The sequence below is a fragment of the Bos mutus genome, chromosome 10 (genome assembly GCF_027580195.1).
Source record: "Bos mutus isolate GX-2022 chromosome 10, NWIPB_WYAK_1.1, whole genome shotgun sequence".
Classification (NCBI taxonomy): Eukaryota; Metazoa; Chordata; class Mammalia; order Artiodactyla; family Bovidae; genus Bos; species Bos mutus.
The window spans coordinates 3,918,341-4,062,519 of NC_091626.1; the positions used below are offsets into that span (position 1 = coordinate 3,918,341).

General features: G+C 40.9%; 2 protein-coding genes and 3 pseudogenes across 5 annotated transcripts; 3 read left to right on the forward strand and 2 right to left on the reverse strand.

The window, feature by feature from the left end:
* Nucleotides 1–20,172: 20,172 nt before the first annotated feature.
* FEM1C (fem-1 homolog C) lies at nt 20,173–49,812 on the reverse strand. 2 transcript variants are annotated; one of them, XM_070377199.1, is made up of 4 exons: nt 49,475–49,812; nt 48,808–49,052; nt 47,896–48,628; nt 20,173–23,182 (listed from the first exon to the last, which is right to left on the reverse strand). In XM_070377199.1, exons 3-4 carry the CDS (start codon nt 48,437–48,439, stop codon nt 21,873–21,875), a joined length of 1,854 nt encoding a protein of 617 aa, XP_070233300.1. In that variant the 5' UTR covers nt 48,440–48,628; nt 48,808–49,052; nt 49,475–49,812; the 3' UTR covers nt 20,173–21,872. The 2 variants fall into 2 exon arrangements, with proteins under 2 accessions (XP_070233300.1, XP_070233299.1); XM_070377198.1 differs by lacking the exon at nt 48,808–49,052.
* Nucleotides 49,813–71,570: 21,758 nt separating this feature from the next.
* LOC102269848 (sorting nexin-12-like) lies at nt 71,571–72,328 on the forward strand (annotated as a pseudogene).
* A 2,164-nt stretch (nt 72,329–74,492) lies between these two features.
* On the forward strand, nt 74,493–76,938 carry LOC102272676 (exocyst complex component 6B pseudogene; annotated as a pseudogene).
* Nucleotides 76,939–88,692: 11,754 nt separating this feature from the next.
* On the reverse strand, nt 88,693–132,984 carry TICAM2 (TIR domain containing adaptor molecule 2). 3 transcript variants are annotated; one of them, XM_014480188.2, is made up of 4 exons: nt 132,421–132,984; nt 127,356–127,601; nt 123,925–124,056; nt 88,693–91,225 (listed from the first exon to the last, which is right to left on the reverse strand). In XM_014480188.2, exons 1-4 carry the CDS (start codon nt 132,613–132,615, stop codon nt 90,590–90,592), a joined length of 1,209 nt encoding a protein of 402 aa, XP_014335674.2. In that variant the 5' UTR covers nt 132,616–132,984; the 3' UTR covers nt 88,693–90,589. The 3 variants fall into 3 exon arrangements, with proteins under 3 accessions (XP_014335674.2, XP_070233301.1, XP_070233302.1); XM_070377200.1 differs by lacking the exons at nt 123,925–124,056; nt 127,356–127,601; nt 132,421–132,984 and adding an exon at nt 106,036–106,193 and having other exon boundaries at nt 88,693–91,347; XM_070377201.1 differs by lacking the exons at nt 123,925–124,056; nt 127,356–127,601; nt 132,421–132,984 and adding an exon at nt 106,013–106,157 and having other exon boundaries at nt 88,693–91,347.
* On the forward strand, nt 110,280–111,309 carry LOC138989356 (large ribosomal subunit protein eL33 pseudogene; annotated as a pseudogene).
* Nucleotides 132,985–144,179: the final 11,195 nt, after the last annotated feature.

Sequence of the window (144,179 nt, forward strand, 5' to 3'; positions counted from 1 at the left end):
GCTGGGGTTGGGGAAGATTTGAAGGGTGAACACTGCCTTGTAGGGAAGAAAATAAAGACTCACACCCAGAGTGGTTCCTGCTTGCCAGACCTCAGTTCAGTAGTGTCCCCAGTTTCCTAATAGAACTCAATAATCAAACATATCATTGGTGATTATTTGTGTACCAAGCCCTCTTTTGATGTGTTGCCCTTTTTTGACAACATGTCGAAAAAGTTATGGCCACTGCATTTTCCAAAAAAACAAGAGACAAAAGATGTTATATGTATCGGTCTGTTTAGGTTGTTATAATAAAATACCAGAGACTGAGTACTTATCAACAACAGAAATTCTCTCTCACAGTTCTGGAGGCTGGACATCTGAGATCAAGGTTCTGGGAGACTCTGTTTAGTGAGGGCTTGCTTCCCGGTACAAAGACTGGAGGTGGTCTTCTCACTGTGTCCTCCCGGGGTGGAGGGGGTGGGGAGCTCTCTGAGGTCTCTTTTCTGGGGACACCAACCCCATTCATGAGGGCTCTGCCTTACCACCTAACTGCCTCCTAAAGGTCTCACCTCCTGATACCATCACACTGGGGATAAGGTTTCAACGGATGAATGTGGGAGTGGAGGACACGCACGTTCTGCCTGAGCATCACACCCAAGTGTTTGCAGACAGCAGGCTGAAGAGACTGCCCGGCAGGGTTCTGAACACCTGAGCCAGTCCCCTCCTCCACCAGCACTACTCTTTTCTAAGAGCTTTCATTTATTCGGGTAGAAGGCAAGACTTTAAAGCGGTTGGACCTAATCCTGTCCTATCCTCTTCCTTTGGCTTATATGACTTTTCTCTCCTAGGCCTGTGGTCAATTTTACAATCAACGATTCTTAGTAGAGTGGCATCTGCACAGTTCTGAGGCCTGTGTCTCCACCAGCACCGGAAATCTGGCAGCCTCTGGAATGTGTTTACAATCCAGGGCTTCGCTCCCAAAGAAACCATCTTGTTTCATCGATGTCTCTGTTGTAACTTGCACATGTTTTTATAAAAATGGTGCTGGTATTAGGGCAAAGCTGAGTCCACTGGCTATAAAAAGGGAATGTGTCACCAAGGAACAAAAGCAGAAGCAATGTGTGGTCCCCCCAACTACAGCATCTCCAGGGAGAGTGGAGCTAATGTTTGCACAGGGATTTGGAGCTAAACCACGTGTCTCCTTCTTCCAATCTATTCACTTCTACTGACCTAAACATAGGCTGAGAAATTAAAAAAAAAAAAAAAAAAGCAGCATGTCCATAGTTGGCTCAGATGTATGCTGTCAGGGTTGACAGCCTTCAGCTTTGACAGATGTCAGCTGGTGGGGCCAGAGAGGCATCTGGGAACATGCTCACCGTTTGAAGCAGCCGGCAGATTTAGCAGGAAGGCCTGAGTGTCTGGTAAGTGGTTTCAGATAAACAATACTTTCATCCATCCTGACCCAGCTACCTGGGTGGCATGTTGGTGTCCGGGGGAGAAAGAGCCTTGTGTTCCAGGACTGATAAAGCTCTCCAAACTCCACAAAGCTCCAGAACTGACGCAAGCCGTGGCAGGGGTGATCTGGCAGCTTCACGTCTGTACTACCTGCCTGGAAGCTGACAACTATGCAGGCTTCATAAGGAAGACTTGTGCTCAACATGAGGATAACTTTTTTTGTCTTAAGAAACAGAGAGTCAAATTAACAGAATCTTTTATCTTAGGAAGTAGTGAGCACCTTAGCACTGCAAATGTTTTAGCCGAGATCGAAAAATTGGATGGAAAGTTGGACTTTACAGTCTCTTTCAGGGTCTTATGCTTCTTGCTGAAAAGTAGACTCAAATATGCCATTTTTCTCTGCCACTTCTATTCAGCTCATATACATATGCATAAGAAAGTGTTAAGTATCAAGAGTCAAGAAACCCACTTTCTTACCTGACTGTACCACTGTGATGGTTAATTTCATGCATCAACTTGACTAGGCCACAGGATGCCTGGATATTTGGTCTGTGTCTTTCTATATGTTTTGGAGTGGAATTAACATTTATATCAATAGGTTTAACATTAGACTAGTTTAACATTTTAATCAGTAAAGCAAATTGCTCTCCCTAATATGGGTGGGCCTCATGACCCTCCCCCAAGTGAAAGAGAATTCTCCAGCAGACAGCCTTGGGACTTGATCTGCACCAATAGCTCACCCCAGTCTTGACCAGCTGGCCCCTCCTGCACACTTGGACTTGCCAACCTTTACAACTGTGTGAGCCAATTCCTTACAATAAATCTCTAGTCTCTAAAGACTCTCAGGCTTAGAAAATGAACTTATGGTTGCCGGCCAGGTGGTGGTGGGGGGTGGTGATGGGATACTTATGGAGTTTGGGAAGGCCATGTACACAGTTACACACTGTTATATTCAAAACGGATCACCAACAAGGACCTACTCATTGTTATGTGCCGGCCTGGATGGGAGGGGGTTGGGGAGAGAATGGATATAGGTATCTGTTTGGCGGAGTCCCTTCACTGTTCACCTGAAGACCACAACGTGATTAAGCAGCTATGAAAGAGTCGCTCAGTCCTGTCCAACTCTTTGCGATCACGTGGACTGCAGTCAACCAGTCTCCTCTGTCCATGGAATTTTCTAGGCAAGAATACTGGAGTGGGTAGCCATTCCCTTCTCCACGGATACTTCCCGATCCAGGAATCAAACCTGGGTCTCCTGCACTGCAGGCAGACTCTTTACTGTCTGAGCCAGCAAGAAAGCCTGGTGAATCAGCTATACCCCAATACGAGATAAAAAGTTTACATTTTGAAATAAACAAATAAAGCTCCTTCTCTATACATTCATATCCTATTGATTCTGTTTGTCTGGAGGATCCTAACAACTGTTTTCTCAGTCTCCTTTTCAGCCTCCATTTTCCATTCTAAAGTTGAGTTCTCAAGAATCTTGCCTGTGAGGCAAGACCATAGGTGAGATCTTCCCCATAGGTGAAATCAGCCAGACCCATGACTTGAAACATCATCATCTCGACACTGATGGCTATATTCCAGCCCCAGTCTCTCCCCAGAGTTACAGACTGGACTACACTTCACATTTCTTCTTGGATGTCCAATAAGATCCCAAGTGTAACATATCCCAGACAGAACTCTGCCCTCCACTCCCCCTCCATCTCCACTCACCCATCTTAATTAATGGTACCACCATACATATACCTGGTTGCTCAGGCTCAATACTTAGGAGGCATCCTTGATTCCCTCTTATTCCTTCATATCTAATATTCAAAACTTTAACAAGATGTATCAGTCATATCCAAAACATATTCCAAATCTGTCCACGTCCACCACCTTGCCTCCCTCCATCCTAGCTCCTCTCCATCTCTTCTCCCTAGAGCTGTCAGAGGCATTTTCAAACACGAATCTGACTGCATCACTTCTGTACTCGACACCCTCCTGTGGTTTTCATCATGCTCAGGATAAAATCCAAACTCCTAATCAGGGCCTAATTCATGGCAAATAGATGGGGAAACAATGGAAACAGTGACAGACTTTATTTTGGGGGGAGCTCCAAAATCACTGCAGATGGTGACTGCAGCCATGGAATTAAAAGACACTTGCTCCTTGGAAGGAAAGTTATGACCAAACCTAGATAGCATATTAAAAAGTAGAGACATTACTTTGCCAACAAAGGTCAGTCTAGTTAAAGCTATGGTTTTTCCAGTGGTCATGTATGGATGTGAGAGTTGGACTATAAAGGAAGCTAAGTGCTGAAGAATTGATGCTTTTGAACTGTGGTGTTGGAGAAGACTTTTGAGAGTCCCTTGGACTGCAACTCATCCATCCTAAAGGAGATCAGTCCTGAATATTCATTGGAAGGACTGATGCTGAAGCTGAAACTCTAATACTTTGGTCACCTGATGTGAAGAACCGACTTGTTGGAAAAGACCCTGATGCTGGGAAAGATTGAAGGTGGGAGGAGAAGGGGATGACAGAGGATGAGATGGTTGGATGGCATTACTGACGCAATGGACACTGAGTTTGAGTAGGCTCTGGGAGTTGGTGATAGACAGGGACGCCTGGTGTGCTGCAGTTCATGGGGTTACAAAGAGTCGGACACGACTGAGCAGCTGAACTGAACTGAATCAGGGCCTCAAAGGCACTACATGCTCCTTTGCTCCTCTTTCTGAACTTCTGTCCTACCACTCTCCCACCCTGGTCTTCCTGCTACTTCTGGAACATCTGAGCTGATTTCCCATCGAGGACTTTACTTTTGCTGTGTCCTCTGCCCCAAAACTTCTGTCCACAAATCTTCATGATAGCTTCCTCCTTTCCCATATTCATGCGTCAGCTTAAAGCTCACGTCCTAAGAGGGGTCTTCCTTAACTACCCTATCTCCTTTACTCCCTGCCCTTTCACCCCCTAGGACTGCTGTGATTTCTTCACAGCACGTGTGCTTGCCTTGAATCAGGGTGACCTCGAGACAGAATTTATACCACTTGCTTCCTGGGTCTGGATCTTAGGACCCACTTGCAGAAGAGACTAGGCTTCTAGACTACCCCAAACTTACCAGTCAGGACCATAGGAAATTCCCACCTTACAACCAGTTAAATCCCGACATTAAGGACAAAGGGACAAAGGTCTCCAGAAGTGCACATAGAAGGTACGTTCTGGGCCTGATCTGGGCGTACAGACTGCATGAGCGCAGGAATGAAAGGAGAAAGCACTTAAAGCTTCAGTTTAAAAAATCTCATCATCACTCACAAGTAGAGTGTACAGCCAGTCACTGCTGCTGGGTTTCAGAGAGTGGCAGAAAAGACTGGGTGTTCTGTTTTACAACTGTTAAGAAAGTTACAAGTTGCCAAGCATTTGTTTATAGAGTCCCTGACTCCTTGCCCTCATACTCATCACTCAGTCCATCAGCAGTCCTTTAAGAACTACCTCTAAGCGTTAGCCTGCATCCTTCCATTTCCTGGCCTGTTACCGGTGCCACCATCTTTCATCCAGACTATAGTAAGAGCCTTCCACAGGTTTCCCAGCTTCCACTCAAACAACTGATTCTCCCAACAGCGGCCAGACTCATCATTCAATAACAGGTCAGAACCCTGTAGTGACTTCCCATCCATCACACCCCAAAGAAGACCCAGATTCCTCCATGCAGCCATGCAGGCCGATACCACACACATGCCAGCCCCTCCCACCCGGGTCCTGTGTCCTTGCCACCCCTTAAATAACCAGGCTGGAGCACCCGTCTCAGGACCTTACCCTGCTATTATCTCTGTCTCAAACACTGTCCCCTGAGGGTGGTACGACTCCCTCCCTCCTACCCCTCAGGTCTCAGCACAAACAGCGGACCAAACTACAGACCAGTCTTCTAAACCCCTCCACATTCCCGTCCCTACTCAATCTCCATCCCTCCACATTGCCCTTGTTTCCTGAAGAGCACATAAGAATATCTGAAATCATATGTATGTCTCTCTTCAATTGGAAGATAAGCCCCCTGAGAACAGGAACTTTGTCTTTCCTGCTGATTCCCAGTTCCCATGACACTGCCTTTCACGTGGCATGCTCTCCATCAATACCTGCTGGATGAATGAATTCTCCTACTGTTTATTTCCATGAACTGTTTGTGACCCCAGTTACCGTAATAGAGAAAGCTTACCTGAGTGCCAAAAAGGCGAGAACAGGTGTCTGAAAACGTGGTGGTATGTGAGACACAGAACTGGGTGGGCCCTGAGAGGCCCGTCATTTCAGAGAGCCTCCTATGGCACCAGACCACACGGCCACTGGTAGGCTGTCAGTACCTCCCTGACTTCTGTACCTTAAAGATCTCTGCCAAAAATTCCTATTCACTTGAGGGTACAGTAATTCAGAGGATGAAATATGAGGAAGCAGCTGTTCTTTAGTGGCCAAGGGAACCAGAAATCGAGGCCTTCCAGAATATTTAGGCCTGTGTCCTGGCATCACAGACTCTGTCTGATCTCCCCTGCAGCTGCGGTCTTACTCTGACCCTACTTTAGTCTCTAAAAATGGAAGCCAGTAGATGGTAAGTGTAGTGGCAAGAACTCTGCACTTGGAGTGAGAAAACGTAAGTCGGAAGTTGCAAGTAATGACACTCAATGGCCTTGAGACTGGTCGTTTCAGATGAACTTATCCCCTTATATGTAAAGTGGAAATTATGGCCCCGACTTGGCAGGTTATCACGGAGCATCAGCAAGGTACGACTGTAACCGAGTCCAGCCCAGTGCTTGTCCGGAAGTCCTCGGTGCTTGTACGGAAGTCCTCGGTGCTTGCTTGCTTCCTTCAGCCTTCAAACTGTAGGTCATTTTCTTTCATCCTTCAAACACTCATAAAAGAATGATTTGGCAGGCCACACATGCTCTTAGTGTGTCAACATATAAGCTTTTAAGGTTTGTTTTCTAAGCCTTACCTAATCAGATGAGTTACAGCTAGCTGTCTAGAAAGAGAGTCTTCTTTGGATAGTAACAGCTCTAGAGTTTGAATTTACATTGTCTTCAGTGTGTTTTATTCTCAGTGCATCACTAAAAGGACAAACTGCCTTCCTCAGAATGTAGCAGGAATTCTGTTTCTTAGCAACACCCCTCCCACAGGCAATAAAAGACAGAACATAATTCCCTTTGGACATTAGGAATCTGCTCATAATTCTGAAAATATGGCCAATTTCCTCTTATATGCAGAATTAGAAATCAGGTCTCCCTGTCTGAAAGACAATACAATTGGGATCCTTCAAAGCAAAGCTTTGAAAAGTTAGGCACATTTCTCATTCCAGGACCAGCTACTGCAGGGCTTGATCTCACAGATATTACCGAATTTTGGTGTATTAGGTCTCACAGCCTGGCTCTTCATGATTCAAAATTAAGAATGAAGCTTCTCTAATTCTAAGCTCTCTCCTCCTACTATACCTTCCAAGTTCATCTCTCAAGAAAGCACAACTTACTAGACTCCAAAACCAGCTGCACGCTTCAGTTTTATGCTTTGGAGTTCATAAAATAAAAAATTCACATTTTTGGTCAAGTATAAAATAACCTCACTGTACCTATTAAGTTTGAGCATTAAAATACAAATAAACCCAGCATTTGTTATCTACTATTCCACCAAAAAATACTAACAGCTACTTGTATTTATTTAAAAAAAAAATTATTATGTGCCAGGTATTCTACTTAGCATTTGAAATTCTCTATTTACTCCTCAGAAAAATCTTGTGAGGCTGGCATTATTAACTCTCATGAAAACTATGGAACTGAAGCTCAAGGTCACAGGGCTAGTAACAGATACGCATGCATCAAGTATGTATTAATCTTTACGCTCCAATAAATTATTTGTTTTAAATTTTGTGTTCTGCTCATCACTGCCATTGACCTGACTTGTAGAATCTAACTGAATGAATAAATAAAATCACGTGAAATTTTACATTTCTTGAAAAGGCAGTATTCAGTAGCTACCTAAGAAAACTGAACATCCATAATTAACGCTTAATCTTTTAACACTATAATGTTATGTTACAAAGAAGGTATGTTGAATGAATTTACCGCAGTAAAAGATCTCCAATAAGCTTTATTTTCTAAACATAAGTTTCTCACTTACTACCAGAGCCAAACTATTTTCTCAGCTGTTTGATAACCAGGGTAATTTACCATCTCTTCCCTGTGGCTGCAGCGCTGTCCTGGGCTTCTGTGTAACCAGGAAACAAGCAAGCAAAACAAATGTGCTCACAATTATTTAAAGTATGTTCCCATCTGACGGACCCAACTTTAGACACCTGACCTTTGAATGCCTCTCATTTTCTAGGGCTAAAGACTGCTGCTGCTGCTAAGTCGCTTCAGTCGTGTCTGACTCTGTGCGACCCCATAGACGGCAGCCCACTAGGCTCCTCTGTCCCTGGGATTCTCCAGGCAAGAGTACTGGAGTGGGTTGCCATTGCCTTCTCCAATGCATGAAAGTGAAAAGTGAAAGTGAAGTCGCTCAGTCATGCCCGACTCTTAGCAACCCCATGGACTGCAGCCTACCAGGCTCCTCTCTCCATGGGATTTTCCAGGCAAGAGTACTGTAGTGGGTTGCATTATAACTAACTAAGTCACTCCTTGACTTGAACACAAGCAGTCTAACAAATATCCTATCTGTGATGCTGTTGGTACAGCCCAACAAAGTGCATTACTTCTTAGTCATATATTTAATCATGCTTTGGGAAGGATCTTTCTCTCTTCTCTCTCTCTATATATACATACACACACAAACACATATAGACATCTATGTATGTATGTGTATATATATATTTGTATTTTTATATGTGCATATTAAATGGAGTGTCTTATGGGTCAATATATAACACACATTTAATGGAATGTTTATGATGAAAGGATACATTAAATACACATTTCTTCTTTTAGGTATCTGGAGATACTAGTTCATTGCTAGAGGCATACAATCATGAAACACTACGTGCTTCAGATACATAAAAAGAAAAAGAAAAGATGTATTTTGTACCCTTAAATAACCCATGAGTGAATTTTTCCAGTAAATCAGAGAAAACACATTATACAAACTCTCATCTTCCTTTTTGCCCTGGAAATTGCAGCAGGGTTCACTTGAGCTAAGCCTACAGTCTGTGATTATGAAGTGAAGACTGCTCTGTGGCTCAAAGGTTTTCAGCCCCAAGTCTTGGCCTGAGCACAGGTTGCTCTAAGCAACTTCGGTTTCTATTGTGGAAGAGGAAAAACACCGCTCATATTCAGAACAGAACTCCGTGGGCATACCCAGGGTCGCAATTCTAATCCTATGCTTTCCTGGTCCATTAACAAAGTGCAACTGACTTCTAAGGAGAATGTCAACATAAAAATACCCTTGATTCAACTGTAATTTCTAAAACTGAAAACCCCTTAGTTGACTCTGATACTGGTGACCCAGCACAGGACTGGAGACCATGAGGCAGGACAGGCTGGTGCGCTCAGGGCAGGCCGCTCTCACTCCAAACACGTGGAAGCGGCCGGCAGATAAACCTCCCCCACCTCTCTAATAGAGAGGTGAGCTGCGAAGAAAGGAGAGCACTTCAATTTCAGAAGAGGGAAATTCACAGCCACAGCATAAGTGCGTGAGCTGCTGCGACACTGACGGGGGCAGGGATGTCTAACGACTAGGGGCTGAGGGCTTCGCACCCACAGAGGCATCTGCTTGAGTCCCAGTCAGACAGGAAGCTGGAACTGAGCTCCACACAGACTGTAAGGAACCCAGGAGACACTCCCCTTGAGTGAAGGGGCCCTTCCTATAGGGTGCCCAAGTCGAAGATTCAATATAAAAACTTGTTCTGGAGCCCTGTTTGCTCCGTGGGGCAACTCACAAAACCCCGGACACACAGGTCTTCCACCTGCAGAAACACTGCATGCTGAAGAAAGCCACAAAAGCCCCGTTACAGCCTCCAGGAGGAGGAGCCGCCCCGAAGAACGCAGCACTGGACACAGGGGAGCGGGCACGCCAGGAACTCGAGGCGGCATGGCTACAGGGGACGACAGAGCACAAGCGTGTAAAGCGATAAGTAGGTAGAAACTGAAAAAGGAATAGGAAATCATGAACGAAACAGAACTTCTAAAAATAAAAATACAGGCATTGAAACTTTACAACTTCACTGTTGTGTTAGCAGATTAGATAGAAATGACAGGATTAGTGACTGGAAGAAAGGTTTAAGAAAATCAGAGTCTGGTACAGAGAGACTGAAGATTTGAGAAAAAGTAAAAGACAGGCAATCAGATAAGTCTAAAAATATGTCTGATAGGAGATCCAGAAGGAAAGAAAAAACAGACTGAGGAAGAGTCAATACACACAGATACATGTGTGTGTTAGTCATTTGGTTGTGTCAGACCCTTTTCCACCCCATAGAGCCCACCAGGCTCCTCTGTCCACGGGATTCTCCAGGCAAGAACACTGGAGTGGGTTGTCTTTCCCTTCTCCAGGGGATCTTCCTGACCCAGGATTGAACCCAGGTCTCTGGCATTGCAAGTGGATTCTTCACCAGCTGAGCCACCAGGGAAGCCCACTCATGGATAATTTTCCATAACTGAAGTGAGATGCTAGCCCACAAACTGAAGACTCATGCTGAGTCACAAGCAAGCTAAGTAAATAAATCCCAACCTAGTCACTTAAGAAGGAAACAGCAAAATGCTGAAGACAGAGAAAAATCTCAATGCAAATGAGATTTTAAAAAATAATTACCACAATGGGACAGAGAATGACAGAACTTCACAGCAACATTAGAGGCCAAAAGATAATGTAATAGTATCTTCAAAATGCTGAGGGACAAGCTGTCAGAGTGAGACATAATACCCAACACCCACCCCTACTAACAACAGAAGAATATTAAAGGTATTTTAATATATGTTTTTTAAATATCTGAAGTGCTTTACAAAGAAGACAAATTTTCTCAAAAAGAAATGGGGCCCAAGTAATGAGTAGTACTATTAATAAGACTGGTAAATAAGTATATATGAGTACAAACTAAAACAACACAACGATTCATCTGGATGGGAGGGAGGTTAAACCAAGGTGGACAATTATCTCAGATTTGTAACAACCTAGAAAATATGAGATGGCTGGATGGCGTCACCAACTCAATGGACAGGAGTTTGAGCAAACTTGAGGAGATGGTGAAGAACACGACAGGCTGATGTGATGAAGTCCATGGGTTCACAAAGAGTCGGACACAACTTAGCAACTGAACAAACAAACAGAAGACAAGAGCTGCTTTTCAGGTGGTTCACACTGAAGAATCTGCCTGCCTATGCAGGAGGCGTGGGTTCAATCCCAGGTCAGTAAGATCTCCTGGAGAAGGCAACGGCAATCCACTCTAGTATTCTTGCCTGGAAAATCCCATGGACAGAGCAGCCGGGTGGGCTACAATCCATGGGGTCACAGAGAGTCGGACACGACTTAGAAACTAAACAACAAGATGAGAAAGGACGAGTTAAAACACCCCAAGGTCCTTACAGTATGCATAGCTCAGGACTCACGCTGGACTAGTTTTCTAGGACTGCCATAACAACTTACCACAAATGTAATGAAAACAACAGTAATACATTCTCTCACAGCTGTGGAAGCCAAAGTGCTAAATCAAAGTGTCGAGAGGGCTGGCTCCTTCTGGGGTCTCTGAGAACCTGGCCCCAGCCTGCGAGGGCTGCCAACAACCCTTTGCGTTCCTTAACCTGGCGTCACACCATGCCCTTCCCTGCCCCAGCCTCACACAGCCTTCTGTTCTGTGCCCCTCTGACACTGCCTTCTCCACTCTTCCCTGGATTTAGAGCCCAGTCTAATCCAGGATGATCTCATCTCAAGATCCTTAGTTGTATCTGCAAACCTTAAGCCAAATAAGGTCACATTCTCAGGTACTGGGCGGACGTATCTTTAGAGACCACAATTTAACCCAGTGCACATGTTAAAAACAAAAAGGTAGCCACTAAAAATCTGTTTTTTCTAATGGGATGCAAAACTTCCAAACAGATAGAGGGAAAAAGAAACATAGAAAACAATCGCCCTGAAGTAGGAAATGAGAAATAAAAGCTAAAAAAAAACCATGGTAAAATAAGATGCTAGAAATTAAGTCCAAAGGAATTAGAAAGTAAGTGTGAATAAGTTAAACTGCAATTGTTAAAAGACAACTTCAGATTAAATTAAAAATGAAATAAAACCCACATGTACTATTGTTGATCAGAATATTCACACTTGGGTCCCATCCTCTTTAATATCTTCCTCAGCAACTTAGTTTTCCGAGGCAGACATTCTCATTTGATTAATATCCTGAAATCATTTTCACCTGCGATAACACTAAGCCCAGACTATAAACAAAGGTTATGAAATAGAAAAAAGGAAAAAAATTGTTTTCAAACCAAATTTCCCCCATTCTAATGGTAGTTGAGGAGTTAAATTTTCTGGATCAGTTTTAAAATTAAAACACAGTTTTAGATGGCTTAAAAGATTAGCAAAAGGTTAAAACTGTGAGATTTATTTTTGACCCCTCACTCAACTTTTTTCTTCTGCCAATTCCTTGTCTTAATAAAATAAAATTTCTTTGAAATTCCAGACTTCAGAGAATAGATCTTGTTAATGAACCTGCTAGGCTCTGACTGATTTTCAATCCTGGTGAGCACAAATTCTGAATGCACAGCACGGGCCAGATTTAACAAGTTCAGAATACAAAAGACGTTGCTTGGAAACATACACACACACATTCTCTCACTTACTCAAAGGACAGCTCCTATAATGTTATGTAAGGAAAAGGACAAACTGCAAAATAAAATACAAAGTACAAATTTTAACACAACAGTGAGGTCAAAATGATGAGGAACAGTCAGTGGGCTATGTGCTTTTCCTCTAAACCTCATTTTGATAAAAAGATGAAATAGCCAGTCTTAAAAATATGAACATTTTTTTAAGTGTACAAGGTAACGTATAAGCAATTTTAATTCAAGATCTTTCTCTTTTCTTACCTAAAGTCAGAAAAACCCTCCGCCCTTCAGAATACAGCTGAAAGAGTTTCATTTGCTTCCTTAAAAATATTGCTCTTTTAAATGGCAGACTTGTATCATTTGTCTTTATACCCTCACTCACTGCATGGCCAACACATTTACTGAATGTGTGAATTTACACGATAAATTCCTCCCATATTTTTTTCCTTCGGTCATAAGGACTCTTTTCCCTAAACTTTCAGTACATTGGTAGGCTGCTGCTGCTGCTGGTAAGTCACTTCAGTCGTGTCCGACTTTGTGCGACCCCAGAGACGGCAGCCCACCAGGCTCCCCGTCCCTGGGATTCTCCAGGCAAGAACACTGGAGTGGGTTGCCATTTCCTTCTCCAATGCAGGAAAGTGAAAAGTGAAAGTGAAGTCGCTCAGTGGTGTCCAACTCTTAGCGACCCCATGGACTGTAGCCCACCAGGCTCCTCCGTCCGTTAGATTTTCCAGGCAAGAGTACTGGAGTGGAGTGCCATTGCCTTCTCCGACATTGGTAAGCTAGGGAAGTTTAAACTTGATGTCATGTTGCTGCATGCAGATGAGGTAGATGGGGTCTAAAGAAAAGCCAGTGCCTTCACCACAGATCTATAAACTGTTATGGTGGTTATCAGCAACTCCCTTATTTTGGCTTTTAGCACAAATAAAGTGTTTCGGTATTTAAACACGGAGAATAATTTCCTTTAATCTTTCTTAAAAAGATAAACGACTTTTCTCTAAACTTGCTCCCATCTACTTCTAACAATACTCAAACATCACCTCATTTTTTAAGGCCTACTCAAAATATCAGACAATGAATTTCACCAACTGACATTTTGATTCTATTTCAGTAATCACAATTTCTAAATTTAACATTAAAAAAAACTAGCGAAATCAGCAAAAGTAGTGAAAAGATACTGTAGTGAGCTTGGTTGAACAATCAGCTGAGACAGGAAAAAGGGGGCAATTTTAGTTAGAGGTTGAATGTATATATTTTTACTTTAACATTTTATACATTATGTCTTTTATACACTTCTTTGTTTTAGAGAGCTATAACTTCTAGTTAGAACATTAAAGTTACTCTCTTTGATGTCTGTTACTAAATAGGCATTAAAAAAGTTGTGGGGATAAAAGGTGCTACCTTGGGATACAGAATTTTGACTAAATACTATAAAGCTAACAACAAAAGTAGAAAACAAAATGTGAATGAGCACTGTACTCTAACAGGTAAATTTCTCACAAGGATACTGCGTTAGCCATTTTAAAAGTACTTCATGTGCGTACTGGAGCTGAAAAAATAAGTAAACAAACTGTAGATAATGAGACTTAGGTTTGTCATTGACAGAGAAAGAAGTTCAAAGAAGCAAAGGGAGGAAGCTGTAACAAATTCTGTGCTGTCACAGATGTACAGAACAGTCTTTTGGACTCTGTGGGAGAGGGAGAGGGTGGGATGATTTGGGAGAATGGCACTGAAACATGTATAACATCATATAAGAAACAAATTGCCAGTCCAGGTTTGATGCATGATATAGGATGCTTGGGGCTGGTGCACTGGGATGACCCGGAGGGATGGTACGGGGAGGGAGGTGGGAGGGGGGTTCAGGATGGGGAACATGTGTACACCCATGGCGGATTCATGTTGATGTATGGCAAAACCAATACAATATTGTAAAGTAATTAGCCTCCAATTAAAATAAATAAATTTAAATTTAAAAAAAATTCTGTGCTGTCAGACTGGGTGTAGGAGATGTCAGTCTGAACTCAGGTTTATTTTAAATACATACAGATACAGAAATAATTAAAGATATGTGTGTTTACATGTGTAAATATACATTCAAAAGGAGGGAGGTGGGAGGGGGGTTCAGGATGGGGAACACGTGTACACCCGTGGCAGATTCATGTTGATGTATGGCAAAACCAATACAATATTGTAAAGTAATTAGCCTCCAATTAAAATAAATAAATTTAAATTAAAAAAAAATTTTTGTGCTGTCAGACCGGGTGTAGGAGATGTCAGTCTGAACTCAGGTTTATTTTAAATACATACAGATACAGAAATAATTAAAGATATGTGTGTTTACATGTGTAAATATACATTCAACAAGTACACCCAACAATCAAATCTTGGATTGTAAATTCCATTCTCCAGTTAAGACAACAGGGCTCTAGAGAAATGGATTCTAGGGCTGGGGCAGAAAAAATACAACATGAGTCTGGGGCATGCTTACAGAAAGGAAGGCAGGCTAAGGAGGAAAAAGGGGGTCATGTCCAAACAGCATGGCTCCCAATGGCCAAAGCTGAAACAATCTGAGCAATAAAACAATCACAGCATTTAATTATACCACAAAAAAATAAAATATATACCCATGAGCCTATAACTGAAAAATGACTGAATGAGGGAAAAGAGACAAACTTCCTTTCCATTAGAAATAATATACATAGACACCTCTGTCAAGAAAGAGGAGCTTAATTCCTCTCCTCCTCAAACAAGGGATGGATTTAGCAACTCAGTTTTAAAGAACAGCCTATGGAATAGAAAAATATAACTCTCAAATAAAGGCACCCACCAGACACGATCTTAACCGAGTGATCAAGGTTAGTATCATCAGTGCTGTCCTGTTGGTGCCACGCACTCCTGGTGTGATACAAGGGTAAGGCACCTCGTCTCTGGTCGTATTCCTCCCCAGAAAATCACAATCCCACTAACATCATGAGAAAACATCAGACAGATCCAATTCAAGGGACATTCTACAACGTATCTGACCAGTAGTACTCAAAAACTTCAAGGTCTAAACTGTTAACAGGCTAAGGAAACACAAGGACTAAATCCAATTGTGGTGGCTTACATGTCATCCAGCAACAGAAAAAGGCCATTAGTTGAAAGCTGTGAATAGTTGGTATAACATTTAGTATACCACTATACCAATGTTAATTTCTTGGTTTTCACAAACAAAATCTTGACAAATAGGTACCATGTATGTAATGTGTGAACATTAGGCAAAGCTGCTGCTGCTGCTGCTAAGTCAAAAAGGGTATATAGGAACTCTGTACTATCTTTGCAACTTCTCTGTAAATCTAAAATTACTCCAAAACTTTTAAAAGTTTTGGTATATTCATAGAAATAAAAATATTCTACAACTCTTACTAATTTGTGTAATTCATCTGTTAAAAATCAGAAAGAATTAAATGTATTTTATAAGCTGTTTATGTAGCTAAAGTTTCCATATTTTCTTTAATAAGTTATATTTACGTGACTAGAAGCTGTCCTAACATCAGCTATTTCAGAGATAAACAGGAATGAATTGTTACCGACTGACAAAGAACGTGGACTCATTTTGCTAATTGATTTTTTTGTGAAGAATTAGCCTGAAAGGGCATGGAGAATATGCCTACTTTTGCCTTAACACTCCAGTATAAACAGGTCACAACTCATCTAAATTCATTGTGACCTAACTCTATTTTCAGAATTGTCCGAGTTTTAGCTACAATCTATTACTTAGAATTTGTCTTGAAAGAACTTAAGATTGAAAACAGAAAAATAAAAAATACTAAAGCATTAACTGTGTATAACTGGGAGGTATGGGATAATTAGTTTCTTTTTGATCATCTTTGAAAATCTTCCAGTGAGTAAAACAATCGTTTGACAATGTCTGTTACTGCAGGAACTCAATATTATTGACTGAATACTGAACTGGTATTACTTTTGCTATTAAAGAATCAAGGTGACCGATTGGATCCAAGACCCCACAGCCACTCCTTTAAAGGAATGGGACGTCCCCCAGCGGAGGGGCCGACAGCCCGTGGACCAAGACGCTCCAGTAGGAGCTGGTGACCCCGGGAAGTCTGGAGATAAGGAAATTCTTGCCTACCCTGCATCAGAGCTTTCCAAATGAGTGGGGTATCATCCATAGTGCAGCGGGAACGGTACGTGAAGACTCCAGGTCCGTCCCTGGGGTTCCCGGGCAGCTTCCATCGCAGCGCGTGCGCAGTGAAGCTCCTCAGGCCTTCACCAGCACCACGTGGACGCCAGGCTCACGTCGGGCTGGACTGCTTGGAGGGCAAGTGGGTCCACCTGCGTGACGTCAGGACCACCTGCTCTCCACGTAGAGCCTGGTAGAACCCAACATCGAACCCAACATCGACAGGCCTCAGAACACACACACTACTAAATTCTAGAAACACCCACAACCTTTAAGTGCCTGCCGAGAAACTGCGGTTAGAGCAGGTCTTCCTCCACCCAAGAACCCGGGTTCCAACTGTCAGCCTCTTTCACTGTGTTGCCTTGGTTATTCCTTAGATGTCTGTCCTTTCTTTGATTTCTGTTAAGCTGTGTGTCATTTTAGTTTTTTCAGTTGTCTTCAGCTGAATCCTTGTAATGAGCATGTTAAATATTTTGTTTTTTAAAAGACATATATAAAACAGAGGTACCTTCTAACTTTTAGAACCAAGTATTATCACAAGTATCCTTATAAAGCTTTATAATCTACAAACCCATTCATTTATATGGATAAAAGTATTTTAGAAGTATCAATCCTAGGATCAATTAATATGGCTATTATGTAAACAAAAAGGGAGACTGCTATTAACAAAATCTTCCTCTGGAAAAGGAAAAAAATAATAAGGCTCAAATGTCTAAAATAAATCAAGTAAACCTCACTTTAGAAAAGACATTACTGGGAAGTTTTGTTAAGTAATTTTTCAGTGATAGACCATAACACCTTTTATTCATATTTTTGGCAATTCAAATATCTCAAACCATTCTATTCCTTGACTTACAACAAAATATATTCTAATTGTTTTACTGGGGCTTTAAGTCCCTCAGTCATGTCTGACTCTTTGCAACCCTGTGGACTGTAGCCCACCAGGCTACTCTGTCCATAGGATTCTCCAGGCAAGAAGACTGGAGTGAGTAGTCATTCCATTCTCCAGGGGATCTTCCTGACCCAGGGATTGAACCCAGGTCTGCATTGCAGGCAGATTCTTCACCATCTGAGCCACCAAGAAAATTATCTTATTCATATTTTTGGCGATGTCAAGTACTTTATACCAAATATAATGATTGATAAGCACCCAAATTGTTTTAGTAGCACTAAATTAAATCCTTTAATGTGAACATATGTCTGAAGTGTATTTCTTTTTAAAGTTTAAATTTTCAATTTTTTAAAGGCATGGAACCGTATTTTTATTTTTTAAATCAGACATATTAAGAAACTAAATTGAGATAATTATTTAAAAACAATTAATTTTAGGAAAAAATATTAAGAGCCTTATAATAGAATGTAAGATAACACGGCACACAAAAACCAGCAACTTCACAGTTCTCCCACAATCCCAATATTACTCAACAAAGAATTTTCTGACAAAGTGCAGAGACGGAGGGAAAAAAGGATATAACAACTTTTTTGGTTCAAATCCTTAAAAATATGCTTATCCTTGTAAGTTTGGTAAGATTTCCTTTTAAGTATCTCTAGTTGTAGTTGAGAACGACCATAGGACCAAGGGTAAAGAATACTAACACTGAAGAGAGTCCTGTCAAAATGACGACAAAGACATATCCGTATCTGTTATGGATAATAAATTCAAATTTTCAATAATATATTCAAAATATAACAAATTCAAAATTTCAAAAGAGGAAAGCCCATGTAACTGAAGATTATAATTTATGCCTGGAGTTGAGAAAGTATGCATTTTCTGGATCTATGAAAACTTCTTATATGAGGGAACTTACACATATGGAAAAGATAATGACTACTTAAGATTTTTATAGAAGTGATGCAAGTAAGTTTATAAAACTTAACTTTATAGTAATATATTTATGACATACTTCTGATACTTAATCTTAAACTCAGTTAAAAAACTGAGTTTAGTTAAAAAAAGAAGAGGTAAAAGCAGTCCCTCTCCCATTCATCTCACAACAAAAATCTTACTGTATCTTTAGTTTCTGCGGTTACAACTTGAAAAAAAAAATTAGAATGAACTACATAAATCCTCCCTGCTTTTCACAAGAAGTATAATAATAAACGCTATCTCCTGAGTTCTAACTATACATTACCAGTGGGTGTTTTGAGACAAGAGTTCACTAAGATAATATCAATCAAGTATTGAGTTAATAATAATACACTAGTATTTGGTGCAAATTTAATTTTATTAAACCTTACAATGAATATCATTTTCCATTGTGTGACAATTTATTGGCTGGCACCAGAATACAGTACTTCTTGGAAAAACACACAATGGGCATTGACAAAAGGGCAAGGGAACTAGTTGTTTAGTGATATGGGGCGGGGGGGGGGCAGGGAACCGTGACAACCAATTAATTTTACTTCCCTTAGTAGCTAACTCAAATGGTTAAAGGTCCAAGCAGTAAAACTGCTGTTAAAATGCACAAGAATATGGTTATTATTTCATCCAGCCCCCACAATTCTGGGAAAATTACAAGGATTATTGTACCTGTAAAATTCAACCTAGGGTTTCTGCTGGGCTTATATGATTTTAAAAAGCTACTTTTTCAAATATAACCTAAACAGTTTTCCCAAGTCACAGTAGATAGGGGTCTTGAAAACTTAAGCTAGTCATTTTACAAATGAGCAATCACTTAACTGCAAAATCATCCTGGGCACCAAATTACCTTTTGCTGATGTAGGCTTATGTCCGTGTCCAATTAACAGGAAGAAAAGGACTATTTTTAAAATCTATAATCCATTTGTCTTTATAAACTAGACTGGTATTTAATCTGAGTAAAATTACCATTTCTTTTACAGAAACGATCAAGAGTGGAACATCTAAATTCATCAGGCCCTAACTGAGAACTTTAATGGAAATATAATCATATACATTAGCGCCAGTCAACATTACCATGCTACAGTGTACAGTAGAGTACAATTAGTCATTAAGTATTAAATTACTCATCTGTTGGTTTAAAAAACAACACAAATGTAAGTTTTTTAAAAATTCAGCCTCATAATTTTGAGAATACTTTCTGACAAAGGCCTTAAACAGTGCCTGAGGTCACATTTATGAAACAACTTCCTTTAAAATAAAATGGATAATTTTGAGCTTTTAAACTAACTGATTTTTCAAGAGCTCCTAACAGCATTTGGGGAGATGGCAAACAAAACTGTATCCTAATTGAAATAATGCATTTCAGTTATCAAGACTGAGGAATAGTTCTAAGTTACCTATAGTCAGAGGTGGGAAAATGCAATGTAAAGAAATCCTTGTTTTATACTCAAGTTGCACAATTCAAATTCACCTATAACGTAGTGTGAGATGTGCCTTACTATAAGAGCATGTAAAGTCCTTCTACCCCATCCCCAAAAAAGGACTAAGTCACTTAAAATCCAATTGCTCACCTTTCATCTGTAAATTATTGAGATTAACTAATGCAAATTTACTATACTTAAAAGTTTTCTTTTTTTTTTTTAAAAAGTAGTTTATGCATATATAATTCTTATACCACAGAGTTAGAGGCAAATGACTTCAAAAATTGATGTCTGATATTTCCAGAATATTTCTCTAAATCACAAATGGTGGCAGTTCAAATATTTCATCAAATTTGCCCACAGTAAACAAGATATGCAAATCTCTTCATCAAAAGTTTGGAGAGTAACCATTTATATCCAAACCACTTTTTTCAATGGTGAAATTAAATGTACAACCTAGTAAAATGAGTAAGGGTATCTTTTAAAAAATTAAACTTCAATTTTTTAACCAGAAAGTGAGTCTAAAGCTTTTTTATTTATTTACAATTCTTCATTACAAGTTTTTTACTGAGTAAAGATGAAATAAACCTAACATGACTGTTTGCAATGACAACTCTTAATACCACTACATCCACCCTCAGAATAAAATGCCAACACAAAAATCCAAGTGATCCAGCTCATTAAACTCACAGGTAAACTGAGTTTTTCTCAAACCAATAAGGAGCTTTTTATTCAGAACAACTTTATTAAGACACTGGCAAGGCAAATATGCCATCATAAATTTTATTCTGAGTAACAATAAAGTGCTGAATGATAATTACCTGAACTTTTTTTAGTACTTTTCACTTATTTTTTCTTAAAAGAGCCCTTTCTGTGGCATTAGCAAAGCTGTTAAAAAAAAAAAAAGAAAGAAGGGAGGAAGCAAGGGGAAGGAAGGAAGAAAAAAAAAAGAAAGAGAAAAAAGTTAATTTTCATTAAAGGAACAGGAAGCACTGCAACCTTTTGTGTTTAATTCTGGTGACAAATAATTGAGACCAAAGAAATCCATGCAAGTGATCTTCAAAGGTATACTTAAGCTTGAAGAAAGAAAGAATGCTGTTACTGACCTTTGATACTATGGCAGTAAATTGCAGACTAAAATACCTTAATTATCCTAGATGCCTAGGTCTGGCTTGGCAAGCATCATGCCACTGACATGCTTCAGCTCTTTTAGTAACTAAAAGTGATTTGCAGTTCAATTATTGAATATTTCAATGAGACCCATTAAGCTGTGTGATAAACTCTGAGGTTAAATTTAAGCAAATTCTCTACATTTAATCACATCATCGGCACAAGCAGGACAATGCTGGCATAGCATGAAAGGTGTGTTTCTTTGTGAAGAGTCTTCCTTTTACTGCATGATATATTAAGATGACAGACCTAAATCTCAACTGGGTTAATGAGTTAGAACAGATTTGCTTCCCAAATTTAGTACACAATAATTTCAGTGGATTAGAAAAAGAAATCTCAGATGTAAAGAAAAAAACAACAAAAAAGCTCAAGCTCTGGTAGCTAACCTGTAGCTCTACAAATTTTCATGCTACAAGAGTGCTTTCATAAAATGAACTTTGTAACGCACTTAACAGTGTTTCAGAGTTGAAGCTGACCAACTGCTGCATAGAAATATGCTCACATACAACAGTCAAGTTGAAGCCCGTGCATAGAGAAGATAAAGCACTTATGGTAAACTGCAAATGCTAACAAGTCCATAAAGTTGTACAACTTAACATGTGCCCTTGAGGGGAGAAAAACTGCTAAGGAGAAATGGTTAAGTTAAAAATAAAGTGGGAACAGGAGAGAAGTTTGGAGAAAAGAGGGAAGAAGCAGAAAAAAAGACCTTCAATTGTATAAAATTCACAAATCAAAAAAGTATAAAGACACCACTGAAAAATGGTTCTGTCCCAAACACCAAACACAAACAAAACCAGAATGGATAAGCCTTTGGCAGACAATTTTAGAAACTGAATATGACATTTCATTTCTCAGTAATTCACAAACAATATATTATATGGTATATTTATATTAAATACTGGGAAACCAATCCTGTAAATTTGATGCTTACAATGCTTTAGCCAATGAGAGCACGATGGAATCAAGCTAAATGAATGCTGGTGTTATCACAACAGTGCTCATTTATGAAACAACTGTTACCAATTCGTGCTTTAACAGTCAAAATATCATCTGTGAAGAGAAACAAAGGTCTCTAGCTTTTCTGGGATGTGCCCTTTATAGTATATTCTATGATTCACTATGACACGGGCAGCAAGACACTGCAACGTGGTATGGTTTATAGGCTGGATCAAATTCTTAGCTATTTCCTTCTCATCCAGCAAATCACTAGCAGTTTGTTTGTGCAAGTTTGTGGCATCAAAATGTGCACCTGATTTAATAAGGAGATTCATGATGTCTGGATGGTTGTTCAGAGCAGCGATATGGAGGGGACTGTTGTCATCGGAGTCTCTGACGTTCACATCAGCACCACATTCTATCAGTATTGCAGTAACTTGCAGAGATGGAAATTTACAAACAGGGTACCGCCCTACACAGGTAGTATTCTTGTCCACAGCCAGATGAAGAGGGCTGAAGTTATTCTTTCCCCTTGGATGCAGCTTAAGAAACCTGTATATAGTCTGCTTTTTGAAATGGTCCTGTTCTAGAGTACAAGGAACTTTTTCTAATAAGCAAATCAAGTGCAAAATGATGGAAAGAGCCTTATTTAACTGTAATGGGTCAGCTGGACACTGAGTTTGTTTGATAGCTCGCTCTATTTCAAGGACACTTTTGCACAGTATGCCCATAAGATCATCAAAGGTAACAGTGGTGCCCAGCAGGCCTTTAGCCCTATCCTGCAGCATGAAAGAGAACAGTTCTGCAAAAGATAACAGGCTGCTGGCGGTCATTGGGCTGAGAGGGTCCAAATTGTTCTGCTGCATATCCAAAGCATACTTCCATAGGTTGATGCATCGTTTGAAATTTCCAGAGTCTGCATAGACAGCACCTCTATATCTAATATAGTAAGAGGTGTCAGGATGAGAAGGACCGAGAATGCGTTCTCTAATTAACAGTGCCTGCATTCTCATCTCATCAGGATCAGCAATAAGACCTTCTAGCTCTTCTGCACTGTTCACCTCTTTGGCGTAATCATAAGCCATTATTAGTGTCTGCGGTACTGGTTTGCTAATGATATTAGTCCTATCACTGTACCTCATGTTCATTGCCTTTTTCCAGTATTTCAAAGCCCCAAGGAGGTCTCTTTTTTTGTCTACAAATGTAGCTCCCAGGAGCTCTAGTGCATTGATCCGTTCTGTCTTGCTGGTCTGTGCATGGTGAGTCAGAAAATCCACAATATTTGTGTGACCAGTCACACTTGCAGAGAGAAGGGGAGTCATTCCATAACCATCCTTTTCCATCTTGGCACAATACATAAGAAGCATCTTCATAATGTCCAAACTTCCAGACTCCGCACAATCATGCAATGCAGTATTACCTTAGAGAAGGAAAAAAGAAATAACATATTTTGAGGAACCAGGATACAATGTAATACATAAGTGTACTTTAAAATCTAAAGAAAAGTAGGCAGCTCCAAGCCACCCTCAATGAGACATTCTTTAATTTGATTCCAAATAAGAAAAAAAGATCCCCAGCACCTAAAATTAATGTCTGACACACAGCAAGGGAAAAACAATATTGGTTAAGTTCTCTGAATAAATGAAATGACCAAATTAGGCATGAAAAGATATTCAAAGTTACTAAATGAATTCAAAATTAGTCCATGGCCCTTTCGGTATTTTTTGATGTTTTCAAGTGTATATTCTACAACTAAAAACTGATGAAATTAACCAGCTGTGCAGTTTTGCTGACAGTCACGTAACTTTGAGTCAGATTCCCCATTTATAAACAAGAAATCTACTCTATAAGTATCTAAGATTCTTCAATTTGAGTCTAAGAGTGAGAAGTTATTTTTTCAGTATTTCCAGATTGCCAAGTGAACTTCAGCTTTAGTAAAAAATACTGGTAACAAAGAACTTTCTTCAAAAAACTCCCATAAGAAAAACAAATCCACTGAAATCTAAAAAACATATGGGTGGTTGAATATGAACTTTAAAAGGAGACATCTGAAGTATCCTTTCATAATGCATTACTTCCCACTGTAATTTAAGTTTCTTAAACATTCTTTTTAGATGTACGAAATGTTCTAATACTGTCCGCTTCTTCCCACACATGGATTAAAACTGACAACAGGCACTGGCACATTAATAAAAAGCCCTGTATGGATGGAACATACTAAGACATAATAACCACTGAAGTTACTTTAGCTACCTAAATTTAATGATAAACATTCTACTTATGATCAAAACAGAAATTATCATGGAGACCTTTGGTATTCACATAGTGTTTACAGAAAATTTCAATAGTGAGTCACTTTAGGCATTTGTGTGGAAAAGAGCTAACCTAGCTGGCTGAGACAGCTATTCTTAGAAAGACCTGCTTGCAAGGATGGTCCTTGGCTGGCATCTGGAATGCTGCTTGGTAAACAGTTCCAAGATCTAAGTTTCCCTAAATGATAAGGGTAAATTCATGAGGACTATCTGCTTTCCTTCCAGGAGGCTGGAATTCTGAATATGTGCTCAGCAGAGGATGCCTACGTAACCAGCACCCAATCAAAACTCAGGCATGGAGCTTCTAATCAACCCAATGGGATTCCCTGGGCAGGAACATCACACGCATACATTTACGTTGCTAGAAGACTGTGCTCTGAGTGACCTCTCACAAGAAGGACAGAGCATAAACAAGCCTGCCAAGAGTCCCCTGGACCCACCTGTACCTTTCCTCTCATGATCCAGATTTATGTCCTTACTACATCACTGGAAGAAATCTCAGCAATGAGTACGACTGTATGTTAACTCCAAACGTGGGGGTGGCCATGGGAACCCCAGGTGCAGGATGTGTTCTAGAAAGAGGTTTAAATCTGAATCCTTCACATTACAAATCTACAACTAAAATTCAAAAAAGCACAAGTTATAATAGAACTTTAATCTCTTCACAAATGCATCCTGCTTATTTGTCTTCTGTATCTACAGGGATTACATCGACAACATCTGTATATTTATTCTGACTCAGCATTTCACAGCGTCTGATAGAAGGTTTCAGCAATGTGTACAGTAACCAAGCACTCAAGAGCCCAGAACTTCTGACTACTGTTTATTTGCTCAAAATAGTTTCAATTAAACATGACTACTACTAAGTATATTTTTAAAACACTCTTGAATTAAGGATCCACAATACTTCCTTTTTCTCTAAGAAACAGTGTAATAAAGAGAAGGCTTAGATGGCATTCTTCTCCATTCATAGTAATAAAATCAAAAATAAAAATGCAGCAAAAGCTAGTCTTTTAATTAACTGAATTGCTGTTTTGGAAAAATGCAGAATATACATATATTTTGAATACACCATATGCTGAAAAAAATGGTTTTTGTTTTATTTTTTTAAAGGACTAAGAGACTCACATCTAGTAACGGCAGCGGTAATAGGATCCCCTCCTGCTAAGAACTAGAAAAGCTGAGAAGTGTGTTTTAAAAAATGACAGTATGACAGTAGGTATGAGCTCACATGGAGACAACATCCAGGAGAATAAAAAAAAATAGTTAAGTCCAAAATTTGGGGAAATTTCCCCCAATGACCTCTACTGATTGTGGAAGAGGCAGCTGAAAAACTGAGGAGAGCTTTTGATCTTGGAGGGTTAGAGGAGAATGCTAAAGTCCAGAGCCCATTAAGAAATCCCTCTACACTTCAGGGTACAGCTCTGTGGGGCTGCTCTCTAGGAGTTAAGATGAAGTGCAAAGAAACCCGTCATCACAGGAACTGAAATGGAAATTAAAATCATCTTGATATGGAATTAAAGTAATCCGGGACTGCTGGCATATGTAATCAAAAGCCAGAAGCAAATACAAATACTATTTAGATGAAGCAATTATCACACTAGGGTTCAACTTATTTATATACATATTCTTCATCTATAATGTTTGGTATCTAATCAAACATAATGGACAAAAGAGAAAATCAGGAGCCACAACACAAAAACCAAGAGAAATAAGAGCTAAGAGAAAAGCCTAACAGAGGACCTAGATAATACAGTTATCAAACACAAGACTTTGATGTAATAATTATGCTTAGAATATTCAGAAGGATTTAAAGTTTTCAGAATTAGAAAACTGGAAACTAAAAAAAAGAACCAAATGAACATTCTAAAACTGAAAAACTCAATGGGTGGCTTTAAAAGCAGACCACACACAGTTGAATAGAGAATCAGTGAACTAGAGAATAAGTCAGATGAAAATCCACAGAAAGATGCAAGAAAGTAAAAGGATGAGAAAGCAGGAGACTATAGCAGACAGAGGAAAGGATGTCAGAAGGATTAGTATACTTAAAACCAGAATTCCAGAGGGAGAAAACGGGCCCAAGGCAAGGCAAGATTTACAGAGATAAAGTCTGAGAATTTCCTGAAGCTGATCAACGATTAAGCCACAAATTTAAAAAGTTTTACAAACAAGAAGGCTAGATAAAAAAGAAACTTACACCGAGGCACACTACAGCAAAACTGAACACTAAAGTCAAAGAGAAAAATCTTAAAAGAATAGGTAGAAATGACCGGCAAAGATCTAATCAGAAACAAAAGAAGCCTTAAAGCAGTAAAGAAAATAAATGCCAACTTATTTGTGAGATATCTAAATAAATATTGACTTTAAACATTATAGCAGTTATTTATAACATTATAGAAGAAAAATGCTTGATAGTAATAGCATACAAGTAATAAAGGCAATGCCAAAGAATGCTCAAACCACCGCACAATTACACTCATCTCACACGCTAGTAAAGTAATGCTCAAAATTCTCCAAGCCAGGCTTCAGCAATACGTGAACCATGAACTTCCTGTTGTTCAAGCTGGTTTTAGAAAAGGCAGAGGAACCAGAGATCAAATTGCCAACATCCGCTGGATCATGGAAAAAGCAAGAGTTCCAGAAAAACATCTATTTCTGCTTTATTGACTATGTCAAAGCCTTTGACTGTGTGGATCACAATAAACTGTGGAAAAGTCTGAAAGAGATGGGAATACCAGACCACCTGACCTGCCTCTTAAGAAATCTGTATGCAGGTCAGGAAGCAACAGTTAGAACTGGACATGGAACAACAGACTGGTTCCAAATAGGAAAAGGAGTACGTCAAGGCTGTATATTGTCACCCTGCTTATTTAACTTACATGCAGAATACATCATGAGAAACGCTGGACTGGAAGAAGCACAAGCTGGAACCAAGACTGCCGGGAGAAATATCAATAACCTCAGATACGCAGATGAAACCATCCTTATGGCAGAAAGTGAAGAGGAACTAAAAAGCCTCTTGATGAAAGTGAAAGTGGAGAGTGAAAAAGTTGGCTTAAAGCTCAACATTCAGAAAACAAAAAGATCATGGCATCCAGTCCCAACACTTCATGGGAAATAGATGGGGAAACAGTGGAAACAGTGTCAGACTTTATTTTTGGGGGCTCTGAAATCACTGCAGATGGTGACTGTAGCCATGAAATTAAAAGACGCTTACTCCTTAGAAGCAAAGTTATGACCAACCTAGAGAGCATATTCAAAAGCAGAGACATTACTTTGCCAACAAAGGTCCGTCTAGTCAAGGCTATGGTTTTTCCCATGGTCATGTATGGATGTGAGAGTTGGACTGTGAAGAAAACTGAGCGCCAAAGAATTGATGCTTTTGAAGTGTGGTGTTGGAGAAGACTCTTGAGAGTCCCCTGGACTGCAAGGAGATCCAACCAGTACATTCTGAAGATCAGCCCTGGGATTTCTTTGGTAGGAATGATACTAAAGCTGAAACTCCAGTACTTTGGCCACCTCATGCGAAGAGCTGACTCACTGGAAAGGGCTCTGATGCTGGGAGGGATTGGGGGCAGGAGGAGAAGGGGACGACAGAGGATGAGATGGCTGGATGGCATCACTGACTCGATGGACATGAGTCTGAGTAAAACTCCGGGAGTTGGTGATGGATAGGGAGGCCTGGCATGCTGCGATTCATGGGGTCGCAAAGAGTTGGGCACAACTGAGCGACTGAACTGAACTGAACTGAATGATGGTAACGAGTTAAAGTATTCTAAGATTTCTGCATTGCTTAGAAAAAGGTAAAATTAGTAATTTATGTTAGCCTTTAAAAAGTCAAAGTAGTACTATCTAGAAGAACCACTAAAATAATAGAGGGTATACATGCAGATAATTACTACATATCCTACAATACAGAAAAAAAAAAAATGAAAACTAATCCAAATGACAGAAACAAAGACTACAAAATAGCTGGAAAAATAAAAATTAGTAAGTAGCTAGGAGATTAAAACCCAAATACGTTAAGTAGTTATATTAAATACAACAAATTAAATGTGCCATTAAAATACAAAAACTATCAGATTAAAATACAAACACATAAAACTCAACTACATGCTGCTTACATGAGAAATACCTTAAATGTAAGAACAGAAAAAGACTGATGTAAAATGATGAAAAAATATATATATACTCTTATGCAAAAACTAACCATAAGAAAGCTATCTGATAGTAAAATATCAGATTAAGTAGACTGTAAAACAAAATGCATGTTTAGAGATAAAGAAACATTTTATAATAAAATTCAAAACAACATAAAGATATAATTTTAAGTTTGTTTTCAAATAAAAACACAACAAAATAAAGCAAAAATCAACAGAACTACAAAGAAAATCAGATAAATCCACTCACAATACATTTCAACACATCTTTCTCAATATAGAAGACCAAAATAAGTAATGATACAGAAAATTAAATGAACACGATCAGTTCAGTTCAGTCGCTCAGTCGTGTCCAACTCTTTAAGACCCCATGAACTGCAGTACGCCAGGCCTCCCTGTCCATCACCAATTCCCAGAGTTCACTCAGACTCATGTCCATTGAGTTGGTGATGCCATCTGTCATCCCCTTCTCCTCCCGCCTTCAATCTTTCCCAGCATCAGGGTCTTTTCCAATGAGTCAGTTGTTTGCGTCAGGTGGCCAGAGTACTGGAGTTTCAGCTTCAGCATCAGTCCTTCCAATGAATATTCAGAACCGATTTCCTTTAGGATGGACTGGTTGGATCTCCTTACAGTCCAAGGGACTCTCAGGACTCTTCTCCAACACCACAGTTCAAAAGCATCAATTCTTCGGCATTCAGCTTTCTTTATAGTCCAACTCTCACATCCATACATGACCACAGGAAAAACCATAGCTTTGCCTAGGCGGGCCTTTGTTGGCCAAGTAATGTCTCTGCTTTTTAATATACTGTCTAGGTTGGTCATAACTTTTCTTCCAAGGAGCAAGCATCTTTTAATTTCATGGCTGCAGTCACCATCTGCAGTGATTTCGGAGCCCAAAAAAATAAAGTCTGACACTGTTTCCCCATCTATTTCCCATGAAGTGATGGGACTGGATGCCATGATCTTAAGTTTTCTGAATGTTGAGCTTTACGCCAACTTTTTCACTCTCCTCTTTCACTTTCATCAAGAGGCTCTTTAGTTCCTCTTCACTTTCTGCCATAAGGGTGGTGTCATCTGCGTATGTGAGGTTATTGATATTTCTCCCAGCAATCTTGATGCCAGCTTGTGCTTCATCCAGTCCGGTATTTCTCATGATGTACTCTGCTTGTAAGTTAAATAAGCAGGGTGACAATATACTACTGTTATATACTCCTTTCCTGATTTGAAACCAGTCTGTTGTTCCATTTCCAATTCTAACTGTTGCTTCCTGACCTGCATACAGATTTCTCAGGAGACAGGAAAGGTGGCCTGGTATTCCCATCTCTTTAAGAATTTTCCATAATTTGTTGTGATCCATACAGTCAAAGGCTTTGGCATAGTCAATAAAGCAGAAGTAGATGTTTTTCTGGAACTCTCTTGCTTTTTCGATGATTCAGCAGATGTTGGCAATTTGATTTCTGGTTCCTCTGCCTTTTCTAAATCCAGCTTGAACATCTGGAAGTTCATAGTTCACATCCTGTTGAAGCCTGGCTTGGAGAATTTTGAGCATTACTTTACTAGTGTGTGAGATGAGTGCAATTGTGCAGTAGTTTGAGCATTCTTTGGCATTGCCTTTCTTTGCGATTGGAACGAAACCTGACCTTTTCCAGTCCTGTGGCCACTGCTGAGTTTTCCACATTTGCTGGCATATTGAGGGCAGCACTTTCACAGCATCATCTTTTAGGATCTGAAACAGCTCAATTGGAATTCCATCACCTCCACTAGCTTTGTTTGTAGTAATACTTCCTAAGGCACATTTGACTTTGCATAATGAACACTATAGAGTTTCATTTTTTTTGCAAAGGATACTTGGAGCATATATAAATATTGACCGCATTCTAGGCCATAAAATGAGACTCACATAAACGTCTAGGGACTGAAACCACTGAATATATTCTAAGTTCACAATACAAGTTAGATTAAAAACAAATGGGAGTTCCCTGGTGGTCCAGTGGTTAAGAAACCACCTGCCAATGCAGGGGGACACAGGTTCAACCCCTGGTCCAGGAAGATCCCACATGCCACGAGGCAAGTAAGCCTGTGCACCGCAGCTACTGAGCCTTCACTTTAGAGCCTGGGAGCTGCAACAGAAGAAGCTGATGCAGTGAGAAGCCCCTGCCCTAGAGTGCCTCAACTAGAGAAAGCCTGTGTACATCAACAAAGACCCAGCACAGCTGGAAAAAAAAACACCCTAGAAAAATCTCCACATCCTTGAAATTTAAAAATATACTTCTAAATAGCACATGGGTCAAAGGAGGAATCCCAAAGGATAGCAGAAAATATTTTTAACTGGATGACATAAAAACATTAAATAAAAAATCTTATGGGATATGTCTAAAAGTATGCTTAAATGTACATTAGAAAAGAAAGGATGTTTGAAAAACAGCTAAGTTTCCATCTCATGAAGTTATACAGAAAAAGGTAAAGTAAGCCTAGAGAAACTAGAAGTGAATAATAAAAAGCAGATATAAATGAAGAAAAAAGGTACCAGTAGTAACCACTGTATTAACCACTGCCCTCTTGTACGGAGAAGGCGATGGCACCCCACTCCAGTTCTCTCGCCTGGAAAATCCCATGGACGGAGGAGCCTGGTAGGCTGCAGTCCATGGGGTCTCGAAGAGTCGGACACGACTGAGCGACTTCACTTTCACTTTTCACTTTCATGCATTGGAGAAGGAAATGGCAACCCCTCCAGTGTTCTTGCCTGGTGGGCTGCCATCTATGGGGTCGCACAGAGTCGGACACGACTGAAGCGACTTAGCAGCAGCAGCAGCCCTCTTGTAATCTTATATTAGTAACTATGCAAAGTAGAGAAGATAAACTTGTTCTACAAACAGAAACCAGAGGAATTAGTATGAAAATCAAAATCCATGCCTCCCAATTGCCATTTCAATGTACTGCACATATCTAAGGTGGTATTTTAAATGATAGTCATACTATACTCCTGTGAATAAGTTATTTCTAATAAAATCAAACCTCATAACAAAACGTCTACCAATCACATTACTTTCCAATTCAAAAGCTTTTATGCTTCCTCTGAGGAAACAGCTGAAAATCTTTAAGATTTCAAAATTCTACAGCACTGATTCTCAAATCATTATCTGTGAGAGGGTGAGAAAGCAACAAAGCAGACATCTACAGTTTCAGAAGGCATGTTATGTGAAGTTAAGTTTAATCTTGGTAGTGGAAACACACATAAGAAGAAACACTACAGGAAATAGATTTTTGAAAAGAGAAATATTTCCCTACCCAACTTCTCCAGCTTCACTTCTCGTTACCTCCAATATGAACGCTGCTCTGTGTATCTAGCCCAGGAGCCACAGACTTGATCTGTAAAGGACTAGATGGTACTCAAGGTTTTGCAGGCCATACGGTCTTTGTTGTAATCACTCAACTCTACCATATAACAAAAAAAGTATCCACAGGCAATTGGTTAAATTAACAGAATGGCTGTTATCCAACAAAACTTTATTTATGGAAGCTAAAATACAGGTTTTGTGTCCTGAAATATTATTCATTTTTTTCAACCACTAAAAAATACAAAAACCCTATCTTAGCTTTCAAGCAATACAAAAGCAGGGGGTGGGCAGAATTTGTTTTTTTTTTTTTTTTGGGGGGTGGGCAGAATTTGACCTCTGGGACACAGTTTACCAACACCCACTCTGACCCAAAAGACATTATCAATACCTGCTATACCCAAGACAGAAAAGCTGCTTAGCCTTCCAATCCCTCTATCCTGCGTTACCTCTTCCAGCCCCACAAACAGCCCTGCTTATTTCCACCTCCGTGCCTCTTAATTTTCCTATAATATACTCCTCCTTCTTTACTTTTTTAACTTTTCTGCCATGTTTCAACAGATTTTAGCTGCTCAAAGAGGTTTTCTTGGTTATACTAATTTATCATTTTGAGACTGTCTGGTGAATGAATGTTTCACTCATCCTGATAAGTACTCATATAATACCTTGTGTAATACGTTACATAGTATGCTGCTGCTGTTGTTTAGGCACTAAGTCGTGTTCAACTCTTTGTGACCCCATGGACTGTAGCCCCCCAGGCTCCTCTGTCCCTGGGATTTCCCAGGCCAAGAATACTGGTCTGGGATGACACTTCCTTCTCCAGAGGACCTTCCCAATCCAAGGATCAAGCTCACATCTCCTGCGTTGGCAGGTGGATTCTTTGCCACTGAGCCACTGGAGAAGCCCACATAATATGTTGTTGTTGTTGTAGTAGTAGTTCAGTTGTGTTCGACTTTGCAACAATATAAGTTTGTAGCCTGTCGGGCTCCTCTGTCCATCGAATTCTCCAGGCAAGAATACTGGAATGGGTAGGCATTCCCTTCTCCAGGGGATCTTCCTGACCCGGGGATGGAACCCAAGTCTCCCATATTGAAAGCAGATTGTTTATTTTCTGGGCCACAAGGGAAGTAACATATGTTCTGGCCTCACAAATAGGTTTTCTGACCTAAACGGCCTATTCCTAAAGTACACAGAGCCTGTATTTCCTTTGCATCCCAGATAGCAGTTAGCACAATATCAAAGCTAAGGTAGATTCTTAAATTTTTAACACCAGATATCACAAAACATTATTTCAAATAAGGACAAAATAACTTTAAAAAGTAAAATCTTAGCAGGAGGATATAGTCTTTATTCTAACAAGTATATAACCACCATACTTTCATGCCCCTGCCCTAGGAGCCCTAAAAAAATCTTCAAAGTATAGCCTAGTTCTTTACTTACAAGTTTAGACAATAGGTAAAAAAAAAATCCCACCAAAATCCAAAACAAAAGCCTAGTTTTATTTATTCATTTCTGGCTTCACTGGGTCTTCGTTGCTTTGCACGGCCTTTCTCTAGTTGCCACAAACAGGGGCCGCTCTTTGCTGCAGCGTGCGGGCTTCTGCCCGCCGCTGCTTCTCCCATTGCGGAGGACCGGCTTTCGGGAGCTGTGGCACGCAGGCAGGGCAGCTGCCGCGCGCGGGCTCTGGAGCAGATTCAGAAGTTGGGGTCCACAGAGTTAACTGCTCTGCCTGTGAAACCTTCCTGGACCAGGGACTGAACCCATGTCCCCTGCACTGGCAGGCAGATTCTTATCCAACGTGCCACCAGGGAAGTCCGAAAAGCATAATTTTAAAGCAACTATGTCATGTCTCCAAGTCTTTTTACATAGTATATTTTTCTAAAGTTGTAATCAGAAAATATACAACTGTTTCCTGCTTTTCACCTACATGTGAGTCATTCTGTCATGTTCCATGTACATAGTCTACATGAACTATACAGATACTATCAATTTACATAAACACTTTGCTGATGGACATTTGCACTGCTTCAGAATTTTCACTATAAGACTAATGCCTAAAAAAATGTAAGGACAGATAAGGGACCAGTGATTGCCAGAGGGGTGGGCGCTGAGAGAATGCAAAGGGGCAATACAGGAGTTTTTCATTCCATCTATATTGTAGTGGTGGTTAAATTACTGCTTATGTTCATCAAAACTTAGAGAACTATATACTAAATAGGATGGATTTTATTGTACATGAAGTGTACTTCAATAAACAAATGACATAAAAATTAATCCCTACCTTAGAACCAGAAATGTGTGACAGCTTAAGAGACATCTTTAATTCACTTCCAAAGGAGTCATAAAATCTTTCAAAAGATTCTTTTGAATCTTTATAATTCAAAAGAATTATAAATTCCTTTAAAAGAATGCTTCTACGGTATTCCTTCTAGCACTGGAAATTAACTGTAATTATATTACCTCTATACCTGTGTATCATGGCATCTGGTCCCATCACTTCATGGGAAATAGACGGGGAAACAGTGGAAACAGTGTCAGACTTTATTTTTGGGGGCTCCAAAATCACTGCAGATGGTGACTGAAGCCATGAAATTAAAAGACGCTTACTCCTGGGAAGGAAAGTTATGACCAACCTAGACAGCATATTAAAAAGCAGAGACATTACTTTGTCAACAAAGGTCTGTCTAGTCAAGGCTATGGTTTTTCCAGTGGTCACGTATGGATGTGAGAGTTGAACTATAAAGAAAGCTGAGCGTAGAAGAATTGATGCTTTTGAACTGTAGTGTTGGAAAAGACTCTTGAGAGTCCCTTGGACTGCAAGGAGATCCAGTCCATCCTAAAGGAGATCAGTCCTGGGTGTTCATTAGAAGGACTGATGCTGAAGCTGAAACTCCAGTACTTTGGCCACCTCATGCAAAGAGTTGACTCATTGGAAAAGACCCTGATGCTGGGGCAGAAGAAGGGGATGACAGAGGATGAGATGGCTGGATGGCATGACTGACTCGATGGACATGAGTCTTAGTAAACTCTGGGAGTTGGTGATGGACAGGGAGGCCTGGCATGCTGAGATTCATGGGGTTGCAAAGAGTCGGACACTGAGTGACTGAACTGAACTGATACCTGGGTATCCAGAACATTTTCCCATGTCTGTTCACAAACTTTATTTTCTTTCAGGACATGTATATTTATGTTCCCATTTCTGGGGTAAGTCTGATTTTCAACATGTAAGTACTTTATAAAATGATATATGTATATAATAGTCTGTTATATTTACTGCATATATTTTCCTTTGTTCTTTCATTCAAGAATTAGATACACTATAAATGCAAGGTCCTGTGAAAAAATATAACAAGCTGATTTAAAAATCAAGTTACCATGGCCTTGTGAGTAGTTTGTGTTAAACTATATATGCCAAAGATCAGTAAGATCACATCTAACTCTTGCTAGGTAACTTCACTGATTTAAACTTTTAATGCATAATATTATTGCATTACTGAAGATTACAGAAGGTACTACTGAAGATTCAACTCAGGCATTTTCCCTGGGTTATGTGCCTCTTAGAATCCACCTATCAATGCAGGGGACATGGGTTGGATCCCTGGTCTGCAAACTAAGATCCCTCATGACACGCTGCAGGGCAGCTAAGCCCATGAGCCATGACTACCGAGCCTGTGCGCCACAACTTGGGAGGAGCCTCCACCTGCCACAGCCAGAGAAAGTTCGTGGGCAGCAATGAGACCCAGCACAGTCAGAAGTTAACTAGTTAAAAATACCTATCTTCTCTAAAAAGTGAAATAAAGGGTATTTAGCATTAAAATTTAATGAATTTACCTTCAGCTAAAGAAAAAAGATTAAGAGCAGCTGACCCTTGAATAACTCGGGGATTAGGGACACCGACACTCCATGCAGTGGAAAATTCAAGTGTAGACAACTTACAGTCAGCCCTTGGTATCCATGGTTCCTCATCCTCAGTGTGTATTATAATTATTGAAAACAATTAATACATGGATGGGCCCCTGCAGCTCAAACCCATGTTGTTCAAGGGTCACCAGTACCTTATTATACAATTCTCAATGCCTGATTAATAAAAAATAAATTTCTGGAGAAAAAAATAAAATTTCTGGTACTGAATTTATAATGGCAAATTTTTTATGATTTCTCAAAAGATGTGTCTATTATATGGACATTTCTATAAAATCAAACTGATGATACATTAAGTGTTAAAAATTATTTCCAAAGAAAGTTAAAATAGTAACCATCCAAATACACTAGCTTTCAACTATATAGTAACACAGAGACAGTGCTTTAAAACCATGAAGGAAGAAAACACAGCCATGTTCATTGGGCTACTTTGGAGATGGCTACTATGGGAAGGAGATTGTGGGAAGTGCTCACACATTAAAGTATGATGGTATTCCTCAAAAAGACTTGTGTGAAGTGCCAATCCTAAATGCTGGTAACTTTAAAGAGACTTGTAAATTTGTGATAGCAGGCTCAAAAGAGATAGGAATTTATGCTCAATTGTGAAAGGTACCTAACGGTGGAGTCAAGATTTTTCTAAAGTTAATAATCCAAAAACATATTAGTATTCTGAGTAAGGATTAGTCTGTGCCCGAAGAGTTCCCTTGCTCCAAACCAGATGTTCAGGGAATGACTAAACAATAAATAAGTGGTGTCACCAACCATCAACCATAATTAAATTATACAAGAACTTCAATACAGCATTATAAATATCTCAATTTGGGTAAAACTACTTAAGATTCACTAGGATCAGAACTGCCAGTTTTCAAAGTACTCCCAAGTAGCAAACAGAATTTATCTTTTTAATGAAATGAAAAGTCTTCATAAAAGCTGTAAAATATTTAACAAATGCAAAATGTCCATTATAATTTAAACTGCTTTTTCTAACAATATCAATTCAACAGATTCTGCTTTTCTTAAAAGTCTTCACAGAGTTCAAACTTTGTGTATGTTTTTTGTATAAGTCAAATAATGTTGTGCTTCTCAAACTTTAAAGTAAAAAACACCAGAGATCACACCAAAATACAGATTCTGATTCAGGTGAGCCAACATGGGTCCAAGTGATGACTATACTCCTGGTCTTCGCTACTTCGAGCAGAAAAGAAATAGAAAAAGAATCTTTATTTTCTTGTTTGCTACATAGATATTTGCCATATAGCTAACATGTCCAGTAACTATATCAAGTGTTAAGAATAGAAGTTTAAAACAGACCTGTTTTATATCATACAGAAATGAAAATTCTCCATTCCTCTTTATTCTAAATTTAAACATTATATGCCATAGCAGGAATAGGGTGGGTCTGCTAGATTATGGACCTAACAGAAGCAGAAGATGTTAAGAAGAGATGGCAAGAATACACAGAAGAACTGTACAAAAAAGTTCTTCACGACCCAGATAATCACGATGGTGTGATCACTCACCTAGAGCCAGACATCCTGGAATGTGAAATCAAGTGGGCCTTAGAAAGCATCACTACGAACAAGGCTAGTGGAGGTGACGGAATTCCAGTTGACCTATTTCAAATCCTGAAAGATGATGCTGTGAAAGTGCTGCACTCAATATGCCAGCAAATGTGGAAAACTCAGCAGTGGCCACAGGACTGGAAAAGGTCAGTTTTCATTCCAATCCCAAAGAAAGGCAATGCCAAAGAATGCTCAAACCACCGCACAATTACACTCATCTCACACGCTAGTAAAGCAATGCTCAAAATTCTCCAAGCCAGACTTCAGCAATATGTGAATCGTGAACTTCCTGATGTTCAAGCTGGTTTTAGAAAAGGCAGACGAACCAGAGATCAAATTGCCAATATCTGCTGGATCATGGAAAAAGCAAGAGAGTTCCAGAAAAACACCTATTTCTGCTTTATTGACTATGTCAAAGCCTTTGACTGTGTGGATCACAATAAACTGTGGAAAATTCTGAAAGAGATGGAAATACCAGACCACCTGATCTGCCTCTTGAGAAATTTGTTATGCAGGTCAGGAAGCAACAGTTAGAACTGGACATGGAACAACAGACTGGTTCCAAATAGGAAAAAGAGTATGTCAAGGCTGTATATTGTCACCCTGCTTATTTAACTTATATGCAGAGTACATCATGAGAAACGCTGGACTGGAAGAAACACAAGCTGGAATTAAGATTGCCAGGAGAAATATCAATAACCTCAGATATGCAGATGACACCACCACCCTTATGGCAGAAAGTGAAGAGGAACTAAAAAGCCTCCTGATGAAAGTGAAAGTGGAGAGTGAAAAGGTTAGCTTAAAGCTTAATATTCAGAAAACGAAGATCATGGCATCCGGTCCCATCACTTCATGGGAAATAGATGGGGAAACAGTGGAAACAGTGGCAGACTTTATTTTTGGGGGCTCCAAAATCACTGCAGATGGTGACTGCAGCCATGAAATTAAAAGACGCTTACTCCTTGGAAGGAAAGTTATGACCAACCTAGAGAGCATATTCAAAAGCAGAGACATTACTTTGCCAACAAAGGTCCGTCTAGTCAAGGCTATGGTTTTTCCTGTGGTCATGTATGGATGTGAGAGTTGGACTGTGAAGAAGGCTGAGCGCCAAAGAATCGATGCTTTTGAACTGTGGTGTTGGAGAAGACTCTTGAGAGTCCCCTGGACTGCAAGGAGATCCAACCAGTACATTCTGAAGGAGATCAGCCCTGGGATTTCTTTGGAAGGAATGATGCTAAAGCTGAAACTCCAGTACTTTGGCCACCTCATGCGAAGAGCTGACTCATTGGAAAAAGACTCTGATGGTGGGAGGGATTGGGGGCAGGAGGAGAAGGGGACGACAGAGGATGAGATGGCTGGATGGCATCACTGACTCAATGGACGTGAGTCTGGGTGAACTGCGGGAGTTGGTGAGGGACAGGGAGGCCTGGCATGCTGTGACTCATGGGGTCGCAAAGAGTCAGGCACGACTGAGCAACTGAACTGAACTGAACTAGATTATAGTTTGATCCACAGAAAGCTTTTATCCATGTAGTAAAAGGTATCAGTAAACCCTGCAGACTATTTTTAACAATAAGTCAAATTGAAGTGATCCAAAGTCAGATTTTTAAAAAAATTAATTTGTAAAAGAAAATCCAAATTGCTCTAGACAATACCATCAAAAGAGTGAAAATCCACAGGACAGGAGAAGGTATTTGTAAATCATATATCTGGTAAAGACTTGTACTCAGAATATATAAATTGCTCTTCAGTTGCTCAGTCGTGTTCGACTCTTTGCAACCCCATGGACTGCAGCGTGCCAGGCTTCCCTGTCCATCACCAACTCCCCGAGCTTATTCAAACTCATGTCCATCAAGTTGGTGATGCCAACTCCAGTTAATGATGCCAATTCACGTCCATCTAGTCGGTGATGTTACAACTCCAACAAAAGTTGTAAGTTACTCTTACAACTCAGTAATAAAAAGATAAATTACCCAATTTTAAAACATGCAAAGGATAAGAAGACATTTCTCTAAAGAAGATATACAAATGACCAATAAGCACATGAGAAGATGCCCAACATCATTAACCACTGGAGAAAAAGAAATCAAAACCGCAATGAGACACCATTTCAGAGCCACTAAAAAAACTATGTTAAAAAAGAAAGGGGACTTCCCTGGTGGTCCAGTGGTTAATAATCTGCCTGCCAACGCAGGGGACAGGGGTTCAATCCCTGCTTCAGGAAGACTCCACATGCAGCAGAGCAACTAATCTCATGAACTGCAACTGCTGAAGCCCGTGCACCCTAGAGCCCGAGCTCCGCAGTGAGAGAAGCTGCTGCAATGAAAAGGCCTCGAGCTGCAACTGCAGGGCAGCTCCTACTTGCCAAGACTAAGCAAGCTCATGAGCGACAACAAAGGCCCAGCGCAACCAAAAATAAATAGAAACTTAGTTTTTAAAAAAGAGTAATAGCATGTTTGTAAAGGTGTGGAAAAACTAGAACCCTTCTTCAATGTTGATAGGAATGCAGCAACTTTAAAAGACCCAGTTTGGCAGTTCCTTAAAAAAATAGTTACCGTATGACCCCAAAATCCTATTCCAACATATATGCCTGAGGAAAATGAAAAATATATATCCACATAAGAATTCGTGCACAAATATTCATAGCAGCATTATTGATAATAGCCAACAAGCAGAAACAACCCCAATGCCCATTAAGTGATGAAAGGATAAATGCAGTGTATGTATAGACTGGATTATTCAGCAATAAAAAGCACTGATGCTGCAAAATGGATGTCTTGAAAACACTATGCTAAGTGAAAGTTGCAAAAGACTACATAGTATGATTCCACTCATCAGAAATGTGCAGAGCAGGCAAATTTACAAAGACAGAAATATGAGTGGTCGCCTAAGATGAGTGCACCTGGGGTTGAAGATGGAGTGAAGAGGAGAATGGGAGTGATTATTAATGGGAAAGGGGTCTTGGGGGGAGGGGGGGATGAGAGACTAATTTTGGTGACGGCTGCACAAATCTACGACCATACTAAAAATCAGTGTGCCCTTTAAATGGGTGAACAGTATGTGAGTTATGTGTCAAAGCTGTTTTAAAACCACAGTGTGTTTTTAGTAAAGTATAAATTTTGACTGATAAAAGCAGCAATTAAAAGGTCTTTCACTGTAATAGATTCATCTGGAAATGCACAAAAACAGTTCTCATCCCTCCTCTTTAGCCTACTGTGCTTGGCATCCATTTTTCAACCCTGCAGCTGGGGCTAAGCTGAGTCTTTAAGAGAGGTCTACCTATGAAGACTAGGAGGGGGTGTGTAGTTCAACTGCATAAAAATACTGATTTCAAGCATTTTATTCCTGTATTTATTCCTGGTATTAGCTATTTATGCCAACAGCTAATTGGTAAGGAGACATGAATTTGATCCCTGGTTTGGGAAGATCCCCTGGAGAGGAAAATGGCAACCCACTTCAGTATTCTTGCCTGGGAAATTCCATGGACAGAAGAGCCTGGCGGGCTACATTTCATGGGGTCACAAAAGAGTCAGATATGACTTAGCAACTAATCAACAACAGCACCATGTGTTAAGGGAGCAGGTGGGGAGGGTAGAGAGGAACCCTTTAGGATATTAAAGGAGCAGAGCGCCCAGCCTAATCTCCAGGGACAGAGGAACGCAATGGATAGTTTCCTACAGCCCCAGTCAACTGACACGCCATCTACAGCTCAGCTTCCCCAACCAGGATGCCACGTCTCCCTGAGGACACAGAGAAAGTGTGCCAGGGGATTCAGGAAGGAAAGGAATGAACAAGAAACGGCTTGTGGGAGTAACCTGATCTGTGATTAAAACGTTAATGAATTTGGGACTTCCCTGGTGGTCTGGTGGTTAAGACTACTTGGGTGCAATCCTTGGTCAGGGAACTAAGATCTCACATGCCGTGTGGTGTGGCCAAAAAAAAAAAAAAATTAACAAATTCAACTAGTAAATATTATTATTAAATCAAAATAAACACAGAATGTTACAAGTAGAAAATTTTAAATCCCTCTGTTTTACTCTTCTCTGCTAGTAGGTGTATCCTGAGGTAACCAAGAGCTAAGCTAGAGTTCTCAAAGAGAAAGAGAATTTCAGCTTCCAACACTCTTAAGTCCTGAGTGGAGTAGAGTGAAAGTCACTTAGTCATGTCCAACTCCTTGGGACCCCATGGACTATCCAGTCCATGGAATTCTCCAGGCCCGAATAGTGGCCTGGGTAGCCTATCCCTTCTCCAGGGGATCTTCCCAACCCAGGAATCGAACTGGGGTCTCCGGCACTGCAGGCAGATTCTTTACCAACTGATCTATCAGGGCTTAAGTCCTAAAGTATGCAAATAACCTATTTACATGGCAAGTCATTATCTTTGTCCATTACCTTATTTCCAACCATTCTTAATTTACAGTGGAGATTTTCTTTTATGTATTCTTTTTGGATTTACAGTGGGTAACAAAAAAAAAAGGATCTTAAAAAAAAAAAATCATCTTGATTGAAATACATCTATACCTAAAACTGCCTATACCGTGGGAGAGAAATAATGCCTGGGGTTTGCTTTAAACTACTGTAGATAACAAAATAAGTGGATGAAGGAAATGTATTTTTTAACACTGGCAAATGTGGATAATTGTTGAAGCAAGATGGTAAGTACATAGCAGTTTAAAGTATTCTTCTTTCTACTTTCTCCACTTGCACCTAAGTCAGAAAATGTCCATAATAAACAGGCAAATAAACTGCCTGAACTAACTCTCTCTCAAATCCTTTTAAAGCTATTAAGTATTAAGGTTGGTGCAAAAATAACTGCAGTTGAACTCTGCCATTTGATACTGGAATACATTCTTAAATAAATGTGGTTATGTTATACATCATTTTAATATGCATTTCTCACTTTATGTTTTTTGCTAATGACTTATTGTGAAGTTGCTCAGTCGTGTCCAACTCTTTGCAACCCCACGGACTGCAGCCCGCCAGGCTCCTCCATCCATGAGATTTTCCAGGCAAGAATACTGGAGTGGGTTGCCATTTCCTTCTCCAGAGGATCTTCCCAACCCATGGATCGAACCTGGGTCTTTTGCTTTGTAGGCAGACGCTTTTACCGTCTGAGCCACCAGGGAAGTATTTTAGAGTTAGGGAAGTGATGTTAGAGAAAAAGCAATTTCAAGCAATCTTCTTATTTGAGTTCAATATGGGTCATAAAGCCGTGGAGACAACTCGCAACATCCAACAATGTATTTGGCCCAGGAACTGCTATTGAATGTACACTGCAGTGGTGGTTCAAGAAATTTTGCAAAGGCGACGAGAGCCTTGAGGATGAGGAGCGTAGTGACTGGCCACTAGAAGCTGACAATGACCAACTGAGAGGATCATCAAAGCCGATCCTCTTAAAACTACAGAGAAGTTACTGAAGAACTCAACGTTGGCACCTCTATGGTCTATTTGGCATTAGAAGCAAATTGGAAAGGTGAAAAAGCTCAATAAGTAGATACGTTATGAGCTGACCAAAAATCACAAATGCTGTATTTTCAAGTGTTGTCTTCTCTTAATCTATGCAACAACAATGAACCATTTTCGATTAGACTGTGACATGCAGTGAAAAGTGGACTGGTGACGGCCAGACTCGTGGCTGGACCAAGAAGCTCCAAAGCACTTCCCAAATCCAAACTTGCACCCAAAAAAAGTCGTGGTCACTGTTTGCTGGCTTGCTGCCCGTCTGATCCGTACAGCTTTCTGAATCCTGGCGACACCGTTACATCTGAGAGGTATGCTCAACAAATGGAGGAGATGCACAGAACTGTGATGCCTGCAGCTGACACTGGTCAACAGAATGGGCCCAATTCTTCTCCACAACAACGCCCAACAGCACGTCACACAACCATGCTTCAAAAGTTGAACAAACTGGGCTACGAAGTTTCGCCTCATCTGTCAAATTCACCTGACCTCTCACCAACTGACTACCATGTCTTCAAGCATCTCCACAACTTTTTGCAGAAAAAATGCTTCCACAACAAGGAGGAGGCAGAAAGTGCTTTCCAAGAGTTCACTGAGTCCTGAAGCACAAATTTTTATGTTATAGGAATAAACAAACTCGTTGGCAAAAATGTGTTGACTGTAATGGTTCCTATTTTGATTAACAAGGATGTGTTTGAGCCTAGTTATAATGATTTAAAATTCATGGTCTGAAGCCAAAGTTACTTTTTCACCAACCTACTGTCTATACTTATGAGCCTACATGAGTTTCTGTTTTCTGAACGGCTCTAGAGCTCCACCTGTACCACTTATTTTTCACTCACTGTCCCAATGTCTTCATGTATGTGTTTCTGTACTAAAATGACTAGAAAACACTAGTCCTTGCCATCAAAGAGCTCATACTCTTTCCTCTCTTAAATGCAACACATTCATTCAACAAGCTTATTGACCAAATGTCCATTGTGGTCGGGATTTCTCTTTCTAACACATGGATACAAACACCAGGTCTCTAACCTCAAAGAGCTCACAATGTAACAGAATTAGAATGTTGTAAGATAGGGTTCTCTTTAAAAAAAAAAAAAAAAAAACTCAGTCATTCCTTACTAAAAACATTTACCGGCTTACCACTGCATAAAGAATAAAATCAAAGTCCTTTACCTGGAAATCAATGTCTTGTAAAGTTTAGCCCTGAGTGCCCACTGGTCCAAATACGCCTACTTTCCAATTTCTGTACCCTCCAAGCATATTTCTCAATGTGCCTTTCCTTACGTCATTCCTTAAGTCTTAAAAACTGTATCAGATTCCTTCTGCAGATCTGAACTCCAGCAATCCTTTTAAAGCCCAGTTAACTTGTCCATGAAGCCTTTCCAGTTACTCTTCCAAAATTCTATAGAATGAATTTATACTATTCCTTTAACAGCGAACACATGTGATGTGCTCTATCTTTTCAAAGCCTCCACAATGTCTTGACACAATACCTTGCCGACAGAAAATGCACAGGAATTATCTGATTACCAATTTATTTAATTATCCTGGATAATTAAAAGTGATCGACCCATGCCTAAGGATAGTGTGTCCTCTGGGGCCAGTCTCCCCAGCTCCAACTCAGAGCCATTTTATAGGTCTCTAGCACTCAATCACTTTCAGCTGCTCAATTTCCAGCTGAATTAAGGACTTAAGTTTTTCATAGATCTGCAAAGTCCTACTCAGAGCCTTTTGTTTGTTTTTGGCATTTGAAAACAAACAAACAAAAAAAACCCTCAAATAAAAACAGAACAAAAAAACAAAAACAAAAAACTCAAATAAAAAAGGACCAATTAAAGTCAAAAAGTCAAAAATGACTATAACTATGAAGTACTGAGATAAATGTGGATGGCTCTAAGATGGGCTTGTCTAATCACTTCTCATTTAGGGACTCTGTTTAAATAGCAACCAACTTTCCTGTCTCAAAAATCAACTGCTGTGTTAAACTGGAGAAGCACATAAAATATCTCAGTTTTTCTCCTCTTTCTAAATGCCATGGGAACCCATTGCCCCTTCAGATAACGGGTTAGTTGGGGATAAAGTATTTCCAAAAATCTAAGACAAGAAAACACTACTGCTGCACTTACCATATTGTGGTTTAAGTATCTGCTTATGAACCTGTCTCTCCAATCCAGCCATGAGCTCCTCAAGAGCAGGGAATCAAGGACTGAATCTTGTCTTACTCATCTTTGTAAGCTGGTGGTTTCACTAAGTCAGGTCCAACTCTTGTGACCCCACGGACTGTAGCCCACCAGGCTCCTCTGTCCATGGGATTTTCCAGGTAAGAATACTGGAGTGTGTTGCCATTTTCTTCCTAACAGCCTGGCACACTCAAGGAACTCAATAAATACTCTCAATTAATGAATGAATTCCACCTTAGGTTAAAACATGTTCAAAATGCCAACAGCCTGTTAAAAAGTAATGGAAAGAGGTTAACTAATATATTCAAATGCCAACTGCCTGTTAAAAAGTAACGGAAGGTAGAAGTCACATGAATTTTACATTTTAGCAGACCAAGCATAATCTACTGGCATTTTCTTTCTTCAGAACCATTTCCAACAGCTGACATATAAAATAAAATTTCCTAAGAAATTATTCCATTTTACCCCTAGTCTTATCAGTTTTTCCCATTTTTTGGATGAGGATAAAAAATGTGGGGGGAAAAAATCCTTTCTTGATGCTCTACCAGATCCTTCTACAGTGCTCCTGCCTCAGTTTCAACTGGTTCCTGTTTTTCTATTACCCCAAACCCATAAAACTAAAAAATGAAAAAAATCTGAATAGTAGATGAGAGAGTAATTATCAAAGAATGGAAGCTTCAGGATCAGAGTGGGGGAGGTACAAATGTACTTTAATCTGCTCCCAACATTCATTAATTAAGACTCACTGTCAAATTTAAAGGCACCATACAAAAATTCAAATACTGCACACAAAGTGATATATATATATACATATAATAATACATATGTGTTTGTTTGTATATATATGTATATAAAACTGAAGCTATATAAAACAATTTTTGGTATTAAAAAATTACATGTACCTTAAAAAAAAGTATATTAAAAAAAAAAAAAACAACTCTAGAATTAGCCAAGAGAGAGCAGAGAGCATATACATCCTAAAGTACAAAACTGTATGATGACTGTATTTAAAGGAATAGTCTTCTTAAATACCAAAGGTAATCGAGTTAAATATTGTTCAGTTTACTAAGGAAAAATGCTCACTAAAATATGGGCTATTTACAGTACAGTTCTCCCAAATAGTATATCTTTAGAAGCATAAAAAAATTTCAAAAAACAGAAGGGAGATAGTACCAGTACTCATCCCTCCACTGACATGAGTTTAAAACATGCTCCAAATTGATTTAAATACATGAGTTTACCAACAATCTGTACATCATTAGGATGATGAATAAAAAGCCGAAACAAACTAAAAATTCAACAAGCCTATCATGCAGCCATATCTTTTAACCCTTTCTCTTCTAGGTATGATTTCAAAGCATTCCCAATACTAACATGGCCAATTAAGCAGTAATTTGTTCTTTCAAAACAATCATTCTTTAAAAGAATGGTGACTGTTGCAGAAAATAAGTCATGCTGTCCTTTGACTCAATACCTACCTCAAAGATAATCAGGAACAATGAATCTACAAGAATGTTTACAAAAACATTTCTTATAGTGAGAAGCCAGAAGCAAAGCAATGTAAAACTCCATTAGCAGAAGAGTAAGCAGCTATTGAAATTAAAGAGCTATAATTAATGCCATTAAGGATAACATTTATTAAGCTAAAAAATAGGTACACAAGAGCATATAAAATAAAATTGCATACATATATCTAAATGCAAAATTCAGTATCTTTGGGAGGATTATCTCTAAGTGCTAGAATTTTGTGAGATTTTTATACTTGGTTGGGAAAAAAATTATTAAAATCACAATGAGATTGTATCATTTTTATGACAAATCTTTTTTTAAAAGATTATACTAACTTCAGTAAATATGTCCAGTAACTTTGTAGAGACCTGTAATTTTGAGGTTTAGCTGCTCTGAGAGGCAGTCACTAACACAGTGACAAATAAGCATTCACTTTAATTCAGCAAATCCACTTATTTACAATAGAGCTGTTTTCACAGAAGTGTGCAAAGACACACATTTGTTCAAGAATATTCATAGCAGCACTGTTTATTCTGGATGTGACCTAACTGCCCATCAACCGGGACTAGATAAATTATGCACTCTCATACAATGAAATACTGTGTAGCCATGAAACAGAATGAGATAATTGTGTGTGTTGGAGTTGAATGATATCCAACATAAATTAAAAAAAGAAAAGAAAGAACAGTATATATCAAGTAACAAAGAAGGAGGAGGGAGAGATATACAAATATACTTTCATTTGCATAGACTATCTTGAGGACACACAAAGCACTCTAAATAGTGGTTGGAGGTCTAGAAATGAAAGGTAGTAAGACTTATTTTTCATAGCAAACACTACAAATCAATTTGTATTGTATGATTCTTTTTTATCATGTATGTATGCTCCTTTAAATTTTATAGTTTTTCAACATTAGACAGTGAATTACTTTCCTTTGCATAAACAAACATGTGTAAGGAAAATAACATTAAGCATCAGTATTATACTATCATAGCAGTTGTTTTTAACAGTTAAAAAAATATCCTAAAAAAGGATATACAACCATAAACCTGAGCTCCTCTTCTGGACAAAGATATTTACACTGTTGCTAGTCAACAAATCCACATCTGCTTAACCTAGTCCTTGTTTTGCTCTCAGCACTGTAGCAGTTTTAAAAAACCTGCCTTCCCTCTTGCTATATTTAATGAAAGGATTTTCTACTGGCCACAAAATAAGTAGGGAATAAGGAAACAGATTTTCTTCTTTTCAATGATACTAATCCTTCCAAGTCAGTATGGCCTGGTCCTCCCTGATGTAATAACAAATGAAATGCCTACCTAAGATAAACAAAACGATGACTCACTAAATATAGTAGTTTCTACTCCAAGGGTGCTCTAAAAAAATAAAACCTAGAATAATGCATCACATCAAAGTATATTCTTAAGTAAACACAAGTCTAATAGCTCAGATCAACTGCCACTAACATGCTCTAAACTTGGGGAACCCACTCTCCAAGAATTGGAAGTCACTCCAAATAAAGAGAGAAAATGCTGCTTAACAGTGATAGAGGTCTTTTTTAGGAAGGGACACCTAATTAAAACAGGCCTGTCAATGTTGGCTTACTCAACACCACTGCTTAAAATTATGTGTCACACTTCCTGAAAATAAGTGGCAAACACTTAAAAAAATTAAAAAGAAGAAGATGAACTCACCTTTAACACTCTTCCTATTGACATCTGCGCCCTTTTCAAGTAAATACTGAGCAATCTCTTTGTGTCCTTTGTAACATGAGATCATCAAGCACGTATGCCCATGGCGGTTTGACACTTCCAAATCAGCTTTGTGTTCTACCAGGTACTTGACTATTTCCAAATGGCCATCGAAACAGGCAGCTCGAAGGGGCGTGGAATTGGTTAAAGTCGTGTTGTTGACAGACGCTCCGTGATTTAACAAAGACTGAACCACCTTCAGATGTCCTGCTGCAGAAGCGGCCCACAAAGGCGGAGCCCCCTCAATGGTTTCCCCATCAAAATTGACAGAGCCCCCTACTTCTATGGAGGCACTGCACTGCTCTAGGAGGAATTCCACCATGTCAAGATGCCCATACCTGGCGGCCATCAAGAGTGGCGTGGCCCCATTTGTTTTTTCAGAGATCAAGGAGGAAACCTCCTCTTTGGATTTGCTTGCCAACAATTTGGTGAGAAGCCGGAGTTTGCCATCTCGAGCTGCGTTAAATACTGCTGTCTTTAGATCCATTTATGTCCAGTTGAGAGGCTGTGCTTTATTTATCCTTCGAAGCAACGCTCCAGCTTAACTCTATCGACCCAGGCAAGAGTTAGAGGAACCAAAGTTCAGTGTTAATCACTGCACCCCAGAACGGATATAAAACCACAGAGAGTACGTTCTGTCTACTGCCTTCCAACATCTGACAACCAGAGCACCAAACTAGAAAAAGAAGAAAAAAAAAAGTAGCAGTTTTGAATTTTCCACAGGTAAAGGCGGAAACACTAGGTTTTCTTAATTTCTACTTCTGGGGAAGGGAGCCATACTTTAGGGAGTACTCCGCAACCCCCCGCCCCCGGCCCCGAAAAAGGTCGGAAAGGAGAATACAAAAAGATACACACAGAGACCCCAATGTTTTCGTGGGAGGCAGTCTCTTCTCTATATACGGTAAATTTAAACACGCAACCGGTTTTCTCGCCTCCTAAGCAGCCAAGCTTTGTTCTAGTTTCTGCTCTGCACACGCCCAGGGAGAGTACAACCGACAGAGGCAGGAGGCGCGGGTGCAGAAATGTTTCCCTTTCTCACATCTGCAGAGGAGAGCGGGCCAAGGGCGCGAGGCTGGAAGGCCCTGTTGTCGCCTGGATGGCTTTCCAGAAGGAACAAAAAAAAAGGTCGGACTCAACAAACTGCGGCCAGCTAACGCCAAAACCCTCACCCGAAAGGTTCTCTTCCCTTTAAAACTACTCGAGACTCAGGAAATCCGGCTGCCTTTTAGCTAACTTCATCCGCCCCGTTTTGATCCTCCCCGCCAAGGGATCCGTAAGTTCCCCAAACCACGATCGCCCCTACATAACCTTCACCTGTACCATATCCAGATACAGTCTCCCCACACCCCAAGCTCCTCGACCGGCCGCGACCCGCTCCCGGCGCCCGCCCAGCCCGTGGCCTCCAGCCCGCCTCCCGCATTCCGCGGCTGGGGGCGCCCTCCTTCCCCTTCCCGCCCAGGCCTCCCCTCAGGCCCCTCAGGCCGCAGCCTGGGCTCCGCCGGGCCGCCGCCGCCGCCACTACCTGCCCGGGGGCTAGTCCTCCCCGCCGCCGCCGGCCGTCCCTTCAAAGTGAAACCGTTGTCCGCGCCGCCGTCCGGGCCGCCCCGCTCCGCCTGCGGCCGCTCCGCTCCGCCATGCCCCGCGCCCCACAGGAATGAATCCGGCCGCGCCGCTCGCCCCGCCCCGCCACGCCGAGCCGCCTCCCGCCCTCCTAGGCTGCGCGGGTGGCAGCGGTTGCAGCGGCTGCCGCGGCGGATGGTGTAATGGGGCTGACGGCCGGGGGCCGAACAAGCCAGAGCACGGCTTCACATCACTGACGCGGCAGCCGAGCCATTGGGCCGGGGGAAGGCGGCGGCCGCCGCGAGCAACTGCCTAGGGGCGGGGCTGGGCGGGGCGGTCCGGAAGGGGGCGTGGCCAAGTAGGCGGCGGCGGCCGGGGGTTGGCGGACCAGCCACTGAGATCTCGCGGGCTTCTCCGCGCTCCGCCTTTCTGGGTGCTAGTTTCGGGGGGCCTTCGAGTCCCAAGGCCACAACCTCCGGAGGGGTGGTAGCCGTTATACTCTTTTTTCACAGACATAAACTGTCTCAAACTAGCCTCTTCTACGGCTTATTCCTTTGGTGGGCCCTGGAATATACCGAGCTCGTTGGGAGGGTTCGAAAAAGCCAAATAAGAACAACGCAGGATACAAACTTGAGGAAGAGATTCCTTTTAGCTGGTGTCAAACTTATTTTTTAAAAATACAAACTCTTAAAAAAACTGTAAAGATTCAAAGAGTGATAAAACTTGAGACCAGTGTAAGTCAACATGGTCGAGTTCTTGACTTTAAGCAATCAGACCAGGAAATGAGGCTAAAAAGTTAATGTGAAAGAAAAGAATTACTACTTCGTACAGCAGGAAGTAAACTTGTGGAATTCGTGACGTTAACACGTGGGATGTATTAAACTCGGTTGAGAAGTTTAAATATGTTTGGAGAATAACATCCATAATGAATCATGATGAGAAAATAGTTTTGAAAAAAAAAAACAATAGTTTTCAGTCCCCTGGGGAACTTAAACTCACAGTTGCTTGGTACCACTGAGAAAAAGAGAGAATTAAATTATCTGACCCCTCAGTTTCATAAATGTTATCAGCATTATCACTTTAAAAGTAATGCAACATTAAAGACATTTTATTTAAAAAAATCACAACTTCATTTTTGCACATTGACTTATTATTCAGAAGTTTATGTAGCTTCGTAGAACTGAAATTTCATACAACTACAAACTTTGCTTTTTCCCTTTTAATACACTCTAAAGATTTATAGTTTTTATGATCTTAATAATCATTTTTAAGTGGGGCATTACATTTGCCTCAGGCAGTCAGTATGTAAACTCAACATCACTACCCCACAATTGAAGTTAAAAGTTATTACCACTGAGAAAAAAGTACAGAAGGACAGAGTAGAAAGGATGAGAGCAGCTATTAATAAAAAATTGAAACAACCAAGAGGGATTGACTGTTTTATCTCTAGTGTTACAGGCCACAGTTCTATACTCCCAAAGAGTAAACACCAGAGTACAGATTCTCAGTCAAGGCCTAACCTGAGCTGACCTATCTCTCTTATCAAATTCAATAAGGGGATGTAAAAATTGACATCAGTGGTCTTCAATCTCACATGTGCATCCCCCAGGAGATGTTCAAGGGATAGGTGTACACTTAGTTTTAAGGACACCAGATTCTGAAATCTTCAACTTGCATCTATAGGACTTCCTAAAACGGATATGCTGGTAAAGGAATATAGTAAGGTGTCTCCCTGTTTCATTTCCCAACTCTTTCACAATAGCCCTATATTTCCCAAATGTCAAAAAGAAAGGACATAACTTTCACTCACTTAGAATCTTAAAATAGTGCATTGTTCCAAAATGTAAAAACCTCAGGCAACCTCTGTCAGTTCTTAATCAATTTAAAATATTGGACTGTACTAAGAGTATACTTCACTAACTGGATAACAAATTCTTCTGCAAGCCAGGTGATTGATTTGCACAGCAAGTAATTGCTTACAGCAAAGTATGACCTTAAGATCACTAAGTGAGTTTATAAATTAGAAGTAGTTCAAAGAATTAAGTGACATTGATATGACAACATATCAACACTTCTCACAACTGTATATATTTATTAATGTAAAAACATTTTTTTGGATTTGTAAAAATTAAAAATTGAGAAAAACATTTGATGCTAAATTCTATCTCATTCTTGTAAGATGCAGTTGTGTGTACTAATTGTAAAAAGTTACATGTTTAGTAATCATAAACATTTATAATATACTTTGTATTATTGGAATACCTCATCATTACTAGTAAATATAATAATTCTCAATCTAGAAGAAAATGGAAATTTAAAATTAAATATATTTTCAATGCAGAGAAATATAATAGGATGATCAATAAAATACAAACAAAAATATACATTAAATTAGGATAAACTCTTGAGGGATGGGGATGTAGAATGGAGTTATAAGTATGAAAAGAAAAATAAATTACATAAAATGTACTGAAGGTAAAGAAGAGTTTGTTCATACATTTTGTAAATGGCTGATAACAGGCATAATTGCTATGATACTGGATTTCACTGGATTCATTTGAAAGAGTTACTTGCTGTGTTGTTTAGTCACTAAGTTGTGTCTACCTGTTTGCCTGGCAGGGTCCTCTGTCCATGGGATTTTTCCAGGCAAGAATATAGGAGTAGGTTGCCAAAATCCAGGGGATCTTCCTGACACAGGGATCGAACCATGAGGCCGGCATCGGTGGGCGGATTCTTTACCAGTGAGCCACCAGGGAAGCCCGCCATTTCCTCCGTATTGGAAAAATGACATTTTAAAGTACAAAAGAGTGACTTTAAAATGTCATTTTTACAATACGCAGGAAATTTCATCCTTTGGAACTGCTTAAACATAAGATGAAAAAATTTAAATGTTAGCCTAGAAATATGCAAGAGGGTAAATAATATTTCATATATGTGAACAAAAACATCTGATTTACTCATCAACCTCCTGTTGGAGATTGTCTCCCTTTCTAAAGATTTTGTCTGTATTTGTTCTTCCAAACTTTGTTTTTAGTTTTTTGTTTTCTTAAATAGAGATAACTAAAATTCCTTTTTCTTTTTTGTGGAAAGATCTTACGTTGTGTCCTAAGCACCTATCTCCTAGGTCACCTTCTATGACTGGAAAGAAAAACGGCTTTGTTTGGTTTGCTTGGTTTGATTTGGACTGCTTTGGTCGCTAAGGTTTTGGACTCTGGTTTAATCAGCAATTACTGTCTTCCTGAAAACTGCAGAATGCTTTTAGGGATTTAACAAGGAGAACCATGGACTCATGGTCAAGGACCTGCAGGTGGTACAGGTGAGAACTAGAGAGGTAGAAGGAGGGAAAGGACCAGATGCAGCCTCTGAGGAAACCCATTCTGGTAAGCGCCCAGGAGATGACAGTCAAAAGAGGAAGCACTTGGAGGAGCAGAGTCCAACACCCAGTTTGTCTCTGAGGCGAAGCCGTGTGTCCTTGCATCCACAGCTCTGACTCACTGGTCTTGCCTGAGACCCAAGACATTACAGGTGCCTCTGAAGGCACCTCCTTGCAAAGCCCCCAAGACACTGTAAGCCCGGAGGGGACATCACCCCATCCTGAAAGGGTGATGGAAAGGAACTGGACTAAAAGAGAAGGGGTGTTCTTACTACTAGAACGACAGACATGCTCAAGATGTCTAAGCTGTGTTCTTCTTTTCACATATTGCTTTGGGATAAATTTCCAGGAGTTGGATTATGGAACATCTTTCTGGCTTCTCATATATATTGTATCATTTTCCCAAAGAGTCAGGCCAATCTGCTATGTTAGTGGCAGGAGAGTGTGCTAAATTCTTAAAGTTCTTGCTAGCTTGGTATGTGTAAAATAGTACATTAAAATTTCCCAAATTTGCCTGGACACCTTGTGATTTTGCAGGAGGGGGTCCATGTAATCTCCTATAATTAGTGAAGTATTCCTTACAAAGTTTTCCTTTGAAGATTTTTCAAATATTTAATTCTTGCTGCTCTCTGCTTAAACCAGAAGCCTCAATGAAAGAGTCAGCTTGCACAGTTTTGGTAAACTTTGTTAACTTGGTCTAATTTAGGGAAAAGATAGAATGAATGACAAAATACTTATTTTTAGTAACTAACTGAACATCAGTTTAATTCAGAAAAGTATGAAAGGAACCTACTTAAGTGAATATAAAAGTTATACAAGAATAGTATAGTAATGTATATGCTCCCCAAACTATTTAGAAATGCCTGTCTTATAAAAGAAATCTGTTAACACTGATAATTTTTTTACCAGAGTATTTTGTGGTAAGTTCATTCCTCATGTCACTTGTTGCTGCTGCTGCTAAGTCACTTCAGTCGTGTCCGACTCTGCAACCCCATAGACGGTAGCCCACCAGGCTCCCCCGTCCCTGGGATTCTCCAGGCAAGAACACTGGAGTGGGTTGCCATTTCCTTCTCCAATGCATGAAAGTGAGAAGTGAAAGTGAAGTCGCTCAGTCGTGTCCAACTCTTAGCGACCCCATGGACTGCAGCCCACCAGGCTCCTCCATCCATGGGATTCTCCAGGCAAGAGTACTGGAGTGGGGTGCCTTATTGTATAGTGTGTTAGATGCTAATGAGTATGATCCCTGTTTTCAAGGAATTCATGGTGGGAGAAATGTGGCAATAAACAGACCAGAGTGAAAGATATGTATACAACTGTGAGAGCTCAAAGGACAGAACCTCTAATTCTCCTTGGGCAAATATGAAAGGAGGTGATGGTTAAACAGGATCTTCAAGGATTAGTGGGAGGAAGCCCAGTCAAAAGGCAATAGGAAAGACTAGAAACCCCACTGAGAAACAAGGAGCTGAAAAAACACCAGAGATGGCCCTTTCTTTCTTCCCACTTCCTGTCCAGGTAGAGTGGAAAACTAGGCGACCTTCTGAATGTACAAAGTCTCCACTCCCCACCTTGAAGTGCATTATAATCCACAATTTCCTGTTTCTGCAGCTCAACTAGAATTTACTTTCTCTCAGTGCAGTTGTCCTCCTAGAGGTTTTAGGAGATGTGCAGCCTGGTGAAAGTAACCTGCTTCAAGCAAGAAGACATCCTTGGGGTACTAGCATTTTAAAAAGGAAACTTGTAAGCTCAAATGAATCTTAAAATTGTAGAAGTGTGCAGGGCAGAATTCTTTTAGCTGAGAAATTTCCAGACCCCCCATAGTGTGTTTCAGTCGAGCCTCTCTTTACTTCCTTGAACAATGTGAGAAGAGGAGGCAGCAACTAGGTCACCATAGTCTGACAGTTTTCTCTGGGTCGCATTATCACAAGCTAGAAATCTTGCGTTGTTGTAAAAGTGTCTGTTTCTTTGTCATTTCGCTTCCTGAAGTTGTCAGGGCTCTAGCTTTCCAGGAGCAATGGATGAGAAAGATTCCAACCATTCTTAAGATTCAGCTTCCAGCCCCTGGTAGCCTCCCCACTCACATCCCAACCCATCCCACCTGAGTATTGTTTAGCAGTTCTGGCATAGAAGCTCAAGTTTCTTGAAGAGATGAGGATGTAGTTGATAACTCAGAGCTGGGAAACTGTTCTGAGCATTTGGGTTTTGTTTTTTTTTTAATAGCTTAAAAGAGACTCCCAGGTGTCGGACAGATGAAGGAAGCCAGAGTCATCCCAGATACGAGGCCCATGTCAGCTGCACACTCCTGTCAGCACATTAAGGGCAGCTGGGAAAGAGCCCATGTTTGATGGCCTTGGCTGCAGCTTCAGTCTGAGTCCTTCCTGAGTCCATTCCCCTGACTAGCTGCCCATGCCTGTGTGGATGTCTATTCATTTAACCAGAAGTAGCTCCACCTCGCCAGTAATCCTTGGCCTCATCCCCAGTTGGCCTGATGAATCTAGAAATTTTACCATCAACATCTATCCATTTTTTCTCATCTTTATCAGTTATGGCAGAGTCTGATGACCACACCTCCTCCAAACTCCTTACAACCACATCTAAGCCATTATAGATGAACAGAATCGGGCCGGATTTCATCCAGCCTTCATAAAATGGAAAATCCATCTCCACTTGCTGTAGCAGAATGAGCCTCTACATCATTGTTTCTTAGACCCATAAACCTCAGGAATAGGAACCACCAAGGAAAGTTGTTTAAAATGAGGCTTCCTGGGCCACACTCTCAGAAATTCAGATTCACCAAGAGTTAAAGTGAAGCACAAGAGTCTGCATTGTAAACCCATCTTAGAAACCATTCTTATGCTCACAAAGCTTGAGAACTACGGTCATATAAGTCTTTGTCTTCCAGCTTTCTAAAGAGATGACATCACACATGTGGGTCCCAGCCATGCTTCCTCTAATCACATCAGTGTCTTCTCAGTAGGACTCACTGGGCAGAAAACCTAAAACCACTATAGACAACCACTATAGAATTCTTTAGCTCAGGCCCAAGCATACATCTTTATGGCTGATGGATTATCCCAGCAATGTCTCAAGAATGGCTTACTGAAGAATTAGCCTGATGAGTCCCACCCTAAGTGAAGAACCCTGGTGTTGATTCTCTGTCACCACCTATACTGATATCAGACAGGACAGGTTCTTATCAGGTACAAGCATATGGCACCCTACCCAAGTCTTAGGAGCCACACTTTACTGAAGAGGGAGGAATCGGATGGCTTCTAAGCAGCAGTCCATCTAGGTCCCCTACCACCCCACAACCTGGGCTGGGGGCTCCTGGCCTCTGTCCCAGCCCTGGGGACAGAGCCCCAGATCCACTCCTAGGTTCCTGTCTGCCACACCCTGAACACCCATATGATCTCACAGGGCCCAGGAGATGAATTTTACTTTCACAGCCTTCACTTCTTTGGTGTTTTCACATCCTGCATCAGTTCCAGACTATTACTTCAAAGCTGCCTTCTCTCAAGCCCACCAGCACGACTCAGGAGCCTCTGACCTGGGGAAGGCACCCAGAGCACTGAATGCAAAGCGTGGCCATTGAGAGAGCACTGAGGGCTCCAGGGCTGACCATGGGTTTCTAATTTGTTCCTAAGTTTCTTCTAATTTGTTCGTAAGTTTCCTTTGTTGCTAATTGTGCGTGTGTGTGTGTGTGTGTGTGTGTGTGTGTGTGTGCTGTGTGCTCAGTTGCTCATTCGTGTCCAACTCTGCAACCCTATGGGCTGTAGTCGACTAAGATCCTCTGTCCATGGGATATTTTTTGTTGCTAATTAGTACTGAAATTTGCTGCTACTGACAATACACTATAAAAACGTCCCTGATAGCTATATATGTAGTGTAGACAATACACTAAGCATGTATTTAGTACTTCAGTGTGCAAGGGGTTGTGCAAAAAAGCTTTAGGATTGCTGCTTTATTTTTTTAATAATGAATGCTGTGAGTACTATTACATAGGTGGAGAAACAGAGGGATTGAGAGATTGAATAACTAAAGAAAAATCACATGATCAGTTGTGGCAGGTGGATTTGGTATCCAGATAATCTGAATCCAGAACTCAAGTTCTGAATCATAATGCTACTGGGTTAGCCAAAATGTTTGTTTGTTAAGATGTTATGGAAACACCCAGAACTTCCTTGGTGGTCCAGTGGTTAAGACTTTGCCTTCCAATGCAAGGAGTGTGTGTTCCATCCCTGGTCAAGGAAATAAGATCCCACATGTCTCGGGGCCAAAAAAACCAAAACGTAAAAAATAGAAAGCAGTCACTTCCAGTGAGGTGGATGAAACTAGAGCCTGTTATACAGAGTTAAGTAAGTCAGAAAGAGAAAAACATATCATACATTAATATCGGACATTAACACATATACAGAGAATCCAGAAAAATGGTACTGATGAACCTATTTGCAGGGTAAGAACAGAGACGCAGACAAAGAGGACACAACCTCTTTGTGGACACGACCAGGGGAGGAGAAGCTGCAGAAGAATGCAGAGAGTAGCACTGAAACGCAAACGTTACCGTGAGCAAACCAGCTAGTGGGAGCTGCTGTATAACAGGGAGCTCAACCCACGCTCTGTGACCACTGAGAGGGGCGCGATGGGAAGGAGAGTGGCAGGGAGGTTCCAGAGGGAGGGGACGTATGTAGACCTATGGCTGATTCATGTTGTATGGCAGAAACCAACACAGCATTGTAAAGCAAGTATCCCCCAATTAAAAGAAAACAGAAGCAATGTTGTAACAAATTCAATAAAGACTTAAAAAAAATCAATCTTATGGGAAAACTCCAGTGAACTTTTTGGCCAGCTCAATACATGCCTCCCCTAGGTACTTTCTCAGTAATGCATGTCTCCTATACAAGTTGCCACTTGCCCAGCCCCCTGGGTCTCTAGGTCCTGGGGCTGAGTTTCTACACAGAGTTGGTTCCTTCAAGGACTCTGCCTCTCTGGGCCTGCCCCATAGCCTTGAGCTAGCAGGCCTGTCCCTCTACCACTGCAGAAACACCCATGAGAACAGACCTCCCCCTGGGTCCTGCTCATGGTTTGTATCCCTTAATTGCTTCCCACTTGCCTTTTCAGGCCTGGCCCCAGAACTGGATTTACTGTCCACGTGCAGATAGATTTACCTTTAGACCTGACATGTGATCGTGTCTCCCTGGAACGCAAGTGGATGGCTCATATGAATTTTGGTTTGCACTGACCCCTTTCATTTTGCTGTTTCTGGCTTCTTTGAGTAAATACGACACCCAGGAAATTCCACTCTCTAAAACATACCCGCTGTTATAAGCTTCCACGGGCGTCCATACTAGCTTATGGCCTGGACGTCAAGCCTCAGACAGTGGTCAGTGTACATCCAGAACATTTTTGTACCCAGGTCACTTCACTCTCAAGGTAAAAAGGCCTAGGGTGGCTATAGCCCCAGGGTCCAGGTGGCAGACACGTGGTAGAGATACGTGACCTATTCTGTGCCTTATTACCCATTTACCAAAGCTCTCTTGAGCAGCCTTGACAGGAACATAGGAAAAATGTAAAAAATAGCTTGTCCAATTTCTATTGCTTTCTGTGTGCTCTGGGTGGGGGAAGAAATTAGAGGAAGAGAGAATTTCTACAACAGTTCTCTATGTATCGTCCATGGAAATAGTTTTTCATCAGCAAGAATTTGCATGAATGAAGACTTCCAAGAATGAATTCTCCTGAAAAGACAGATGTAGGTCATTTCTAGAAGGTCTTCTAACCCCAGAACTCTGCACCCTCCTTGTCTCCAAGCCCTGGTTATCTCTCTGCCACATTTTTATCATGTTAGGAAGTTAGCACATCCTGACAGATGATAAGAGCATGGGCTTTAGGGGCTGACAGTTCAGTTCAACACACATATGTTGCCTGCACTAGGTTCCAAATAAGACAGAATCCCTCTTGTTGTGACCTTATAGTCGCGTGGGCAACACTCGAACAGGTAATTTCAACATGATGGGCAAGTATGAGGAAACTACGCAGAGTGCTCCAGAGGCAGCCATCGCCTACCAACTGCATGTCCTTGGGCAAATGGCAACCTCTCTCAGAGCCCCAGTGTCTACAAATATGAAACTGAATCAAAGTTCCTGCTGCCTAAGGATTGCTCTGAGAACTAAATGTGATAACATTTGTAAAACACATAACAGTGTCTTGCACACAGAGGGCACGCCATAAATGGTGGCCATTAGGCTATCGAACAAGGCCAGAACCCAGAGTTCCTGTTCTATCTGTGCTTGGCTGAGTGGGTCTCACTCTCCCACTACAAACTGAATTTTCACACGACCCAATCACTGCAGTAATTCTAACAATAACCCACTGTAATACTTGCCCTTGTTCACAGGAGAGACTGGACAAGAAATGATGACTATATTAGCACAAATCCACAATTGCAACTTGAAAAACATCTCAAAGAACATTTTGTGCTCACAGTGGGCCTGGGCCACTGTTTAATATGTGAAGTGTGAAGTGTCTACATTATCACTGTAACTTTTCCCTCAACTTCCTCCTGTCTGCTGCAAATCATTAGACTAAAGGTCTTCTCTCTCTTTGTCTGTAGCAGCCTTCTTGTGGCTTTGTCTAAGGGTCACATTCAGGGCAGCCTCTTGTAGAAGTCTCCAAGGTTGTATGCTTTAGAGGCCACTGCCAAAATAACTTCAAAGAGTCATCCATGTACTGGACACTGGTCCTTAATTAGGTCTTAGGTGTCTCTTTTTTGATGTTAACAAGTACCCAAATACATGACCTTTGGTTGGTTTTTTCTTCCTGACGATATTCGACTATGTTAGAGAAAAGGCGGCTTAAGGACATACTAGTAGGCTTTATTTAAAGCCTTACTGTAAACTTGTTTTCTCAGTTCTTTGATTTCCTCCTGTTTCTTCACTGAGATAGTCATCTATCAGGTGACCATTCCTAATGGGTGCTCTTTACTCCTAGAAGTCATCATCTTATGAGCTCATGGCTTGGGGAATGACTGACATAGGTGGTTAATATCATTGTGCTTAAAAACTGGGGTGCCATTTTGTTAGCTTTATAAATGTTTGAATTATACTTACTAATATAAATTTCATGCATTCCCATGTATCTGCCATGAATTCCTCAAGATACCTGAAATGCAGTCTACACCAAAAATCAAATCATGACTACAGTAACATTAGTCTAAGAATGACCCCTAGTAGCCCTTACTCAGAGGGCAGAACCAAGAGCCAAGAGAGTAAAACAAAAAGTCAAGGAGAATTATTCTCCGGCTTTCAGGCCTAATGAGTTAGCCAAGCTGGATGTCAAAACTGCTTTGGACTGATAAGTCCTCTGTGTTTTCCGTTTTCACCCCATTTGAGCTGGAATGCCTGAACTGTGATCTCGTGCCTGCCCACCATTGTATCTTGAGAGTGTGGGGGCAAACTACTTGTCTCTGTAGTTCCACAGGACCACAGTTAGAGAGGGAGTGTGCCCTCGGAGCCTCATCAGAACCTGATTTAGAAGATTTTTTTTTTTTTTTTTGCACTTTTGAGTTGATATTGAAAAGGGATAGGTTGGAGCAGGTACAGGTATTTTGTGTGTGAAACAGATGTGGATTGTTGTGGGGGAGAGGGTGGACTGCAGTAGTCAGAATTCTACCCCAGTGTCTTTCAATCTTGTATAATCAAATCATCTGCCCCTTTAAGTGCTGGTGGAAACTAAGAATGTGATTACATCCCTATGATTATGTTACATGTCAAAACGGAGATTGTTCAGCTGGGCCTAATCAACGAATTACATGAGCTGTGTACAAGCAGAGAGTGGTACCTGGCTGACAGCAAGAAAAGGAAGACCTCTGTCCGACCTCTGTCCTATAACCAGAAGGAACTGCCTTCTGCTAATAACACAAATGAGCTTGGAAACAAGTTCTTCCTTGTTCAGGCCTCCATAAGAGCATGCCGCCGGTCGACATTTTGATTTCACCTCTGTGTGGATCCCAGGAGTGGACCAGCTCTGCTTTCTAGACTTCTGACAGACAAAACTGTGAGCTAATACATGGGTGTTACTTGAAGATACCAAGTTTATGGTCATTTATCACAGAGCAGTTGGAGAAGACTCTTGAGAGTCCCTTGGATTGCAAGGAGATCCAACCAGTCCATCCTAAAGGAAATCAGTCCTGAATATTCATTGGAAGGACTGATGCTGAAGCTGAAGCTCCAATACTTTGGCCACCTGATGTGAAGAGCTGACTCATTAGAAAAGACCCTGATGCTGGGAAAGACTGAAGGCAGGAGGAGAAGGGGACAACAGAGGATGAGACGGTTGGATGGCATCATTGACTCAATGGACATGGGTTTGGGTGAACTCCGGAAGTTAGTGATGGACAGGGAGGCCTGGTGTGCTGTGGTTCATGGGGTCGCAAAGAGTAGGCTACGACTGAGTGACTGAACTGAACTGAACTGAATTTCTCATTGTCTTATTAGCTCTGATGATAACTAACAACCACATATTGCTTCTTTCAAACTCAATCAGATCACATGTTTCTGTGTCCTTTGAGTTCCCAAGGAACTCTAATTTATTATATTTATCATAGTAATGGAACTGAATGAAATCAGAATTCTGTAGGTGGTAAGTTTCACAAGAGACTTAGATGATAACAGAACATGTGCGCACATGCTCAGCTGTGTCTGACTCTTTGCCACCCATGGACTGTAGCCAGCCAAGCTTCCCTGTCCATGGAATTTTCCAGGCAAGAATACTGGACTGGGTTGCCATTTACATGGCAGGCCAAGAATGATTGATGCAGACAGAAGGGTTGACAGGCACTGTAAGTCACATGGGTATGGAAGACAGGCTAGAAGTTAAGGCCAAGAGAAGATGTTTCAGTGATTCAATGTCCAGTCTAAGCTATGAGAGAAATGAAGGCTCAGGGACATGAGCAAAGAGCCTGAAAAACTAGGACCCAGCCTAAGAAGACACTAAGCTTCAGGCTCTAGACCAGAGGTCCAGATAACAAGCTGGCAGAGAAGACATGAGATTAGGCCACCCCAACTTATCTCAGCATGGTAAGAAGTTATACGGGAAAGGAGGAACCTGTAACCCACATAGCTGGGGGATCAACAGACATTTATCAACAAGGGTAAAGGTTTTTAAAATGTGGTTCTTCCCTCCTGCACTATTGGTGGGAAAGTAAATTGGTGCAGCCACCATGGAAAACAGTATGGAGGCTCCTCAAAAAACTAAAAATAGAATTGCCATATGATCCAGCAGTCCCACTCCTGGGCATATATCGAGACAAAACTGCAATTTAAAAACATACATGCACCCCGTGTTCATAGAAGCACTATTTACAATAACCAAGCCATGGAAACAAACAACTATCAACAGATGAATAAAGAAGATGTGGTATACACACACACACACGTATATATACACAATGGAATACTACTCAGTCATAAAAAAGAATGAAATAATGCCATTTGCAGCAACATGGATGGACCTAGAGATAACTGTACTAAGTGAAGTCAGAAAGACAAGGACAAGTACTATATGATATCACTTACATGTGGAATTCAAAGTATGACACAAATTAACTTATCTATGAAACAGAAAAAGACTCACAGACATATTGAATAAATTTGGGGTTGCCAAAGGATAAGGGAATTTGTTTGGGATTAGCAGATACAAACTATTATATATAGGATGGATTAAACAATAAGGTCCTACTATATAGCATAGGGAACTATATTCAGTATTCTGTAATGACTTCTGTGGGACAAGAATTTGAAAAGGAATGAATATATGTATATCTGAATTTCTTTGCTGTGCAAGAGAAACTAATACAATATTGCAAATCAACTATACGTTGATAAAATAAATTTTAAATATAAAATGTGGTCCCTGAATTAGTAGTAACAGCATCACCTGGGAATTCATCGCAATTACAAATTCTCCAACCCTGAGACCTAAGGAAGCAGAAACTCTTGGAGGTAAGGCTCAGCATCTGATGTTTTAACACAGCCTCTGGTCATTTCGATGCACAATAAAGTGTGAGAACCAGCAGTAGTGCCCTCACCCTTACCTTCCACTAACAAGCACAGAACCAAGCCCATAGCCTAGCTTCCTCTTTCCTCACGAACCAGCTTCCTCTATTCTCACACTAGATCCTCTCTGTCAGGACGTGTGGAAAGGCAGCAACAGTCAAATGCTGTTCATTTTGCTTTGCAACTTGGATATATCATAAAGCAGATTATTGTTGAGCTGCATATATACCTATTAATTCAAGACAAGTTTGTAATAGATTATAAATTATTATTGCGGGAATAAATCTAAGTTAAATATGTAACAGAAGAGAATGGAAAAACGATCAGTAACTTAATATAGCCAGGCACAAAAAACGGAAAAAAAGGAATGAGAACGACTTTGGGTAATCCTCACCCTTGAGGATGGGATATCTCACATGAAAAAGATTTCAAAATATAAGTGTTCAATAGTTCTTCTGAATGAAGAAAATTGTTTTTGAAACATAGATGAAGAAAATCTTGAGTTAAAAATCATATATTAGGAGTGAGAGGGAGTGAGACAGAGTTTTGTGCTTATTTCGGGGCAGTAACTGAACATCTATTCCCTTTATCATCCAAGCACTATTTATTTTTATTTCTTTAAGAAATGACAGTTACTAACATGCTTTCATTAAGTGTCTCCTTGACGCTTCCCTGTGAAAATGCATTTTCCAACTTGTAATCCAGAAGCTTTTGTCATTATTCCTACCCCTAAGTCTTCATGGTTTATTTTCAGTTTGCAACTGGCCACATGTTATGAAAATTTTTCTAGAACTGAAACACATCAACTGTAGCTCATCTTAACTTATAATACCATTTCCCGAGCAATGCTTAAGTTATTCTCATTATCATGGTCTTTTGTAATCACTTGTTAAATATATGAACAAGAACAGAAAGGGAGACACCAAGGACAGTTGAAGATCTTTTTAAAAATAAACACCAGATTGAAAAAAACCCAACAACTTAGAATGATAGCTTGGATTTGATTGTCAAAAAATAATTGTGAATGAATAAAACATAAAGTAGAATATTCCTCCTTTATCTTTTGTCCAGCGATGAAGGAAGATGTGGCTAGCTGGAGACTACACCCTTTCTGGGGAAGTAATTTCCTGCTATTGTTGGGGTACTCCTACTCTAACTTCCTTACATCAGCCAAAAAGAATTATAGAATCTTTCCAATATGGACCATTAATAGAAACAACAGGATTTTGCTCTTGTTCCCTTTACAGTAAAGTACCATCCCAGGTAGAAGCCTCCCAGGTGGCTCAGTGGTAAAGAATTCTCCAGTGCAGGAGACGCAAGAGACGTGGGTTTGATCCCTGGGTCAGGAAGATCCCCTGGAGAAGGAAATGGTAACCCACTCCAGTATTCTTGCCTGGAAAATTTCATAGGCAGAGGAGCCTGGCGGGCTACAGTCCATGGGGCTGCAAAGAGTCGGACACAATTGAGCACACACACACACCATCCCCATACTGATTTTAATTCTGGATTTCAAAATACAGCATTAGATAGAGAGAAGCACATGTGCATCTAATATCACTGCATTTTGCATTGAAATAAAAACAAAAATGACAGTCCCTGACATCCAAAAGTTTGCATTATACTCACAGTGAGGTCATGTCATACTATTAGATGTCAGTCTCTCTCACAGAACATCAACCTCAGGCAACGTTATGCCAAGATCATAATAAAATGAGACCAAATAAGGTCCCTACATAATTTTGTCTAAGCACAAGCAGAAATAAAGGCACTGTATTACCTGAAAATGCCAAACATCTCCTTGCTTGGCCAAGATGCCTGATTGCTACTTATTAGTCAGTGACAACTCTATCCTCAGTCTAATCTCCCCTTTCTATAGATAAGATTGGTTGATGCCCAGTCATAGAATTGGTCTTTCTTTCTTACATCATGTGATCTGGAACAAACCCCCATCTCCTTAGAGTCTCCAAATTACCCAACCCAAGTCCCAGTCCTGTAGTACTATCCTAACATCCATTCACTGAGGTGCTCCATCATTCCCCATGATGTGTGTTCCCCTCTCTGCACCGAGTAATAATCCCACCTTGCCTAACTATGGGTGCATCCTTATTTTTGTTCACAAAGCACAGATAGGAATGTATTTCTCACCATTTTGGAGGCCGGAAGTCTGAGACCTCGGTGCCAACATGGTTGAGTTCAGGTGAGGGCCCTCTTCCAGGTTGCAGACTGCTGACTTCTACAGTGCTCACCTGGTGGAAAGCGGAGTTCCAGGTGCGTTCTTGATGGTCAGGTGTATGATTTTAACTTAAAAACAGAAAAGCCTCTTTATGAGTAGCCTGGGCTTCCCAGGTGGCACTAGTGGTAAAGAACACACTTGCCAATGCAGGAGACATTAAAGACTCAGGTTCGATCCCTGGGTTGGGAAGATCCCCTGGAGGAGGTCATGGCAGCCCACTCCAGTATTCTTGTCTGGAGAATCCCCATGGATAGGGGAGCCTGGCAGGCTACAGTGCATAGCGTCACACACAGTCAGACGTGACTGAAGTGACTTAGCATGCATGCATGAGGATGCCTATAATCCTTCCATACACGTTCTGGAATGGATCTGGATTTAATGATTGATTCGGCAGCATATCTGAGAGCTCAATGGTCTGGGCCAACTCAGTTGTTAATTTCTGCCTGTGTGCTCAGTTGTGTCCGATTCTTTGTGACCCCACGGACTATAGCCCAGCAGGTTACTCTGTCCATGGGATTTTCAGGCAAGAACACTAGAAGGGGTTGCCATTTCCTACTCCAGAGTGACTTCCCAACCCAGGGATGGAACACAAGTCTCCTGAGTCTCCTGTATTGGCAGGCGGATTCTTTACCACTGCACCACCTCCGAAGCCCCCAGCCGTTACTTTGCACTATGCTTAATCCCTTGAGGAGTCAAAGAGTATCAGTGATTTGGTTTACATATTATTTATAAGTCTAGACTTGGTCAATTTAGAAATGGTTATTTAAAAAGAGAAAAGAAAGCTCTGTATCTTACTAACGATCAAAAGCTACAAAACAAAAACCATACTTAGATAGCTTTGACCAAGCAGATGCTAAGACCCTCTATTCTTGAGCACTTACTGTATGCAAGTATTATACTAAGTGCTTTGTACACTCTTTAGCTCATCTAAAACTCAATAAATTTGGAATACCTTTGAGTCACAGAATATCCAATTAAAAGTGGTTTAAATAAGGAAGAAAATGTACTGTCCATATTGCTCCATGATGTTAACACGGACTCCTCTGCTCACCGCCTTCTGGGAGCTCTCCTCAGCGTGTCCATGGCGGCTCTTTAGGATTGCAGGTTGGCTACAGTAGTATCGGGCTTCACCGCAGGAAGTGAAAGTAGATTCCTAGCATTAATTCTTATTAGAGATGAACTGTTCCTCCCCTTGATTTCCCTCTCAGGTTCCCTGGGCCAGGATTTGGTCATGCATCCAGGCCCTGGCTATAAGGGCAGCTGAGAACATGAGCATCTGGAATGTTCAGCTTTAGTAATTGGAGGTGAGCTCTACTGGCATGGAAGAAGGAAGGAGAGGTAGCCATCAGGTAGGAGGCAGACAGCGTTCTCGGGTGTTATTAATTATCACCATTTTACAAAGCAGGAAATCAAAGCTTAAAGAGGTGAAGTAACTTACCAGTAGGTATTCAGCAAGAAGATTTAGTGTGTGGAACTTCAAAGCACTAACTTTTTAAGGGTTTGGACTCGGAATAAAATGGACCTAGGTTTGCATCTTAGCTGTGCCTCTCGTTTCATCATTTGTAAAAAGAAATTACTGTACCACCCACTTCACTGAACTATGGCAAAGCCTAAACAGGTAATGTATTAATATGTATAAAGTATTGAGCACGATGTCTGGCCCTGTTATCACTGTTGTCTTCACCGTCAATCATTATTAGCATTATTACTCCATTCCACTGAGGATACCACCCACTGGATTAAATTTCTATATAGGGTCAGAGTCCAAGTGCTCCTCTTTCATCTTTCACAATACCAGGTAAGTGGAGTTTATACTACGACTATATTCTTACCTGGTTTGTGCCTTTTACTCATCTTAACCCTTCTTGGGAGCATCAACTATGTCTTATTTATCTTTACATCTTCAGGCTCTTGCATATAGTATATGTTCAATAACAGATTTTGAATGAAGCTATAGGTGAGGGTAGAACTAATTCTATACTGCAACAGTCTGAGAACTCTGAGTCCTATTTCTCAACCTGAAAAAAATCACCATTTCCTAGAAAAACATTTGATTATAAATATCTCATGTTGGAAGATCAAGGGTCAGCAGTGGATAAAAAACCACACATTTTTAAGGAAAAATTTTACTCTCCCCATCTATCCCCCCACCCCCGCACACAAAGGGTTGCCATTGTAAATCTTCTTTCATTTTAAACCCTGATGCTCTTTCATTGACTGAAAGTTACACTCATGTGTCAACAAAATTTCAGCCCACAGTAGTTATTGAAGTCTCCAGAAAAAATCCATGTGTCTTATAAATTTAATTTCTTATAAAACTCAAAAAAAAAAAAACATTTTAAAACTCAGCAATAAAAGAATTTGGGGATAAAAGGAAAATGCATTTCCATAAATATTTCAAATAGAACCTAACAAAAGAGAAATCGTCACTTCTTAAGATTGAGTTCAAGTAAGTTTTCAGTCGTTCCCTTGTGTCTGAGGGAACGACACAGTAAACACAGCCCAGGAGCAGCAACAGATAGTTGACAACATTCATCCTGAGAGCATATAAACACGCAATGGGAAGCAGGTGTTTGCGCGGCCGTAAAAACAGAGCAGACACACTGGCACCCTCATCTGCTCTTGATCCATATCACAATCATGTAATTAGCCTCTTTCTTTTTGCTAATTTATAGATGGTTAAGACCATTTTTTTGGACAGTAAAACTATAACAATGGTTGATTTCTCTATCACTGTTGTTATGTTTTACAAAATGTTTGCAGTCAAGCCACTGGCAAACAATAAAATTATCCAGTAATTCATTTTTTTTCTAATTTTGCACATCCAATCTTACTATTGTGTTTCATGTTTTTTCCTACGAGTCACCATTTTTGAAGCTATGTTTTTATATATCAGCTATTCAATAATGGAACCATGATTCCAGGACTTTGCAAACTTGCAGTGCCCTTCAGAAAGGCAAATATGACATAAATAAAGTGGAGGATCACTCAGCATTTACGCTGTTCTGATTTCAGAAAATATGTTTCAACTACTGATACACCTCCTATGCCTGCTGTTCACCACAACCTTGTTATGAAAGCTCATTGTTAAGGATTTCATTAAGAATTAATTATTATAAAATAATCCTGCTTCTTATAGAAAAGGGGGAAATACAACAAAACACAAAGCAAAAATAAAATTAAGCACGATCCAACTCTGTAAATGGCTAATGCTAACATTTTGGTTTACTGACTTCTTGTATTTTTTCAAAAACTACATAATATATACACATTCAACTTTTAAAAACAAATTAGAAACATACTAATTAAACTTTTGCTTTTACATTTAAAATTGTAACTAAAATATTTATGGTAATAAATATTTATGAAAAGTAAATTTTGACTCACTGAAAGGTATTTTAAGATAAAGATTACCATTATTTAATCAAGCCTCCACTGGTATGCATTTATATTATTTCCAATTTTTGTTGTTATGAAAAATATTATACTAAGCATTCTTATACATATCTTCATATCTCTAATTATATTCTTGTTTTCAAACATTACTAGAATATGAATTTTTAAGGTTCTTTATATGTATTTAAATTTAAAATCCTTACTATTAATTTTACAGACATAACCATAGCGTAAAGTATCAAGATGTCTGTCCAAGTCCTAAAATAGAAATTTTTGGTGCACTTATACAAGGCCCACTTTAAATCCTTGGCACATAATGCATTCAAAAGCTTGACATTTTTTGTTAAAAGCTCCCAGAATGGTACCCATGTTACTCTTTGGCATAAGATAGTGCTAGACAGGAAGACACACATCAGAGACCTTTATCATCAAGATACCATATCTTTTTATCATACTAAGTGAAATAAATTAGAGAAAGACAGGTATCATGTGATATCACTTGTATGTGGAATCTAAAAAAATGATACAAATAAACTTATTTATAAAATAGAAACAGATGCACAAAGAAAACAAACTTATGGTTGCCAAAGGAGGGGGAATGGAGGCACAAATTGAGGGTTTGGGGTTAATAGGTATACACTGCTATATATAAAATAGATACGCCACAAGGACTACTGTATAGCATGGGAAATTATATTTAATATCTTGTAATAACCTATAAGATGATATATTTAATATCTCAATATATTATATAAGCACTAGATAATTGTTATATATAATTACATGCAATTATTAAAAATTATTAATTATATATCAGCTCAGTTCAATTCAGTCACTCAGTCATGTCTGACTCTTTGAGACCCCATGAATCACAGTACAACAGGACTCCCTGTCCATCACCAACTCCCCGGGTTCACTCAAACTCATGTCCATCGAGTTGGTGATGCCATCCAGCCATCTCATCCTCTGTCGTCCCCTTCTCCTCCTGCCCCCAATCCCTCCCAGCATCAGAGTCTTTTCCGAGTCAACTCTTCGCATGAGGTGGCCAAAGTACTGGAGTTTCAGCTTTAGCATCGGTCCTTCCAAAGAACACCCAGGGCTGATCTCCTTCAGAATGGACTGGTTGGATCTCCTTGCAATCCAAGGGACTCTCAAGAGTCTTCTCCAACATCACAGTTCAAAAGCATCAATTCTTCGGCGCTCAGCTTTTCTTCACAGTCCAACTCTCACATCCATACATGACCACTGGAAAAACCATAGCCTTGACTAGACGGACCTTTGTTGGCAGAGTAATGTCTCTGCTTTTGAATATGCTATCTAGGTTGGTCATAACTTTCCTTCCCAGGAGTAAACGTCTTTTAACTTCATGGCTGCAGTCACCATCTGCAGTGATTTTGGAGCCCAAAAAATAAAGTCTGACACTGTTTCCACTGTTTCCCCATCTATTTCCCATGAAGTGATGGGACCAGATGCCATGATCTTTGTTTTCTGAATGTTGAGCTTTAAGCCAACTTTTTGACTCTCCACTTTATAAGGGTGGTGTCATCTGCATATCTGAGGTTATTGATATTTCTCCCAGCAATCTTGATTCCAGCTTGTGCTTCTTCCAGCCCAGCATTTCTCATGATGTACTCTGCATATAAATTAAATAAGCAGGGTGACAGTATACAGCCTTGACGTACTCCTTTTCCTATTTGGAACCAGTCTGTTTTTCCATGTCCAGTTCTAACTGTTGCTTATAGTATAATTATGCTATAATATAGTATATATAGTATAAATAGTAGTATATAAGTATATATACCATATATAATTATGTAAGAATTACATAATTACTATATAATTATAATTAAAAATGTATTATTAAATTATATGACATATAAATGAATTATAGTAAATATAATTATTTTCATTTATATTTGCTATAATTCATTTATGTCATTATATAATTTAATAATATATTTTAATTATAATTATTATATAGTAATTATGTAATTCTTACATATTATATATAGTATATATGTATATATACTAATATACTATATATACTATTTATACTATATGTACTATATTATAATTAGACTATAATTAATTAGTATTATAGTAATTATGTTTATCATATAATTACAATTATATAATATATTAAGATATTAAATATACTATCTCATAGGTTATTATTAAGATAGTAAGTTATTATTAAGATATTAAATATAATATCCCCTGCTATACAGCAGTCCTTGTTGCTTATCCATCTTATATATAGTAGTAGTGTGTACCTATTAACCGGAAACTCTCAATGGAAAAGAATCTGAAAAGGAATATATATATATGTATCTGAATACATATATATTGTCTATATATATGTAAGAAACTAAGTGGCACCCCACTCCAGTACTCTTGCCTGGAAAATCCCATGGACGGAGGAGCCTGAGCCTGGTGGGCTGCCGTCTATGGGGTCGCACAGAGTCGGACACGACTGAAGCGACTTAGCAGCAGCAGCACCAGCAACCATTGTAAACCAGCAATACTGCAAAGAAAGATATCAAATCTTTGTAAACTAAGCCATACTGTAAGGCAGTCCTAATAAAAGTAACAAAAGGATTTTTGAAGTAATATGTACATATTTTAATAACAATATGTTAATTAGTATTTCATATTCATATGAAATTTGATAGTATAGGAAAAGAAAATTCTTAAAACAAAGAGTGAAAAGGATGACTAGCCTGTTTAGATATTAAAGCATATTATAAGGTGACAATAATTAAAACCGCATGAAAGTCGTCCTGCAGGTGGCCGGAGGCTGAGGAGCCTCTGGAGCCTGGAGGGAGAGAGGAGACTGAGGGAGTGAAAGCCGAGCGCAGCAGGAGGGGACGCGGTGTGGGGCTCCCCCAGTCTGTGGAGCGGGGTAAGGTGGCGGAGCTCAAACGGGTTCTTCAGGAGTTCCAGAGCAGGCTCCTGCCTTCGGCCTCTGTCCCCCGCCCCCTTCCCCTTTCCCGTTCTCTCCTTCGGAAAGATGTCAGACACGGCAGCAGCTAACGCTCCGGGCCTTTACTCGAAGCCGCAGGAGGACCTGCCTGACGCTTAGGGGCCTCCGAGTAACTTCCTGGAGACCGCCATGTTTAGTCCACAGACGGTGGGCCTGGGCCGCGCGCCTCACCGCCAGTGAGGTTCGCATGCGGACGAACTGAAGCATTCCTTCAAACTGAAGCAGTCCCGTGTACGACGACGCTACAGTGACTTTGAGTGGCTAAACAATGAGCTGCAGCGAGATAGCAAGATTGTAGTACCACCACTCCCTGGGAAAGCCTTGAAGCGGCAGCACCCTATCCGAGGAGACGAAGGGATCTTTGAGGAGACCTTTATTGAAGAAAGGAGGCAGGGCCTGCAATAGTTTATTAACAAAACTGCTGGGCACCCACTGGCTCAGAATGCTGCCTACACATGTTCCTGCAGGAGGAGGCAACTGACAGGAACTACATCCCCGGGAAGGTGCGCCAGTAGGAGCCCCTCTCACCACTTGCCCTCTGCTTTCCTGCTGAACTGACATTGGTTTTTGCACGAAGCCTCTCTCTCTCTCTGATCCGAAGTCGTCTGCCCATCCCCTGGTCTAATAGACTGTCTGGTGTTGTGTCCCTTGGTACCTGACTATACCGTGGGCACTCTACTAGGATCCTCTTCTCTGAGGGGACGTGGGAAACCACAGGCAGATGCCCTCTGCTTGGGGTTGGGGAGTGGATGGGGTTACTGGACTGGAAGGCAATTTCTTGGGCATTTACCCATACCAGAAGGCTAACCTGGGGGTGGGGGGTCTTGTGCTGGTGGGCACTTGGATACATACTGATACTGCAAGTCCAGGAGTGTTTTCTTACTCAGGTTTAACCAGGAATGCTGAGCAGGGAAAGACCCTGCCTTTCCTACCTGCATGACCTTTTTCTTTTGGGAAAGGTGGAAGATACCTCTGAAGCTCTCATTTTCTCTAGGCCAATCCTTTTGCTATACTTTCTCCCTTGTTGCTTTTCATGGCAGTAATTCTAGAGTCTAAGCAGTCTGTTGGGAGAAGGCAATGGCACCCCACTCCAGTACTGTTGCCTGGAAAATCCCATGGATGGAGAAGCCTGGTAGGCTGCAGTCCATGGGGTCACGAAGAGTCGGACACGACTGAGTGACTTCACTTTCACTTTCCACTTTCATGCATTGGAGAAGGAAATGGCAACCCACTCCAGTGTTCTTGCCTGGAGAATCCCATGGATGGAGAAGCCTGATAGGCTGCAGTCCATGGGGTCACACAGAGTTGGACAAGACTGAAGCGACACAGCAGCAGCAAGCAGTCTGTTGTATGGAGCAAGGTGTGTGGGTGTTTTGAGCCCATCATCATGGCAGCTTCAGAATCAGAAGAAAGCCACAGGAAAGTCAGGGAGATCCTGTTGCCTAGCCCCTCCTTTGTGGCTCTCCACTCTGGCTGCCTGTTTCTTGCTCACCAGCAGGTGAGTCAGTATGGGCTGCGCCAGCAGCTCTCACTCCCCAAGCCCTTGCTACTTTTACGGGTTAGCTCTGCAGGTTTGGTGGCTTGAGGGCCACCTTGAGGGGGAAACTCACTACTGCCAGATTAACTCCTTGAAGTGTGGGAGTGGATCATTTTCTAGGTACCTCCCAGTGGTAGGGAAGAACATCACTACTCTCTTCCTTCCATTCTCCCTCCCTCCCCATACTATTTAGTGCTGCCACAAGGTAGAAACACATGAACAAACCACAGTCTGACTTCTCCTAAGCACTTTGAGCTGTTGAATGAGGCTTAGGGGCAAGATGTGTCGCTGCCCTCCCCAGCTTGGTCACAGGGTTATTGGACTGCCTGTACTTCTTTCCGGGAGAAGGCAATGGCACCCCACTCCAGTAGTCTTGCCTGGAAAATCCCATGGACGGAGGAGCCTGGTGGGCTGCAGTCCATGGGATGGCTGGGAGTCGGGCACGACTGAGTGACTTCACTTTCACTTTTCACTTTCATGCATTGGAGAAGGAAATGGCAACCCACTCCAGTGTTCTTGCCTGGAGAATCCCAGGGACGGTGGAGCCTGGTGGGCTGCCATCTATGGGGTCGCACAGAGTCGGACACAACTGAAGCGACTTAGCAGCAGTACTTGTTTCCCATGGAAGCCCAGCGTTCTCCCCAGATGCTGAGCTAGGGTTAGCAGCTGGGTATAGATTTGCTAAGTCTTAAAAGTCTGAAGCAGCTTCTTGAGGCTGGCAGCTTTCCTGGGCTTCTCTCTGGGAGGTGGTCATTGGATTGCTGGGGCCTGAAGTCTATCCCAAGTTGTGGGATGGGAGCAGGTTAACTCTGGTGTCAGGTCAAAAGTGGGGGCTCTTTGCTTATTAGACTTCCTATCATGGAAGGATTGGACTTCTTTATATAGTCTTGGGGAAAAGGATTACTGATTCTGACAAGACCCTGAACAGAGAGATTAAGGATTGAATTTTAATATGGGGTTTATGTCCATCTAAATGTTGACGTTCCCTGAGACAAACCAGCTCTCTGGCTTCAGGGCCTAAGCAGCCCCTAGAGAGAAGCTCTGCTCCCTTTCCCACCTTTCCATTGTTGGTGGTGTTGCTGCCTTTTTCATCTGTATCTGTTATTGACTATTTGTTTTTAAAGATTCCTTCTTTCATTGTGTACAAGTGCTGAGAGCCTTGAGGCCCCATTTTTGCTGTGTATATATCCTGACTCGGGGCTTTTATTCAGCAAAATGTTCATTCTTCTGTCAGACAATGTCATATTCAACTCTGTTCATGTTAAACCACTGTGAAGCCAAAACAAAAAAAAAGAGAGAGAGAGATCCAGAGCACCCGCATGGCCCGCATCCAGCCCACACTCAGGTCTGTTGATGATGGTAAAGAACATGGACCGTTCATGGAGAAGCTTGAAACTCACATCTGCAATTGTGACGGAGAAATTGTGCAACTTTCATTTATTAGGGCTTTGTGGACTCTATAGTAGAACTGCTGAAAGTGAGAGGAGAAGCCCAGGAACTCAAACATCACGTGACGGGTATGAATAGAAAACTACAACACGAGGGAAAGGAACTGGTAATGGCGATGGAAGAGCTGAAGCAGTTTCAACTACAGCACAGAAATATTTCTGCCACTGTTGATAAATTAATTTTGTGTCTTCTAGTCCTGGAGATGTATAGCAAACTGAGGGACCAGATGAAAACTAAAAGGCGTTATCCTGAACTGAAAACTCTGGAATATAGGTAGAACATACCTGTCTGCCTCAAGTAAAGCCACTATCGATTCTGCAAGGTGAGGGTAGACAATATCCCCAAGCTTCAAGAAGAAACTTAAGAATGTGTCTATGTTTGATCTCAAAGACTTTCTGGAGAGTATTCACAACATTCAGACAAAATTGGAGAGACTGCCATGAAGCAAGCTCAACAAAAAAGAAACCTGGATAATATCTTGAAACAACCCAGAACAGAAAAATCTAAGAAAGACGCATATACAATTTTTGGATACAGAGATAGAAAGCACTAGCCCCAAGTCTGAACAGGATTCAGGAATTCTGGATGTTGAAGATGAGGAAGATGATGAAGGGACCCAAGATTTGGTTGATTTCTCTCCTGTTTATCAATGTCTACACATATTCTGTCCTGGGCTTGGGAAACATTTGAGAACTACTACGGAAAACAGAGGCGAAAACAGGCTTGTTTGGTGCTCCAGCCTCTGTCTAACATGCATAAAACTTTAGATGGCTACAGGAAATATTTTAATCAAATTGTCGGCTTTTTTTTTCTTTTGTGAAGATCACATTTTACATACAATGCAAGACTTAGTAAATAGAGCCCACATTGGTGAACTGTGGGAAATGGCACTTTCAAAAACCATTGCAGCACTCCATACTCACTCGTCTTACTGCTCTGATCCAAACCTCACGTTAGATTTTAAGAACCTCACTATGCTTTTTGTTGACACTTCAGGTGTATGGTTTTCCTGTAAATCAGTTTTTTGACATGCTGCCAGAAATCAGAGACTAGTTAAACTTTGCTAAAGAAGTGGTCGAGTATTTTCAGAAACATACTTGATTCTGACAACTACAGTCCTGAGATGTATAAAAAGATGGTAGGACAATTCCCATTCCAAGATACAGAGCTGGAAAAGCAACCATTTCCAAAAGTTTCCATTTTTTGAATTTGTGCCAAAAGCGTACAGCCAAATTAAAGAATTTATCTACACCTGTCTGAAGTTTTCAGCTCTTCATCTGAGCTCAGCTGAAGTTGATGACGTGATTCGCAAATCTATAGACCTGTTGCTGACTAGGACTCTAAGCAACTCTCTGCAGAATGTCATTAAAAGGAAGAATATTGGACTTACTGAGCTTGTCCAGATTATTATCAATACAACACACCTGGAGAAATCCTGTAAGTACTTGGAAGAATTTATAACCAATATCACTAATGTGCTTCCAGGGATAGTTCATGCTACCAAGCTGTATGGCACCGTGACTTGTAAGGTTGCCAGACATGCAGCTGAAGAAGAGATTTATACCAACTTAAACCAGGAAATTGACCAGTTTCTACAGCTGGTTGCTATGACTGGATGACAGGAGATTTGGGCAGCAAAGCAAGTGATTACCTAGTAGACCTCACTGCCTTTCTACATAGCACCTTTGCCGTATTCACACACCTTCCCGGAAAGGTGGTCCAGACTGCATGTATGTCAGCTTGCAAGCATTTAGCCACTTCTTTGATGCAACTTTTGCTGGAAGCTGAAGAACGGCAGCTCACCTTGGAAACATTACAGCAGTTCAACTTGGATGTCAGAGAATGTGGACAGTTGGCCAGATCCGGCCCAGTGTCTGGGTCCCAGGAGGACACACTGCAGCTGGCCTTCATCGACTTGAGACAAGATCTTGGATAATGACACCCAGTTCTCCCACAAGGAGGCTTCTTTCTTCTCTTTCTGATTTCTCCTTCCCACCAAGTTAAGACACTAGCTAATGAGCATTTAGGTGCTTCAAGTTCAAGGAGGCAGAGGATAATGGCTACAGAAGCAGACTTTGCTATCTTCTTCCATCCCAGGTCAATTTCAAAATCTTTTAAAATACTGTAGAAACTTCCTGATCCATTTCTAGAAGCTCAGAAATGAGAATGCAACTTCCTGACATTACTGTTCAGAGAAGAATTATTTTGTGTTAAATCTTCATTCTAGTCAGAGTGGGCGTGCTTCTTTCTTTATTCCTCTGTGTGTTCTTTCTCAAGGAGAGATGGCGATCCTTTCAGTTACCTCTTTAGGAGTCTTAGCCTAGACCAAGTTTCCTCTGTGCCACTTACTGTGATGTCAGACTCAGGAGGTATTTAACTTGCCCCATTAAGTGACTGGACACTTTGCTATCATGTCAGATATGGATGGTGGTAAGGACAAACTGACGATTTTTTCTCATTATACTCACCTAGAAATGCTGTCTCTTCCCTGAGTATAGGCAAGCACTACAAAGATTCCCTAGCAGCCAGAAACTCAACTGTGCAAATTTGCATCAACTAATGCATTTGATACATACAGTATTGTACATTTAAGTATGCTTATACAGTGAAGAATACTGTTCACCAGTCAAAAATCAATGAACTAGGTTTACATGGGTCAACGTGAATAGATCTTGAAACCATGTATTTTTCCTCGTTGGGGTATAGTTGCTTTACAATTGTGTGTTAATTTCTGCTGTACAACAAAGTGAATCAGCTATATGCATGCATATGTCCCCTCCCTCTTGGACTTCCCTCCTGCCATCACCCCCATCTAGGTCACCACAGAACTCTAAGCTGAGCTCCCTGTGCTATACAGCAGGTTCCCACTAGCTATCTGTGAAAACAAAATATTGAATGAAAAAAGTAAGTTACAGAATGTTGTATACAATGTCATATATGTAAAATAAAACACAAAATATTACCATAAAAAAGTATTATAAGTATGCATGAACAGAGTCACAGCTTAATAGGAAATAATATGAAGTCCAGGAGCAGACCCAAAATACACACATGAACACTTAATATATGATAAAGGTGAATTTAAAACTATTGGGGAAAGATAGATTATCACAAAATGGTGCTAGAGCAGCTAAAAAAAAGGTAATTACACCAACATCTTATACTTTACACCAATATAAATTCTGTAGTGGTCAAAGATTATAATGTAAACAACAAAACCACAGAAGTATTAGAAGAAACCAGAGTATAATCTTTAATAATCTTTACATCTTAGGAATCCGTCCTAAGCATAAAAAAAGAAAAAAAAAAGACCAGATAAAAGATAATGATAAATTCTATTATTTTCAAATAAAAAATATATCCATGGAAAAAAGCAAAGTAAAACCAACATTCAGAAAAATATTTGCAGCTTAAGTCACAGACAATGGCTAATTTATCCCACACATGAAGATCTCCTATTAAATCCATGTGAAAAGACCAATAACTCAATAGAAATTTGAGCAAAAGGTGTACACAGATAGTCCACAGAAAAGGGAATACCCCCGGCTCTTCAATTCAGTTCAGTTCAGTCACTCGGTCATGTCCTACTCTTTGTGACCCCAAGGACTGCAGCACGCCAGGCCTCGCTATCCATCACCAACTCCCAAAGTTTACCCAAATTCATGTCATTTGAGTTGGTGATGCAATCCAACCATCTCATCCTCTGTCTTAGACCTATGAAAAGCTGTTCATCCTCACTTTTTGAAAAATGGCAATTTATACCTGGATATTATTTTTTTGAGATGTTATTTTTTACTTATTAGATTGGCAAAGATGAATGCATTTAGTGACATTTTCTTAGCAGACTCTGGGAAAACAGTGGTAGTATAAATTGATGCTACCTTTGTGAAGAGCACTTTAACAGTACAAAATCTACCAAAGTCCATATGTGTATGTTTATTAACCCAGCAAGTCTACTACTCTTTTACCTTACTGATATAGTCATTCACACTTGTACAAAATTTCATATACATAGAAGGTTGTTCATTATAGGAGCATTGTAATGCAAAGATTGAAAACAACCTAAAAGTCCATCAACAGGACCTGGTTAAAATAAATGATACACTGAAGCAATGAAATATTAAGACAGTCAAAAAGAAGAACAAAAGGAGAAAGCTCCCCATGTATTGAGATGGGATGACTGCTGAGATAGATTGATTACTGGGTATGGATAGATTGACATAAAATCATTTACATATGCACATGTGTTATTGATTGCATATGTATCAAGTATCTCTGGAAGAGAACACAAATGAGCTGGTAATATTAATTGACTTTGAAAATGGAAACTGGACTGCTTCATAGAAACTTCTGAATTGTTAAGCATTTGAACATACTATCCTAAAAATTAAATAGAACTACATTAAATTTCTAAAGTTGAGTAGGTTGTTATAATCACAGAAAACAGCTTGGGTCCTAATGAGTTAGTCCCAAGAAAAATAAAGGAAATATCTTAGCAAAAGGTCAGTAATCACGACCTATTTTTCCCCAAAGCCCTCAACTGTCAGGCAGTCTGAATTATCTACTCCCCATACCAACCATAGGGCTTCATATATAATATAAAGCAGTGTTAATTATGTTTATATTATACATTAGGGCTTCCCTGATAGCTCAGACAGTAAAGAATCCACCTGCAATGCAGGAGACCTGAGTTGACCCCTGGATTGGGAAGATCTCCTGGAGAAGGGCAAGGCAACCCACTCCAGTATTCTTTCCTAAAGAATCCCATGGGCAGAGGAGCCTGGTGGGCTACAGTCATGGGGTCTCAAAGAGTCAGACATGACTGAGCGACTGTCACACTAACCATGTCGCAGAACACTAACCAATCCCAGAACTTCCCCAATGGCTCAAATTGCCACAATCAGGCCTCAAACTGCCCTCACTTTCATCTCCTTGCTTGAAGAGAGAAATGAAAAAGCTACTGCAATGCACACCGAGACTGACCAATGAATGAATGGCTGGGAAGCTTCCTGTTCTCTAGCTACGTAAGACACAGTGAAAGAAAGTAATGGAGTTCCCAAGGTCATTAACTACTGGTTCTTATGTCACATCCCCTTTAGAGCACTGCCTCTGAGTTCTCTCCCTTGGCTCCACTCTAGTGACTGGATGTCTGACAACCATCAAGGCAGGGCTGGAGGAGGCAAGGAGATGAGGCCCATAAAGATGGAGTTCCTCTTTACAGATGTCTTTTTTTAAGTTGAAAGCAATACATCTGTTCTTGTTTAAGTGGCAGATGGATTGTTCCTTACAAAGGAAAGTGAACCCATATGGTCTGGAAGGGAAAAAACACAACAGTCAAGATCTGGATCTATGCGCTTACTGAATAGCTTATCCATCAGCCATGAATAGTGGGCTAAGTCAGGATGAAAGTGTTACCCTCCTCTCTGAAGCACTTTACCTGTATTTAACCCATTCATTACAACAAATCTAAGATGTAGTCTTTTAATTATATGGCTGCAGTCATCATCTGCAGTGATTTTGGAGCCCCAAAAAATAAAGTCTGTCACTGTTTCCCCATCTATTTGCCATGAAGTGATAGGAATAGATCTTACTTTTCTCAATGTTGAACTTTAAGCCAACGTTTTCACTCTCCTCTTTCACTTTCATCAAGAGGCTCTTTAGTTCTTTACTTTCTGCCATAAAGTGAAAAAGTGAAAGTGAAGTCACTTAGTCGTGTCCGACTCTTTGTGACCCCATGGACATCATGCTCCTCTGTCCATGGGATTTTCTAGGCAAGAGTACTGGAGTGGGTTGCCATTTTCTGCCATAAGGGTGGTGTCATCTGCATATCTGAGGTTATTGATATTTCTCCCGGCAATCTTGATTCCAGCTTGTGCTTCTTCCAGCCCAGCGTTTCTCATGATGTACTCTGCATATAAGTTAAATAAGCAGGGTGACAATATACAGCCTTGACAAACTCCTTTTCCTATTTGGAACCAGTCTGTTGTTCCATGTCCAGTTCTAACGGTTGCTTCCTGACCTGCATACAGGCTTTTCAAGAGGCAGCTCTGGTGGTCTGGTATTCCCATCTCTTTCAGAATTTTCCACAGTTTATTGTGATCCACACAGTCAAAGGCTTTGGCATAGTCAATAAAGCAGAAATAGATGTTTTTCTGGAATTCTCTTGCTTTTTCGATGATCCAGCAGATGTTGGCAATTTGATCTCTGGTTCCTCTGCCTTTTCTAAATCCAGCTTGAACATCAGGAAGTTCACAGTTCACATACTGTTGAAGCCTGGCTTGGAGAATTTTGAGCATTACTTTGCTACTGTGTGAGATGAGTGCAATTGTGTGGTAGTTTGAACATTCTTTGGGATTGCCTTTCTTGGGGATTGGAATGAAAACTGACCTTTTCCAGTCCTGTGGCCACTGCTGAGTTTTCCAAATTTGCTGACATATAGAGTACAGCACTTTCACAGCATCATCTTTGAGGATTTGAAATATCTCAACTGGAATTCCATCACCTCCACTAGCTTTGTTTGTAGTGATGCTTCCTAAGGCCCACTTGACTTCACATTCCAGGATGTCTGGCTCTAGGTGAGTGATCACACCATGGTGATTATCTGGATCATGAAGATCTTTTTTGTACAGTTCTTCTGTGTATTCTTGCCACCTCTTCTTAATATCTTCTGCTTCTGTCAGTGTCCAAAATCACTGCAGATGGTGATTGCAGCCATGAAATTAAGATGCTTACTCCTTGGAAGGAAAGTTATGAACAACCTAGACAGCATATTAAAAAGTAGAGACATTACTTTGCTGACAAAGGTCTGTCTGGTCAAGGCTATGGTTTTTCCAATAGTCATGTATGGATGGGAGAGTTAGACTGTAAAGAAAGCTGAGTGCCAAAGAATTGATGCTTTTAAACTGTGGTGTTGGAGAAGACTCTTGGACTGCAAGGAGATCCAAGCGGTCCATCCTAAAGGAGATCAGTCCTGGATGTTCATTGGAAGGTCTGATGTTGAAGCTGAAACTCCAATACTTTGGCCACCTGATGTGAAGAGCTGACCCACTGGAAAAGACCCTGATGCTGGGAAAGATTGAGGGCAGAAGGAGAAGGGGACAACAGAGGATGAGATGGTTAGATAGCATCACTGACTCAATGGACATGAATTTGAGCAAACTCTGGGAGATAGTTAAGCAGAGTGGAGCCTGCTATAGTTCACAGTGCAGACAGTCAGACACAACTTAGTAACTGAACACCACCAATTTGTCTCTATAGGCCACTATCTCATCAAAAGTGCGGCATTCTGTTTCATGGTATTAATAATTTTTCTAGGTCTGGAGGATCTGCTGGAGAAGGGATAGGCTACCCACTCCAGGATTCTTGGATTTTCCTGGTGGCTCAGATGGTGAAGAATCCGCCTGCAATATGGGAGACCTGGGTTTGATCCCTGGATTGGGAAGATCTCCTGGAGAAGGGAACAGCTACCCATTCCAGTATTCTGGCAGGGGGAATTCCATGGACTGTATAGTCCATGGGGTTGAAAAGAGTCTGACACGACTTCATGATTTTCACTTTTATAGTATGGTCTAAGCATTGCAAAAATAATTTCTGTTAGAACTAGGCCTTTATGAAACGCATATGTGAATGTCCTCTCTTGGTCTCCTTTAGTCAGTGTTTCATACATTGCTGAACCACCTTTTTGTTCTAAAGACACACACACAAAAACATAACTACATGTGTCCAAGAGCTTTGAGACACTAATTTTCCTTAAACAAATGTGATTCCCACTTATAGGGTCCCTCTGTTTTTTCTTTTTGGAAATTTATTTATTTTTTATTGGCCACATAGCAAGGTTTGCAGGATCTTACTTCACTGACCAGAAATCAAACCTGTGCCCCTTGCAGTGGAAGTACAGAGTCCTAACCACTGGAGTGCCTGGGAAGTCCCTCTCATTTTCTTTCTTCCCTCTATTTCAAAGCAGTATTTCATTTAACATATATAACATCTGCTGCTGCTGCTGCTGCTGAGTCGCTTCAGTCGTGTCCGACTCTGTGCAACCCCATAGACGGCAGCCCACCAGGCTCCCCGTCCCTAGGATTCTCCAGGCAAGAACACTGGAGTGGGTTGCCATTTCCTTCTCCAATGCATGAAAGTGAAAAGTGAAAGTGAAGTCGCTCAGTCGTGTCCGACTCCTAGCGACCCCATGGACTGCAGCCTACCAGGCTCCTCTGTCCATGGGATTTTCCAGGCAAGAGTGCTGGAGTGGGGTGTCATTGCTTTCTCCGATATAACATCTAGCACAAGCAAAGAACGCAAACAAATCAAAGCAAAACCAAAGTCTAAAACAAACCTCAGGACAAAATTTCCATCCTAAAGACTGAAGACTGGAAACATGAGCTAGACAGCAGCACAGTGGAGTTGGGACACGGATTCCCTGACTCCCAGTCAGGAGTTACTCATACCAGGCAAAGAAGACTAAAAATAGGGCTGGTTCACCATGTCATTTCTTGTTTTTACTTAGAAACTGTCATGATTTTCTCTTTGTACTAACGACCTCTCCTAAGATTCTCCACCTTGAGAAAACAGACAGACCCATTAAAAAGTCACATCATGGAGCCTAAAAATGACCAAGACTTGGAGCCCAACAGTGTGATAGTCCCAAGACTCCGTTAACTACCAGCCCCTGATCTTGGCTAATGACTTACGTCTCCAGCTTCAGTTTCCCAGAACTTGTATTGGACACAATCAGACCAACCATTTAGAAACAGGGGACCACTGGAGATAATGAAGGGTCTGACACAGTAGGTGATAAAAAATGAAACCTACTAGTACCGCCATATGATTGATTTCACTGATTTCCCTGTAGAGTCTACCCCTTTCTTCATTCCTCAAATCTTTGCATATGGAAGGAAATTCTCTAGCATTTAACATGACTGTAAGTATATGCTAACTTAAAAAATGATTATCAACTAATTCAAACACACACAAGGCCATGGAAAATAAAATAACCATCATCCATGTGTATCCCCATTAAATTTAGTGTCATCTCATACTGTATCAGACTATCCATATTATTCTACAGTTTACTGTACCCTCAACATTAGGTTTTTGGGAGGTATCTATGTTGATATTTGTAGCTCTATTTTAAATGTGCTTTGCCAACAAAGGTCTGTCTAGTCAAGGCTATGGTTTCTCCTGTGGTCATGTATGGATGTGAGAGTTGGACTGTGAAGAAGGCTGAGCACCGAAGAATTGATGCTTTTGAACTGTGGTGTTGGAGAAGACTCTTGAGAGTCCCTTGGACTGCAAGGAGATCCAACCAGTCCATTCTGATGATCAGCCCTGGGATTTCTTTGGAAGGAATGATGCTAAAGCTGAAACTCCAGTACTTTGGCCGCCTCATGCAAAGAGTTGACTCATTGGAAAAGACTCTGATGCTGGGAGGGATTGGGGGCAGGAGGAGAAGGGGACAACAGAGGATGAGATGGCTGGATGGCATCACTGACTCGATGGACGTGAGTCTGGGTGAACTCCGGGATTTGGAGATGGACAGCGAGGCCTGGCGTGCTGCGATTCATGGGGTCGCAGAGTCGGACATGACTGAGCAACTGATTTGATCTGATCTGATCTGATAGTATTCAACTGTATGAACCTCCCATCACATATTTCTGTGTTCTACTGAGGGACATTTAGATTATTTCCAATATGTATATATTTTTTACTATTCAAAGAATATTACAAGAGACATCTTTCTCATATGTGCATCTTTGGGTACTCGTGGGAACTTCTCTAGGGTACAAATATAGAAGAGGGATTGCTCAGTTTGCAAAATATGCGCACTTACAACATTATCGACTGCCAAATAGTATTCCAAGTCATCATAGAATTTTGTTATTGCTGCTTATGGGGTTTCATTTGCTCATTCTTTATTGAGCTATATTTTATATATCATAACATTTACCCATTTAAGGTGTACAATTCAAGTTTTTAGTATAGTTGCAAAATTGTACAACTATCACCCCAACATAACTCTAGATTTGTGTGACAGTGTTTTTATTTATAAATATACTTAAAACAACTGTAAAGTTGGTAATGTGTCTCAGTCAATGTAACCGCGGAAATCCCCTGGGAGAAGCTCGTTTGTAGAGACTTCCTTGTTTGAAACCTGTTTTTTGGAGGAGGTAACTGGAAGGCTGGAAGGAATATTTTCAATTAGATTACAAAACTGCTTAAAGGCAGGTTTTTGTTGTTTAAAAAAAAAAGCATTCCTATTTATTCACCTCAGAGTAAAATGACTCAGAACTGACTATTTGGAGAGACGGGAGGCATGATCTACCAAATAAAGGAGCTCTTTTCCCCCAGGACTATTCTCACTCCTGCCAGAAAGGGAGGGAGGTGTGAACCAGGGCAGAAGATGGAGTAAACCATGTGGAAGCTGGGACACTGGCAAAGAGGAGGGGGAACCAGAGTCTTTTATTTTTCTCCACAGGTTAACTTAGGTTTTCATTGAGTCATTTTTACACTCTTAAGGTATTAATTAATGGCACTTCCAAGTATTGTTTACTCCAACTCATACTTAATGTGTTAATTGACAATGCCGGTTGCCAAATATGACTTGGAATACAAATTTACATAAGAATATTGTTTTCATCCTTGGAATCTCCTGAGAAACATCAGTTCCATGGACAAAAACACTGGTTCTCCTGTATTCACTCCTTTTGGTCACTGCTTTAAAGATGTGGATATTCATTTTTACGGCTTTGCTTTTTCAGGTGTTTGGCAGCTCGCTGAACTTTCCTCCTCCCCTTCAGACCTTCCCCCGGGTACAGAGGGCACAGTCGTGTTCAGTGACAGCCCATCAGATGACAGGAGACCAGGAACCTAAGACTGTGATGAGGGGGAAAGGCCCAGACTCAGGGCTGACACCTCGGGCAGACACGCTAACGCTCACCTCACTAGCCACACAGGCCAGGGGTTTAGAAATGAGTGCACGGGACGAGAGGACCCAGGGAAGTTGTCTCTGTAACTATCTCCCTCCATCCTTACACCCAGGAGGCCTGAGGCCCTGGCAGGAGGTTTGGGCCCACGCCAAGGCTCCACTAAGGTTTTAAATTTGGGATCTGCAGAAGCGAAGGACCTGGGACTGAAGTGGAAAACAGCCCTGACCTGCACTGGAAGATTAAGTTCAGCAAGCAACCCTGAACTCAGGGCAAAAATCCAGTCAGGGAAGCTGAATAGCAGATGAGCACTCCTCTCAGGGGAAACAGTCTAAGCAGCTTCAAGCAGCCTGTATTCCCAGACTAGGCAAAATGATTCAGCCAATCCTGAGCTCTAGAAGACGGCTGAGTTAAAGGGGTTACCCTGCTCCAATGCAAATATATGCAACATTTACCTACCTCTTCTGAGCCTGAGGAGCAACAACACACAACTGAAGGCCTCCCCTTCAGGGCCATTCCCCTGAACTGGCTTCAGAGCTGGCACGTCAAGACTCCACATTCCCACTTTCCCAGTCTATGGTCCAACCTCCTTGTTAGTCATGGGCCCTGCCCCCAGCCTCCTCCACACCCACACCCGTAATCTACGCATCGGCTGATTAGGACAGGCTTCTCAAAGATCAGAGCCTGGAAGGGAACAGAACTGCACATGGAAATAAGGCTCAGCATCTTGCTTCCTCTTTGTTTAAAACCTATTCCTTACAAGTTGCAAGGGTTCTAAGAACAAGGTTGTGGGTGATTATATTTGCCCTCTGCCCCTTCCCATGTTACAAAGTAAATGTGTATAGGCCACAATAGTTCCAGTAGGACAGAAGTGGTATGGTAAGTCATACATTGCTCACTATTTGAGTACCTCACATGTATTATTTAATTTAACCCCCAAAATAACCCTACCAGGGAGGCATTACCGTCTTCATTTTTGGATGAGAACACCAAGACCCAGGAAGGTCACAATCTGTAGAGGACATAGGTCTGATTCAACCCCAGAGTTCACTGCAGCACTATTTACAATAGCCAAGACATGGAAGCAACCTAGATGTCCACTGACAGATGAACAGATAAAGAAGTTGTGGTACATTTATACAATGGAATATTAGCCATTAAAAAGAACGACAAAATACCATTTGTAAGAACATGAATGGGCCTAGATATTACCATACTAAATGAAGTAAGCCAGACAAAGATAAATATCATATAATATTGCTTATCTGTGGAATCTAAGGGCTTCCCTGGTGGCTCAGTTGGTAAAGAATCTACCTGCAATGCAGGAGACCTGGGTGTGATCCCTGGGTTGGGAAGATTCCCCTGGAGAAGGCAAGGGCTACCCACTCCAGTATTCTGGCCTGGAAAAATAAATGCAAGTGAACTCATTTCCAAAAAAACCTCACTAGACACAGAAAACAAACATGGTCTGTTTTCAAATAGGAAAGTGGAATGGGGGAGAGAACTAGGAAGTTGGGATAAACAAATACACACTCTACATAAATCAGATAATCCACAAGGACCTATTATATATAGCACAGGGAATTATACTCAGTATTTGTAAAAGGTATCTGTAAAGATGACAATGTAAATACTCAAATACCATAGAACTGAGAATAAAGATACACAGTAAACATTGGTGGTTCAGTGGCTAAGAATCCACTTTGCAATGCAGGGGACACCGGTTCAATCCCTAGTCCAGGAAGATCCTGCATGCTGCAGGGCACCTGAGCCCATGTACAACTGCCGAGCCTGTCCTCTGGAGCCCACATGCAGCAAGTGCTCAGCCCTCACAGAGCAGTCGCTGAAGCCCGTGTGTCCACTGACCGTGCTCTGCAAGAGAAGCCCTGCACTGAGAAGCCCACACAGTGACTAAGGCAGTAGCCCCTGCTCTATGCAACTACAGAAAGCCTGTGTAGGACAGTGAAGACCCAGCACAGCCAAAATAAAGAAATTAACTTAAAAGATACACAGTAAACAAACAAAACCCCAGGCAGTCTGACTCCACAGCAGTGTGGTGGCAGGAGGAGGTGATGGGCAGGGTCCACCCGGATGCAGGTGGAGAAAATTTTTAAATAATAATGAAACCAATTAGAAGTCAGATGACTTTTTATCATCACCATGTATAAACTATATTTTCAACAATGCAATGAAATATTTTTCCTCACTTGGGTGAAACCACTTCCACCGTCTGATTCAGCTGGATGCTCCAATGTCTGTGCCTGATAGGCAGCAATGGTACAACTCTTAAGGAAAACTCAGCTGGGACGCTGAGGATGGCAGAGCAAAATGATGGAAAGACCCTGGTTTTTAAAATATTATTGTAGTAAAATGCATATATAACTTACCATTTAAAGCATACAATTCAGTGGCATTAAATACACTCACAATGTTTGGCAACCATCACCACTGTCCATTTCCAGAACTTCATCATCCCAAACATAAAACTTTATACCCATAAAACCCGATTCCTGTTTTTTCCCTTTCCGTGGCCCCTAGTCGCCTCTATTTTTCTCTATGACTTTGCTGCTCTAGGCACCTCATATAAGTGGAACCCTCCTTGTCCCTTTGTGTCTTTCTTCCTGTAGCTCTATGCTTTCAAGTTTCCATGTTATAGCATGTATCAGAATTTTATTTCTTTTTAAGGTGGCATAATACTCCACTGTATCTAAGAACTGGGTTTTTAATGACATCTTTGAGGCACATAAGGGGACCTCTTGCTAAGTCAGACAGTAAGTCTACCTTACAGTACAGGTCATACAGCATTGGCTTTTCTTTTCTCTTACAGCTGAAAGAATCCTGACACACACAGACACAACTCAGGTTCCCCTGTGGCTCCAGGGTGAGCAACAAGGCCCAGAGACACTCAAAATGGATATTCTCCAGCATGTGGCAAAATTTTACCCAATTTCCCTGTGTGTAAGTCTGAATGTACATGCGTATACACACTCACATGAAAAAGGCCACAGCTTTACCTCTTTTTATCCTGTTATTTTGATAACCCCTTATTACAATTGTTAATTTCAACATAACCAGTTACTCAGTACTTAACATTTTTCTTCATCATAAAAAATGTATTTGACTCCAAATCAAGTGACGACATTGTGCCTGGTGATCTGTGGAGAAGTACAGATTGACGCCTTTTTTTTAAAATACTTTTCTACAATCTTCACTGACACAGGAAATAATCAAGTTTAGTCAAGGTAAAGAATAAAAACATTTATTAAAACACACCATCCAGCGTCAATTGCTCCAACTTTGGCAGGCAGGCAGGCAAGGGTGAGTGGTTAATGTTTTATTTGTATACGAAACTGTAGATGCAGGAAGCAGTATGGCAACAACAAAAAAAATGCTTATCATTAGAACTGAAAAAGAAAAGTGAGTAGTCAGCTACTATGACAGAGGGAACTTTTAAGTCACAACGCAATGAGAAGAATCTTATCTTTAATAAGTACTAGTATCGGGGGAGGTCTGACTTACTTGCAAGATTATGAAACATGTTGGTTCATGACTGTGAAGAGGCGGACTGCAGAAAGCTGTGAGCAAACCCCAGTGTTAGCAAGGGGATATGGAGAAGTGGGGATAAAGAGAAAGAAAAATAGGGCAGAATGTTTCTGCAGCAAAGGTCTTTAGAAAAAAAAATTTTTTTAATTAAAAAAAATCTAAGCATGCATTGTAATGTTTTTCTGTGACTGTAAGAGCATAATGGGTAGCATTAGAAATCAATTACACTGTAAACATATACAACATCCTTTCATTGTGAGCATATATACGAAGCCTCCTGCATCTATTAAATTATATATTGCATCATAAAATTCTATCATTTGTTTGCTTGTTCCCTTTCCTGGTTCCTAGTTGTTCACATTCCGAGAGAGAAACAATGCCCTGTGCAGATTTATCAATCCAATCCTTTCTTTTCAGATGAAGAAGGGTAGTAGCTTGCCCATGGTCACGTTCCTCCTCAGTGAAAAAGACTGGAAAGAACCAGGTGCTCTGACACCCTATCGGGTGCTTGTCTCATTACAGCAGGACGGGACTCACTCTCTCCCATTCCTGGTCTGCACTTGATATAGTTCTCTGTCAATTTCAGCTGGGGCAGAAGGGCTGTGAAAGAAAGGAACTGGTCTGTTTGGAGGCTCTGATTCGCTATCACTGTGGGACAAGAAACCATAAAATGCATTTTCCACTTCAAGTCTGAAAGTAATCTACAACATACATACACACACACACACACACTCTCTCTCTCTCTCTCTCAGACTACTGAGAAATATTTCCTTGATAAAGTACTGTGCGAGACAGGAATTTTTAACTGCTTGCAAAGGAGAGGTTATTGATTTTAAAGGAGAACATCTGGCCAAGGATACACACACCTTTCAGAAGCTCTTCAAACAAAGTTCTGGTCATAGCCGATGACCAACATAGAGAGCTTCTGGCTCCAGGGGTCATGTCCACACCAGGCACAGACTCCCTAACCACAGTACCAACAAATGTGGTGGGAACTGCCTGCAAATATGTACACTACAGCAGAAGGGGAAGGACATTTGACTGGATTCTTTTAAGGAGCCCCACCACTGCCGCATCTATTCTGGGTTTCACATTTATCAGCACTCAACATTCTCAACGTTCTAGCCTGGCTGTCCTCGTGTCTGGGTGACAACACCCGGAGTGCTTCATTACGACATTTGTGAGAGGTACCTCGAAAGGCAGGCTGGTCAGATGTCTCCAGGTCGTTTTTTTCTGTGTGTCCTTTGAGAACAAAATCAAAGGGTAATTAATTGCATTTTTAAAATGTCTGTAAGTTTTTGTTCAAGTTCAATATAAGAAGATGAATTTAAAATATCCTTTGTAGTAATCATGAACCAGGAAAACTGAGAGGAAACAGAGCTCTTGAAACTCTAAAGAGTCCCAGTTTATGGAAACATCAGCAAATACCACAACTCTACGGACTGTCCTGCAGAAATTTATCTTTCTTGGGCTCCACAGGTTTCTGTAAGAGGCAGGTTCTCTTTCATTGAAACTTTTCCTAGGAACTTGTTTTCGCAAGTGAAGATAAATCCTTTGTTTTACAAAACAAGAGTCTGTCGTGTGTTGTGTGTGCTGTCTCAGGCAACAGATTGCCTTTGTACCATATTTCTGGTCTCTTTCCATATAGCTTGCTGTATCCTGTACACAGACTCCTGAAAAATCCTTTCCACTTGGGTAGGGAAGCCACGACTTTCTTCCTCCAGGGCGTTGATGGTTCGTAGAGCAAAGGGAGTTCTCTCTCGGGGCAGGGGATTGTTCAGGGGCCGCATGGGGATGACGGAGTTGTATTTGTGCTGCCTGTTAACGGAGTTCATGAGGGACGAATAGAACTGGAACTTACACCAGGTGTCCCTTAAGAAGTTTTCAGTCAACAGTAAGATAGTCCAGGCAGACCCGTTGACAGCATCATCCAAGTTCTGTAAATGCTGTCTGCCACATGGCATCTCGGCAAAGATGATTCCAGGCTTGATGCCAAAATCGTTTTCCAGCAGGCTCTGGACTCGGAGGGCTTCACCTGTGTCTTCTTCAGCGTGCAGTATCACAAATTTGAGGAACACCTCTTCTTCTGTGTCCTCTTCTGGCCTCTCCTCCACTCCCTCCTGCTCCCCTGCTGGCATCTCTGCGGTACTGCTGCACACAGCATCACCATGCAGGGAGATTTCTTCAGATTGCTTGGAATCTGACATGTGATGGCTTTGACTAGTATCCACACTCTGGCTTTTACCCCAAGGCACAGAAAGATGACAGGGATCCATTTTAGACTTTCCGATACCCATTATAAAGATCCGAGTCAGAAGAGGAAAGCTTTATTTATTTCTCAGCATTTCATTTCGTTCTAAAAGGAGAAATAACAAAGCAGAAGTATAATGTAAACTCAATCAAAACATTAAAAGTGGAAAATTTCATTCAACCTGAAAAACCTCAGGATTCTAATATAACATTCTTGAACAAAGAAGTGCCAAAGAGATCACTGGGAAATTAAATCACTTGTCTTTTTTGAGCTTCACAAGGGCTACGACAGGTAGTCAAGGCTAAGTTAAAGAGGGCCCAGTTTAATACAACAGGAGACATTTGGAAATTTTAAATGGTACTATATTCATGCTATAAACTTCCATATTATAATAAATTACTTTGGTATTTAGTGAAAAGATACCCTATCAACTCTAACCATATGGAGTATAAATCCAACTTCTTTATTCTAACAAATTATTGTGTAGACTAGAAAGAGCAAAACCTAAAGAAACAGAATATTCCAATATTCAAAATTTATTTTTATATCAAACACAAATACAAAACAATACAAATATCCTAAAGATGGCTAGCAGGTAGCTCTACTGACTCAGAATAAAGAGAAGATCTGAAATGTCAAACGACACGCCAGGATTCACTGGGTTAGAGTCTTTTTTTTTGTCTACAGTCAGGCTACATTATAATGGGGCTGGTAGAGAACTATAGTAAGGATTGTGAAAAGTAAGGAATATCTTTTTCCAGTTAATCCTGAGAATACTTAAGAAAACATATTTATTCACCTACGGAGAAATTAACATCTTGGTGTGGAAGTGAAATCTGGAAACAAAGCCTTGTAGTTTTCATCAGTGAAATTAACAAATAATCATTATAGTCTATACTTGTTCTTTTATTTAAAAAATTCTAAATTCAGATGGAAGAATTAGATCAGCTGTGAAAGGGACTCCATGTGAGCCTAATTTAAATAAATATTCAGATAATGTTCACAGTGTTGCTAATGTAATTCTCAAAATAGGCAGTTTCAAGGGGGATTCTTTTATAAAAAGACAGAAAATTTAGACTAAATATAAATTCCATGTTTTCAAAATATGGGCCCATAAGCTATATTCCAAGCATTTTTATTTATTGTTCATGGGCAAAAACCAGAGTTCAAGAAGAAATGAGAATCTGATTCATAATGTCCTAAGTAACATGTAGTTTACATATGCCAAAATAATTCAGGTTCAGAAGAAACCATGTAGCAAAACTGGTGAAAAATGTTAAGGGAAGAAAAAATAAGAGAATTTTCTTCCTAATGTACTTAAGGAGGGAAAGGTTTGCTACTGTCTCTGAATAGTGAAGGAACTGCTGGCTGCCACCTGTCATCCATTCTGTCTGAACGCCAGGTTTGGATCCACAGTATACCATGCCAGCCACCAAGTGGCGGTCCAAGGCATGACAGCCCTCCAATGCTACATACATACATCCCAAATAATAAACCTGAATGAATTCAGACTCTCTTCTTTGGTTAGGATTTATTGCTGACTTTGTTATTGTATCATGAGAAAATTTTACTATGCAAAATTGCAGAAAGAAGCTTCCCCTGCATTAAAAATAAGTTAAACTATTCAATCTATTAAAGTGTCAGTTAAAATAATCTTCACTTACTCATTAAGATAGGTTTTTAAACCAACTTAACTTCATTATCTTATACACTAGTTGCTGCAGATGAGGGCATGTGAAATAAGATGGCAGATTTTCCTAAGAAGTGTCAGAAACCTCTAGGGAAAATGGTGTGTCAAGTTAGATTGTGAAATTTTTGAAATAAAAAATAAACAGGTGGTGCTAATGGTAAAGAACTTGCCTGCCAATGCTGGAGACATGAGAGACATGAGTTCAATCCCTGGGACGGGAAGATCCTCTGGAGAAGGGAATGGCAACCCACTCCAGTATTCTTGCATAAAAAATCCAATGGACAGAGGAGCCTCGTGGGCTCCTCCATGGGATCACAGAGACGGACATGACTAAAGTGACTTAGCACACACGCAAAAAACAAAAGGAAAAAATTACACTATGGATAATAATTACAATTTCATGTCTCATTTTTCTTAAATTCTGGTTGGCAGAAAAGAGCAAAACACTCCAGAAATCTATGATGTGCTGTTCCACCTTCCAAGCACTGCTGCCCACCTCCACCTGAAGCAGACCAGCGAGAATCAAGTCAGTGACAATGTCTGAAAACTTCTTCTAATTTGGGGAGGGAGAAGGAAATGGCAACCCACTCCAGTACTCTTGCCTGGAAAATTCCATGGACGGAGGAGCCTGGTAGGCTATAGTCAATGGGGCTGCAAAGAGTCGGACACAGCTGAGCGACTTCACTTAAAGTAAGGAGGCAGCCAAGAGGCAAAGAGGCAGGAAGTTTTTCTGTGCTGGAGATCTGTCTTTCCCATCGCCACGTGATCCAGAGATGGAGAAGTGGTCCAGATTCATCACAGGGGTTCTCCAGGCTGGAAGGTGGGGGGCAGAGCCTGACCGTGCTCACCCTGAGCTAATTAACTCCATCAACAAAAAGAACAGAAGGCAGGCAGGGAATGTGGAAAGAACAGGGAAGGAAAGAAGGCTGGCGGAGAGAATCCTGCAAAGCCTTGTCAGCGTCTTCCTCCCCCATCACAGCCAGCCAGCACCAGGGTTCAGACATTCAGGTTTCTGCTCCTTCCCCTCAATTCAGAGGGAGGACAGTGAAGGTGCCGCTGGGGAAAGGCACACAGGATTGCTTACAGGAATAAAAATGTGTGTGTACACATTTTTGTGTGTTTATACATCTTTAATTTACTTCTTTGGAAAGGCACATTTTGAAAATCTTTGTATTGAGAAGTCTCACTACCATCCTTCTCTTCCCCATTCATCCTGTTACCCCCATTATACATGTATCTATATATTTCTTTCCTCATTTAAGAAAGTATCGTTGCATATATACATATACACTGCCAGAGTAATAGACAGGCGACTGCTTTTTCCCTTAATAACTTCAGAGCCTTCTATATCAGCATACAGAGAAACTCCACATAATCTCCCAACATGTGAATGTACCCTAACTGTCCCCTGTTCTTGACTATGTGATTTGTTTCCAGTCTATAACTATTATGAAAATGCTGCAGTGAATAACTTTGTACAAGTGCCACTTCATTCACATGCAAGGTCATCTGGAGAATAATGAGCCCAAATGGGATGTCTATATCAAAGGACAAATGTGTTTGTCACAGTGACAGATTTGGCCAAACTGCTCTCTGTAAACGGAAAAGGCAATGGCACCCCACTCCAGTACTCTTCCCTGGAAAATCCCATGGACGGAGGAGCCTGGTGGGCTGCAGTCATGGGGTTGCTAAGAGTCGGACACAACTGAGCGACTTCACTTTCACTTTTCACTTTCATGCACTGGAGAAGGAAATGGCAACCCACTCCAGTGTTTTTGCCTGGAGAATCCCAGGGACTGGGAGCCTGGTGGGCTGCCGTCTATGGGGTCGCACAGAGTCAGACACGACTTAAGTGACTTAGCAGCAGCAGCTCTCTGTAAGACTGAACATTTTTTTGTTTTGTTTTGCTTTTAACTTGACAGAGTGACACACCCACCTCCATCCCATGCCCCAGTAAAGATCTAAGACCAAAACGACCAATTACTATTGACCACAGCCCAATGGAGCTAATCACCAGGGCAACAGAAACGTGGAAAGATACAACTTAACAGAATGGAGCCCTTATACTGAAGTTCTGTAGGGAAGAGCAACAGGGTGAGGATCAGGAGACTCAGGCAAAAGCAGGTGCCAATGGAACCCCCCACATTTAACAGGAGTAAGACGAAAAGAACTGAATGGCATCTATGCATACTTGGCAAGTGTGCAAAAATATTACAGGAAGTAAGAAAGAACACAGAGAAGAATCATAGTAGGCAACAGTCAAATACAAATTTCCATTCTCATGAAGATTACGTGCTCTGGAATCAGACTGCATGAACATAAATCCCAGCCCTACTATACAAAAACAATTGCAAGACTTTGTACAAGTTACCGTACGTGTATCTCTGTGCTTTGATCTCATTGTGCATTAAATGGTGATAATTATAATCCTACCTTTAAGGTTTTCAGCAAGATCAAATGGCTTAGAAGAGTGCTCCATACATTTAGCTGTTAATTTTGTTATTAAATACATAACAAAGAAGCTGAAGAACACTTTACAGTTTTACTTTAGTAGCAGAATGCAGAACTAAGCCGTGTGCATCCAGAGGGGTGAGTGGCTGCGGCAGAGGATGCCAGAACTTCCCTCTGACTATTTCATTATTCTCAGGAAAAGAGGAAGCAAAACTCCTTCCTTAGGACTGCCCCAAACCTCAGTCTGTAGCATAAACAAAACTTAAATGATAGAGGATGGAACCTGTTGGGGTGAGACTACGGTGTCCCCAAGGTTATTACTCTTCTTTATGCTTGTGCGTGCTAAATCACTTTAGTTGTGTCTGACTCTTTGCGCCCGCCAGGCTCCTGTGTCCATGGGATTCTCCAGGCAAGAATACTGGAGTGGATTGCCATTCCGTCCTCCAGGGGATCTTTTGGACCCAGGGACTGAACTGGCGTGTTGACTAGTCCCCAGGTGCCCCCAGCAGAAGCCTTCTGTGGTTGCAGGAGGGTCAGGGCAGCACCCAGGGGGTCCTATCCCAACCACAGCCTCTCTTCCTGCAGAAACTTCCCAGGAGGTTCCTTGGGGTGGTTACAGCCAGCCCTCTCTGCCCTGGCCATAACTCAAAACTGAAACATCAGTGTGAATTTCTTGTTCACACAAAGTTTACTTTCCTCACCTAGACCTTTGCAACAGTTAATTGTATGTGTCAGCTGGGCAAGGCTACAGTGCCTAGTTGTTTGGTCAAACGTCAGTCCAGATGTCATCCTACAGGTATTTTTAGATGAGACTGACATTTAAAGCAGTAAACTTTAACTGTAAAAACATTGAGTCACTGTGCTGTCTGGCTGAATCTAATATAAGGTTGTAAATCAACTGTATCTTAAATTTAAAATGTAAATGAATAACGCAGTAGACTCTGAGTAAAGCAGATTACTCTCCATAGTGTGGGTGAGACTTAGCCAAAAAATGAAGGCCTTAAGAGCAATACTGAGGTTTCCCCAAGGAATTCTGCCTTGGGAAGGCAACAGAGAAATTCCACCTGAACTCCCAGCCTTCATATGCAAAACTGCAAAGTCAACTCCGATCTGAGTGTCCAGCCCTGCCAGTCACAAGAGCCAGTTTCTTACAGTAAACCTCCCACCCTTCCTGCCTCTCCCCCTATGAAACCTACTGGTCCTGTTTTGCTGAAAAACCCAACTGTAACCCTCCATAAAAGTTTGTTGCCCTCAGAATTAAGAGTTACTGTTTGCTATTTTAAAAACATTTTGACAACTTTGGAAGAGAGACTCCCAAACAACAGGAAGTGAAACAATGACCAGTAATAATTTGATAATAAAATACATATTCATCCACAATTTTCAACCTGTCCTTGTGTTTACCACTGAAAATGCTTATGTGTTTAAATCACTGCCTCTGAAATTTAATACATTTAACGAACATTTAGGCATCTAGTATACTTGGCTCCTTCAGCCCTGGAGAAACTTTCAGTTGTTTTTCCTATCTGAATAGCACCATCTTGTGGCAAATACGTACAAAATTAGTTTCTTTGCTTAATTAACAGGCTTTATCATTATTAATAAATGTAAATGTTGCTGAGAAGGAAATGGCAACCCATTCCAGTGTTCTTGCCTGGAGAATCCCAGGGACGGGGGAGCTTCCATCTATGGGGTCGCACAGAGTCAGACACGACTGAAGCGACTTAGCAGCAGCAGCAGCTGAAAACCTACTCTGCACCAAGCCCTGCTGTGTTTTAGGGAAGTGGAGCCAGGATACAGAGACAGGACTCACTGCACCGGTGCTCCCGTCAGGTAACAGGGGCTACCGGAGCACTCAGGATGGACACTGCAGCAGGGAGCACTCGCATCAGGAAGGCCGAGAAGGGACGGTTTCAGGCAGTGGGAGCAGCATTTGCAAAGACACTTGAGGCACCAGAGGGCACAGCGTGTTAGGATGGCTTTGCACTTGGTGTTTAGAAGCCTCAAGTCCATATGCAGGGATGGGAGGGGGATAGGATAGTGTTAGACATCAGGGCAGACAGACAGCAGGATTGGAGAGAGTAAGGAACCTAGAATATTCGGCTCAGGACTTTGAACTTGATCCTGTGGGCAGACAGAGAGCCCCTGGCAGGTGTTAAGTAGGGGAGTGAGATGATCTGACTTGTTTTAGACAGGTTAAGATAGTTGGAGTAAAGAGATGAAGCCTGAGGGCCGTGAGGCTGTGGACAGGAAGAGTAATCAGATGAGAGGCTGCTGCAATAACCTAGGTGAGAAAGCAGAGCCCTCAACCAAGTGACAGCGAAGGCAAAAATGTGCAGGAGAAAGGAAAGCTTAGCTAAGAAGGACAGGAGAAGTCAACAGCTACAAATGAAGACGATGTCATTAAGAGGAGGGAAACTTGGAATGCCTGGAAATAGAGGGAACTGGCTGGTAGAGAGAAAGAGGATGAAGAAGTGTGTGGGGACTTCTCAGGGCTGAGCTGTTTTCCTCTTGGTCACTGGGCAGCCCTGTCTCTCTCCTACTCCCCTTTGCCCTGTGAGGAGGAGGAGAGCCACCAAATTCTTCAGGGCGTTAGGTCTCAGGGTAATGTCTGTGATGAACACTGCAGATGGTGTGGTGGCCTGTGGGACTCTGGGATTTGGCATCTTGGGAGAAAGTGAGCACAGTTGGTTTTTAGGAGGCATGGCTGCATTGTATCGGAAGAGAGCGCCCTGCTCCTGCGGTCCTGGTCTGGAGGTTTAAGAATGGAAAGAAGGCAAGGTATGGATGTTAAGTAGCCAAAGGGGCATTCTGTAGCAGGTACAGCAGACAGGCTCAACCAAATTTATGCCAACTTCCTTTTAGTGAACCTTCCCGTACTACAAGTACTAAAAGCTGTATTTCCCAGACTTCCTTAAAGCTAGGGTACTGGGTGTAACTTATGTTCTGCCAACATGTCTGAGTTAAATATGAAGGGAGGCAGAGCATGAAGCAATATTTTGCAGAGCTGCTGTGATTCAGGAGCTGGCAGCATGCTGAGCTGCAGGAGGGTTCACAGTTTTGGCAAAAGTCCCTGCTCCACTAGCCCAGTTCTGCAGGTGATGTTCCGAGGTGTTTCCAGAAACTCAACCTGGAGCCTAGCTCTTCGACTCGCCCAATGATAGTGTACATTTTGTAATATCCGCCACTATATACCTTTCTGCTTAAACTAGCTTGAGTAGATTCTGTTTTCTGCAACTAAACTGTAATTGATACAGCATCCAAATCCAGGCCAGGGAACTACAGCAAGTCAGCAGCAAAACACAGCACTGCCATCTGTTTTTGTATGTTTCACTGGAAGACAGCCACACCATTCATTCCTGTATTGTCTACGGCAAATTTCACGCTAAAGAGGCAGAGGTGAGCAATTCTAGTGGGAGCCGGATGGCCCAGATGGCCCAGGATATTTATTGCCAGGACATGACAGAACAGACCTGTGCTGGTTAAGATGAGGAACATGCAGACTTTTACATCAGACCCACACCCTGAAAATATTTTAAAATCCCCACTAGGGTGATCAATATGTTCAGGAATAGAATGGGTAGAATTTGAATCCACCTGATCTTACATTTATAACACTTACTGAAGGTCAGTTTAGTTCAGTTATCAGTCGTGTCCGACTCTTTGTGACCCCATGAACTGCAGCACGCTAGACCTCCCCATCCATCACCAACTCCCAAAGCTTACTCAAACTCATGTCCATTGAGTTGCTGATGCCATCCAACCATCTCATCTTCTGTCATGCCCTTCTCCTCCTGCCTTCAATCTTTCCTAGCATCAGGGTCTTTTCCAATGAGTCAGCTCTTCACATCAGGTGGCCAAAGTATTGGAGTTTCAGCTTCAGCATCAGTCCTTCCAATAAATATTCAGGACTGATTTCCTTTAGGATGGACTGGTTGGATCTCCTTGCAGTCCAAGGGACTCTCAGAGTCTTCTCCAACACCACAATTCAAAAGCACCAATTCTTCGGTGCTCAGCTTTCTTTATATTCCAACTCTCACACCCATACATGACTACTGGAAAAACCATAGCTTTGACTAGATGGACCTTTGTGGGCAAAGTAATGTCTCTGCTTTTTAACATGCTGTCTAGGTTGGTCATAATTTTTCTTCCCAGGAGTGTGTGTCTTTTAATTTCATGGCTTCAGTCACCATCTGCAGTGATTCTGGGGCCCAAGAAAATAAAGTCTGTCACTGTTTTCACTGTTTCTCCATCTATTATGCCACAGAGATGGGACCAGATGCCATGATCGTAGTTTTCTGAATATTGAGTTTTAAGCCAACTTTTTCACTCTCCTCTTTTACTTTCATCAAGAGGCTCTTTAGTTCTTCACTTTCTGCCATAAGGGCAGTGTATCTGCATATTTGAGGTTATTGATATTTCTCCCAGAAATCTTGATTCCAGCTTGTGCTTCTTCCAGCCTAGCGTTTCTCATGATGTACTCTGTATACAAGTTAAACAAGCAGGGTGAAAATATACAGCCTTGACGTACTCCTTTCCCTATCTGGAACCAGTCTGTTGTTCCATGTCCAGTTCTAACTGTTGCTTCCTGACCTGTATACAGATTTCTCAAGAGGCAGGTCAGGTGGTCTGGTATTCCCATCTCTTTAAGAATTTTCCAGAGTTTGTTGTGGTCCACACAATCAAAGGCTTTGGCATAGTCAATAAAGCAGAGGTATATGTTTTTCTGGAACTCTCTTGCTTTTTCGATGATTCAGCAGATGTTGGCAATTTGATTTCTGGTTCCTCTGCCTTTTTTAAATCCAGTTTGAACATCTGGAAGTTTACGGTTCACATACTCTTAAAGCCTGGCTTGGAGAATTTTGAGCATTACTTTACGAGAGTGTGAGATGAGTGCAATTGTGTAGTAGTTAGAGCATTCTTTGGCACTGACTTTCTTTGGGATTGGAATGAAAACTGACCTTTTCCAGTCCTGTGGCCACTGCTGAGTTTTCCAAATTTGATGGCATATTGAGTGCAGCACTTTCACAGCATCACCTTTGAGGATTTGAAATATCTCAACTGGAATTCCATCACCTCCACTAGCTTTGTTCACAGTGATGCTTCCTCCACTTGACTTTGCATGCCAGGATGTTTGGCTCTAGGCTGGTGATCACACCATCTTCATTATCTGGATCATGAAGATCCTTTTTGTACAGTTCTTCTGTGTATTCTTGCCAGCTCTTCTTAATATCTTCTACTTCTTAGGTCCATACCATTTCTGTCCTTTATGGTGCCCATCTTTGCATGAAAGGTGAGTTGTCATTGATTTATTCTTTGGGGGAGTTCCATAGAATCCATAAGGATGGAGAAGGCCCAGTCTAAATGAAAGGATTAATTGTATCAACTATTACCCATTGATACTTACTAGAGTCAAAGTAAACCAGGGCCTATGTTGTCCACTTTAGGTTCCAGCTCTGGCATTAGAAAGGTTAGGCATCTTCAGGGGTCTGGCACCCTGCGTCTTCCCTGCACAGCACTCATGACAGTTAATTACTATGGTGTGAGTATCTGCTTAGGTTCTCATCTTTCCCATTAGCCTGTAAACTCTACTGGGGTAACACCAAATCTTTCTTGTCCCTGTATCTCCAGAGCCTTGTAACAGTCAGCATTCAACAATACCTTTTGAATGAACGAATGAATCATAAAATTCCACATATAAGATTAACAGTTTTTCAGGTTGAGGGACACCCAAACACAACTCTTTAACATCCTTATTATACAAATTATTGACCCAATCAGAATACGGACATGCTGCAGTCTATGGGGTCGCAAAGAGTTGGACATGACTGAGCGACTGTACAACAAATTTTATCTCCAGATTGAGTAAAGCATGTCTCCTCCACCTGCCAATAATACCCTGCTCATATCTCTTATAATACGCACTGCACTGTACTTTTAACTTGCCTTCCTTGCTGGTCTGGAAGGTAGCTTCCACCTTATTTCCCCAGACTTCTCCACCATGGAAAATGGCACCATCGATCTGCCCAGTCACCTCAGCCAGACACCTCAGGAATCACTGACATTGTCCCTTCCATTCCTACACTTTCACTTCTAAGCTGTCACCAAGTCAACCTGCAAAAGACATCTCAAAATGTTCCACTTCCTCCTTTATTGCATTTTCATTCTACATCAATATCTTTCCCCTAGTCCACTACACTGCTCCTTCCTAACTGGTCTTCTATGGCCACTCTTGGTCAGTCTAATTCATTCTCCACTCAGCAGCCACACAATTTTAAGCTATGCTTTTTCCAGTAGTGATGTATGGATGTGAGAGTTGGACTATAAAGAAAACTGAGTGCTGAAGAAATGATGCTTTTGAACTGTGGTGTTGGAGAAGACTCTTGAGAGTCCCTTGGACTGCAAGGAGGTCCAACCAGTCCATCCTAAAGGATATCAGTCCTGGGTGTTCACTGGAAGAACTGATGCTGAAGCTGAAACTCCAATACTTTGGCCACCTGATGCAAAGAACTGACTCATTGGAAAAAGACCCTGAAACTGGGAAAGACAGGAGGAGAAGGGGATAAAAGAGGATGAGATGGTTGGATGGCATCACCGACTCGATGGACATGAATTTGATCAAGCTCCAGGAGTTGGTGATGGGACAGGGAAGCCTGGCGTGCTACAGTCTATGGGGTCCCAAAGAGTCTGACATGACTGAGCGACTGAACCGAACAACCCTCCAATGGCTTCCCACTGCTCTTAGAATCAGAATTTCTTCATATGGCAAAGGATGCCCTTCATGATCTGACTCCTTCAGCTCCAAGCTCATCTCATGCTTCTTTCTCCTCTGCTCCCCCAGTTCCCTACACGTGGGTTTTGTTTTATTTCTCAAACTTGCTCAGCTTTCTCCTATCACAGGATCTAGGGAACTATTTTATTGAAATTTTGAAATATGAGTTATATGACAATATATTTCTTATTAGAGAACTTGAATACAGTATTGTAGGCTAGCCAACATTCTACTGGAGGTAAATAATCAAAAATTTCAAATAGTAGGGAATGGCAACATAAACTATGCCATACTATTCACATGACGAACTCTGTGAAATCATTACAATGTTTACAAATGTTATGAATTATTTTAATAACATGAGAAAACTTTAATAACATATAAGAAATTTTAATGATCCTGTACTATGATCTTAGCTTTGTAAAAACAAACTACAGAGAATACAGATTGGAAAGAAGTACATCAAAAAGGTAACATTGTTTATCTGTGTATGGTAGATGTATGGATGTAATCTGGGAAAAAAATTTTTTTTTTTTTTTTAGGAAATATGTTGTTCTCTAGGTTTTGTATTTCTAAACAGAGGTCATGTTAACCTGATGCCCCAGAGAGTATATTCCTTAGGTGCCACACGTGCACATTTTGGATGGGTTTAACCCACATCCAGGTTTAACTCTGCTTGACCTCCCCCTTTTTTTTTTTTAAACCTATATACAAATTTCTAATAGTTGGGGTTTTCTAACTCTAAACCGAATAGTGGTCCTCCAATATTCCACTGAACAACATACACAGCAGAGGACAGAGTATTCATTTCCACAGTACCTAAAACAGATCCTTGAGCAAGTAAATGTTAAATTACTTTAAAAAACTGCTTCTATCAAGGGTTTCCTGGTGACTCAGTGGTATAAAGAATCCACCTGCCAATGCAGGAGGCATGGGTTCAATCCCTGGTCAGGGGAAGACCAGGATTCCACACTCCTTGGAAAAACTAAGCCCATATGCACAACTATTAAGCCTGTGCTCTAGAGCCCAGGAGCTGAAACTACTGAAGCCTTAATGCTCTAGAGCCTGTGTTCTGCAGCAAGAGAAACACCAGGAGAAGCCCATAGGCCACAACCAGAGAGCAGCCCCGGCTCACCGCAACTAGAGAAAGCCGAGGCAGCCACGAAGATCCCACACAGCCAAAAATAAATAAATGGAACAATTAAAAAAAAACTGCTTCTGTCAGGTAGAAAAACAAAAAAGCACAAGCTGATCTTCCTCTGCAGAGCCTGCCTCTTTTCTCAGCTGCTAAGATGCTCCATGCTAATGAGTGCTGTCTGATCAACGGAGAAGCCTAGGGCAGGAGTTCTGATCCCAACTTCCCTCAAGGCTTCCCTTTATCCCTCCTACTCATTCCATGTTCCAAATCCCTTTACTTTGAATTTTTATTTAATCTTCTACCATAAATATTTATTCAAACATCTGAAATCCCAATTCTGACATGAGAAAGTTTTTTCTATTCTTTTAAAAGAGAGGAAGGTAGGATATACACTACTGATAATATCACAGAACTAGCTGCTTGGGATTAAAATAGAAAATAAATATTATAAATTAAATGATCTTTTATTCCCCAACAGCTTTTTGAGAAGATGAAAATATTGCTTTTTATTTCCATTCCCACATATTTTAAAAAGAGAACTGAATTTTGTTATGCAAGCTTGATATTCTGTGGTACTGGCTTAGTCACTACACAACTTAAAAATGCATATAATAACCTCTGAACAAGCACCTTCATTTATCTTCTTCCTGTTATGATGACCTGCTTCTGGAACCATTCAACAAGGCTCCAAGTCAGAGATTACTGCTTCCCACTGAAGAGAAGAAATTGGAAAAGAAAAAAACTTGCATATTCTTTCCAGTAAATGGAGGATTTTCCTTTCATTTTCTATATTTCAAAAGGAGAACTGGCCTTAAAGTGCAAATCTTCTCCAAAACAGAAACATTTTACAAAAACGCAAACTGTACATTTTATCAAAATGAGACTTGGGAGAAAAATGCTTGTGCTCTTTTAATATTAGAGAGCTTTAGCAACCAATGATTTAAAAGTGCCATCAGCTTCATGGGATATTAGAGAGTACTGTTCAGTATCTAACAGCCACTGACCCAGACAGTCAGGGTCGAGAAGACGTTACCAGGACTAAGGCAGTAATCCTTGAGAAAGCCGGAACAGGGGAATGGGTAAAGTAAAGTGTACAGCCTGCGACAGTCTAGCAGAGACCCCTGCAGGCAAGGAGAATGGAAGCAAAATCAGAGCCACTCCAGCCAAGTGGGTGGGGAAGCTGGAGAGATCCCCATGAAAGCAGTCAGGGGTGTGATGACACAGGGTCTGCAGCCACAGTCAGAGTTTTGTTTTTATGATTCTGATGAGAAGCCACCAGAAGGTTCTGAAGAGAGGGGAAAGCTCTGACTAGATATTTCTAAAAATAGCTGCTGTCTGGAGAAACGCTGAAGACAAGAGCAAGGGTAGAGGCCGGAAGACGTGATCAGTCGTCACAGTCTTCCGAGTACAAGAGGACTGTGGTTTGCGTTAGAGAGGGCGTAACGTATGATCGGATTTGAGCTATCTTTTCAAGGCAGAGTCAACAGTTTGCTGGATGCTTGGATGTGGGGTCTGAGCTGAAAAAAGGAATCAAATGACAACCCCTAGACTTGCAGCCTCACTGGATGGCAGTAACATTTCCTGTGATTAGGAAGGTAAATGAGAGGAGAACGGAAGAGAGGACTGAGTGGGTGCCTGTCAGTAATTCTTCTGGAACACACTAAATTTAAATGCCCATCAGACTTCCAAGTGGAGATGTTAAGCTAGATACTAGATGTGAATCTAGAGCTCAGGAGAGAAGTGAAGCTACAAAGAAAAATCTGAAAGTCATCAGCTTATAGATGGTATTTACAGTCATGAAATATGCCTTGGGATAGAAATTGCCTTGGGAGAAAGTATGGTTCAAAAGGGAATCTGGCCAAGAACCAAACACCGTAGCAGTCTAACGTGTGGTAGCTAAGAAGAGAAGCCTGGAAACATAGCAAGAATAGCCAGGGAGGCGGAAGGACATTCAGAAAGTGGCGGTGAGCTGAGCGCCACATGCAGGAAAAAATATCGAGGAGGAGGGAGCAGATAACTAATTCATAGGAGGTGAAAACTCGCACAAATAACTGATTTATCAGGAGGCATTTGTTAAATGAATAAATTTAAAAAATATCACAGGGAGCAAATGACTCTATAGATGAAGTGCAAAACATCCAACACACAGCTCGACATTTGAGGAATAGTCACTTTGCTTCAGGAGGAGGTAAGTCTGTATCTGCTCATCTACTTTTTTATTTCAGTGAGTTGCTTAACTCCATCTGTAACCAACACATTACTTAAGATGTTAAAATGGGCCACATTTTTAAGGATTTTTAAAGTTTACTGCCATGAAAAACTGGATAGGTCCTAACAAACAATACTGAAAACGAGCTCACCGCTGCCAGCCCTAAGTCTTTTCATCCAAATTAGCTTTTGGACAAGGTCCCAAATAAGCAAACCAAAACCAAAACTTTCAGCACAGACTCAAGCGTGCCTGGCGGAGGCTCCCACCAGGAGAACTTTTAAAGCCTTCTGAAACGCTGGGCTCTTTGCTTAGGATTCTGAGATTTCTTTAAAAAAAAATAATAATAAATAGGTTTTATAGTCAAAATGAAGCTTCAAGAAAGGTAGAGTTGCGAGAGGGACCCTCCCCTCAGAGGAAGGCGACTCAGCCGAAAGGACGGCCGGCTCCCCGACCCCCGGCTCCCCGAGGTGTCCGCCCGCCCGGCCCCAGACCTCCCGGAACCCGGCCCACCCGAGCGGACGCCGGCTACTTGCCAGGTAGGCGCGCTGCTCCGAGCCCCGCGGCGACGTCTTCCTCTCCCGCCTAGCGCTCCACGACTTCCGGTGGGCGGGGGTCGAGAGGGCCGGCGGGCGGCGCGGACCCGCCCCACGCCCGCGGCACGAGCGCGGCGCGCGGAAGTCCGGGGGCCGGCGCGTCCCGCCCCTTGGGGGCGCGCCGCCACTTAGCCGTCTGCGGGTCCACCCCGCCCGCGGGGAGGCTGGGGTGCATCAGGCTGGAAGTCTTCGGCTGGCGGTGGGAAAGAGCCGGCCGGGACAGCGAAGGAGAGGAGCTCGCGCAGGGGAGTTCAGCCCGCGCTGCTGCCTTGTTGTTATTGTTTTTTAAAGGCCCACGAGAGCCGACTCGGAGGTTAGGACGGAAGAAGGACTCCACTGTCTTCCCTGCAGACCTGGGCTCTGGGGTGGGAGCTGCAGCCGCGGCCTCTGCGCCTACCCAGCGCGCCCGAACACTGAGCCTGCAGCAAGCCCCGGGGCTCCCAACAGAAGCCTCTAGATGCTATAAAGGAAGGAAACAGCCAGTCTCACCCAAACTCTGTAAGACCCTCCTCGAGGTACAGCGACTCTCCAGTTCCTCCAAGTTGGTCCCTTGACTTTCCCTATTTCTTTGGGGTTCTCTCACTGACTGCTGCAGCAATCAGCCACGTCCCTGGTTAGGGATGGTGGCGCATCAGTAACCACCCCCCTTCCCCCAAACGCACACATGCCAGGCCGAAAGCCACCTTGAGAAAGATTCTTTTCTCAGATTCTGTATTGCAGCCGAAACGCCACTGAATGTTTAGGAAGAACAAAAAAACAACCAAGTAATCTAAGACTTTGACAGTGTGGATCACAGTAAACTGTGGACAATTCTGAAAGAGATGGGAATACCAGACCACCTGACTTGCCTCTTGAGAAATCTGTATACGGGTCAGGAAGCAACAGTTAGAACTGGACATGGAACAGACTGGTTCCAAATAGGAAAAGGAGTACGTCAAAGTGGTATATTGTCACCCTGCTTATTTAACTTATATGCAGAGTACATCATGAGAAACGCTGGGCTGGAAGAAGCACAAGCTGGAATCAAGATTTCTGGGAGAAATATCAATAACCTCAGATATGCAGATGACACCACCCTTATGGCAGAAAGTGAAGAGGAACTAAAAAGCCTCTTGATGAAAGTGAAAGAGAGTGAAACGTTGGCTTAAAGCTCAATATTCAGAAAACGAAGATCATGGCATCCGGTCCCATCACTTCATGGGAAATAGATGGGGAAACAGTGGAAACAGTGTCAGACTTTATTTTGGGGGGCTCCAAAATCACTGCAGATGGTGACTGCAGCCATGAAATTAAAAGACGCTTACTCCTTGGAAGGAAAGTTATGACCAACCTAGAGAGCATATTCAAAAGCAGAGACATTACTTTGCCAACAAAGGTCCATCTAGTCAAGGCTATGGTTTTCCAGTGGTCATGTATGGATGTGAGAGTTGGACTGTGAAGAAGACTGAGCGCTGAAGAATTGATGCTTTTGAACTGTGGTGTTGGAGAAGACTCTTGAGAGTCCCTTGGACTGCAAGGAGATCCAACCAGTCCAGCTGAAGGAGATCAGCCCTGGGATTTCTTTGGAAGGAATGATGCTAAAGCTGAAACTCCAGTACTTTGGCCACCTCATGTGAAGAGCTAACTCACTGGAAAAGACTGATGCTGGGAGGGATTGGGGGCAGGAGGAGAAGGGGACGACAGAGGATGAGATGGCTGGATGGCATCACTGACTCGATGGACGTGAGTCTGAGTGAACTCTGGGAGTTTGTGATGGACAGAGAGGCCTGGCGTGCTGCAATTCATGGGGTCGCAAAGAGTCGGACACGATTGAGCTACTGAACTGACTGAACTGAATCTAAGACGATGAAAAGCCAGATACATAATCCTACCATCTCTCTCTCAGGCTTCCAATTGTAATCATACCCAAAGACCCCAAGTCAGAAATCACATACACCACCACCATCCCACTTCCCCCACCCTGTATGCAGGCCCATTTCAGGCAATCCCTACTCACTGATGAAGGAGGAGAAGTCCATTACAAAACCTCAGAGAAGACAATGAAGAGTAAACTGGAATTGAAGGCCCATACCTGGATCTCCAGGGCTTCCCTGGTGGCTCAGCTGGTAAAGAACCCCCTGCAATTCATGAGACCCAGGTTCCATCCCCTGGAGGAGGGAACCCACCCCAGTATTCTTGCTTGGAGAATCCCATGGACAGAGGAGCACCTGGATCTCAGAGGCTTACTACATACAGGTAGAGCTAGGTTATTTTCTCTCCTTCTCCCCACTACCTAACATCAATCAGGATGGGCCATCGAAGGTGGCACCGGCAGACTGTTTACTTGGTGAAATGCCCTATTAAGCCTATGTCAACACAATTCATTATCCACTGACAGCTGGGTTTTCCTCCATCCTCTGTTTCAAATAGTGGCCTCCCTGTTCCTAACCCTGGTACTTTTGTTGCCTTTTCTCTGGCAATCTCTCTTTGTCAACTGACAAACTTGACCATTGTCTCCTCCAGATACTCAATGTCCTTGATGTTAACAACCCAGGAGCCTTCATGCTCATCCAACTTGTTAAAATTCTCTTTCAGGTTTTTCCTGCCTGTTCCTCTTCTTCTGGCAGCTCTTTAAATCACTGCTTTCCAAACCTTTTCATTGAAATACCATTAATGACAAAGGTGATAAACATTTACTTCCCCATTCACCACCCACATTACACGCATAAATTAACTATGCATAAATGAACCTAAAGTGACTCATGTCAAGGACAAATTGAATTGTCTCATTTTAGGTTTTAAGTTGCTCCAAATTCTGCATTGTTCTTCATAAATATTCACATGCTGTACTAAAATTTCAAATTGGTTACAAGTTTAAGTTTTCTTCTCAAATTATCCAGTACAGGTTTCAAGAAAACACACCTATCACTTATGCCACAAGTATGAATTATTTAGTGTCTTCTATGTGCTAGGCCAACCTAGATAGCATATTGAAAAGCAGAGACATTACTCTGCAAACAAAGGTCTGTCTAGTCAAGGCTGTTTTTCCAGTGGTCATGTATGGATGTGAGAGGGGCTGTGAAGAAAGCTGAGCGCCAAAGAATTGATACTTTTGAATTGTGGTGTTGGAGAAGACTCTTGAGAGTCCCTTGGACTGCAAGGAGATCCAACCAGTCCATTCTGAAGGAGATCAGCCCTGGGTGTTCTTTGGAAGGAATGATTCTAAAGCTCAAACTCCAGTACTTTGGCCACCTCATGCGAAGACTGACTCATTGGAAAAGACTCTGATGCTGGGAGGGACTGGGGGCAGGAGGAGAAGGGGACGACAGAGGATGAGATGGCTGGATGCCATCACTGACTCAATGGACGTGAGTCTGAGTGAACTCCAGGAGCTAGTGATGGACAGGGAGGCCTGGCGTGCTGCGATTCATGGGGTTGCAAAGAGTAGGACACGACTGAGCGACTGAACTGAACTGATGTGCTAGGCACTACGGATACAATGTGAACAAGACAGACATTGCCCAGTTCTCACAGAGCTTTTGCAGTCTAGAGCAGGAGACAGACAAGGGGCGCTGTTTACAATTTCAGATCTACTCACTGAAAAGCATGAATGAATGAATGGAAGAAAGCAGAGTAAAGTGCTAATTAAGTCAGTAAAGAGATGGCTTCTCTGACATGTGGGGTGTTTTTCCTGTGGCTTCACACCCTGAAACCCTTGGCATTCCTTGCTGACGTTTTCAGGATGTTGATCCACTGTCCTCTTTCACTTACTCTACCATTTCCCGGGATATCTTACGTATGTCCAGCAGACTCACCTCAGTCAGTAAGGGCATAAATGATTTGTACATGATTAATGAACTTGACCTCATTGACATAGATAGATTATGGCACGATGCAATTTCAGAATATTCTTTTCAGATACATACAGAACATTAACAAAATCAGATATTTTTGGCCACTGAGAAAGTCTCCACAAAGCAAAATCAAATCAAATCAAAAGATTGAAAAAAAGTGAATATATACACTAACCACTAATCTGGAAAACAAAAGCAAAAAGAAAAACAAGAAAAGCTCCTGTATGCTTGGAAATTAAAAGGCAGACTTCAAAATATACCATGGATCATGAGATCACAACATGACTCATCAAGTATTTTGATTTGAATATTACTAAAAACGCTAAATATCAAAACTTGCTGGATACAGCTAAAACAGGAGAGGAATTTCTATTCCTAAACACACGTCAGAAAACAAAGCAGGGAGTCACTTATCTGAACCACAACATCAGGCAATCGGGGAGCAAGCCGTTCTCTTCCAGCCACCTTAGGCCCCGTGGGGGCCTGCTGGGAACAGGACTTTTAAAACGACAAATATGTCTGGCAGGCTGTGGTTCAAGGCCATCTTTGCTGGCTATTAGCAGGGTCTACGGAGCCAGAGGGAACACACAACTCTCTTGAAAATTGAAGGTGTATATGGTCAAAATGAACTGAATTCTATCTAGGCAAGAGATGTGCTTATGTGTACAAAGCAAAGAACACACACAGTGATGCCTGGAGGAAAACCTAATAAAACTAGAGTAATCTGGGAAAAGATAACACGCTCATGGAAACAGTGGCATGGCTCCTGCCAAATTCCAAAGCAACCTTCTTACAAAGGCCACTGGACACAGAATCCATGTGATGCTGTACTCTTCAATGATTTAAACTTATTGAAAAGTAAATCAATAAAAGCGTGGTTAAAAAAAAAATCAGAAAAAAAAACCCCAGGGAATGAAATCCAAATAAAAAGACAGAAAAAACAAAAATAAGGCCAGAAATTAAAAAAACAGGAAAAAGTAACAGAGGACCAAGAAGAGCAAAATGTAGTTCTTTGAAAAAGATTAATAAAATTAATAAACCACTGGTAAAACTAAGTAGGAAAAAAACAAGATACAGATAACAGTATTAGAAATAAAAAGGAAATATCACCAGAGGTCCTAAGACATTTAAAATGTGAAAGGTATTAACAGCTTTGTCCCTATCAACTAGGTGAGATAAACTGGGAGAGGCAGTTGTCCATGCATCTCTTATGTTCCTCTGTCTTAATGAGTATGTGCGAGATCCTGGCTACCATTTACCTGAGCCATTTCTCAGGGCAGCATTTACAGTGGGCAACCATGAGATATGAGGCACAGTCACCCTCCACAGAGAACAAGCAAGCTTACTTACAAGTGGTGAATTCCTTAAGCTCAGATGTGACCCAGACCCACTGCATGTGTAGGATTGACTTGGGCCTCATGCCACTCCCAGGGGACTTCTGAGCAAGAGGAATCACTGCAAATATGCTGAAAGTAGTGTTGCTTGCTGTGTCACGAGCAATAAAACCTTTTTTCTGATCCAGGAGTTTTGTGTCTTCTGCCAGAATCCATCAAACAGTAACAGGCATTGTATGTGGGTAAAATCAAATCCCAGACCTGACAAAATGGATAGGAAGGACTTCCAGTAATTCCGAAGATACCATCAAATTCTCTCCCCTCAAAACAAATGTGAACTGGACCAAACAATTAAAAACTATCACTTGGGGGTTCTGGAAATTGACCAAATTCAAACAAGTTGATAATCATTTATTCACTTTGAAAAATCCTGCTGAATTCTGGGTTGGAATCTGTGGCATTCTTGGCAGGAACTAACTGTTCTCATCTCCTGACCCTCGTACACGCCTCAGCTTGGTTGGGGCAACAGCGCCACCACGGTGAGGCCAACAAGGCCAGGAGCCCAAATTCTGCTCTCAGTCAAGTCCACACCTGGTGTGCTGTCATAAAAACTGCAAACTTGGGAGGACATAAATGGGGAAAGCTCACAGCTGTTAGCCTGAAGTCATGGCTCATGTGAGGTGCACAGCAGACCAGTGGACTAGCCAAAAATCTACAGGGAGATTCTGGAGATGAGAGCCCACTGAGGGTCAAGGTCAGCTTATCACTTACCTTTGCAAGACTGGGAGGTTACATGTACACAGGGAGAAACATGCCTGCCCCTGCAGATATCTGCGTTTGAACCCTGGTTCTAGCACTAACTCTCTGACCTTTGGCAAGTCAGTTTAATCATTCTGTGTGTCAGTTGCTTAATCTGTGAAGTGGGAAAGAGCAGTGTTGAGCGGAACACATAAATTATATTGAATGTAGAACATAGTGCAGCAGGCACATAATATTACTAAAGTGTTTACTGTTCAGTTCAGTTGCTTGGTCGTGTCCGACTCTTTGCCACCCCAAGGACTGCAGCACGCAAGGCCTCCCTGTCCTTCACCAACTCCCGGAGTTGACTCAAACTCATGTCCACTGAGTCGGTGATGCCATCCAACCGTCTCATCCTCTGTCGTCCCCTTCTCTGGCCTTCAATCTTTCCCAGCATCAGGGTCTTTTCCAATGAGTCAGCTCTTCGCATCAGGTGGCCAAAGTACTAGAGTTTCAGCATCAGTCCTTCCAGTGAATTTTCAGGACTGATTTCCTTTAGGATGGACTGGTTGGATCTCCTTGCAGTCCAAGGGACTCTCAAGAGTCTTCTCCAACACCACAGTTCAAAAGCATCAATTCTTCAGGGCTCAGCTTTCTTTCCAGTCCAACTCTCACATCCATACATGACCACTGGAAAAACCATAGCCTTGACTAGATGGACCTTTGTTGGCAAAGTAATGTCTCTGCTTTTTAACATGCTGTCTAGGTTGGTCATAACTTTTCTTCCAAGAAGCAAGCGTCTTTTAATTTCATGGCTGCAGTCACCATCTGCAGTGATTCTGGAGCCTGAGAAAATAAAGTCTGTCACTGTTTCTACTGTTTCCCCATCTACTTGCCATGAAGTGATGGGACCAGATGCCATGATCTTCACTTTCTAAATGTTGAGCTTTAAGCCAACTTTTTCACTCTCCACCTTCACTTTCATCAAGAGGCTCTTTAGTTCTTCTTCACTTTCTGCCATAAGGGTGGTGTCATCTGCATATTTGAGGTTACTGATATTTCTCCCGGCATTCTTGATTCCAGCTTGTGCTTCTTCCAGCCCAGCGTTTCTCATGATGTACTCTGCATAGAAGTTAAATAAACAGGGTGACAATATGCAGCCTTGACATACTCCTTTCCCTATCTGGAACCAGTCTGTTGTTCCATGTCCAGTTCTAACTGTTGCTTCGTGACCTGCACACAGATTTCTCAAGAGGCAGGTCAGGTGGTCTGGTATTCCCATCTCTTAAAGAATTTTACAGTTTGCTGTGATCCACACAGTCAAAGGCTTTGGCGTCGTCAATAAAGTACATGTTTTTCTTGAACTCTCTTGCTTTTTCGATGATCCAGCAGATGTTGGGAATTTGATTTCTGGTTCTTCTGCCTCTTCTAAATGCAGTTTGAACATCTGGAAGTTCACGGTTCATGTACTCTTAAGCCTGGCTTGGAGAATTGTGAGCATTACTTTACTAGCATGTGAGATGAGTGCAATTGTGCAGTAGTTTGAGCATTCTTTGGCATTGCCTTTCTTTGGGATTGGAATGAAAACTGACCTTTTCCAGTCCTGCGGCCACTGCTGAGTTTTCCACATTTGCTGGCATATTGAGTGCAGCGCTTTCACTTTGTTTGTTTACTATTACTACTTCTCAAAATGTGTTTTAAAAACACTTGCATCAGCTTTCTGGGGAGGTGTCCAAGATTCAGTCCAGGTGTACTGAATCAAAGTCTTACGGTCATGGGAAAGAACTTGAGAAAGATGTTTTTTTACAAGTTGACTAGGTGATTCTTATACCACCAATATTTGAGAACTATTGTTTTTAGGTAAGATTTATAGTTTTCTGCTTGGAGTCTTTGTCCATGTGCCTTGTAGGTACAAACTATAGTATTTACTTCAGTATCCTCACTGCGGGGCACACAGTAGGTAGTCAAACGTCTATTAAGTAACAGAAAGCTTTATTAAAGTCAGTCAACATCTAGCTCTGCAATTCCCACCATGCAGAATAAATTACAAATTAGGCTTGGAATTTAAACCTTTGCACTAATATAAAAAAGCTAAAATTACTGATTCTTTAATAAAACTTTGTGAATCATAAACTCCCAAGAATGTGATAAACACTATAAACTCTCTTCAGAAGACTAAAGATATGTTAAAACTTGCAAATAATTTTAAGGGGTTTACCTCAGGTTAAAAAAAAATCTCATATAAAAACTGACTTATAAAAACTCTCATGTAAAAACTTTGTTTCTTAAAACAAAACACTAGGTTCTTATTTATCATTGAATCCCTATTACTAGAAAAAAGGATAGACAGAGCATATTTGGCACTACCTAAATATTTGTTTAATGAATAAATGGGTCACTGGCCAAAGGATGTTATCATCTGGAACCCCTTGAGTCACCCAAGGCTGATGTACAATAGGGAATGAAAGCACAGAGACTGTGTATCTTACTCATGACTTAGTTGTAACCTCGAACTTCTACAAGTGGGACAAGTGGGAAATAAAAAAACAGGTCACTTGGACCAGTGTTTCCACTTAAGATGAAACATGAGGAAACACAATAAATACCTTAAGACATAAGACAGAACTTACCCTGTCAAATTCAGGAAGTTTGTACCCTCACTCCAGGGTAGCGCCCTTGGGCTCTAGTCTAGAGCAACAGATGTCTCACCTCTTTTGGTGGATACCAAACCCAACCTTTGTCTTTCCAACTCTTGTTGATGAAAATACAACTCTGCTTCTCAACTCATTTCTCTAGATTGGTAGCCACCCGATGGCAAGAGAGGCTTTACTATTAATATTTCCTGAACTCAAACTAGCAAACAAGAAAATCATAAAAAGCTGAAATCAATGAAACAGACATTAAATATATACCAAGGAAAACAATGGAAATAGTGCCTCTTGTATATATACAATGGAATATTACTCAGCCATAAGAAAGAATGAAATCTTGCCATGTGTGCAACTGGTAGATGGGATAAAGCAGTGAGTCAAACAGAGAAAGGCAAATACCGTATTTCACTTATATGTGGAATCCAAAAAAACAAGTGAACAAACGAAACAGAAATAGGCATAGATACAGGTAATAAGCAGGTGGTTGTCAGAGGGAAGAGGGGCGGAGGGATGAATGAAACAGGTGAGAGAAATTATGGGGCACAAATTTCCATACAAAATAAATGAGTCTCTGGGATGAAGTGTACAGTGTGGGGAATACAGTCAATAATAACAGGACGTGTTTGTATGGTGAGAGTGGGCAGCTAGACTCATCATAATGACCGTTTTGCAATGTACAGAAATACTGGATCACTATGCTGTGCGCCAGGATTGGGCATAGTGCTGTAGGAGAGCAACCAAACCATCTCATAGAAAGAGGTCAGATCTGTGGTCACCAGAGGCAGAGATGTTGTTCTCGGGGGCAAGGGGGGACTGAATGAAGGTGGGCAAAAGGCATAAACTACCAGTTAAGATAAATAAGCACTACGAATGTAAAGTACATGATCAACATAATTAACATTGCTGTATATTATACATGAAAGTTGCTAACAGAATTGTTAAGAACTCATAAGAATTCTCATCACAAAAATTTTTTAAAAATTAAAAAAATTTTTTATTATATATCTACATGAGATGATGGATGTTCTCTGAAATTACTGTGGTAATCATTTCACAATGTATGTAAGTCAAATCATTCTGCTATACACCTTAAATTTATACAGTGCTGCATGTCAATTATATTCCAATAAAAAGGGGAAAAAAATACCAGCTCTTTGGATTAATAAAAAAAAAATAAAAGTGATAAGCCTCTGGTAAGACTGGTCAAGTAAAAAAGTAAAGAAGATACAAATATCTTACACAGTGGTATAAATTTGTATATTACATATAGCAGTATTAGGAATGAAAAGCAGGACATCAGTACAGATCTGGGATAAAATTTAAAAAGGAAGGAATAATATTGTGCTAATAAATTTGAAAATGTAGATGAAATGGACAGACTTTCAGGAATATTCCATTTATCAGTATTACATATTAATAGAAAGTCTTACTAATTAAAAAAAAAAATGAAGTCGGCATCCCACAAAAACCACACCAGACTCCAACCAAGCAAACTTCACCTTAGATTTGTAGTAAAACATTTAAGGAAGAGTAATGTAAATGTTATGAAGCTCCTCCAGAAACTAGGAAAAGAAATCCACTCTCTAACTTACTGTATATGGATATGTAATCTTGATAAACAAACCAAATCCAGTTATCAAAAACTAGTATCACATCATGAACTAGACTTGTTTTACTTCAGAAGAAGGTTGGTTTAATAATAGGAAAGCAATTCTCTGACCACATAAAAAGAATAAAGGTGGCAAACAATCAGTTTCCTTAATAAATTCAGAGAAAAAGTTTTTGATAAAATTCAACAGCCTTTAGATCATAAAAAATTCTTTGCAAACAAAGAATAGAAGGGAAATCTCCCTTAGTAAAAATATCATAAACTGTCTATGGATACCTTGAAAGCATGCCTAGAGAACAGAAACAAAACAAGAATGTCTGAAATGGCTTCTATTCAACATGGTAGTGGAGGTCTCTGCAAATGTAATTAGACAAGTAAAACAAAAAGAAAGGTGTGAGAAACAGGAAGACAAATCTGTCGTCACTTGCAGATGATACAACTATATACAGAAAAGTCCAAAAGAATATACAAATTACGAGAATTGAGAAAAGAATTTAGCAAAGTGCTGAATAGAAGAATCAATCTGAAAGTTGTGTTTCCACGTATCAGCAACAAATGAAAAATAAGCAATTTAAGGATTATAATAGCATGAAAAAAATAAAAAAACAAGATTAACTTAACAAAAGTATACGGAACTCATCTATGAATAAGATTATAAATCTTTATCAAAAGCTCTAAGGACCGTAATAATCCAAAGAGGTTCATTCAATGGAAAATGCACTGTTAAAAAGAGGAAACTGTTCATACGCTAAATACAATTTTTAATCAAAATTCTAACAGATTTTGTTTTGAAAATTTTATTTTGAAATTTGTGCAACTCTGAACTTTGTTTCAAAGTGTAAAGAACAGATTACAGCCAATATCTTAAAGAACAAGGTAGAAACATTTGTTTTACCAATATCAAGAACTGTTAAAGCTTTAGTAATTAAGATAGGACGTTACTGGTGTATGACCAAATGTTAATGGAATAAAACAGAGCCCAGAAATAGACTCAGATAAATATGGGCACTTAACAGATCAAAGATTTGGCATGGCAAATCAACAGAGAGATGAGTTTTTAAGGGGTGAGGGAACGAACCTGTACACCTACCTTATCCCAAACACAAAATTCAATCCAAGCAGAAGACAAAACGATCATATGTTAGAACATAGTACAGAAGACACTCATGACCTCAGGATAGAGAGGTATTTAACAACACATTAAAACACCAAGATGGGAAAAGACTGGTGTATTTCATTAGAAGCAGAAAGATAAATACAAACTGTGATACGTTTTTTGAAGTAGTTATAACCAAAAGATTAATCTCCTGAATATATAAAGGAATCCCGTTAATCAAGACATTCAGTTTTTTTAAATGGGCAAAATATCTGAACAAGGACTTCACGAAGAGGAAATCCATGTGGTAGACAAACCTGTGAGGAAAAAAATAACCTCATAGAAGTATGAAGCAACAATGAGGTTTGACAGCAGTTTCTTTAAAAATATATACATATATCTAGAAAAATAACTGAAAAACATGAAAATGGATAACAGACTTCTGGGTGGGTCTTATTCCTCGAGTCACTTCTCAAATTCTTTCTTTCTTTGGCTGCACCGGATCCTAGTTGCAGCATGTGGGATCTAGTTTCCTGACCAGGGACTGAACCCAGGCCAGGCCCCCTGCGTTTGGAGCATGGAGTCTCAGCCACTGGACTGCCAGGGAAGCTCCTCTCAAATTCTTAAGTGTTGCTTTAACAGCATTACAAACCCAGGAGATTTTGTAAAGTTTTAAAAGTCTAACAGCACAAACGTGGAACTTTCCACTGTTACTGGTAAAAGCACTAATTGATACTATTGCTTTAAAAAGTTAGATTTAAGCAAACATTCCACTCGTAGATGTATCCTCAAGAAAGTCACTTAGTCCTGTCCAACTCTTTGTGACCCCATGGACTGTGTAGTCCATGGAATTCTCCAGGCCAGAAGAGTGGAGTGGGTAGCCTTTCCCTTCTCCAGGGGATCTTCCCAACCCAAGGATCGAACTGGGGTCTCCTGCATTGCAGGTGGATTCTTTACCAGCTGAGCTATGAGGGAAGCCCTGGTATTCTCAAGGGATGATATGTATGTGCAAACAGGACATAATATACAAAAATGTTCATAGTGGCTTTAGAACAGCAAAAATCTAGGAACAATTCAAATGCCATCACAGAAGAAAAGACCGTAACTTTAGTATATTTATATGATGGACTACTACACAGTAATGAAACTACAGCTATATGCATTAACATGGATGACTTTGCTAAACAAAGTCACAAAGGAATATATGTAACATCTAATTTATTAAATAGAATTTAATATTCCATTAAACTTTATTTATTAATGTTTACTTTTGCCTGATTTTTTAGACATTTTTCAGGAATGTAGACATAAGTACTATTCAAAGTATGGTCCAGTGACCACACTGAACTGTTACTGGCTGAGGAGAGAAGCACATGAGTAAGCATGCACAGAAAGCAAGCATTCAGGCAGGCTGACAGCAATTTAATATTAACAAAATATTCAAACACATGATTTTGTATTTACTAATAAAAAACTGTTTGTGATTACTTGGAATTTTTTTTAAAGTTTGAGAAGAACTAGCATACTTAACTAGTAAAAAGAAAAAAAAATATTTTCATTACAAGCGAAACACTGGTTATCGCTAATGAAGAAATAGTCAGGAAAGGGTACACAGAACCTTTTATGGTGTTGGCAATACTACATTTCTTAATCTGAGCATGGGTTATTGAGAATGTGCTTTATAATTTTATTTCTCTTTAAGCTGTACATGTTTAATACCCTGTTTACAATTTTTAAAAGTTTTAAAACTTTGTTACAGACAACACCAATTCTTTAAAAATATATAATCTGTACAAAAACTGAAATACATTTCTCAAATGAAATACATCAAAGTGGATGGTGGATTACTGGTCAATTTTACTCTCTGAACCACAATTTCTCAAATGAAGTGCATCAAAGTGGATGGCAGATTACTGGTCAGTTTTACTCTGTGAACCACAATTTCTGAAATTCCTGTGTTCCCTTCTCTTTTTAAGGTAGTAGTGAATGAGTGAGTGAGTGAAAGTCGCTCAGTCATGTCCAACTCTTTGCGACCTCATGGACTTTACAGACCATGGCATTTTCTTGGCCAGAATACTGGAGTGGGTAGCCTTTCCCTTCTCCAGGGGATCTTCCCAACCCAGGGATCGAACCCAGGTCTCCCACATTGCAGGCGGATTCTTTACCAGCTGAGCCACAAGGTAGTAATAGTCACTAGTAATTACAGCACTAAAAACAGATCATGCCAGACCCTGTGTTATTTCCAGATTTCACCAAACATCCTAATAATGCTAGCTTGTGGATAAAATGGAGAAATGTAGACTGAAAAATAGCACATATTGTGGTTTAAGGATAACATCCCTTTATTTTCCTCCAGAATTTGGAAACAACCAAGATGGAGGTTATTCAGATCACCTTTACTAGTAACAACATATTTTTTGATCTGTACCAATAAATAGACATCCCTGATTTAGAGATTGGTTCACTCAACTGCTGGCCCAGCTAAACCATGTTCCCTCCCGACTCTGGAAGAGGACAAAGCAAAATGCCATGAGGAGTAAGTCTTTTGATCTGTGTATTTTCTTGCTCCTTTAGCACCCTGTAGGTATCTTAGAAACCAAGTTCTTTCTGCTTCATGACTTAGTTAACATTAGTTCCTTATATAGCTATCTCATCTCCCCCAACTGTTATGTTCCTGGAGGTCAGATTATCTTACTCATTTTTGAAACTCTTAGCAGATTATTATGTACATGATGGACTTCTGTATTTGTTACATATTATTTAAGAGCCGTATGAGCTTGGTTACAGTAAGAACTTTAAGAACTAAAGAAGGATCAAGAGATTAAATTGGACCAATGACAAAAACACAGCTATTATTTATTAAACACTTGTATATGACAGGCGTGGAGCCTAAGTGCTTTATAATAAATCTCATTATGTTCTCATTGTAGTAGAAATAACCTTAATAACAAATGAAGAAACAGAAATATATGGAGTTAACAAGATCATTTGCATGAGATCACCCAATCATGATCTGATCTTGGCTATAACTCCAAAACCAAAGCACTGAACCATTTCTGAGGTATATTGCTAAGCCTTCAGAGATCCACTCTTTAATGGTATTTGTAGGTACTACCACATTGTGGTTGAGAAAGAGGGGTCTGGAACCACAGTGCCATGGCTCATATATTTTGCTAATTACTGATATACAGGCAGGTTTCTTAACCTCCATTTCCTCATCTGTAAAATGGGAATAATATCCTTACTTCAGAGGATTATTGCAAAGATGCAATGGGCCAACACAAGTAAAATACTGATGGTTAACCTTTATTGCTGTTACTTATCTGCTACTTTTGTAGACTTGTGCCTAGGAGCCAGAGTGTCCCCCATGACATTATAAAGGGGGAACAACATTGAGAAAATAATATTATACAACCAAATGTTACCTTACCTAAAAACTAAGAAGCTTCTTAGGGAATTGAAGGCTAAACTTCCTTTCCCCCCAACTTTCAGTAAGAAAACCAAAAAGGTTAAAAAGTGAGGTGATTAGAGGTTGTATTCCTCTTCTTTAACTTACTCAGTCCCTAAGATGTTCCAATAAAATATGAAATAAATTATCACTCTCTTGCTACAAAACTGCACCCCAAGGCCTAAGTTGGTAAGGAGCTTTAAAAAGACTTAAATCTTGACAGAAATAAGTGAAGTCAGTTTGTTGAAAGATTTTTTTTTTATTCTACAAGAATTGATTGGTACAATCCTGCAGAACCAGCATGTGTCATTTAGACAAATTTTTCTTTCCAAAAGTAAATGAAAATGCCCTCTAAATAATTTATATATCAATTTGTTTAATTTTTGAAAACAATAGTCAATAGGGTCTGCTTTGTCCTATTTAACCATAAATGTTACACATTTACAAACTGAAGCAAAACTGGATAGTAGAGATTTAAAGGAAATCTTTAAAAGAACTTAAAGCAATTTTAATTGCTTTCCAGTCCACTGTGTTTTCAAAGTTGATTATCATCAAGCCAGGATGAAAGCTGTGAACCCCAGACCATCTGCTTCTTTAATAAAAAGAATGTTTAGATTATTAGCAAAGTAATATCTTTAAATGTTATCTTCACACAGTTGGAATTTTAGTATAAACTTGCATATCAAGTCCCTTTCCAGTATTTATTCTGCTTTAAAAATATATACAGCTAATGATGTTTAAATAAGTATTCTGAGCTGTGTGTCCAAATATAAACATCTGAGAAATTCAAACTGCAGCAACAAGTTATGAAAGGATTAAAGATGAAAGATGAGCTACAAATTATATAGAAGGAAAAGTTCTACTTAATATTCATATCCAGGTAGATATGTATTTTCTAATTTTTATATACATACCTAGTTGAATATTGACAAGCCACCGAACTTTAACCAGTTACAGACTAGACTAAGTCAGTACTATTTTCTACAACAGGTAACAGTGGTGATTTAAAACTTTTTAATATACCTCAATAGTTTTATCACAAGTTATCTGTGGTAATAGTCTTTAAATATCATGAAGTTTAGATAGGTACAGATTAAATAACTATTATCTATGCCAAATTTGGCAGTTTGATGATACCCAACTCTGCTTAATTATGGTGTAATTACCTGAACACAAGAGCAGGCAGGCAACCTGAAAAGGACACTCAGCATACTCTCAGGTTTATCACTTTAACAGTACTGTTTAAAACCTGCAAATCTAAATACAGAGGGACACTTAAAAAGCTGCAGGACAGGATCCCAAAAAAGAGAAATCCGTTAAATCTTAAACTTCAGTTCTTAATCCATTGATAAATATTGTTGAAGAAGTAGCTATTTGGTCTTCAAACATTTTAGAATTAAAGGGTCTAAAGTATGTTCATCCTTTGCTACACTCTAGCATTTTAAATTAGCAAGCAGGACAACCTGAATTCATCTTGCTCTTACATGCACAAGTGTATGTGCATTTTAAGACAACTTAGAATTAGGAGCTAACTTTTAGTTGGTGGAGGTTAAGTGACTAAAATTGCTGTCCAATCACTATTCTGTAGTACCACATACCAAAGCCCTAAAAATATGCCAGTCATGTTCAGTACTCATTACTTTTAGGTGGGGAGAGAAACATGGCAAAAAGCAGTCGTAATTTTTTTTTTTTAAACAGCGTAAGAGCTTTAAACACAATTTTGCATCATCTTGTATTGTATCCTAGAATACCTGGAAGAAAATCTTATTTCAGTCAGCTCAATTTATGCAAATTATAAAATACAAACACAGACTAAATCCTATAGTGTACAGAAAATGCACTATTTAATACTCATTAAATGCAGTACAATCAATGAAGATTATCAAATAAGAAACACACACAGCATTCTAAATTTTTAAATCATCTTAGGGCTGCTAAATCAGAGATTGTACAAATTGTATGTGCAAGACAAAAAACAAACAAAAAAACCCCCAAAAAACAAAGAAGAAAAAGAAAGAAAAAACCAAAGAAACTCACTTCTCAGTGCATCACACCCACTGGAATAAAACATATGGCACCGTTACACTTTCACTTTTATATTAACAACTGTCAATTAAAGCTAGGAGTGACTCCCGACATTAAAGCCACATTAGAGCAAGAATTAGCCAATTCAATGTTTAATGAAACAGATCACCTTTTTTCTTTGTAAAAGCACTGAAAATGTAATGTGTGCTGATAACTCACTGAAAGTTTTCTCATGTCATTTGCTCCCCATTGTAGTGTCTTAAATTACTCTGTGATTATTCTACCTGTTAACAACAGTCTGATTTTTAAGGTGTCTGTAAACTCTGTTACTGAAACACACTAGTTTCTGTCTTTATGAAAAAAAAATAACATATATCTGGTGGTAGATCATAGAATAAACCCAAACAACAAAAATGACATTTTCCAAGCTACTGAGAAATAAATTAAACCATGATGTGTCAATTTAAAATTATATCAATATTAACTAATATTTCTATGGTAGATTTTTTTTCCTCATAAAATTAAACAATGCAGAATAGGGCTTGGGCTACAGTTAATCACATTTGGTTTTCTTAAAAACAAAACTTTATTTACTATAAACAACTAAAAGGTAATTTTCTTCCTCCACATCAACATTAAATTGAAGGCTTCGTTTAAAATATCCACTGCTTACAAGAAAAGTACTTTTAAAAGGATAAGAGGAATCAAAATTACCAAAGGTTAGCGTGTGAGGAGTAGATAGAAACAACCCAGAAAAGTGTAAATCATTGTGTTGAATATTTATGAATAGCCCAAAATAAGTCCCAAAGTTTTTCTACCTTTACAAATTAAAAAGGTGTCTTTTCCACAGCTTGGGATATGCATTGTACACCCACCCCCAACAAGTGTATGAGTAAGGTTCTAAAAATGTTGCCATATTAAGTTCTTCGGTACCTAAAATTAATTGGAGGACAGCAATATTACAGCGGCAATGGTGCATCAATTCTCAAATTACGATCCAACACGAGTTGTTGTGGTTCTTTTATCGGAGAAGAAGCTTTTCAAAAGAAATACCTGCCCTATGCTAACCACCAGGAGAATGAGGGCTTCTCCTACTGACCAGTAGGCCACTCTTGTATTTAGATCCTCAGCTCTGCTTCGGCCTTGAGCTTCTCTCAATCGGAAGTGAGTCTGATAGTCAATGACAGATTTCAGAGCTTCATGAATTGAAACACAGGCAGATTCCATCTAAAGAGAAAGAGTTTCAGTTAGTACGTTTCATACTTTCTGTACAATCCATCTAGCATATCCATCGTTTCTTTCACTGTGATCGCAAGTCCTCATGTGACTAACATTCCACTGAACTGGCCCTCGTTCACTCACTCATTCATGTCAGTGGTCCTGGCAGAGCAACCCTTTCACTTGCTCCCACTAGGATGACTGGCAGCTGCTTGCCCCAAACTGGAGCGTCGCAGCTGCGGCATCTGTAAGGTGGCAGGTGGAACATGAAGCAAACAGTAGAAGAAACACTAAGCAGTGAAGGCTGGTGGCGACAGAATTTAAGGCCAGGTTCTCCAAGAGGAAGAATTCGGAGGAAGAGAATGACAGGTCAGTAAATCTGACCAATAATATGCATATGAGTCAAAGTCCAAATATAGCAAAAATGAGCAAAATATGGCATAAAAGTAGACTGTCAAAGTTATTTCAAGTATCTTAGAAACAGCTGAAACTTCAAAGTGGGAATTTTTTCCCCCACATTGACCACTTTGCTAATTAAGTTTCTCCCTCATTTCAGTCAACAAAAACAATATATACGTTCTCAATGGGACGTAAGTCTTATTTTCACTGTGAGTCAGTGGGCCTTCATCTGATGACATCTTACCTTTTTCTACATTACACTATATGCTTGAGAAGGGTTAAGAGTCTAATTTTTCTGGTTGTTGTATACAAACAACCAGTTTAATATTTTTCTACTGCTGAAAATTTAATCCTGGTAGCGAGATACAGGTTTTATTATATTATACTTATTTCATATCACAAACCACGTATTAGGAGTTTAAAAAAAATGAGTTTGTTGTGATTTTAATAATAGACATTAGAAAATAATTTAAGCACTTAAAGTTCTACCAAAATTAAGTAGAAAAGGAATAGGTACAAAAATATTTCAGAGAAAGTTTCTTTAAAAAGTATGAGAAATTAGGAGGTCTACAAATTGAATTTACCGATTAGAATACTCAAACATTTTTGCTTCTTGTTTTCTGGTTCCTAGGAATGGAAGATCACCAGGTACTAAAATGAATGATTTATAAGTTTTAGTGAGAGGTAGACAGGTGCTTCTAGCCTTTCTTTGCTTTCCATGTATCTCAAAATGATGAACAGGCTAAGAATTCTTCCTCTGAAAAGTATGTATAAAAACAAGGATTTGACACAAGTTCGGAGCGTTCAAGGGATTCCTGAAGCATGACAAAGGGGCACAGGTTAAGAATTACTGAACTAGAGAAAATCACAGAAATTAAAGAACTACTTACGTGGATTCATACAATTTTTGAGGTAGTGTTTTTTTTTTTTTCATTTTACCTTCAAAGTGGAAATGTTCTCATGTCTCCAAAAGTATAGTGACTAGTATGATGAACCCCATGTCAATCCCATTCCAATTATTTTAAAGTATATCTCACATATTTTACCATTTCAGCTATACTTCTACGTTTCATATTTATTTCTGAAAGGTAACAATTTAAAAAACTTAATCCCAGTAGCCCTGTAACACAGAGTAACAATAACTCCTTAAAAGTGATCAGATATAAAGCCAGTGGAAAGCCCTTGCCACCTAGTGTTAGGACTCGGCGCTTTCAGTGCCTTGCCCGGGGTTTGATCCCTGGGAGGAAACTAAGATCCCGCAAGTCACATGGCATAGCCCAGAGGAAAAAGGCAGGCAGACTGTATTCAGATTTCCCCAAACACCTCAGCAAAGTCGTTTCCAAATTAGAAAGCAAACAAGGTCAATATAATCATTTAGCTGATATGTCTTTCAAGTCTTCTTTAATCTTTAGGTTCTCTTCCTGTTTTTTTACCCCCTTCCCATCTACTTGTTGGAAAAGGCACCCCACTCCAGTACTCTTGCCTGCAAAATCCCATGGATGGAGGAGCCTGAAGGCTGCAGTCCATGGGGTTGCGAAGAGTCAGACACAACTTAGCGACTTCACTTTCCCTTTTCACTTTCATGCATTGAAGAAGGAAATGGCAACCCACTCCAGTGTTCTTGCCTGGACAATCCCAGGGACAGGGAAGCCTGGTGGGCTTCCGTCTATGGGGTCACACAGAGTTGGACACGACTGAAGCGACTTAGCAGCAGCAGCATCTACTTGTTGAAAATTCAACTGGGTCCTCTGTCCATCAGCATTTCCCACTTGCTGGATTTTGTTGATTATTCCCCTGGTGTTCCTCTATCCTCTTAAAAGGCTAAAAACAGTGTAAATTAATAAAACCATTCTGGAGAATGATTTAGTGTTATCTAATTGATGCTTTTGAACTGTGGTGTTGGAGAAGACTCTTGAGAGGCCCTTGGATTGCAAGGAGATCCAACCAGTCCATTCTGAAGGAGATCAGCCCTGGGATTTCTTTGGAAGGAATGATGCTAAAGCTGAAACTCCAGTACTTTGGCCACCTCATGCGAAGAGTTGACTCATTGGAAAAGACTCTGATGCTGGGAGGGATTGGGGGCAAGAGGAGAAGGGGATGACAGAGGATGAGATGGCTGGATGGCATCACTGACTCGATGGACATGAGTCTCAGTGAACTCCGGGAGTTGGTGATGGACAGGGAGGCCTGGCGTGCTGCGATTCATGGGGTTGCAAAGAGTCAGACACGACTGAGTGACTGATCTGATCTGATCTGTAGCTCATATTGTATTTGAACTAGAAATAAAATAACCCTTCTCATCACCTGAGCAGTATTTGTTCACTGACTCTAAATTTCTCTTGCTATCTTTCTCTCATTAAGCTCTTCTTCAAAATAAAACCCAATTTAGCTACCTTAACTATTTTTGGTTTTTGTTAGATGACTTACTAGTAATCTTTACTATTTAACCTTCAGTTACAGCAAAAGTTATTGTAGCAGCAGTCTGCATAACACTAAATACTTGTATAAAAGTGTGTATATGCAAATATATACATATGTATATATTAATTAATTATGGCATCACGTAACTTAACCTCCCCTGCTAAGTTACAGTAGCAACATTCCTCCATGAATTACAGAAACTGCTTCAGAATGCTGGAGCACTGTTTAGGCCTTTAAACTTCCTTTGTCAATGATGTTTCTACCAAAGTGATCCTCCTATTTTAATGTCTATTTTCTTTTCATAAAATACTTTAACACTGGTCTTCACTAAAAAGGTCTGAAGTTCTCTGTGAAATGCCTAATATACTGTAAGAGTTAAGATAGGTCTTAAAGATTGTGTTAAAGTCACAAGATTTGGTGTTTCACCAATGAGTTAATGCATGTTAAATTATGCCCTTTCCCCCCTTTAAACATACGACTTTTATTACCTGGGTAAGAGCACTGACTCGGTTCTCACTAGGAAACAAAGGTGGGTCTTCTCCAACTTGAAAATCAAAATATACAGTTTTATGTGTGAAAGTAGAAAATTCATTGCTAAAGCAAAACTTGTATGTCCCGTTTTTGGAGGCTGTGAAGGTGTAACTATCATACTGTTTCTTCATCTCCTTGTACAGCACATTACCATCAGGATCTTCTAGTCGACAATCTACATCATAGTGACCACCAGTAATAACCTACAAGAGAGGAAAACAAGCAAAAAATGAAGAGATCACTGCAAGGAACAAGGCTGAAAAATCAGTCAGGTTTCCTGTTAAAATGGCTGTAAGGTTTTTAAAACAATCACAGGCAATTTTATGTTTCTTGATTTCTACCAGTGAATGGGTCCTGGGAGGCAGATTTCAGTTCGGCTAAAGCTTTACAGAGACTGAACACACTTCCTCACGACAGGAGAGAGGGAGCGAACCAACACACCAGAAGACGGCTCCTACATCACTTAATTCTCCCACAACCCTCCGAGGGGGCATTTCCCCCTCAGTTTACAAACTAAGAACCTGAGTTAAAATAAGTAATCTACTCAAGATTATTCAGCTCATAAGAGGCTGATGCCAAATGTATACCCTTGACCCTGAGCTAACTGCCATGCAGTACTTTCCTTCCCCAAATCTCCTCTCCTAGTCTCCCACCAGCATGATCCAAGCACTCACAGACCGTTCAGTGAAGCAGAAAAGTAGCCAGTCTTTAGCCCAACACCCCATGTTATTATACTTATAGAACTGAAATTCATTTTACTGCCAAATTACAAACAGGCTGTGTTTCTTAAGTTCTTTTACAGGTCAGTTATATGGAATTTGATGCATACTTTGTTTTGAATTACATTTTGAAGAGAACTGACTTGTGGGTTGTTCTAAGAGTATATCATTATTATCAACTTGTTTCCAAGAGAAGCATAAAAGATTAAATTACATTGCTTAAACACATGTGATTAAAGGAAAACCAAAACAGAACAAGGCAAAGGCAGATAAACCTTTTGTTCATCTGCAAAGTCTGTATTTAACAGGAAAGCCCATGAAAGGAAAGCAGAGGCAGGTGAAACGCTTCTGAAGAGGACGCTGGAACTATTTTCAAGGGGTTATGCTTATTCAGCATAAGCATATCTGAGCCGTCACAATCTGAGCCATCTGAATTACACAAGTGAAGACAGGAAGAGGTTTTTCCTGAGGTACCTGGACAAGTATAAGAAAGAAAAAAAGCAAAGGAGTAAAGAGGAGCAAAAACTGAGAAGAGGGAGAGGAGACAGGAGAAGAATCACAGCGTGCCTGATCCACCTGAGGAGGACGCAATGAGGAGACACTGGGTAGAGGATTTCCAACCACCATTATTGAACTGGTATTTTCAAGCTTGCCTTCTGGTCTAGCATAATATTGACATTCTAGATTTGTAGAACAGAGAGATCAAACTTTGGACTTCAAAGAACACTGGTTACTTACGTGACCTTTGTCACTAAAGAGATATGAATAACTGAACTATGTTATAAGATCATTTCGATAATTAAATGAAATATAACTGGGCATTTAGGAAATTGTAAAACAGGCAAATATTAACATATAGATATAACATCTGACACAAAAATGATGTCTTATCAATTGGGTATTCCCCTTTTCACCAAAAGTGAACAACCTTTCTTCTAGGTGAGATACTGACTGCATTTTACAGACCCAATTACTCATACTTAACACCATAGTACTTTAAATAATCAAAACATACATCCAAACAAAAAACAGAACCCAAACTGATCATCCTGCCACTTTTCTTCTACCAAACTTTAAAACAAATAATCTTACTTCAGATAAAGGTTGTTGTTGTTGTTGTTCAGTAGCTAAGTCATGTCCAACTCTTTTCGACCCCACGGACTGTAGCCCGCCAGGCTCCTCTGTCCACAGATTTCCCAGGTAAGAACACTGGAGTGGGTTGCCATTTCCTTCTCCAGGGGATCTTCCCGACCCAGGGATTGAACCCACGTCGCTTGCATCTCCTGCACTGGCAGGCGGATTCTTTACCACTGAGCCACCAGGGGCTAACAATCTGTCTGATCACGTAAGAAAGAAACTGGAGATCATTTTGAATGATGTGTCCCTACCTGCCCAGTTAGTCACAGAATCTTGATATTATTGCTTCTCTCAAATTCACTCCATCTCTCCTGTTCCCGATCCACAGTCCAGACAGGATTACTGCCACAGTTTCCTAAAAGGTCTTCCCAGAACCCAGTCTCTCCTGTCTAATCCAGGGTTTAACCTTGGTTGGATTATCTGGGGTGAGCAGTCTTTGCTGCAGGGGCTGCACTGCCCTGTGCCCTGAAGCACATTTAGCAGCATCTCCACTAGATGATGGTAACACCTCCCTCCCTGCATGTCCTAAAGCCTTTTGATAACTCCTGTGGCCTACAGAAAAACCCAAACCTGTCATCAACAGCACACTACTCCCTAGCACTTCCTCAAGGAAGTCTCAGCACCTTTTAGACCCTTTCTCACTGTGTTCCAAAAACACCAGAATGCCAGAATTCTCTGAACAAGTCTCTGCACTAACAGTGACAGGTAACACAGGGTCTGTTTGCTAAAGAATCACAGGACCCAAAATGATTATGCTTACAAATCTACAGTTGATTAGAGGAAGAGATTACAGTATCAAACATCATAGCCAAAAGCTGTCTCACGGCAAGAGGACACAAGAGGACACACAAGAGGTCAGGTCCGGGCTTCCCGTCCTCACTCTGTGAGGAATGAGGCCAGAGGAAACCCTCTTGGATCAGGAACCACCCAGGTGTACAGGAAACACCGTGGAACTAGTGAGCCCAAAACAGGAGTCTTGACTGGGTTTTTTATATTTTGCTGTTCACATAGGCATATTTCTGCCATGTAACTATTCTCAGTAGCAGACTCTCAGGGGACTCACACTGAGCATGTACAAATCATCAGTCTCACTGTTATCAAGGAACAATGCAGACAAACTGGTATAAATCGCCACAAAGTCCTCAGATCCACAATTACAAAGCAACACTGCTACTCAGTATATTTCAGTGCCAACGCAGGCTAATTTTCAGGCTTGCTGGAATTAAGTGTCACAAACGTAACATATCTGCTGACGAAGTCCTTTTCCCCTCCGCCACTTGTAGAGCAACTATTATTTCTCCCGCCAGACTCAGCTCACACAGCAGACCCTCCGCTAAGTTTCCCCTGATGATTCTCCATCTTCAGCCAGCGCAACACTGGGGGTGTACTTTCATTACTGCACTTAACATTACGTGACTGTGTGACTGTGTCAGGTCCCTGAGGGCAAGGTCAGCCTCATTTATCTTTCAGAGGCAGTACAATGGTTAAGAACTTAGAACTGCATACTAATTCTGCTACTGCTACAGTTTGTGACCTTGGGTATCACTAGTAAATGAGTAATAAAAACTATACCCATCTCATATCGGGTTGTCCAGGGAATTAAATAATACACCGGAAATGCTTGGTATACTGTCTGCCACACAACAGATGCTGATATTTTAGCCTGTAACAGTACTCTCACCACCAAGCACAGCATCTGCATACAGAAGTCAAGAAATATTTAAGTTTAAAGAAATAAGCTTTTCGCTGACACTTTATATTACAATTCTTGCCATCACCTTTTCTGTCCTCATGAAGTTAAGCAAGCTAAAGAGTCATCCTTGGCCTCCCTCACTTACTGTAGCCAAATTATCACCAACTTCTGTGGATTTTACATAGAGTATCTCCCATCCTTTAACCTTTCACTTTCCTTCTCCCTGCTGCTACCACACTAGCCTCAGCCTGAATCGCTACAACAGCCTCCTAATCAGTCTTTCACTAATACATCTACTTGGCAGCTCTCCACAATACTTTCTCTACCTGCTCAGGTTAATATCCCTATAGCTACCCAGAAAACTTAGAACTTATCATTGCACTGCTTACAACCCTATGATAGCTTCTCATACTCTCAGGAAAAACTAAAATCCTTAACTCAACCAGCTGGGCACTACATAGTCTGGCCCCTGCTGACCTCCCTTCTTCTGGCTCCTTATTCCCAACTGTAGTATTTCTTCAAATTTCTAGTCGTAATTACCACAGTTCTTCAAATTCCCAGTCACTGTTTCCATAATGACCCTGCAAAGTCCATTCTCTCTTTCTCCTCACCAAAGCATTTATAACTTATCCTTTACAGTTCGGTATCAAATCGCTTCCTAAAGAAGCCAAGAGATCCCAAAGACCAGAACGTTTATCACCTAATTCTCTGCTCTTAAAGCACAATTTTATAGAATGAACTCGTACTAATTAAGAAAAGAAAGTAGGATGGGTAGAGAATCAAGAATGATGGCAGCGATCTTATCTGTTTTCTTCACTTCTGCTATCAGCAGCAGCACTTAGTACTCAATAGCTGTTCAAACATGTTAAGTCTACCATCAAAAAAAAAGAAACAGAGTAAAGAATGTTCTAACCAACTTAAGAAATTACATCTGTTAAATAAGCACTTTTATATAATCCCAAGATGAAAAAGTGCCTTTCACTGATCACAGCAATTCCTTCTACAAAACCTCTGGCAGATGGTCACCTGGTCTGGAATAGAGCTCTTCCAACGACAGGGACATTAACCAATAGTCCTAACATCCATGGAAAAACTGAAAAGCAATGGAGGCAGATACTGGCAGCACTTGAAATATGATGAAAGTGGAGGTGTGGTTTAGAGAGTGGCGAAGTGACGTAGGGCACTATAGAACAGGGGTAATTTTTTTTTTTTTTAACTCTTAAAAGGAAGAAAGTTCAAAATGAAGGACATTAGAGAATGGATGGAAAAGTCACACACACAGGAAGCATTTCTAGAATTCATGTATCTTAATACCTGTTTTTAACTATCTAATGCACAAGGTTTCGGAAAGGAAAGCCAAATGGCCTGCATCGGCTACCTAGATGTGATTCCTGAAATCAGACAAAGAATGAGAAAACGGCCTCGACCCTGGAACCGCGAGCTGGAACCGGCAATTGCCTGAGCCCGTAGTACCTGGAACTCGAGGGTGCACTTGGTGCCCTGCGTGATGTCCTCGTAGAAACACTGCTTGGCATTGTCGGGCAGCTCGAAGGTGATCTCGGAGGCGCCGCCGGGGCCCGGCACCAGGAACAGCAGCAGCACGAGCAGCCTACAGCCCCAACGGCCCGCGGCGGCCGCCCAGCGCGGCGCGGACCCCAGCCGGGGCATGCCGAGGCGGCGGCCTCAACGGAGCTGGGGAGACGCGGGGTCAGGTCTGCACGAACTCGCCGCGGCGCGGCAGGCCTCGGCCCGGGCGGCGCCACCAAGACGCACCGCCGGTGGCTCCGAGCCCCGGAGAGAGTCAAAATGCGGAGTGAGTCCCTGGGTACGGCGGAAAGTACTGAGGTACCCGGGCCCAGAGGCCAGAACGACCCGAGGAGCGGAAACGGGGCCGGCAAAGAACAGGCGGAAAAGGCCTGAGACGGCCGGAAGCGGGGACTAGGGATTGGGGGAGATGAGGCGGGGCCTGGGGCGCCCGCTCCCGCGACCCGGACGTGCTCGCCTCGGCCGCGGGGAGAGGCGTTGGAGTGCGTACGTGGAAGCTCGCGAGGCGTCAGCTCTGCCCCGGCCAACTCCGGGCTGAGAGGCGGGGCCGGCGTGGCGTGCGTGGCGGGGCGGGCCCAGAGAGAGGGCGTGGCCGGCGGTAGGCGTTACCTGCGGGGGAGTGCTTCTGCAACCGCTGAGCGCCCGGGGAGCCGGGCGGGAGCGAGGAAGGGGTCTCCGGGCCGTCACGGGCTTATCCCCGGAAGAAGAGCGCTCCGCTATTTCCGGAGAGTTTTCCTGTAAATAATAACAAATTTGAGGGGAAGCAGCTTTGCTGGGAGCGCGAATTCTCTGACCACAAGACTGCAGGAGTTCTAATCCCTACTCTGTTAGTTATTAGCTGCTTGACCTTAAACTATCTGCTTAAGCTCTCTTTTAGTCTTTGAAACTGTGAAATGAGGATAATAATAGTACTTAACCCAGATGGTTACCATTTAAAAAATGCTGTATAAGAGTCTTGTCATATAATAAGCAACATATAATAAGCACATGGGTAGGAACCAGGCAGGGAAGAGGGGCTTATGGAGAGGGGGATGGAGAGATGTAGGATCTTTAATGGCCTTGGGTGCCCAAAGCCTCTGCAGGGGAAAAAGAGCACCTAGGAAATGAGATTTGGGGGAGACTGTACTTTTCTGAGAAACAGTGAAAGGGGGCAGGACCCTATGGGGCCTTCCCTCAACTCCCAGTGTCCTCAGCCTGCCCTTAGTCTGTAGAAATACTTTGGTCAAAAATAAATCTAATCAGAGAAGTGAAAAAAATGCAGAAACAAAGGAAAACAAACAAGACAAAATAACAAAGTTTAGTTATTAAACGATGTCAAGGACCTTTAGTTCTTTCTCAAGGGCTATAGATAAGATTCTGAGCCATAGCCCTTGAGCTGTCTTGTAGAAAATGAAACCCCCACCAGGTAGAAGAAATTAACTACCTGATGACCAGACTGTACCCATGACATAAGTTACCACAATTCTGAGTACTGGCAGCAAAGGAATAGGAACAAATTGACTCTGGAGATGAAGACTTACTGACTCTGAGCAGACCACTGTGTGACTGATTTCAAAAAGACTGTCAAAGTTGACTGTGCTGTTTCTGCATGTATAGCCCCCTCCCTCCACCTATACGCCCTTGTTCAGTTCAGTTCAGTTGCTCAGTGGTCTCCGACTCTTTGCGACCCCGTGAATCGCAGCACGCCCTTGAGACCCCCGTTTAAAAGGTCTTGCCCACTGATTGTCAGTAAGGCTTTGGCCTTTGGACACAAGTCTGCCTCTCCCTGCTGGTTGCCAGCCTCCAAAACAAAGCAAACTTTCCTTTCCAACCAATCTTGCTCTTGAATTTCACCTTTCTAGTGCCAAGCAGCTGGACTTTGCTTTTGGTAACACTAGGTCAGGAAAAGAAGTAGTATTTGTATCTGTGAGTGGAAAGAAGACTGAGTTTCAAAGTAGAAAACTTGGATTCTATTTTCTTACTCTTGACTTTTGGCAAGTAACATTGCTCTTCTAAACCTCCATTTCTTTATGCATCAAGTGGCAATACAGAGAAAGAATGAATAAAGATTAAGACCATAATGAATACAGCACACACCACCAGAAAGGCAGATAGACCAGTTTTTAGAAATACAACAATACCAGATGTTGGTGAGTAAGTAGAACAACAAGATCCCTTGTACATCCCTGGTGGATATGTAAGTTGACACAACCACTTTGGAAAACAATGTGGCATCGTCTAATAAAGTGGAAGATACATAGATGACCTAGAAGTTCCACTTTGCAAATACTTTATATACTTCAGAGCAGTGGTTCTCCAAGTGTGCTCCAAAGATGTTTGGGAGCCTTTGAAACCCCTTCAGAGGGTCTGAGATTATCTAAGAGAGGTTGGATTTTCATCATACATTTCAACCAAAACAACATATAACATATTGAATGTAAAAGCAGATGAGTACCCAGCTTCTTGTATGAATCTAGATATTAAAGAGATTCACACAAATGTAAAGCAATATGACCCTTATCACTACATTTTTGTTTGGACAATATTTCTATTTTTCATTTTAAAATGTGTTACCTGTGTTAACATATGTAGTAGGTGAAACTGTATCCCCCAAAACATGTCCAAATCCTAACTCCCAGGCCCTGTGAATTCAAGCTCCCTAGGAAATAAGGTTTCTGAGATGTAATTAAGTTAAGAATCTCAAGATGCAGTCATCCTGGGTGTAGGGTGGACCCTAAACCCAATGACTGGTGTCCTTACAAGAGAAAGAAGAGGGAGGGCTCAGACACACAGGGAGAATGTCGTACGAAGACAAAGAGGCTGCAGTGATGCATCTACTAGCCAAGGACTGCCAAGGATTGTCCACAGCCACCAGCAGCTAGGAGACAGGCGTGGAACAAATTCTCCCTCAGAGCCTCCAGAAGGAACCGTCCCTGTGCAAGTGCTCAGTCGTATCCAACTCTTTGCAACGCCATGGACTGTAGCCTGCCAGACCCCTCTGTCCACGGTATTCTCTAGGCAAGAATACTGGAATGGGTTGCCATTTCCTACTCCAGGGGATCTTCCAGCCCCAGGATGGAACCTAAGTATCCTTCGTCTCCTGCATTGGCAGGCAGATTCTTTATCACCTGGAAGCCAGCAACACTTCAATTTCAGGCTTCTGGCCTCCGCACTTGTCAGAGTATACTTTTCTCTGTTTTAAATCGTCGCATTAGTGCCGATTTGATACGGCAGCCTCAGGAAATCAATACGACACATATTATTGTTATTTATTTATTTATTTTTAATTGAAGTTTGTGTGCATGCTAAGTCGCTTCAGTTGTGTCTGACTCTTTGCGACGCCATGGACTGTAGCCTACCAGGTTCCTCTCTCCATGAGGTTCTCCAGGCAAGAATACTGGAGTGGTTTGCTGTGCTTTCCTCCAGGGATCTTCCCAACCCAGGGATTGGAGCTGTGCCTCCTGCAGCTCCTTCCTTGCAGGCGGACTCTACTGTGAGCCACGGGGGAAGCCCTGTTGAAGCACATCTGACATACAAATTAAGTCAGTGTCAGGTGCGCACCATCACGCTCTGACAGTCAAATACATCGCAGATGAGCACCATGCTCCAGGGGCCATTTGTCACCACACAAAATTGTTGCAGTATCACTGACCGTATTCCCTATGTTGTACATTATATTCCCACGACTCATTTATAACTGGAAGTTTGTATCTCTTAATCCCCTTTACCTATTTCATTCACTCCCTTCTGGCAACCACTCTGTTTTGCTTGTTCATTTATTTTGTTTTTAGATTCCACATACAAGTGAGATTGAGGCAGGAGGTAGACAGCCCTTCCTAGGGTAGATCCTCCAAGATGAGAATTGCAGGACAATCGAGAAAGGAGGCTGGGCCCTGCCCAGATAGAAGACAAGAGACCACATATTTCTCATTCTGCAAATCAGGAGAACTCCCCAACTAGGCGCATGCTCCGAAGGCTCCTTGGAGGTCCAAAGGGGAGTGATGCTAATTACCCGAAGGCCCCTTCGGTAGAATGCACCTTGGCTGAGAGATGTATGTGCACACATGGAAGGATCCTGAAATATACCAAATGTAGACTCTGAACCAGACGAATCAAAATGACTGGCCAAAGGAAACAGAAGAAATGCCCCTTAAAAGTAATTCAAATTACCATGAGGACATGACTCTGAGACTCTGAATCCATTCATGTGTCCACCTACTTTTCTTTTTTCTTCCTAATAAATACTTTACTTGTTTCACTACTTTCCATCTGTGTGGGAATTCTTTTCTTGCAAAGCCAAAGAGCTAGGGCCATGTCATTGACCTCTGGTCCAGTGTCCAGGACTTGATGCTCTCATCACTGTGACCCAACCTCAATCTCTGACCAGAAACTGAAGCTCCACTTCAAGCCTCTGCAGTCTGAGCCACCCAAGATCAAGATCATATAGTATTTGTCTTTCTCTGACCTATTTCATTTACATTACACTTTCTAATATCCATGTTGCTGCAAGTGGCACAAAGTCCTTTACTATGGCTGAGTAGTAGTCCATTGTGCATATATTGTTTTTTTATTATTATTATTTTGGCAAAGGGACAATTTCTAGTTTATTTTCTTTTTTAATATAAATTTATTTATTTTAATTGGAGGCTAATTACTTTACAATATTGTATTGGTTTTTCCATACATCAACATGAATCTGCCATGGGTGTACATGTGTTCCCCATCCTGAAACCCCCCTCCCACCTCCCTCCCCTTACCATCCCTCTGGGTCATCCCAGTGCACCAGCCCTGAGCATCCTGTATCATGCATTGAACAAGGACTGGCATTTCATTTCACATATGATATTATACATGTTTCAATGCCATTCTCCCAAATCATCTCCCACAGAGTCCATAAGACTGTTCTATACATCTGTGTCTCTTTTGCTGTCTCACATACAGGGTTATCGTTACCATCTTTCTAAACTCCATTTATATGCATTAATACACTGTATTGGTGTTTTTCTTTCCGGCTTACTTCACTCTGTATAATAGGCTCCAGTTTCATCCACCTCATTCAGTTCAGTTCAGTCACTCAGCCATGTCTGACTCTTTGAGACCCCATGAATCACAGCACCCCAGGCCTCCCTGTCCATCACCAACTCCCAGAGTTCACTCAGACTCACGTCCATCGAGTCGGTGATGCCATCCAGCCATCTCATCCTCTGTCGTCCCCTTCTCCTCCTGCCCCCAATCCCTCCCAGCATCAGAGTCTTTTCCAATGAGTCAACTCTTCGCATGAGGTGGCCAAAGTACTGCAGTTTCAGCTTTAGCATCATTCCTTCCAAAGAAATCCCAGGGCTGATCTCCTTCAGAATGGACTGGTTGGATCTCCTTGCAGTCCAAGGGACTCTCAAGAGTCTTCTCCAACACCACAGTTCAAAAGCATCAATTCTTCAGCACTCAGCTTTCTTCACACTCCAACTCTCACATCCATACATGACCACAGGAAAAACCATAGCCCTGACTAGATGGACTTTTGTTGGCAAAGTAGTGTCTCTGCTTTTCAATATGCTGTCTAGATTGGTCATAACTTTCCTTCCAAGGAGTAAGCGTCTTTTAATTTCATGGCTGCAGTCACCATCTGCAGTGATTTTGGAGCCCCAAAAAATAAAGTCTGACACTGTTTCCACTGTTTCCCCATCTATTTCCCATGAAGTGATGGGACCAGATGCCATGATCTTCGTTTTCTGAATGTTGAGCTTTAAGCCAACATTTTCACTCTCCACTTTCACTTTCATCTTATTAGAACTGATTCAAATGTATTCTTTTTAATGGCTGAGTAATGCTCCATTGGGGAGAAGGCGATGGCACCCCACTCCAGTACTCTTGCCTGGAAAATCCCATGGACAGAGGAGCCTGGTAGGCTGCAGTCCATAGGCTGCTAAGAGTCGGACACGACTGAGCGACTTCACTTTCACTTTTCACTTTCATGCATTGGAGAAGGAAATGGCAACCCACTCCAGTGTTCTTGCCTGGAGAATCCCAGGTACCGGGAGCCTGGTGGGCAGCTGTCTATGGGGTCGCACAGAGTCGGACACGACTGAAGTGACTTAGCAGCAGCAACACTCCACTGTGTATATGTACCACAGCTTTCTTATCCATTCATCTCCTGATGGACATTTAGGTTGCTTCCATCTCCTGGCTATTATAAACAGTGCTGCGATGAACATTGGGGTACACATGTCTCTTTCAATTCTGGTTTCCTCGGTGTGTATGCCCAGCAGTGGGATTGCTGGGTTGTATGGCAGTTCTATTTCCAGTTTTTTAAGGAATCTCCACACTGTTCTCCATTGTGGCTGAACTAGTTTGCATTCCCACCAACAGTGTAAGAGGGTTCCCTTTTCTCCACACCCTCTCCAGCATTTATTGCTTGTAGACTTTTGGATCGCAGCCATTCTGACTGGCGTGAAATGGTACCTCATTGTGGGTTTGATTTGCATTTCTCTGATAATGAGTGATGTTAAGCATCTTTTCATGTGTTTGTTAGCCACGTGTATGTCTTCTTTGGAGAAATGTCTATTTAGTTCTTTGGCCCAATTTTTGATTGGGTTGTTTATTTTTCTGGAATTGAGCTGCAGGAGTTGCTTGTATAGTTTTGAGATTAATTCTTTGTCAGTTGCTTCATTTGCTATTATTTTCTCCCATTCTGAAGGCTATCTTTTCACCTTGCTTAAAGTTTCCTTTGTTGTGCAGAAGCTTTTAAGTTTAATTAGGTCCCATTTGTTTATTTTTTCTTTTATTTCCAATATTCTGGGAGGTGGGTCATAGAGGATCCTGCTGTGATGTATGTCGGAGAGTGTTTTGCCTATGTTCTTCTCTAGGAGTTTTATAATTTCTGGTCTTACGTTTAGATCTTTAATCCATTTTGAGTTTATTTTTGTGTATGGTGTTAGAAAGTGTTCTAGTTTCATTCTTTTACAAGTGGTTGACCAGTTTTCCCAGCACCACTTGTTAAAGAGATTGTCTTTTCTCCATTGTATATTCTTACCTCCTTTGTCAAAGATAAGGTGTCCATATGTGCGTGGATTTATCTCTGGGCTTTCTATTTTATTCCATTGATCTAAATTTCTGTCTTTGTGCCAGTACCATACTGTCTTGATGACTGTGGCTTTGTAGAAGAGCCTGAAGTCAGGCAGGTTGATTCCTCCAGTTCCATTCTTCTTTCTCAAGATTGCTTAGGCTATTCGAGGTTTTTTGTATTTCCATACAAACTGTGAAATTATTTGTTCTAGCTCTGTGAAAAATACCGTTGGTATTTTGATAGGGATTAAACTGAATCTACAGATTGCTTTGGGTAGTAGACTCATTTTACTATATTGATTCTTCCAATCCATGAACATGGTATATTTCTCCATCTATTAGTGTCCTCTGATTTCTTTCACCAGTGTTTTATAGTTTTCTATACATAGATCTTTTGTTTCTTTAGGTAGATATATTCCTAAGTATTTTATTCTTTTCATTGCAATGGTGAATGGAATTGTTTCTTTAATTTCTCTTTCTATTTTCTCATTATTAGTGTATAGGAATGCAAGGGATTTCTGTGTGTTGATTTTATATCCTGCAACTTTACTATATTCATATATATATTCGTATATATTTACTATATTCATATATATTCAACCCTAGTAATTTTCTGGTGGAGTCTTTAGGGTTTTCTATGTAGAGAGTCATGTCATCTGCAAACAGTGAGAGTTTTACTTCTTTTCCAATTTGGATTCCTTTTATTTCTTTTTCTGCTCTGATCGCTGTGGCCAAAACTTCCAAAACTATGTTGAATAGTAGTGGTGAAAGTGGGCACCCTTGTCTTGTTCCTGACTTTAGGGGAAGTGCTTTCAATTTTTCACCATTGAGGATAATGTTTGCTGTGGGTTTGTCATATATAGCTTTTATTATGTTGAGGTATGTTCCTTCTATTCCTGCTTTCTAGAGAGTTTTTATCATAAATGGATGTTGAATTTTGTCAAAGGCTTTCTCTGCATCTATTGAGGTAATCATATGGCTTTTATTTTTCATTTGTTAATGTGGTATATTTCATTGATTGATTTGCGGATATTGAAGAATCCTTGCATCCCTGGGATAAAGCCCACTTGGTCATGGTGTATGATCTTTTTAATGTGTTGTTGGATTCTGATTGCTAGAATTTTGTTTAGGATTTTTGCATCTATGTTCATCAGTGATATTGGCCTGTAGTTTTCTTTTTTTGTGGCATCTTTGTCAGGTTTTGGTATTAGGGTGATGGTGGCCTCATAGAATGAGTTTGGAAGTTTGCCTTCCTCTGCAATTTTCTGGAAGAGTTTGAGCAGGATAGGTGTTAGCTCTTCTCTAAATTTTTGGTAGAATTCAGCTGTGAAGCCGTCTGGACCTGGGCTTTTGTTTGCTGGAAGATTTCTGATTACAGTTTCAATTTCCGTGCTTGTGATGGGTCTGTTAAGATTTTCTATTTCTTCCTGGTTCAGTTTTGGAAAGTAGTACTTTATAAGAAGTTGTCCATTTCTTCCACGTTGTCCATTTTATTGGCATATAATTGCCGATAGTAGTCTCTTATGATCCTTTGTATTTCTGTGTTGTCTGTTGTGATCTCTCCATTTTCATTTCTAATTTTATTGATTTGATTTTTCTCCCTTTGTTTCTTGATGAGTCTGGCTAATGGTTTGTCAATTTTATTTATCCTCTCAAAGAATCAGCTTTTGGCTTTGTTGATTTTTGCTATGGTCTCTTTTGTTTCTTTTGCATTTATTTCTGCCCTAATTTTTAAGAGTTCTTTCCTTCTACTAACCCTGGGGTTCTTCATTTCTTCCTCTTCTAGTTGCTTTAGGTGTGCTGCTGCTAAGTCACTTCAGTCGTGTCTGATTCTGTGCGACCCCATAGACAACAGCCTACCAGGCTCCCCCGTCCCTGGGATTCTCCAGGCAAGAACATTGGAGTGGGTTCCCATTTCCTTCTCCAATGCATGAAAGTGAAAAGTGAAAGGGAAGTCGCTCAGTCGTGTCCAACTCTTAGCCACCCCATGAACTGCAGCCCACTAGGCTCCTCCGTCCATGGGATTTTCCAGGCAAGAGTACTGGAGTGGGGTGGCATTGCCTACTCCATGCTTTAGGTGTAGAGTTAGGTTATTTATTTGACTTTTTTCTTGTTTCTTGAGGTATGCCTGTATTGTTATGAACTTTCCCCTTAGCACTGCTTTTACAGTGTCCCACAGGTTTTGGGTTGTTGTGTTTTCATTTTCATTCGTTTCTATGCATATTTTGATTTCTTTTTTTATTTCTTCTGTGATTTGTTGGTTATTCAGCAGTGCGTTGTTCAGCCTCCATATATTGGAATTTTTAATAGTTTTTCTCCTGTAATTGAGATCTAATCTTACTGCATTGTGGTCAGAAAAGATGCTTGGAATGATTTCAATTTTTTTGAATTTACCAAGGCTAGATTTATGGCCCAGGATGTAATCTATCCTGGAGAAGGTTCTGTGTGCACTTGAGAAAAAGGTGAAATTCATTGTTTTGGGGTGAAATGTCCTATAGATATCAATTAGGTCTAACTGGTCTATTGTATTATTTAAAGTTTGTGTTTCCTTGTTAATTTTCTGTTTAGTTGATCTATCCATAGGTGTGAGTGGGGTATTAAAGTCTCCCACTATTACTGTGTTATTGTTAATTTCCCCTTTCATACTTGTTAGCATTTGTCTTACATATTGCAGTGCTCCTATGTTGGGTGCATATATTTTTGTAATTGTTATATCTTCTTCCTGGATTGATCTTTGATCATTATGTAGTGTCCTTCTTTGTCTCTTTTCATACCTTTGTTTTAAAGTCTATTTTATCTGATATGAGTATTGCTGCTCCTGCTTTCTTTTGGTTTCTATTTGCATGGAAAATCTTTTTCCAGCCCTTCACTTTCAGTCTGTATGTGTCCCCTGTTTTTAGGTGGGTCTCTTGTGGACAACATATACAGGGTCTTGTTTTTGTATCCATTCAGCCGGTCTTTGTCTTTTGGTTGGGGCGTTCAACCCATTTACGTTTAAGGTAATTATTGATAAGTATGATACCATTGTGATTTACTTTATTGTTTTGGGTTCGAGTTTATACACCCTTTTTGTGTTCCCTGTCTGGAGAAGATCCTTTAGCATTTGTTGGACAGCTGGTTTGGTGACGCTGAATTCTCTCAGCTTTTGCTTGTCTGTAATGCTTTTGATTTCTCCTTCATATTTGAATGAGATCCTTGCTGGGTATTTGAGTATGTCCTGCCATTCCCTCCTGGCCCGAAGAGTTTCTATTGAAAAATCAGCTGTTATCCTTATGGGAATCCCCTTGTGTGTTATTTGTTGTTTTTCCCTTGCTGCTTTTAATATTTATTCTTTGTGTTTTATCTTTGTTAATTTTATTAATATGTTTCTTGGGGTGTTTTGCCTTGGGTTTATCCTGTTTGAGACTCTCTGGGTTTCTTGGACTTGGGTGATAATTTCCTTCCCCATTTTAGGGAAGTTTTCAACTATTATCTCCTCAAGTATTTTCTCATGGTCTTTCTTTTTGTCTTCTTCTTCTGGGACTCCTATGATTCGAATGTTGGGGCATTTAACATTGTCCCAGAGGTCTCTGAGATTGTCCTCATTTCTTTTAATTCATTTTTCTTTTTTCCCCTCTGATTCATTTATTTCTACCATTCTGTCTTCTACCTCACTAATCCTATTTTTTGCCTCCATTATTCTACTATTTGTTCCCTCCAGAGTGTTTTTGATATCATTTATTGCATTATTCATTATATATTGACTTTTTTATTTCATCTAGGTCCTTGTTAAACCTTTCTTTCATCTTCTCAATCCTTGTCTCCAGGCTATTTATCTGTGATTCCATTTTGTTTTCAAGATTTGGATCATTTTCACTATCATTATTCAGAATTCTTTATCAGGTAGATTCCCTATCTCTTCCTCTTTTGTTTGGTTTGGTGGGTGTTTATCCTGTTCCTTTACCTGCTGGGTTCTCCTCTGTCTCTTCTTGTTTATATTGCTGTGTTTGGGGTGACCTTTCTGTATTCTGGCAGTTTGTGGAGTTCTCTTTATTGTGGAGTTTCCTCGCTGTGGGTGGGGTTGTATGGGTGGCTTATCAATGTTACCTGGTTAGGGAAGCTTGTGTTGGTGTTCTGGTGGGTGGGGCTGGACTTCTTCTCTCTGGAGTGCAATGAAGTGTCCAGTAATGTGTTATGAGATGTCAATGGATTTGGAGTGACTTTGGGCAGCCTGTATATTGAAGCTCAGGGCTATGTTCCTGTTTTGTAGATAATTTGTGTGGTATGTCTTGCTCTGGAACTTGTTGACTCTTGGGTGGTGCTTGGTTTCAGTGTAGGTATGGAGGCGTTTGATGAGCTCTTGTCAATTAATGTTGCCTGGAGTCAGGAGTTCTCTGGTGTTCTCAGGATTTGGACTTAAGCCTCCTGCTTCTGGTTTTTAGTCTTATTTTTACTGTAGCCTCAAGACTTCTCCATCTATACAGCACTGTTGATGAAACATCTAGGTTAAAGATGAAAAGTTTCTCCACAGTGAGGGATACCCAGAGAGGTTCACAGAGTTACATGGAGAAGAGAAGAGCGAGGAGGGAGTTAGAAGTGACCAGGATGAGATGAGGTGGAATCAAAAGAGGAGAGAGCAAGCTAGCCAGTAATCACTTCCATATGTG

Excerpts from the sequence above, each read along its gene's own strand:
- FEM1C (XM_070377198.1), bottom strand. The coding sequence starts at position 48,439 with ATGGATCTAAAGACAGCAGTATTTAACGCAGCTCGAGATGGCAAACTC. Across the intron at positions 23,183-47,895 it reads CAATAGGAAGAGTGTTAAAG|GTAATACTGCATTGCATGAT; the intron begins GTGAGTTCATCT and ends TCCTTCTCTAAG.
- TICAM2 (XM_014480188.2), bottom strand. The coding sequence starts at position 132,615 with ATGCCCCGGCTGGGGTCCGCGCCGCGCTGGGCGGCCGCCGCGGGCCGT. Across the intron at positions 124,057-127,355 it reads GAGTCAGTGCTCTTACCCAG|ATGGAATCTGCCTGTGTTTC; the intron begins GTAATAAAAGTC and ends CTTTCTCTTTAG. Across the intron at positions 91,226-123,924 it reads CAAGAGTGGCCTACTGGTCA|AGTGTGGATACTAGTCAAAG; the intron begins GTAGGAGAAGCC and ends GGTAAAAGCCAG.